General features: G+C 67.8%; 10 protein-coding genes, 1 long non-coding RNA gene and 2 other non-coding genes across 26 annotated transcripts; 6 read left to right on the top strand and 7 right to left on the bottom strand.

The window, feature by feature from the left end:
* The first annotated feature begins 16496 nt into the window (after nucleotides 1-16496).
* Nucleotides 16497-19797, top strand: POLR2H (RNA polymerase II, I and III subunit H). The gene is made up of 5 exons (XM_067301680.1): nucleotides 16497-16626; nucleotides 17517-17600; nucleotides 18741-18834; nucleotides 19040-19123; nucleotides 19245-19797. Exons 1-5 carry the CDS (start codon nucleotides 16554-16556, stop codon nucleotides 19360-19362), a joined length of 453 nt encoding a protein of 150 aa, XP_067157781.1. The 5' UTR covers nucleotides 16497-16553; the 3' UTR covers nucleotides 19363-19797.
* A 554-nt stretch (nucleotides 19798-20351) lies between these two features.
* Nucleotides 20352-23159, bottom strand: THPO (thrombopoietin). 2 transcript variants are annotated; one of them, XM_013954436.2, is made up of 5 exons: nucleotides 22706-23159; nucleotides 21503-21591; nucleotides 21314-21400; nucleotides 20892-21056; nucleotides 20352-20779 (listed from the first exon to the last, which is right to left on the bottom strand). In XM_013954436.2, the coding sequence occupies exons 1-5, from the start codon at nucleotides 22743-22745 to the stop codon at nucleotides 20597-20599; spliced, it is 564 nt and encodes a 187-aa protein (XP_013809890.1). In that variant the 5' UTR covers nucleotides 22746-23159; the 3' UTR covers nucleotides 20352-20596. The 2 variants fall into 2 exon arrangements, with proteins under 2 accessions (XP_013809890.1, XP_013809889.1); XM_013954435.2 differs by having other exon boundaries at nucleotides 21503-21630.
* Nucleotides 23160-28539: 5380 nt separating this feature from the next.
* Nucleotides 28540-30893, top strand: LOC136992603 (uncharacterized). The gene is made up of 3 exons (XR_010884961.1): nucleotides 28540-28658; nucleotides 29536-29817; nucleotides 30779-30893. It is a non-coding gene; the product is annotated as an uncharacterized lncRNA (long non-coding RNA).
* An 8-nt stretch (nucleotides 30894-30901) lies between these two features.
* On the top strand, nucleotides 30902-39402 carry CHRD (chordin). Of its 3 annotated transcripts, none has more exons than XM_067301434.1 (23): nucleotides 30902-31046; nucleotides 31577-31680; nucleotides 32327-32453; nucleotides 32883-33029; nucleotides 33113-33230; nucleotides 34124-34220; nucleotides 34332-34473; nucleotides 34557-34697; nucleotides 35170-35252; nucleotides 35342-35489; nucleotides 35596-35702; nucleotides 35780-35896; nucleotides 35990-36146; nucleotides 36233-36492; nucleotides 36603-36716; nucleotides 36967-37179; nucleotides 37260-37353; nucleotides 37486-37542; nucleotides 37642-37745; nucleotides 37857-37959; nucleotides 38049-38203; nucleotides 38387-38480; nucleotides 38870-39402. In XM_067301434.1, the coding sequence occupies exons 1-23, from the start codon at nucleotides 30929-30931 to the stop codon at nucleotides 38935-38937; spliced, it is 2868 nt and encodes a 955-aa protein (XP_067157535.1). In that variant the 5' UTR covers nucleotides 30902-30928; the 3' UTR covers nucleotides 38938-39402. The 3 variants fall into 3 exon arrangements, with proteins under 3 accessions (XP_067157535.1, XP_067157537.1, XP_067157536.1); XM_067301436.1 differs by having other exon boundaries at nucleotides 37263-37353; XM_067301435.1 differs by having other exon boundaries at nucleotides 32330-32453.
* A 2640-nt stretch (nucleotides 39403-42042) lies between these two features.
* CLCN2 (chloride voltage-gated channel 2) lies at nucleotides 42043-56535 on the top strand. Of its 5 annotated transcripts, none has more exons than XM_067301681.1 (24): nucleotides 42043-42131; nucleotides 47549-47705; nucleotides 48475-48606; nucleotides 48773-48901; nucleotides 49311-49444; nucleotides 49534-49611; nucleotides 49724-49802; nucleotides 50527-50652; nucleotides 50851-50935; nucleotides 51073-51174; nucleotides 51285-51369; nucleotides 51478-51633; nucleotides 51904-51973; nucleotides 52260-52370; nucleotides 52777-52987; nucleotides 53150-53283; nucleotides 53558-53727; nucleotides 53854-53959; nucleotides 54048-54121; nucleotides 54670-54720; nucleotides 55631-55669; nucleotides 55892-55996; nucleotides 56103-56189; nucleotides 56302-56535. In XM_067301681.1, the coding sequence occupies exons 1-24, from the start codon at nucleotides 42081-42083 to the stop codon at nucleotides 56500-56502; spliced, it is 2673 nt and encodes an 890-aa protein (XP_067157782.1). In that variant the 5' UTR covers nucleotides 42043-42080; the 3' UTR covers nucleotides 56503-56535. The 5 variants fall into 5 exon arrangements, with proteins under 5 accessions (XP_067157782.1, XP_067157783.1, XP_067157784.1 ...); XM_067301682.1 differs by having other exon boundaries at nucleotides 51082-51174; XM_067301683.1 differs by lacking the exon at nucleotides 54670-54720.
* A 646-nt stretch (nucleotides 56536-57181) lies between these two features.
* LOC106494207 (heat shock protein beta-7-like) lies at nucleotides 57182-59111 on the bottom strand. Its single transcript, XM_067301437.1, has 3 exons — nucleotides 58886-59111; nucleotides 57941-58092; nucleotides 57182-57501 (listed from the first exon to the last, which is right to left on the bottom strand). The coding sequence occupies exons 1-3, from the start codon at nucleotides 59031-59033 to the stop codon at nucleotides 57313-57315; spliced, it is 489 nt and encodes a 162-aa protein (XP_067157538.1). The 5' UTR covers nucleotides 59034-59111; the 3' UTR covers nucleotides 57182-57312.
* A 2362-nt stretch (nucleotides 59112-61473) lies between these two features.
* On the bottom strand, nucleotides 61474-67004 carry FAM131A (family with sequence similarity 131 member A). The gene is made up of 6 exons (XM_067301439.1): nucleotides 66881-67004; nucleotides 64578-64717; nucleotides 62878-62971; nucleotides 62413-62595; nucleotides 62144-62272; nucleotides 61474-62050 (listed from the first exon to the last, which is right to left on the bottom strand). The coding sequence occupies exons 1-6, from the start codon at nucleotides 66909-66911 to the stop codon at nucleotides 61608-61610; spliced, it is 1020 nt and encodes a 339-aa protein (XP_067157540.1). The 5' UTR covers nucleotides 66912-67004; the 3' UTR covers nucleotides 61474-61607.
* Nucleotides 67005-70530: 3526 nt separating this feature from the next.
* On the bottom strand, nucleotides 70531-93365 carry EIF4G1 (eukaryotic translation initiation factor 4 gamma 1). 6 transcript variants are annotated; one of them, XM_067301688.1, is made up of 33 exons: nucleotides 93291-93365; nucleotides 89238-89346; nucleotides 89024-89110; nucleotides 87517-87537; nucleotides 86601-86774; nucleotides 86124-86223; nucleotides 83891-84003; nucleotides 82538-82630; nucleotides 82392-82458; nucleotides 81105-81974; nucleotides 79803-79891; nucleotides 79409-79595; nucleotides 78874-79007; nucleotides 78457-78597; nucleotides 78064-78237; nucleotides 77778-77975; nucleotides 77375-77521; nucleotides 77044-77280; nucleotides 76854-76958; nucleotides 76212-76365; nucleotides 75977-76077; nucleotides 75739-75841; nucleotides 75517-75607; nucleotides 74144-74400; nucleotides 73933-74048; nucleotides 73597-73769; nucleotides 72885-73010; nucleotides 72712-72793; nucleotides 72325-72423; nucleotides 72068-72202; nucleotides 71894-71975; nucleotides 71678-71818; nucleotides 70531-71538 (listed from the first exon to the last, which is right to left on the bottom strand). In XM_067301688.1, the coding sequence occupies exons 2-33, from the start codon at nucleotides 89310-89312 to the stop codon at nucleotides 71357-71359; spliced, it is 4854 nt and encodes a 1617-aa protein (XP_067157789.1). In that variant the 5' UTR covers nucleotides 89313-89346; nucleotides 93291-93365; the 3' UTR covers nucleotides 70531-71356. The 6 variants fall into 6 exon arrangements, with proteins under 6 accessions (XP_067157789.1, XP_067157787.1, XP_067157788.1 ...); XM_067301686.1 differs by having other exon boundaries at nucleotides 75517-75619; XM_067301687.1 differs by lacking the exon at nucleotides 93291-93365 and adding an exon at nucleotides 91075-91135 and having other exon boundaries at nucleotides 75517-75619.
* LOC136992792 (small nucleolar RNA SNORD66) lies at nucleotides 78332-78406 on the bottom strand. Its single transcript, XR_010885222.1, has one exon. It is a non-coding gene; the product is annotated as a small nucleolar RNA SNORD66 (small nucleolar RNA).
* Nucleotides 79680-79756, bottom strand: LOC136992791 (small nucleolar RNA SNORD66). Its single transcript, XR_010885221.1, has one exon. It is a non-coding gene; the product is annotated as a small nucleolar RNA SNORD66 (small nucleolar RNA).
* A 2591-nt stretch (nucleotides 93366-95956) lies between the features above and the next one.
* Nucleotides 95957-104588, bottom strand: PSMD2 (proteasome 26S subunit ubiquitin receptor, non-ATPase 2). The gene is made up of 21 exons (XM_067301694.1): nucleotides 104443-104588; nucleotides 103179-103235; nucleotides 102328-102492; nucleotides 101947-102068; nucleotides 101332-101556; nucleotides 101042-101200; nucleotides 100589-100733; nucleotides 100327-100387; nucleotides 99873-100019; nucleotides 99575-99681; nucleotides 99005-99132; nucleotides 98838-98925; nucleotides 98289-98451; nucleotides 98086-98187; nucleotides 97850-97995; nucleotides 97541-97624; nucleotides 97197-97365; nucleotides 96784-96878; nucleotides 96490-96616; nucleotides 96273-96391; nucleotides 95957-96191 (listed from the first exon to the last, which is right to left on the bottom strand). The coding sequence occupies exons 1-21, from the start codon at nucleotides 104575-104577 to the stop codon at nucleotides 96009-96011; spliced, it is 2727 nt and encodes a 908-aa protein (XP_067157795.1). The 5' UTR covers nucleotides 104578-104588; the 3' UTR covers nucleotides 95957-96008.
* Nucleotides 104589-108919: 4331 nt separating this feature from the next.
* ECE2 (endothelin converting enzyme 2) lies at nucleotides 108920-117022 on the top strand. Its single transcript, XM_067301706.1, has 19 exons — nucleotides 108920-108975; nucleotides 109070-109156; nucleotides 109674-109818; nucleotides 110258-110473; nucleotides 110632-110756; nucleotides 110918-111064; nucleotides 111151-111216; nucleotides 111435-111623; nucleotides 112141-112283; nucleotides 112422-112536; nucleotides 112818-112928; nucleotides 113094-113192; nucleotides 113312-113389; nucleotides 113641-113744; nucleotides 114121-114231; nucleotides 114724-114791; nucleotides 115587-115777; nucleotides 115868-115963; nucleotides 116166-117022. The coding sequence occupies exons 2-19, from the start codon at nucleotides 109070-109072 to the stop codon at nucleotides 116340-116342; spliced, it is 2268 nt and encodes a 755-aa protein (XP_067157807.1). The 5' UTR covers nucleotides 108920-108975; the 3' UTR covers nucleotides 116343-117022.
* Nucleotides 117023-118552: 1530 nt separating this feature from the next.
* On the top strand, nucleotides 118553-121420 carry LOC106483791 (mitochondrial ubiquitin ligase activator of nfkb 1-A-like). Of its 2 annotated transcripts, XM_067301701.1 has the most exons (5): nucleotides 118553-118619; nucleotides 118930-119069; nucleotides 119355-119442; nucleotides 119526-119646; nucleotides 119838-121420. In XM_067301701.1, exons 2-5 carry the CDS (start codon nucleotides 118953-118955, stop codon nucleotides 120532-120534), a joined length of 1023 nt encoding a protein of 340 aa, XP_067157802.1. In that variant the 5' UTR covers nucleotides 118553-118619; nucleotides 118930-118952; the 3' UTR covers nucleotides 120535-121420. The 2 variants fall into 2 exon arrangements, with proteins under 2 accessions (XP_067157802.1, XP_067157801.1); XM_067301700.1 differs by lacking the exon at nucleotides 118553-118619 and having other exon boundaries at nucleotides 118630-119069.
* Nucleotides 121421-125271: the final 3851 nt, after the last annotated feature.

Below are 125271 nucleotides of genomic sequence, written 5' to 3' on the forward strand. Positions count from 1 at the left end.
CCCGCAGCCAGACACACTCCCAGCCGGGCACAGGGCGCTTTTAAGAGGTGCTGGGAGAGCCGTGCTAAACCTGTCAGCTTTTACTGCTGGGAGAGCCCTTAACGAGCGGGGCCGCCCCCCTCGGCCTCTCACCGGCTCGCGCCCCCCCACATCTCCCCCAAAAAGCCAGGCAGGGCTTCCCGGGGGCGGCAATCCTCCTGGGGTGCTTTTGCATGGGGCAGCCCCCGGCAGCCCCCCGCCGACGGCACCGAAAGGGTGTCTCCTAATCCGGCCGGCAGCTGCGGGGCCCGGCCTTGCTTGTCCAAGGGATATGCCAGCTCGGTCAACAATCCCCCCGGGCCCGTTTCGGGGGGGATTAGCAGCCCCTCGGGGGCCCCCGTGAATATTCAGAGGGTGGGAACGCGGCCCCGGAGCCCAGCGGAGACAAAGCGAGCAGGGCAGCCCGGCGGCGTCCCCGCAGTGCCGGGGGCGGGAAGGGGCCACGGGGGACGGGGACCGGCCGTCCATCCGCCCCCGCTGTGCTCTCACACCCCGCCTCGCCGACAGGAGCCGGCTCTGGTTATCGTCCCGCGCGGCCCCGGTGCGATAACCCTGCCAGCGCCGGGGCAGAGGGCAGCCCCCAGCCGCCGCCTCGGCCCCCCGCTCCCCGGGGCCGCATCCTGCCCGCGGGATGCTCTCGCCCGGGGAGGCGGCTGTGGGAAGCGCCCAAACGCTGGCACCTGGAAGCTGCCGGCGAAGGCGCACCCAGGTGTAATGAGCCCTCGTCCGCGGCTCAGGACCATCCTGCTGCCGTGGGGGGACCCGCTGCGGCCGGCCGGGCTGAAACCGGGGCTGAATGCAGCTGTGCGACGCCAAGGCCAGGCCGGCCCCAGGGGCAGCGAGCGCTGCGCGTGCCGCCGGCTGTGGCCAGCCCTGGCCGAGGGCAGGGAGGCTGCGCGCTCCCTGCCTGCTCCGGTGCGGAGTCACCCCGACCCCCTTAACGCACCCACGGGAGCAAACCGGGAGGCCCTGGCTTCTGCTGGCTCCGCAGAGGTAGGACCTGCTGCGAGGAGGAGGAGGAGGAGGAGGAAGGGGTGGGTGGCCGCTGTAGCCCCTGGTAGGCCCAGGTCCGGCATGCCCGGTGCTCAGCATCCACCCGCCCCCCTCCGCCCGCCACCGCGTCGGTGCCCCCTCGCCGTGCTGGTGCCTGGGCTGCAGGCTGCGGGGGGGGGTCCAGCCCGGCTCGGCCCGGTGTTTGGTTTTAGCAGTGCCCGGGGGCCCGGGGAGGGCTCTGTGGGGTCTCCGCACGCCGCCCGGGGCCCTCCGTGTTTGCCGAGCGGCTTAGAGCCGGGGGCTGGCGCACCGGCCCGGCGGCTTTGTCTGCCCCGGGGCTCATCTCCCCGGCGAGCCGAAACCCTGCCGGGGTCCCCCGGGGGCGGCGTGCGCCGGGTCCGGCCGTGCGGGGTGCGTCCGGCCCTGCCTGGGGGGCAGCCTCCCCCCCCCCCCCCCCCCGGCCGGCCCCCGTCACCTCCTCGCCCGGGAGCTGGGAGAGCTGTCCTCCCCTTCGTGTTTACACGGGTAACGGGGTCCTCCGCCGCTGCACATCGCATTTTCTGCTTGGTCACTTCCATCTGTGTCCCCGCATAATGATTTTTTCTGCTACATTAATTTAACACACTGCGGCGAGCGGAGGCGCCGGGACCCCGGGCTTTTTCGCCGTGTCCAAGGAAAGGCCGTACGCGGGCGCTTTCGGCGGCGGCCGGCCGGGTGGGTGTCCCGCCGGGGCTCGGGGTGGTCGTGGGGGGGCCGGGGCGAGCCCCCCCTGCCCGGGGCACAGCGGGGGTCCCCACGCCGGGGCTAGGGGGTGCGGAGCCAGGGGACCCCCCGAGCACCCCCGTCGTCCCGGTGCCCGTTGCCTGGAGCCGGCCGGGCGCCGCGCGCACCCTCCGGCGGGGGGCCGGGGGGGCCGGGGGTTAAGTGCTCCGTTTGTGCGGGCTGAATGCGGCGCAGAGCCGAACACGGCACGGCGAATGGAGGTGAAGGGCTGCCCGGACGCCAAGTGACAGCCCGATTTCAGGCCTGTCAGGCCCGGCGTGGCGGCCATTGAGCGGGGACATTCCTCCCCCGCGCTCCCGGCTCCCCTGGCTCCGCAGCCGCCGCCGGAGCCGCGCCACCGACAAAGGCGCTTCGGCGGCGCCCGGCCCGGTGCAGTGGGCTCGGACCGAAACGCGATGCCCGGCACGGCGCGGCGCCCCGGGGCCTCGGCTGAGCAGAGAGCGGCCGCCGCCGGCTCGGCCCCCCTCGCCCTCCCTGCCGGCGGCCCCGCGCCGAGTTTGCAAACGCGGAGGCGAGGGGCTGGGAAGGTCTCCCCCCCCCAGGGTCCCCCCCGGCAGGGCTCAGCCTGCCCGGCCCCGCCGGGTGCAGCCCCGGGTGCCACGGCATCTCCCCAGCCCGCAGCCCCGGGGGCGCCCGCCCGGCTGCTTGCCGAAACCGGCAGCGCCCGTCAGATAGCGCCGCTGTTTACGGCCCGGCATAAACCCCACGGATCAATGCGGAGGCCGGTTTTTATTTGCCTTTGCGGTTATAAACGCCAACTGCCCCGGCCGCGGGCTGCTCCGGTTTGCGACAGCCCCCGGCTCTCCCATGTGATCCCGCTGAGTGCACCAGGGGCGGGAGGGAGGGAGGGAGGCGGATGGGTGTCCCACGGGACGCCCCGGGGACCCCCGGCACGGGCGGCGTTGCCCCTGGAGGGCCGAGCCGGGAGCGCTCGTGGGCGAGGGCTCGGCCGCGGCGCGATGCCGGCGGGCAGGGACGTGCCGGGGGCGAGCGCCGCGCTCCCGCCCGGAGCAGCCGGGGGTTGCTCTTTTCTCGCGCTTTTTGTGCCCGGCAAATCTCCTCGGGGGCCCCCGCGAGTGACCTCTTCCTCGCGCAGCCGCTAAGCCCTTTGTAATGGGATTTCATGGCAGAACCGGCAAATTAGGGGAGAAGTGAATGTGTTAAGCTGCTGATTCCTTTCTGGCTGGTTCCCTCCCGCAAGCCGGCGGCCGGGCCTGAAGCCCGGACAAAGGAGACAGTCTCCGCTTTTATCCCCGGCCCTTAGAAGTCGCAGCCGGTTGGGGCCACGTCCCCCCTCCCGGCCCTCCCCCCCGAAACGCCGCAGGCCCGGGCAGAGCCGGGGACGAGGTGGGAAAGAGGGATGAGGAGCAGCCGGGGTGGGGGGTGACACGGCATTGAGGGCCCCCGGCATGGCAGGGGGACAACGTGGGACCCCTCCGAGCCCCTCGGTGTCCGAGCCGGGGCACGGGATGGGGAGGGCGAGCGCTGGGGCTGCCCCGTCCCAGTCGGTCCCTGCTCCGGAGTTCATGCTGTTCCGGCGCGAGCACTTCGTTACCGCCAGCAAACACAAACCATAAATACTCATTAATTCCCCGGCTCCCTGATGGCCTTCGAAGCCGCCTCGTTCCGCGCCCCCCCACCCCGCCATACGCCCCTTTGCAGCTCCCCATTAACTGGGGCGCCTTCGCTGGGGCCGGCGAGGGCAGCAGGGTTTGGGGGGGTCCCTCGGCGCAGCCTCGCCGCCAGTGGCATTGCCACCCAGGCACGGCCGTCCCTGCTGCGAGGTCCCCTTTGGAGGGCGCCCCGCTTTGGGGCGAGAGCCCAGCACCCCGGGCACCAGCCCCACGGAGCCGCCCACCATCCCGGAGCTCCCGGGGCTGCGCTGCGAGGATGCGGGTCGGGCACCCAAAACGCGGGCGGGCAGCGGGGGCATCCGCACCAGGCGGTGCGGGGGCCGGTCCCCGGGCCGGGGGACAGCGTGCTGCCCTCCGGGGCGCCCCTAAGTGCCTGATTTATTGCTGTCTCCTAAATGATGCCATTAAGCGAGCGGGCCGGAGCGGGGAGCGCAGCTGCTGGAGCAGATCAGCGCCTGATTAATGTTGGGCAACTTGTTATATTGTCAGATAATTATCCCCAAACTGTATGACTTTTCTGCTAAGTGGCAGCGCTTAATTACGTTTTTAATTACACCGTGATCACCGCAGCCCCACCGAGCGGCAGGCAGGAGCCGGGGACACCCGGAGCCGGCAGCGGCGGGGTGGCCGAGCCCCGGGGCGCACCGGGTGCTGCGGCCCCTTGCAGCGCCCCCCGGGGCTGCAAGCTCGTCCCGTGCCCGCAGACCCCTGGCCCAGCGGCGCGGGGGGCGCCCGGCCACCTGGGCCCCCGGTCTGGGTGCTCCCTGGGGGAGGTGGGTGCACGGGAAGGCAGAGGGGCCGCGGCGCTCCCCGCCCCACCCACCGCAGGCCTGCAAGGGCTTGCCATCGCCTGCGGCCCCCCCGGGGCCCCCCATCCGGCTGGGGGCAGCCCGGGGTCTCACTTCCCCTCGCAGGCAGGGAGGGGTCAGGGGTCAATGCATTTAAAATTCCTCCTTGCTCTTAAACTCCTGAGAGCAGCCGGGGGGGGTGGGGGCAGTGCCTGCGTGGGGAACGGCCCTGCCGGCACCCGGGGGTGCGGGGGGGAGCTGCACGTGTGCGTGCGTGTGTGTATGTGCAGATGTGCATGCGTGTGTGTGTGTGTGCCTGGGCATGCGTGTGCATGGGGCTGCAGGTGTGCAGGCATGCGTGTCTGAGTGCGTGTGTGTGTGCTCACAGGGGGCTGCAGGTGTGCATGCATGTTTGTGCGTATGTATATGTCTGCATGCATGTGTGTACGTGTGTGCATGCGTACATTTGTGCATGCATACATCTGTGCACGTGTGTGCATATAGAGGTATGTACGTGCATGTGAGTCTGTGTGTCGTGTGGGTGTATCAGCATGTGGAGCAGTGTGTGTGTGAGTGGGGGTGTCAACGCCCGCTTGCGCATGTGTGTGCCTGTGTCTGTGCGTCTGCACATGCGTGTTCACGTGCGTGTGTGCGCGGTGCAGGGACGCCCCACCGCTCACCCACCCGGCCGGCGGGTCCCCGCTCTGCCCCTGCCCGGCCCCGGCTGCGTCCGGACCTCCCAGGGAGCCTCACCCGGCGCTGACCCCCGCGCCGCCGGGCCCCAACCCGCACCCGCGGGGCCGCGGCTCCTTCCCGGCGCGGGTGGCCGGGGCCAGCGGTGCTGCCCGTGCGGAGGTGCGGGAGTCACCTGCGGGTTGGAGCGGGACCCCGGCTCCCTCTCGCCTCTGTCCCTTCCTGAGCGCGGGGATGGGAGAAACCGGCTCCCGCCAGGGCCCAGCTTCCCCCGTCAGAGACCAGCCGGTGTCCCAGTCCCCATCCCGTGTGCCCCCCTCAACCCAGCCCCCCCCGGCCCCCCACCTTTATGGAGCTGCTGCTAATGGTCTCGCACAGCTTTACGGCATGCATTAAATATTTCATTTATTCCAGGCCGTGCATTACTGCCCTTTTTACGGCCGTTCGGCTCAGGCCCTCCAGCCCCAGCTGGGAACGCGGTGATTAAACCAGGGGGAGACGGGCTGGGGGCTGCCCAGCCCCGGGGACCGCCGGGCACTGGGAAAGCACCGGACCTCCCCGGCTGCTCGCCCCCCGCGCCGCCGCGTTCGGCCACACGCCTTCCGCACCGACCACCCCGCCTGCGCTGTCACCCCGTGGGGCGCGTGCCCGCAGCGTGGGGCTCCGCTCCGCACCCCCTCACCAGGGCGCCGCGGCCTGCGACCCCCCTCCGGCATCGCCCTGGCGCCGCCGGTGCTGGAGCCGGCAAAGGCCCCGAGCCTGCCCGGGGAAGGGGGCCTGCTTGAGCGTGGAGCCCCTGCCGTGCATCCCCGTGCACTCATCCTTCCCTGCCCAGGCTCGCGTTTAGCCCTGCTCACAGAGCTTTGGGCAGGCTCAGCACCAGCACCTTGGTACCAAGCTGTGCAGGACAGCTGGAGACCGGGGCAGAAACAGCTAAAAAAGGTCGGAACGGGGGTAGAGGAGCACAGGGGGCCGTGGATGGAGGCGGTAGCCACGGTGCGCCCCACCGCATGAGCAGCACCCCGCGCGGGTGGGAGCCGGAGCAGAGCACCATCAGCCTGTGTGCAGCGGGGCAGAGCTGGGCATGGGGGTCCCCGGGTCCTTGCGCCCCACGGATGTCCCACGGCCTCCTCGGCCCACACTCGTTGCTTGGCCACTGCTGCACGTGGTTCTGCAGGGGCCGTGGTGGCCATGTCACACTGGGGCAGCCCGGGGGTGGCACTGGGTCCCCACTTGCGCGGACGCCCCCGGAGCACCGCAAGGTAAGAGCATCCCTCAGTCCCACTGGAGACGTCCCGCTGGCCGGGCTGGGAGGCCCCCAGCCAGGACCAGCCGCCCCATCCCAGCCAGGGGAAGGGAGGCTGCATGTCCCGCTGTGCTGTCCGCCGGCACATCCGACGCCGACGGAAAGTCCCGCGCGCTTTCCCTTTCTGGATGGCGTCCCAGAAGCAAGCAGCCCCATCCGCGCTGCGCTCTGTCCCAGCAGGGGCCGTGCAGGAGAGCATCCCCATAAATCATGCCTGGACGCTGCCAGAGCCGGCATCCGACCTGGCGTCAGCCCCGGAGCCGCAGTGCCCGGGGCTGCACGGGGTCCCAGGCACACCGGGTGCCCCGGGGAAGGCAGCAAAGCACCCCGGGGACTGCACGGCCCTGCCTTGGACCCGCTGCACCCCACGTGCCGGCATGGGAGCGTCAGCCCGCACCGGGGACCCGCCAGCCCCTTGGCACGGCTGCCCCTCCGCACCGGCACGTGGCCGAGCCACTGCTCCAGGCCGGATGCCGTGCCGGGAGGAAATGCAGGCGTTATCGGGGCGCTGGCTGCAGCCGCTGGCTCCGGCGCGGCCTCTGCCCTGACGTTTCCTGCCGGAGCATCGCGGCAGCGTTATCGTGGGCTTCTCCTCCTGCGAGCAGGGGCGGCCGCCGGGAGCCGCCGCTTCCCGCTGACCCGCGGGGCCGGGGCCGGCGTGGGCAGGGGAGCCCTCGCCACGTCTGCCCCCCGACCGCCCCTCACAGCCCCGCTTATCTGCCGGGCGAGCGGCAGCCGGCCGGGGTCTCGCCGGAGCGAGGCCGAAATCTGACGGGAAAAATGTAAATAAAGGTCCCTGTCCCGCCTGTCCCCGCTATCGCAGGAATCCGGAGCGCGCCGGCACAGCCCCGGCTCCTTCTCCAAGCCGTATTTCATCCGAGCCGTGGCTGCTGGCCCCGGACCAAAGCCGCGGTGGTGGGGACGGAGGGAGGCTCTGCCCGGGCGGCCGGGGGGCCGGGACCGGCAGGAGGGCACGGCACTGGGGCTCGTGCCGCTTCGCCCCCCCCCCCCCACGGTGCCCGGCAGCGGGGTGTCGGGGCGGGCGGGAGCCGTCGGCCAGGGCTGCTTTGGGGGCCCCGTCCTGCTGCCTGCCCGCGCCGAGCATCCCCACGCAGCGGGGTGGGGGGGGCTCGGTGGCCGCCCGTCCCTGCTCCCCGATCAGCCGCTAATGATGTCTCCGAACCTGCTTGCAAAGAGCGTAAATTATTCAGCGCCTCATCAGGGCAATTAAATTAACTCTTCGTTGCGCACCATGAATATTTCACAGGGGCAGGGGCTGGGGGTCGGGCTGCCGGCGGCGGGGACGGGGGACAGGGCCCACTGCCCCACACCTCTGCGACAGCCGCCCCAGCACCGGGGCTGCAAAGCAGGGAGCCGCGTCCCCCGGCGCTGCTGCGCTTGCCTTGGCTCTGGGAGGAGCCGTGCAATGAGTGCGCCCGTTCTCAGCCCGCAGGCAGAGGGAAGCGGTGGCCGGAGAGGGCAGGGGGAAGGCGCCCCGCAGCGGGGGGGTCCCGGGACGGGGGGGGGGTGGGCAGGCAGGCTGCTCGCCGGGTGCCAGGCGGTCTCCAGCCCGCGCCGGGCCCCGCCGTCGCCCTGTCGGCGCAGGTTACTTCCACCGGCTGCTGACGGAGGCCAGGTGCCGGGAAGCCCCCGCGCGTCCCGCCCCGGCCTCGCTTCTCCTGCGCCGCCGCTCACCCGCCGCTTCCCGGGGCTGCTGGGGGCTCCCCCCTCTTTCACCGCCCAGATGGGGGGCCGTAGGGGGGCCGGCACCGCTGCGAGGGGCTGCCTGCGCCCCCGGGACCCCAACCCCCCTGCCCTCCCCGCGCCCCGGGCTCTGCCAGTCCATGCCTGCCTCCCGCCCCGGGGCCTGCGGGATCTCCGTCAGGATTTCTCCTTTCTTTCTTCCTCGCTCTGAACAATTAATAATTTATCTCGTAATAAAAGAGGAAACGGTTAATGAGATGAAAACAAGCCAGAAACATCTGCTGGGGCTGCTTTCATCGCCGTCCCCGGGCTGCCTGCGCAGGAAGCGGCGGTGGGAGGGGGGCACGGGGATGCGGGGGGGGGGACACGGCAGCAGGAGGCTGTCCCCCACACCGGGCCTTCCTCGCCACAGCCTCCTCCTCCTCCTCCACCGCAGGGACCCCCACGCTGCAGACTGGCTCTGGCCCAGGTTTCCAGAGCCCTCTCATTGCTGCACCAACCAGCCCAGCTGAGACCTGCTGGGCTCAGGTCATGAATGGCCCTGGGGGCCTCGGCGTGGGGATGTCGCCTCCTCGCTGAGCTGGTGCCAGGGCATTTCGGAGCCCCCTGGGGCAGCCCAGCCCCGGCAGCGACGCTCCCACCTCTTGCTGCCCCGGCGCTGCCTGGTGTCCCTGGAGATGCGCCGGGTGGCCAGAGGGGCCGGGACTGTCCCCCGTGTCCCCTCCGCCCCAGGCCCCGTGCCCGGCCGCGATGCCTGCGAGGACAGCGGCGGCAGGCCAGGCTGGGACCAGATGTTGTTAGTTACTGGCGATACAATCTCCAGCGCGGGGCTGCCCCGGCCCCGAGCTGCGATGCTATCGGGGCAGGAATGCGACCCCAAACCCTCCGGGGCCCGGGGGGAGCGCGGGCACGGGGCAGTGCCGGGCACTGCAGAGGCACCCTGGGCGCCCGCGCAGCCCGGCTCGATCCCACGGCGTGGGCGGCTGCGGGGCTGCCACGGTGTCACGGTGCCCGGGTGCTCCCCAGGGAGGGATGCACGGCCGGAGGCGGCAAACGGTCCCGGTGCCATCGATGGGCTCTCCGGCTCCTCCGGCGGGAGTCGTGCTGGCACTGCCAGGCTCAGCATGGCGGGGGCCCAGCGCTAAGATCCTGCCCCACTTCTCTGCGGCAGTTTGGGGGGGTCTCACGCTGCCCCGTGCACAAGCCAGGGGGAGAGGAGCTGGGTGGGGGGGGGTGCAGAGCCGGAGCCACTGGGACGGGGCAGAGCTGCCGTCCCCACGTCCCCGCTCCCCCAGAGCGGCTGCGAGCACCCGCACCCCACACACCCCAACAAGCGGGGCCGGCTGGGGGCTCCCCTCCGCATGTGCAGGGGGGCCGGGATGGGGACCCCGCTCGGGGATGCTGAGAGCTGCCGTGGGGCAGGGCGAGACCCCCACCGGAGCCGGGGCCGGGTGCTGCACCAGGGAGGGGGTCGGGGCTGTGCGGGGCAGGGGCTGGCGCGCGGCGGAAGGAGGGGAGGGAGCAGCTGGGGCGCGAGGCTCCGTCCCGCCTCTGCTTCCAATTCCGCTGATCCTCGCCCCAATCTCTCCAGCGCTCTAATCTGTTTGTCTTCCAAAGCCATTAAGCTAATTTCGAGCCGTCCTAAATCCCCCAACTCTAATCCTGCCTCAGCGCTCCGGCTCGGCTGGGTTCAGCTCGGCAGCCTTGGCCGGGGCCGGGGCAGGCAGTGGCTGGGTGCTGCCGGTGCCCAGCACATTTTGGGCGCAGAGGAGGGACAGGGAAGCCGCAGGGTCCCTGGCAAGGAGGATGAGGGGGGTGGCACAAGGAGGTGGGTGCAGAGGGCCAGCAGGGCCAGAAATCTCCGTGCAGCCTCCCCCCCCAGCCTCCGTGAGCCCCCCCGGCCACGGGGGCCGGTGGCAGATAAGGGCCATCACAGGGACAGGCCGGCCCGATGACAGCTGGAGGGAGATGGCCCTGTGCCTCCGCCAGCCCAGCCCTGCACCAGGCCCCGCTCCGGCGAGGTGTCGCGGAAAAACAGACATCAGCATCAGCCCGGAGGAATTCAGCCTCGCCGGGCCATGCCGGCCTGGGGGACAGCGTGGGGACGGGGACGGGGGCCTCTGCAGTGCACCAGAGCAAGCCTACGAGGGCAACACCAGGCTGTGCACTGATGGGAAGGGATTTTGGGGGGGTTCCTGCAAGACCCTCTGGTTCCCCTTCCTTGCATACCCCCCTGGGGCGTGGAGGCTCCTCAGAGCATCCCTTGGGGCGGCAGATATTTCCTCCCAGCCCTGTAGACGTGTGTCTGAGTGCAGAGGACTCGTGACACTGGTGACACCTCCCCCTGCGCCAGCCTGGGACAACAGTCGGGTTTATTTCCCCGGAAGCTCATTCTTCCCCTTGGGAGCCCATCTGCGGCCTCAGCAGGGGAGGGGAAGGGGCTAATCCCTCGCGGGGGGACACCTGGGGCTCCTGAAAGGGCTGTGGCCGCCGCGCCGCTCGCCCCGGATTATGCGCAGCTAATGAAGGGGGATTAGCTGCGTCCGGGTGGGAATCAGCCGGGCGCTCCTGGGTCCCACCTGTGCCCCCACCCCGGGGCCGGGGGGGCCTGGGGAGGCCGGTGGCCACGGGGAGCCCACGGGGCTGTCGTGATGTGGTGACAAAGCCCCGATCCTACCCCACCACCACCACCACCACCCCGTACCGGGGGCCCCGGCATCCTGCCCCCCACCCCACTCCGCACCACCCTCCGTCATCACCTCGTTACGAGCCATGGGTAATTGGTGGCCTGGTGACAGACGGGCTCATTAACAGCTTAATTTCGGCTTCATCTCTCTTCCTGCCCAACCCCCTAGCCCGGGGGGGGGCTCGGCCCCGCTCGGGGTCACCCCGCGGCTGGCGTGTCCCCGTGCCACCCGCACACGTGGGGGCAGCCCGCACGCCCTGCCCGCTGCCTCAGTTTCCCCGGGCGGCGGAGCTGCGCGCCGCAGGGGCCACCCGGGGCCGGTGCCCGCCCGGCGCCCGGCCTCTCCCCGCCCGTTTGTTTGCTCCGCTAACGGCGGCTCCGCGGCTCCTTTGTGCGGCAGATGACAGGGGCCGCCGCGGCCTCTGAAGCGCCGGCCCCGAGCCCCGCCGACGGCGCTCCCCGGCATCGCCCGCCCCAGGGCAACCGCAGGGCCCTTCCGGGCGCCCCCCACGCCCCGGCACCCCGGCGTGCGGGCGCCTTTCCCGGCCCCCGCGTCGTGCCGCCGCGCTTTCCCACGCCGGAGCATCCTTCGGGTCAGAGCTGCCCCGGGACCCCCCGTGCCCGGCGCCCGCCGAGCCCCCAAGCCTTGGCGGTGCCCCCAGCCAGGTGCCCCCCGTCCCTGGCCCCCTTCTTGGCAAAGGCTGCTGGAGACAGCCTGCTAAATTAGTCGCGTTCAACCCCAAAACGCTTCCCCCCCCCCCCCCCCCCCGCCACCGGATGGAGGGCCTGGCTGCATTTCAAAGGCGCGCTTGTGTTGTATAATTTATCGGCTGGAGATAACAGGCAAGCAGCTAACGAGCGAGGGGGCTCCGGCCCCCCCCGGCACTGCGGGGCACCGCGGGGCACGGGGACCACGCCAGCCCGCGACATGCTGCACCTCTTTGGGCCACAGGCAGAAGGAGGGGGGCGACTCACCCCCCCCGCCCCGATGGGTCCCGGTTGGTGCTGGGGCATTTTGGGGTGCCCCAAGGTGGGGCAAGAGTCGGCACCAACCTGTGCCCTGCTTTGGGGGCACCGGCTGGGTGCATTAGCTCCCCGTGCTCCTGCCCCAGCCACCCCGCGGGGCGCACGGAGACCCCGGGTAGGGCGCGAGCAGGGCAGGGCAGCTCGCTGGCACCCTGGGGTGGGGGTCTGCCCCCAACGGGCGGCAGCCCGGCACGGGGCACCGGGGCAGGCAAGGCCCGGCGCCTGCTCCCCCGACAAGGGGGCGATGCCAGGCACCGGGCCGGCAAGCGGGTGCCGCCGCGCCGTGCTCCTGCCCCTCTTGCAAACCCCGTCGGCGCGGCGGCACCGTGCCCCGGGAACACGAGGGCACCGGGCACGGGCGGGCGCGGGCCCAGCGTGGGGCGGGGGGCGCGGGCAGCACGCGTGACCCCCCCCCCCAGGGCACCGTGCAACGCGCCGGCCCCGTGCGGCTGCTCGCGGGGGCGCGACAGGGTGGGGGGCACGGCCGGGGCCCCCCCCGTGCGCCCGTCACCGGGGCCGGGGCTGCACCGGTGCCTTCCCCGCCGAGCCCCGTTGCTCCCCCTGCCCGCGAGGAGCTGCCTTTGGCGCGGCGCTTCCCGGGCTGACACTGACACCTGCCGGCGCCCGGCCCGGCCCCGCCAATGGGGCCGCCCCACTGCAGCGGCGGGGCCCGGGGGGGGCCGTGGCCCTGCGCCGGGCGGCCGACGCGTCCCCCCGCAGCGCCCACCCTGGCCTTGCCCTCTGCCCCGCGGCATCGGCCAGGGCACAGCGGGCCCCGCCGTCTCTCCGAGAGCCACCTGCGGTACAGCACGGTGTGGCACGGCATGGCACGGCACGGCACAGCATGGCACGGCACGGCACGGCATGGCACAGCATGGCACGGTACGGCATGGCACGGTACGGCATGGCACGGCACGGCGTGGCACGGCACGGCACAGCATGGCACAGCACAGCGCACAGGCACCCGCAGCACCTGGCACAGGGTCAGCGCGGCAGCTGGCACACGGGGAGAGCCGGCACCTCCGGGAAAGGCAGGGCACCGGGCAGCGCCCCGTCCTGCGCCAACAGCCCCCCAGCCTGAGCTACGCCAGGGCCAGCCCCCCCACCGGGCCGGTCCTGCCCCACACAGAGCCTCGGAGCAGGGGGTGAGGGCAGGCTTATTTCCAGCCCTGGGCACGGGCCAAGGCAGGGAGGACTTGGCAGGAGACCGCTGCGCCGCACAGCCGGCCCCTGGGGGGGCGAGGGGCTGCGCCAGGCCCCCGCTGCCACCCAGGCACCGCGGCATCTGGGGGGCACCCACAAAGCTGGCTCCCTCCTCCCCGCGCCAGCTGGCCTCCGCGAGCGGCTCCATGCCCGGCTGCCCCTGCCGCCCCAGCTGCCGCGACCTGCGACCAGGCCGTGCCCACCTTCGTCCCACGCCGGGGTCCTGCTAGGGCAGGGCAGCAGCCAGGGCTGGCAGCAGGGCCCAGGCATCCGGGCTGCCGTGCCTCTGCCCCCCCCGGCGCCCTGCCTGCCACCGGCACTGCCGGCTGGCGGAGGCCGTGGGCAGCCGTGTCCCTCGGGCGCCCGCCTCACCAGCTGGCAAGCACAGCCCCGACCGCCTGTCCTGGGCCCTGCTGACCTGCACTGAGCATGCCAGGTCTCAGCGATGAGGGGCAGGGCCAGCTGGGGTGTACCCTGTCCCCTCCTGTCACCTTGCAGTGGCCCCAAGTACCTCCCGGGCAGACTGGGCGAGTGGGGCGTTTTGGGGGGGGGAAGGTCAGCCCACTCGACCCAGGCAGGGGCGCAGGCAGGGGGCAGTGGGGGGCGGAGGCCCGGCCACCCAGACGACAATTGGAAGGAACGGACACCGGCGGTTACGTCCCGGCGCATTAAGCCAAGCGGCTGCTCCCGCGCTCAGCAGCTCCACCATGGGGCGACCCCACCGTGGACCGCCTGGCTGCCCCCCCAGACCGGCCACCGGCCCCCCCAGATTGGCCAGCACACGCCGCTGCTGCGGCAGCCCCCCTGCGTGCCTGCGGCATGGAGGGACATTGCCGTCACTGGGCCAGGCGCCCCGGCACAGGGCAGCGACGGCCTCAGCGCGGGGCCCCGGCCCCCAGCCCGGCTGATGCTCTCGCCCCGGCTGTGCTGGAGATGGCCCGGCTCTGGGCACGGGGCACGCGCCGGAGAGGCCGGAGCCAGACAGCCAGGCCTGGGTGCCGGAGGTGTCTCCGCTCCAGACATCACAGCACCCACGCTGGGACACCTCAGCTCTGGATACCACCAGGGGCCATGCCCTGGAGACATCCTCGCGCCAGGCAACGTGGGCTATGCGCCACCAACAGCTCAGCTCCAAGCACCATGTGCCATGTGCTGGAAACATCTTGGCTCCAGACACCATGTGCCATGTGCTGGAAACGTCTTGGCTCCAGACACCATGGGCCATGCCCTGGAGATGTCTCAGCTCCAAACATCATGGCCAAGCACTGGAGACATCTAGGCTCCAGACAGCATGGGCCATGCCCTGGAGATGTCTCAGCTCCAAACATCATGGCCAAGCACTGGAGACATCTAGGCTCCAGACAGCATGGGCCATGCACTGGAGATATCTCTGCTCCAGACACCATGGGTCATGCCCTGGAGATGTCTTGGCTCCAAACATCATGGCCAAGCACTGGAGACACCTAGGCTCCAGACAGCATGGGCCATGCTCTGGAGACACCTCTCCAGCTGCCATACCCATGTACTGGAGATCCACATCCCATAGACGTTCCCACTCAAGGCATCACGGTCCCCAGGCCGGCTGGTGACGCATCCCACATATGGCACCATGCCACCTTCCTCTTCAAGTGTCCCCACACCAGGGGGATGGGCACCTGCCCCAGTCACCGAGCCCCCGTCTCCCAACCCTGCCGTCCCACGGAGGGGCACCACCGTGCCACACAGCACCACTCAGCGCCACCCACTCCCCAAACCTCAGCAAAGCCCTGGCACCGGGCGCTGGGGCCATGAAGAGGGGCACGGGGTGGCATGGGCTGGCACGAGTCTTGGCTGAGCCAGGGCAGAATAGGTTGAAGCCAGGTGGCGCGGGGCATTTGGGGGCTGGGGGGGGAAGCAGGCCCTGGCGCTTGCAGCTCCCCACGCAGATGCCCGGCACTGGGGCACCCTGAGGCGTGCGTCCCCACGCAGCGCTGTTGGACCCCCCCCCTTCCTCCTCCTCCCCCTCGTCGTCCTCCTCCTCCTCCTCCTCCGGTTCCGGTTCATCTGCAGCCCACCGGGTGACAGCCGCCCGCCCTGGTCCTCATCCCTGGCCCCCACGCAACGCCTAAGAGCGGCCACACCAGGTTCAGCGCCAGCTGGGACCGTGGCCACGGTGGCACCGGACGCCGCGGCAGGGGGGAGGCCCGGGCTCGGCCTCCCTGGCGCCCCGACCCTTCTCCCTGCTCCGTGCCCTGCCCCTCCCCGGGCCAGCTGAGTCTGCCAAACTCATGACGCCAATGCCCGGCGCAGCGCCCCATGGAAACGGCTTCTGCTGCCGCTGAGGCCCCGCGGAGGGGGACCCGGGCCGCGAGCCCGCTGCGCGGCGTCTCTGCCCCCCGGGCCCGGGCGCCCCCAGGCCCAGGCCTGCCTGTGGCCGTGGCGCGACGCCTGGCACGACGCTGTGGCGCCGGCGGCTCCGTCTCGTGTCATTCGTGGCCTCGCAGCTCCCCCTGCCGGCACCTGGCTGGCTGAGCCGGGCCTCCCCCAAAGGGGTCTAGGCCCCCCCCAAAATGGGGCCGGCTCCGGTGCCTGCTCACCAGGCTGCCTGCCCCCAACCCTGCCCAGTTCCTGCGCCAGCCTCGGGGCGGGCAGCAATGCACCAGGGAGCTTGTCCCGGGACCCCCCCAAGGCTGGGATGCAGCCCCCCCCCATCGCAATGCACCCCCCACCCATTGCAATGCACCTCCCCATTGCAATGCACCCCCCCGTTGTAATGCGACCCCAGTGCAGGTACCCCACGTGGCAAAGCACCCCACTGCAATCCGCTCCCTGTTGCAATGCACCCCCATCCACTGCAGTGCACTCCCCTCATCACAGTGCCCCCACCCCACTGCAGTGCACCCTTCTCATTGCACTGCCCCCCTTGCAATGCACCCCCCCAACTGCAATGCCCCACAGGTGCAATGCCCCCCAATGAACCCCCAATTGCAATAACCCCCAATTGCAATGCTCCCTCAGTTGCAATCCCCCCCATTTGCAAGGCACCCCCAGTTGCAGTGCTCCCACAGTTGCAATGTGCCCCCCCAATTGCAATGCACCCCCCAAGTGCAATACCCCTCCCAACTTCAGTGCCCCCAATTGCAGTGTACCCCCAATTGCAACATCCCTCAGTTGAGATGCCCCCTGTTGCAATGCCCTCTCAGTTGCAATGCCTCCCCGATTGCAGTGTCCCCCAACTGCAATGCCTCTCCAGTTGTAGTGCCCCCCCCACTGGAATCCCTCCCCAATTGGAATGCCTCTCCAGTTGCAATGCATCCCCAGTTGCAGTGCCCCTTTCCGCCTGCCCCAGGCGGCGGCCCAGGCGGCGGGGAAGCCCAGCGCACTACCGGGCCCTGAGGGGCTGCGGGACCCGCGGGGTGCTCGGCGCTGCACACGGGCAGCCCGGCGTGCAGCACGGCCGGGGAGCGCGGAGGTCCCCGGGGTGCCCGAGAGGGGCGCTAGGGCCGCGCGGACACCCGCGGCCGGCCGGGCCGGCCAGTGCGCAGGCGCCGGCGCTGCCCGCCCTCCCGAGGCTACTTCCGCCCGGCTGCGGCGCGCGGTGGAAGCGTGGCGGCGGCGGCGGCGGCGGCGGCGGCGGCGGGGCGGAAGCGTGGCGGCGGCGGCAGGCGGCGGCAGGCGGCGGCGGCGGGCGCCCGGGGGTGCCGGAGCCGGGCGAGGCCATGGCCGGGATCCTCTTCGAGGACATCTTCGACGTGAAGGACATCGACCCCGAGGGCAAGAAGTTCGACCGCGGTGAGGGGGGCGCCGCGCCCGCACCGCCGCCGCCGGCCCTCCGGGGAACCTTCTCGAAGGCGCCCGGCGTGGCCGCCGCCGCCCCCCCGGCCGTGCCTGCGCCCCGCACCGCCTGCGGGGCACGGCCTGCCTGCCGCCGCCGCCTGCTGCCCCCTCTGCCGCCGCCCCCCGGGGCTGCCCTCTGCCCCCTCCCCCCCGGTGTGGCCCAAACCCGCCACCCCGGCCCCTCCCCCCCCCCAGCCTCAGACTGTCCCCCCGCTGCATCCCGCCCCCCTCCCCCCAGTCGGTAACTGTCCCCCCCACGGCACGGCCCGCTCCCCCTCAGCCTCACACTGCTCCCCTTTCCCCTGTGGGCCCCATTTTCCCTTCTGCCTTCTTTCCCCCCCCACCCCCACCTGTCCCATTTTGCCTCCTCCAGCCCGGGACTGCCCCCTCAGTGTGCTGCATCTCCCTTGCTTCCCCCCTCCCCAGCCCAAGACTGCTCTCCTCAATGTGCCCCATCTCCCCCCACACACACACATCCAGTGTGAGACTGACACGTCTCCTCTGTCCTTCCCACCCAAGCTTGCATTGTCCCCCCTTCACCCTGGTGTGCCCCATGCTCTCACCCCCAGCCCGGGACTGCCGCCTTCCTCCCCATCACCGTGGGCTGCTTTATCTCCTGGTGTGCCCAGCCTACACGCACACAGCCCCATCTCCTGTCTCTCTCCCTACATGCACCTGTATCTGCACTAGGCTCTTGGGACCAGCCCCCATGCCTGTGCTCCACCAAATACCTCAGGTTCCAACCCATGCTTGGTTGGGGGGAGGATGGCCTGGTCCTGGGACTCTGTACCCACCCAGTTTGGGGGGCCTTCTGTCCTTGCTTCTGACTCTGCTGCTCTCCACAGTGTCCCGCCTGCACTGTGAGAGTGAGTCCTTCAAGATGGACCTCATCCTGGATGTGAACATCCAGATCTACCCTGTGGACCTCGGTAAGCTCTCGGGCTGCTAACCCAGAATGCGCCAGGAATGAGCTGGTGTCAGCCCTGGGTGGGGGAAGGTTAGAGGCACACACTGGTGTACAGAGGAGCAAGACTGATCTCAGACTTTCCTAGGCCCCCATGCTGTCCCCAGGTCAGAGAAGGTGAGTGGTGGTGGGTGCTCTTGCTATGCTGGGGTGAGCTGGATTGTGGCTCATCTCACTGTGAGATTCATTTGGGTTCTGTTCTGCCCTGTTCCCCACATGTGCTCTGCGGTGAAATTGCATCAGTTGGTAGGAACCAAGCCTTAAAGAGAACTTTTGAGATGAGCTCCTGTGGCTAAAAATACTAGGCAGTTGAAGACAGAGTCTTGCCATAAATAGTGAGGAAGGCTGGAGTTAGTGCTGTAGGGTCTCAAGTACCTGCCCAGAGCTCAGCCTCACCCTCTGGGACACTGTGTGGAGATCTGTTGCTGTGTCCCATGAAAATGTCATCTGTGGTGTCCTGGTGGCTCTGGTCTCCTCCATGCTGGTGATGCATGATTGTGGGGAACTGGGTGAGACAAAGGGTCCGGTATAATCTTTCCTCGTTCCCCACAGCCCTCTCGGAGGCCTGAACAGGAGTGGCGTTTGTGCCAAACCCTCCGGAGCAGTTCTTTGCCTCCACCTACTCAGATCTGCTATAGATGTGACCCTTTAGCCTGGCTTTTGGGGCAAGGAACCTGGAACCAGTCTCAGATGGAGAGCGGGAGGGAAATGGGGAGGGATCGTACCATGTTCCTCTCTCTGCCTGGGAGGGTGCTGCTTGGGAATGCTCCACTGAAACAGGCACCTCTTGCTCTGGGCCCCACGGGGGACAGTCCCTTGTGCTGTTGCGTCTTGAGATGTGTGTTCCTGGTGTGTCGAGAGTGGTGCCATGTCTTCCTTGGGTGAAACCTGGAGGATCTCATGAGAAATGCTCTGTGTCCAGCTCCCATACTCCAGCTCTTGCCTGCAGTAGCTGGGGCTGGCTTGCTCACCTGCACTCTGCAAGCACCCCACGATGCGGGCCGTGAGCAGCTTGTCGTGGCTCTGCCAACTTTGCCCCCTGTGGCTGATGCTAATTGGCTGTGCCCACCCGCGGTCTCACGGCTCCTGTGCCCTCTCATCCCAGGTGACAAATTCCGCCTGGTCATTGCCAGCACCTTGTACGAAGACGGCACCCTGGATGATGGGGAGTATAACCCCACAGACGACAGGCCTTCCAGGTACCGGGGATCCGGTTGGTGTGGGTGGGTAGCCCAAGTTGTGCCTGCTGGGATCCACAGAGCAGCCAGGCGGTGGAGAGGGAAGAGGTTAAATGCTGAGAGCCTGTGTGGTACCTTCTCCCAAAGGATGCTTGGGTGGGGGATGCTGGGAAGAGGGAAGTATCCAGTTTTGATTCTTCTCCAAAATCCCGTTGTCCCATTGCAGGGCAGACCAGTTTGAGTACGTGATGTACGGCAAGGTGTACAGGATCGAAGGGGACGAAACGTCCACGGAGGCAGCCACACGCCTGTGAGTGTCTGTCCCCCAGAGGGGGAGCAGTGCCCCAGGGTAGCATGGGGAGGCACAGGGGTCTCGGACAGGATCTCCTGTGCGTTTCCCCACTCTCACCGCTCATCTCCTCCTGCCCCAGCTCTGCCTACGTGTCCTATGGGGGGCTGCTCATGCGGCTGCAGGGAGACGCAAACAATCTGCATGGGTTTGAAGTGGACTCCAGGGTTTACCTGCTGATGAAGAAGCTGGCCTTCTAGAGGAGGATGCGTCTGTCTTGCCTGCATGGGCTGCCCCAGAGACATTTTGCTGGCAAGTAGACAGGATCCCCGTGACCCTGATTCTTGCCCCAGCATCCGTGCTCCCTGGCCTCTCCGGTGCTGGCGGAGAAGGGGGACAATCCTTCCTTGTCTTTTCTGACTCTTGCTGGGATTTGCGACCCCCTTCCACGTGGAGAGCGGTGCCTGACAGCCAAGCAGGGGCCATGCTGGGTGCTCTGTGGTCCTGCTGGCTGGTAGTCTCTTCCCACCTTTGTCTTTCTGTACTTCAGCATCAGGCTCAGCCCCAGCCCTGGTCAAGGGCAGCTGGACTGGGAGAGCCACCTGTCTGCACTGGGGCTGGGATCCTTATCTGAGGAGCCATCCTGAGACAGGCCTGGCTCGTTCTCGATTAAAGTGTTTGGGATGTGTTTTCTAGATCTGGCTCTATTGCCTGGGAGGTGAGGCTGGCCGGGAGCCCTTGCGCCTGGGTAGGGGCCAAGGCGGGCCTGCATCGCCTCCCCGAAGGGCAGGCAGCATGGGCGCTGCGCGGGACATGGAGGATGTTCTGCCAGTGGGCAGCATGGCTGGGCATCAGAGGTAGCTGTGGCACCGGCTTTTGAGCTACAGCTCCTGCAAGGGGGGCGGGGGTTCAGCCTGGGCAGAGAGGTGCTGTGCACCCCCAAACCTGCCCTGGGCTCTTCCCTGTGAGCCCCCCGGGCACGGTGCACACCGGGGCTGTGCAGAGCAGTCACGGGAGGGGCGAGGGGTTGCCCAGAGCTGCTCAGTGGGAGCTCACGTGCCCACATGAGGGAGCAGAGGCCCGTGGGCACTGCAGGGCGTAGCGGGAGCCTCTCTGCCCTGCAGATCTCACAGCTGCCTCAGGAGGGAGCTGGGCGCTGGGGAGAGACCCTGGAGCACGTCCCCCGGGGACTGCGAGGTCCCCTGCCAAGGCCGCAGCGAGGGGGGAAAGGAGAACACAAACAGCCCTGTAGAAAAATAGCTCTTTTATTGTAACGCCTTCACAGTAGAGCTGCCCACCCGGGTGGGAGCAGGGCCTGTGCCCAGCGGTGCACAGGTATTGCTGTCAGCCTCCATGGGCCGTGTGGTAGCCAAAGGCTTGTGGAAAAGGAGTCAACCCTTTCCCTGTGGTCACCTTCCTGGGCCCCCAGGACACGGTCCAGTTTCCTCCAGGTTTGCTCTGCCCTCAAATCAGCAGTGAGCCCTGTGTGTAGCCTCACCAGGTCCTGGGTGGGAGATCTCTGCCACCACCCTGGCCTTGCTCGCATGAGTCCTTGGCCAGGTCGTGGAAGAAGAAGCGCAGCTTGCCCTGCACCAGCTGCCGGTAGGTGAGGAAGATTCCAGTGATGTGTGTCTGCTCCATGGAGCGTGGTGAGCAGCCTGGCTCCTGGGGTCCTGCCTTGGGGGGAGAGCATGACAGAGGGGTCACAAACGCTGTGGTACCCAGCCCACTGTGGTGGGCACCTGTGTGAAGGGTGCGCTGGCTCAGGTGGGGGACAGGGAGGCCTCACCTCCCAGCTGAAGGTCTGCAGGAGCAGGAGGAAGGAGTTGGCATGTCTGTGAAGCTGGCTCAGCTGTCTGCCTGTGCACTCCTCGGTCACCTGGCTCTGGGCCCCTGTCACAGCACCCACCAGCAGTGCCAGGTCGCACAGGATCTCCTGCCGCTTGGTCTCGTTCTGGGGGGAGCAGGCAGTGAGCATGCCAACCCCTGTGGGCACAGGGGCTGCGAGTTCACTTTATTCCCATGCTTGCCTTAGGTAAGGATGGGGGTCCTCCACCCCACGCCCATGTGATGCCCCAGTGCCATCAGATGTGCTGCAGACATCCTGTGGCTGTTTATTGCCTGGGGTCTGTGTCCGTCTGCACAGCCTGCTGCTCTTTCCCCAGCCTCGTGGGCATCCCAGTGCCACACCATCCTCCCAGCCCCTCTCACCGTCTTGGTTCTCCACTGCTTGAGGCTGAAGTCCACCAAGGGCAGCACCATGGGGCAACTGAGTGGAGGCAGTGCCTGGCACTGGCTCTGTGTGGGGAGAGAGGAGATGCTGCAGTGAGATACCTGGAGCTGTGCCTGTCCCTGCCTTGCCAGCCCAGCCTGCGGGGAGGGTGAGCAGCGTGTCCTCACCATTTTCTTCTCCATGTCCTTTGCCTCCCCGATGTACTTCTGGATGAGTCTGGTGTCGCAGACCAGCCGTGTTGGGCTGGCACGGCCCGCTTTCATGTGCAGGAGGAAAGATGTGAGGAGGAGCAGTCCTGGGGGGAGAGGGGTTACCTGTGGGCACTGTGCCACCCTCCCAAGGCAGCTGCAGCTCATGGTGATGCTTGCAAGTGGCAAGTGCTTACCCAAGTCTGGTGGTGACCTTGATTGCCCACCTTGGCAGCCCCAAGAGCTGGGTTTAAAATGAACCAGCCTAAAGATCAAGCAATTGGTGCTGGGCACTTCACCCAGCCCAGGACTGACCCCTGAGCCCAGAAGAAGGTGGGGCGGGGGGAGAGGGAAGGGGGCTGAGGAGGACCTGGTGTAGTTTGATGCTATGTCACAGCAAGGGAGGAGAGGTGTCCTGCCTTCCTCCCTGTTCAACCAGCGAGCCTGATCTCTCCCGAGGTTCTGCCTCTTGGGAGCAGAGCCAGGAGGTACCCTGGGGCCTGGAAAGGCAGGTGGTGCGTGGTGAGGGCCACGCACTGCTGTGTCTGTGCCAGGTTTCCAGCTCCACCCCAGCCCTGGAAGCAGGCAGGAGCAGAGCTGTGTTCCCTGCACGGAGCCTGGGCCATGCCCTCCCACCCTCGATAAGGGGTGTTTGTGCCTGGAGCAGCTCCAGGTGTCACGTGTGTGCGGGGAATCCCTGCCTGCAGCGTCCTGCAGCGCACGTCTGCTCCTCGGGGCTGCTCCGGCCGTGGGCTCGCTTGCCAGGCACAGCCTTTCCCAGCACCAGCGGGATGCTGCTCCCCTGGGCGCCCTTTGGCCGGGTGGCTGCTGTGCCCCGTGACTGCCCACCCTGGCAGCTGGCATCTCCTCTCCAAAGGCCCCTTTTGCATCTACCTGCATCCCTGCTTCCCTAAAGCCCTTGGCACAGCCAGGCGTTGACAGCTTTTTCCCAGGAGCTGGCATGGAGAAACGCTCAGATACTCTTGCAAGCTAGCAGGGGTCAGATCCAGCCCAACCACAGCCACACTTGGGATTTTCCACCAAAGCATAGGGCAAGGAATGTTCTCATCTCTTGGGGTGCCCGTGCCTGGGCAAACTGCAGGCTGCGTGGGCATGGTGCCTGCTGCCAAAGCAATGCCCCTTCCTCCTCGCTCCCGTCCCCCCTTTCAGCCGCACACTCACTGTTCAGCTCCATGCTCAGCTGGGGGCTTCGGCCCTGCATCTTCCACCCTGGGGCCAGCGGCTGCTCCCCGGCTCCCGTCCCCCTTCCATGGAGGGTGGCTGTGGCGCGGGCTCCCCGCGAGCTGCCGAGCCAGGACAGAGGGCCGGGAGTACCCCCCAGGCGACACGGCGCGGCTCTCCGGCTCCGGCTCCGCCGAGGCAGCGCGATTTCCTGTTGTGTCGCTGCTGACCTTCGAGGGAAAGCGCTCCAGGGGCCCCGGGGGACGGCTTCCTGCCTCCGGCCGTTTCCTCCCTTGGCCCAGGGCTTGGGAAGGATGTCCACGGTCACCCTCCTGGGCCACTCACCTGCCCCCTGGCCTCTGCCTGATCCCTTTGCGGCTGGGCTGGGTGCTGGGTCAGGGGCCTGGCAAGCTGTGCCCACCTAGGTGGGTGGCTGCCCGCTCAGCTATGCCCACCTTGGGCAAGAAGGTGCCCCTGGTACCTGCAAAAGAGATGGGTTGGTTGGGTGTGTGAGAGACCCCCTCTGTGGGACCAGCACCTGAGATGGTGCTCTGCTCCCTGGCAAGTGTGCCCAGGAGGCAGGATGACCCTCAGGACCCTCACCCAGTGGTGAGCTCCACCCCCTGTGACCATCACCTGGAGACTGGCCCCATCCGCAGCAACCTTCGCCCAGAGGTGGGCTGCGAACGCTGCCACCCTCACCCAGAGGTAACTAGTGGAGACAAGCACCCCTGGAGGGGCTGCAGAGCATGGAAAGCCCCTCAGAGCTGGGGAGGGGGCTAGGGCATGGGGGCCTGGCTGGGAAGTGGCCCCCAGGGCTGCTTCTCTAGCAGCAACAGGCGGGGAGATGCACCCTGGGTCTGCCCAGCACCCAGCCCTGGCAGAGTCATGCCCAGCCCAGCTGTGTCCTGCCCACTGCACCGCACCCCTGTGCCACCTCCTGGCACGAGCCCACCCCCCCCCCCCGGGCACCCAGGGGACCTTCTGGCCTGGGATATGGGGGGCAGGTGAGCACAAACACACACGTGTACACGTGTTTGCATGTACACGTGCAACACGTGTGCCCACATGTACCCTCAGACGTGTGCACATGCGCACTTCACACATCGGGTAACACACGTACCCCGCCTTACACACACACGTGCACACACACACACACATTCATGCAGCCCCCCCCCAGCATGCTCCCTCTCCCCCCCAAACCACATCCCCTTCCCCCAACTTACAAGTCTCCCCACAGCCCGTGCGCTTCATTCGCACCCCCCTGCTCTCACACGCTCCCACCCCTGTCCCTTGCGGCCGGCGGTTCCCGGCAGCGCCTGGCCGGGTGACAACAGGCAGAGTAAACACCCCAGCCCGCTCTGCCTGCCCCAGGTCCTGCTCAGCCCCCAGCCCCAACAGCCCACCTTGCGGGTCGGGGGGCAGCTGGATGAGGGTCCCGCAGGCCCCGTGGCTCTGGGGCCGATGCTGGCAGCCCAGCACAGCCCAGGCATGGCTGGCAGCAGCCGGAGCAGTGAGCACCGGGGTCAAACACCGCCGGGCCCCGTCTCTGCGGACGTGACATAATGCAAACGCGCCGCGCTGGCGCTGGCACCGGCACCCACAACCACTCGGCCCTTGTGTAAGTGCTGTCCCAGCTCCTTCTTCTGGGCCCGCGCCAGGCCCGCACGTGGCCCCGCCGTGCCCACTCTGTGCCCAGGTCCCTGTCCCTTCCTGCTCCCACGTGGGCACGAAAGCTTTCGCGATGCCAGGCTGGAGAACTGCAGCGCTCAGCAGTCACTTGCCCCCAACTCTCTGGTGCCAAATCTATGCGCGCCTTCATAATTAGGCAAATGAACCTACTGGGGGAAACTAGAGGGCAGCTTGTACCTGGCAAGATGCCCGCTGGACCCCAGCGGGCAATGGAGGGCCCCGAGGTGCCTAAACAGTCCTTTCACCCCAAAATGCTCCTTTCCACCATGCCAGCAGACAGGCAGTCAGCAAGAGGCCCTGCCTATGGGCAGCCTGGTGTTTTCCCCCTGGAAAGGGCAGCGCCAGTATGTCTTGCCCCTGCCAGGAGCACAGAGGGCATGAAGGCAGGGCAGAGGGGCAAACCCAGCACTGCACAGCCCCTGGGGCACGTAGGGCCCAGGCGCGGGGCAGCCACAGCTCCGGGGCTGGCGTGGAGGGGTGCAGGGGGAGTGCGTGGGGCTCTGGGTACCCCAGAAGGGAATGGGATGCTCCGGCTGTTCCCGCTGCCCGGGCAGGGCCCTGGCATGGCAGGGGGGCAGGAAGCGAGGAGGGGGCCGCTGGGCTGCGCAGCCGGCCAGACCCTGGTGCCAACTTTCCCACCTCGCCTTAGAGGGTGCAAAGTGCCAGGAATCCCGCCGCGGGGGGCGGCCGTTCGCACCCACTTCGCCAAGGTGCCGAGGGCAGCCGGAGGTGCCAGGCGGCGGGGGGAGGAGGGGGTGACCGCGGGCAGGTGGCACAGCCGCCGTCCCCCGAGGCCACCCAGGTGTGCCCACCAGGCACCCCCAGGATGTTGGTGCAAGGCAGGGGGCCGCAGGAAGCAAACCTGGGCTTCAAGGGGCGGGGGGGGGGGTCCCAGCCCCCTTTGAAGCCCCCATAAAAGGGCCCGGCATAAAGGGAGGAGAAAGTCAAAGGAACAAAGAGAGCGGCTAATCCCGGCGTGAGCAAACAGCCCCGTTTGCTCAGGGCCCAGCTGGCCCGGGGGCCGGGGGGAGAGGGCCCGGGGGTGCCAGGGAGCCGGGCAGGACCCCCTGCCCGCGCCAGCCCCCCTCTGAGCTCGGGGCAGGCCCTGCTCCCCGCAGGCCCCGGAGAGCTCCGTGCCCCCTGCCCCCTCCACTTTACACGTGCAAATTGCCAATAAACATCCGTGGGCAAACACCTCTCCCCATGCCCTGCCGCACGGCTCCCCCCGGCTCCCCCCGAGCCGCCCCATCCCCGAGCCTGGGAAAGGGCTGTGCCAGGGATGGTGTCCCAGCTCGGCACCGGGCCCCCCCCGGCTGGGCAGCGATGGGCAAAGGGGCAGGGAGGCTTGCACAGGGCACCGGGGCGAGGGTGCCCAGCCGGGCACGCCAGGCTCGTGGGCCAGGCAGAGCCTCGGAGGCGCTGCCTTGTGCCACGCTGGCCTGAGCCGGGATGAGCTCGCCGAGCGATACGCGTGCCCGCGCTGCCAGCCCTTCCTGCCAGCCTGCCCCGCCACGGGCCGCTGCCACCCGAGCCCGCGGGCACGTGCCCAGGCCCCCCCAGAGAGGGGCCGTGCTGGCAGCCGGGGCGATCCCCCGTGCCCCCTTTCGCCACCCCTTTCCCTCGCCCGGCTCGCCACCCTGTCTGCTCATGTTGGGGGGCAGCGGGAAGGGGGCACAGGGGAGGGCACCTAGCCCCTCTGCCTCCAGGCTGGCGTGTGCAGGGCGGCGAAGGGGTTAATGCCAGGCGGCCAAGCCGCAGGTGGGCGCAAGAATGAAATTCCTTCTCGCCGTCCTGCGAAGTCTGGGCACAAATATTTGCCTGCATGTCCGGTGGGGAGGGGGGAGACCACCATCGCTCTGGGAGCTTGCTAATCCCCATGCCAAACAAGCCCCCCCCCCCCCCGCTCCATACACCCCCCTCTTCCTCCCACTGGTGTCCCTCTGTGAGCGTTTGGGGAGGGGTGATTTGGGGTGGGGGGACACCGCTACCGTTGGGTGCTCCTACAAGCAGGGGACCTTCCCCTGACGGCAGGGTGCTGGGAGCGGGCACGGTGCCATGGGGCAATGGCCCGAATCTGCTTGGCAGGGCAAGTAAGGCTACTTGGGGGGCACCCCACAGCCAATGCCTTGATGCCAGCCCCTGGGCCGTGCCCGCTGGCGCGGGCACGGCCCAGGGGCTGGGATCAAGGCAAAAAGGGGCAGAGAGCCCCAGCCGTCCTCGCCATGCTGGGAACGTGGAGCCTGTAATAAGCTCCATGTGTTTGGAGACAAAAAGCAGCCACTTTCCCCCCTTCCATCACCCCAGCCCGGCTGCATCCTCTCCCTGTACCTGCCACCCCCCCAAAACGCCCCCACCGCCTCCAGACCCCCCTCGCCTCCGTCTGGGGCGGCCCAGCCCCGCGAGCCGCCTTCCAGTTGTGCAAATATTGCCGGAACGGCTGTAATCCCCGTGTCCAACGTGAATTATGAGATATTTCCACCCATTACGACAGCAGTTCCCCCCCCTCTTCCCGCCCCGCCGTGTGTGTGCGAGGCCGGGGGTGGGGGGGGGATTAGTCATGGGGCAAGCCGCGTTCGGCACAAAGCTTTGGGGAGGCCGCGGGCTCGCCGCTCCCCTCCGCGCCCCGCGCCGGGGCACGTCGCTCGGGGAGGGGGGCTGCGTTCGGAGTGGGGAGCACCCCGCGCCTTCCCGGCGCGCGCGGCACGGGGGCGAGGACGGCGGTGCCAGCGTGCCCGGCAGCCACGGGAGGCCGTGGGAAGGGGGGGCCCGGGCGTGCGGTTTCGCCTTGACCCCGTCCCCGGGGAGAAGAGGCTCCTTCCTGCCGCCCCGCGCCCGGCTCATGTTCAAAGCCCCGAGCAGACAGCGGCTAATGAGGCCAGACAATAGGGAGCTGCGTGGGGCAGGGGCGGGCAGCGGCGCTGGCAGGGCCCCCCCGTGCCATCCCAGCGCCAGGCGCAGCGCGGCACCATGGCCCGGCGAGCAGGGGGGCCGGCGGCCGTCCGGGAGACCCTCGCCCCCGGGCCCAGGGCACGTGCCCACGAGGCGCTCGGGGTTTTGGGGAGCACGGAGGGGTTTGGAGAGCCGCAGCGGTGCTAGGGCATGCGGCCGATCCGTGCCCATGTGGGCGCTGCCGGACATCCCAATCCTGCTGTGCCGTTGCCTCCTTGCAACGCGGAGCCAGGGCGCTTCGGGCACCTGCTCCAGGTAGTGTAGAACCAGGAGAGGGGCAGGGTGCCAGGTGGCCGCCGAAGCCCTCGGCGGGCTGGCCAGGGCGGCGCGCGGCCGGCCGGCTCTGTCCCCGAGCGGATCCAGCTGCCGGCAGCTGGCAGGCCCCATCGGGGCTGTCACGGCGCCAGGCCCGGCTCCGGAGCGCCTCAGAGCCGCCTTTGTGCACGACGCTCCCAGCACACATGTGCGGGCGCCGGGAACCAGCTGCCGGCACCGGGACCCTTTCCCGGCCGCGCTCCTCGCCGCCCAGGCACCCCCGGCACGGCCGCTGCCCCGGGCTGGGCGCAGAGGCACCCCGGAGCCCTGGCCGACAGCGGCTGCAAAGCGGGTCAGTAGAGCGGGTGTCTCTGCCCCACTCGGCTCCGGGCACCCGCCGGCATTTCTGGGCACCTCCGGGGTTGTGGGGAAGGGATGCCCAGGCACAGCTGGGGCACATTTCCAGATTTCCCCCCGCCTCCGTTTCCTTCCTGCCCATGTGCCTGTATTTAAGCTGCGATTTTCCCTTCCCTGGGCAGAAATGCCCAGCACTTCCTCCCCTGCTGGGCTCCCGAGCCAAAATACCTCCCTGATCCAAGGCTGGCACTGCCCGGGCTCCCTCCCGGTCCCCTGCCTCATCGTGCCATGGCCCTGTGCCTCAGTTTCCCCCTCTGCCAAGGGCTACATCCAGGCAGGTTTCCCGGGTTTCCTTCCTCCCAGGGAAAGGGGAGGGAGCTTCCCCCATCGCTTCCCCGCATCCCTGCGGCCGGGGCTGAGCCAGGAGACTGTGACGAGCTCTCGGTGCACGGAGCCAGCGCCGGATTCCTGCGCTGCGCTCGGCTCTGGCACCGGCGGGGCGGCCGGGAGCCACCGCCCACCTCCTCGCCGCTCGGCCCCGCGGCTCGCGCCTCGTCTTCCCGAAGGGCCGGAGACACGCCGCGGCCTGGCACCGCGCTCGGCGACGCTGGCACCGCCGGGCCGCCCCCGGCCCTCCCGTGCCCTCGGCGCCGCCACATCCCGGGCCAGCGGGGACGCCGGGAGAGAGGAGAGGGGACAGGTCGGTGCCACCTCCGCTCAGCGGGGGCAGCGGGGAGGGCGGGGGTTTGGGGGGGTGCCACCCTGCCTGGGCACGGCCCCTGGCACGTGGAAAGCTCTCGCAAGTGGCAGGGTGTGGGGCCGGGGCTGTGCCCCCGGGGGTGTCCCCGGGCCCCCCGCTGGTATCCCAGCCCTGCAAAACGCCAGCGCCCCGTCCCGCCAGGGAAACCCCGGCTGCTCCTCTCGTGCCAGCTGCGCCCGCCTCGTGCCAAGGGAGCTCCCTGCCGCGGGGACACGTCCTGGGCAGCGGGGCCCCCACGCCGTGCCCATGCCCTCCCCGCACAGAGGTGCCCGGTGGAGCGGTGCCCTGCTCCGATGGAGACGGGCCAAATCGGGGCAGGGAAGGGGGCCGGGAGCCCGTGGCCGTGCCGGGGGCGGGCAGCCCGAGCCCGGGTGGTGCGGCGGGGTGGCGGGCACGGGCGGCGGGCCACGGCGCCCCTTGAGCCGGGCACAGCTTGCCCGCTCGCCGGCGGTGCGGAGGCCCGGGAGGAGCGTTGTGGGGAGGTATGGGCCTGTTGTGCTCCAGCTGTGCTGTGTTTCCCTAGCTACACCGTGCAGCTGGCCGGGTGTTTGTACCGCCGAGAGTTGATTTTGGCAGCCCCGCGCCTCCCCCTCCTTCCCTCCCCGCCCGCCCGCCACACACCCGGCACCCCTCCCTCCCACCTTCGGCCCCGCTCGCACGGGTGGCGGGCCGCGGGCACGGGTGGCACGCGCTGGCCCGCTCCCCACGGCCCCTCCTGCCCCCCCCGGCAGCGCGGCCGAGGGGGCAGAGCGGGGCTCGCTCCCCTTTGGCCAGGCTTCGTGCCTCAGTTTCCCCAGCTGGATGATGCTCTCTCCAGGCCTCTCCATGGTGTCTGCTAGCTGCCCGCCGCCACTGCCCTCGCCAGCCCGGGCACATGTGGGCGAAGAGCAGGATTGGTGCTGGGTGCTGCTCCCTCAGCCTCCTCCGCAGCTCCCCCCTCCCTTCCCTGGGCAAGGGAACCCAGGCGTCCGGGCTCCTGCCCCCCCTCAACCTCTACTGCAGGCGGGCAGGAGCCCGGGGTCCCGCTGTGGCACCTTCCTCTGCCTGGGGTGGGCAGCGGCCGGGGGGGCTTGGGGGTGTCAGCAGGACAAGTTGTGGGGTGCGTGTGAATCTCTGACTTTCTGGGGTGCAGTGTGGATTTGGGGGTGTCCAGGGAGCAGTGCAGGACTGTGGGGGGGGGGCGTCTCTGGGGCTTGGGGTGTTACATGGAGGGGGGACATCCCCCGTGGGTCCGGGGGGCTGGGAGATCCTTTAAGCTGGGGGTGCTGCAGCACTGGGGGTGCTTCTGGGGTTTGGCTGGGGCTTGAGGGCACCAAGCACTGTGCGTGCAGGCAGATGTGAGGGTCTGGGGCTCCCGGGGTGCTGCATGGACTCGGTGGGTGTGGGGGCTGCCCTGGGGGCTCGGGGTGCAGTGTCGACTGCAGGGGTATCTGGGGGCTCTAAGCCTGGGGGTGCCCATGCTCTGGGGGGGGGGGGCTGCGTGGATGGGGAGGTCCCTGGGGGAGGGTATGCCGGGGGGGCTGTGTTGAGGGGGGCATCCACAGGGGCCAAGCCTGGTGCGGCTGGAGGGGGTCCAGAGGGGCACCCCATGCTTGGGGACGGGCATGTGCGCGGGGGTGCCCTCAGGGTGCCCAATGCCCGGGACACCCCATGCCCTGGGGGGGGGGCATGTGACTAGGGGCATCCTTGGAGTATCCCATGCCCTGGGGGGGGGGGGGGGCATGTGACTAGGGGCATCCTTGGAGTATCCCATGCCCGGGGGGGGGGGGGGCATGTGACTAGGGGCATCCTTGGAGTATCCCATGCCCTGGGGGGGGGGGGGGGCATGTGACTAGGGGCATCCTTGGAGTATCCCATGCCCGGGGGGGGGGTATATGGATGCGGGATGCCCGCAGGATGCCCAGTGCCCGGCGTGCCCCGTGCCGGGGGGGGGGAATGCGCGCCCCCAGGACGCCCCCCGCGGGGTGCCCCGGGGCGGCGGGGGGGCCGGAGCGCGGGGGGGCGCGTCGCCCCGGCCGGCCGCTGCCTGCGCCTCATTAGCGGGGCCTTTGTTTGCACAGGGCTCGCAGCTCCCGCTTGCCCATGCCGCCGCCTATAAAGCGGGGCCGGGGCCGGCGGCCGGGCAGAGGCGGCGGCGGCGGCAGGGGCAGGCAGCGGCCGGCCCCCCCTCCCCGCCCCCGGACGCCTGGGTCCCCCGGCCGGCCGGCACCATGCGCGCCGCCCTGCTGCTGCTCGCCCTGCTCGCCCTGCCCGCCCGCGCCGCCCGCCCCAAGCTCGCCCTGCCCATCCGGCCCGACACGGACCCGCTGCCCCCCGGCGGGGCGGCAGGTAGGACCCCTTCGGGCACCCCCCCTGCACCCCCTTCTTGCACCCCTCTCCGTGCATCCCTCCCCGGCACCCCCTCCTTGCACCACCCCTTCTTGTACCCCCTCCCCGGCACCCCCTTTCTTGCACCCCCGTCCTTGCATCCCTCCCCGGCACCCCCGTCCTTGCACCCCTCCCGGCACCTCCTTCTTGCACCCCCGTCCTTGCATCCCTCCCCACACCCCCTTCTTGCACCCCTTCCCCGCACCCCCCTTCTTGCACCCCCCCCTTGCATCCCTCCCCGGCCCCCCCTTTGGCACCCCCTCCCCGCGCCTCCTCCTTGCACGCCCCCTTGCATCGCTTCCCCGCACCCCTTCCTGAACCCCGCTCCGCGCCCCCCGGCTGGCCGGGCCGGGCCCCGCCGCCGTTCGGGCCCCCGGGGGGGCCGGGGCCGGGGCCGGGGGTGGTGCCGCCCGGTGCCCGCCCCGCGGGGCTGGGGCAGGCGCGGGGGGGCCGGCCCGGCGGTGATGGGGGCGGCGGGGGGGTCTCGGCAGGCTGCGCCTTCGGGGGGCACTTCTACGCCCTGGAGGAGACCTGGCACCCGGACCTGGGGGAGCCCTTCGGGGTCATGCGCTGCGTTATCTGCCACTGCGAGCCGGTAAGGGCCCCCACCCCACCCCTCCCGTCCCGACCCCCCAGCTCCCAGGCTGCCCCCAGGGACCCCTCCTCCCCCCCGGGTTAGCAGTGTAGGGCAGGTGCCCCTGGGGAGAGGGGCTGCGAGGGGGGAGATGGCCCCCCTCACTCAAGAACCCCCCCAAGGAGAGGGGGTGCAGGGATTCCTCCAGCCAGCTGGACACCTGGGTCCCCCCCCTCCCCCGGCAGTGGGGAGGAGAAGGGGGGTCTTAAAGGATCAGGCTTCATTCCTCCTCCTGGGGGATCGACCCCGGCCCCCCCTCCTTCCGAGCAGCCCCCCGAGGCTGGGGTTGGAGGCGGCCGTGCACAGCTGGGCAGGGGGATGGGGGCCGTGGGGAGGGGGTCCGGGCTTGGCCGCTGTGCAGGCAGCTGGGGGCTGCATGCAAGGTGTCCGCAGGCAGCTTGCGGGGGGGGGGGGGTCCAGATGGGCTGGGGTGAGGGGGCTCTGTTGCCCTGCGCTGTGCCACCCCGCTTGCCCCGGCGGGGGCAGTGGTGCCCTGCGGAAAGGGGGGATGCTGGGTGCTACCCATCGCCGGAGGCGGCTCGGAGATGCCCGTGTCCATGGCACAGCTTGGCTCCGCTCTCCCGGCTGCTCCCCCCCCCCTCCCCAGCAGAGGAACCGCCGAGGGAAACCCCTGGGCAAAGTGAACTGCAAGAACATGAAGCAGGACTGCCCCGTGCCCGCCTGTCCCAGGGCCACGCTGCTGCCCGGGCACTGCTGCCAGACCTGCCCCAAAGGTGAGGCTGGTGTGCGGCCGGGTGCCGGCGGCTCCCTGCCCCTGCCTGGCAGCGTGCCCGCTCTGCCAGCCGCCTGCCGGGCTCTCCCCTCGCGCCGCTTGGGTCTCTCCCAGCAGCCAGGCTGGCTCGGCACGGAGCGGGGCCAGGGGGTGCGGGAAGGGGGTCCTGTGCCCTTATTGGGGTGCCATGGGGTGCCAGGGTGGGGGAAGCCCCAGTGGGCACAGCCACCCCCAAACCACCCTGCGAGGGGGTGCAAAGAAGGGGCACGGGGCTAACCCCCCCCCCCATCCCTGTGCCCTTCCCAGCGCAGAGCCCTGCAGTGATTTGCAGGGCGCATCTAAGCCTGTCTAGGGAGGGGGGATTTTTTTCCTGCTCTCGAGCCCAAGCAACCTGGTGCAATCTCCTTCCCGCTGTGCCCACCTGCGCCAGCCTTGCCAGGCGCCCCGGAGAAGAGCCCCGAGTCGCCCTTCGACACCTTCGAGTACTTCCAGGACAAAGAGGATGACCTGGACAAGCCCTACAACGACCGCTCCTACCTCAGCTCCGAGGGCCTGGCCCGCGACGATGCCCGCACGGGTGAGCCGCGCCGGCAGCCGGGAGCGGGCGCAGGCCAGTATCGCCCGCTTTCTCCCCGCGGTAATCGTCACCCCCTTCCGCAGAGTTCGTGGCCTTGCTGACGAGCGGCCCCGAGCCCTGGCGCCCCACGTCCAGCGCGGTGGCCAAGGCCCGGTTCACCCTCCTGCGGTCCTACCTGCTCTTCTCCATCAGCTACGAGCGGTGAGTCCCGCCGGGGTGCCGCGTGGGGTGCGCCCTGCCCTGGCACGCGTGAGCATGGTGCAAAGGGCGTTCGCCTAAAAAAGGGGGGCGCAATGGTGCTTGTGCCTCAGTTTCCCCTCCGATTCCCCCCCCGCGGGAGCCAGGTTTGGCAGTCTCGCGATGCCCCCCTGGCGGGGTGAAACGGGGGTTTGGGGAGGGGGCGAGGTGCTGGGGGTCCTGCTCGGGCGGGCAGCTGGGATTTCAGCACACCCACGGCGCCGGCCTGGCCCAGCCTCACCCCTTCGCCTCCAGGTCTGGAGCAGGAACAAGCGGGAAGGGCTCCGGGGCCGGAGGAAGCGGGCGCAGCGGGGCCGGGGCGCTGTGCCATGTGGTGGCCTCTGCCCGCGGGTATCGACGGGGCGCCCCTAACCACCGGCTGCCCTCCCCACTTGCCCACCGGCTGCCTCGCCTCTCCTCTCCTCTCCCTCCCTCCCTCCTTCCCTCTCTGGTTTCTTCTCTTCTTCCTTGCTTCCAGGCCCCTTTGCATAGTAAAGTGGTGACTAATTTCCAGCTCCGACCGGGAAGCCAAATGGAGCCGAAAACGCTCCTAATTTACAGCCGGGCCCGACCGCTCGGCTCCCCGCGGGTCCTGCCCCGAAGCCTTTCCAGGCGGGGACCTCCCCCCCTGCGCGGTGCCAGCTGGGCGAGGGGGCCGGGGCGGTGGAAGGGGAGCTCGTGCCGCCCCCGGCGCTGGGGGGCAGCGGCCCCCTCCTCTGCCTTCTCTTGGCCACCCCAAATCGCCGAGCAAACTGCTCCCCGGCCCCGACGCCGGGGCGACCCTGCGGGCGGGGGGCCGCCCCCGCGGCGAGGAGGGGTCCGCGGCGCTGAGCCCTCCGCCCCCTTGGTGCCCGCAGGCTGGGCCGCCCGAGCCGGGTACGTTTCAGCGACGCCGAGGGCAACGTGCTGTTCGAGCACCCCGTGCAGAAGAGCGCCGCCCCCGAGGACGGCATGGTGAGAGGGGCCGGGGGGGGGGGGTGCACCGCGACGCCCCGCTCCGCGCCCCCTTCCTCGCCCGGCCGGGCCGCGCGGCGCCCCCCGGCCCACCGCTGTCCCTGCCCGCAGCTCTGCGGCATGTGGCGGACGGTGTCCAAGGCCAACGTGCAGCTGCTGCGCAGGGAGCAGCTCCGCGTCGTCCTCGTCACCCGGGCGCAGCCCTCCGGCGAGGTCCACGGGCGCATCCTCAAGCACCGGGCGCTCTTCGCGGGTAAGGGCTCCCCCGCGCGCCCGCCGGCCGGGCGCCCGCCGGGCTGCCGCGACGCCCCTCACGCCCCCTCTGCCCGGCTCCAGAGACGTTCGGCGCCATCCTGACCTCGGCGGACCCCGCGCACCTGGGCGCCGGCGGCATGGCCATGCTGACGCTGAGCGACACCGAGAACAACCTGCACTTCATCCTCATGGCCCGAGGGCTGCTGGAGCCGGGCGCCGGGGGTGAGAGGGGCGCGGGCGCCCTGCGGGGCCCAGGGCAGCCGTGGGGGGGTGTGCACGGGGTGGGGGGGGGTGGGATGGGATGGATGTGGGTCAGGGGGTGTGCATGGGATGCACAGGGGGTCAGGGTGTGCATGGGGGTGTGCGTGGGATGCACAGGGGTCAGGGTGTGCGTGGGATGCATAGGGGTTGCGGTGTGCATGGGGGTCAGTACGTGTCGGGGGACATGCAGAGGTGTGCGCGTGTGTGTTGGGAGGGGACAGGGGTCAGTGTGCAGAAGGGTGTGGAGAGGCGCTGGGGTGCAGGAGGCTCAAGGACGTGGGGGTATAGGGGGGATGTGCGCCTGGGTGCGCACGGGTCACGGTGTGCGGGGGGGTCAGAGGGAAAGTGGGGGATGGGTGCAGGGGCTTGCAGTGGGTGCAGGCTCCCAGGAACACCCACCCGCAGCGGGGCCAACCCTCTCTGCCTTGCCCAGAGTCGCCCTGGGTCCCACTGCGGGTCCGCATCCTGCACCAGGGCCAGGTGCTGCGGGAGGTCCGCGCCAACATCACTGTGGAGGTAAAGCCAGCTCCCCCCCTGTGCGCCCCATAGCCCACGGCACCCGCCGTGCCGGGGCTGAACGTCGGTGCTGTCCCCCCCCCCGGCAGGACCCCGACTTCGCGGAGGTGCTGAGCGACCTGCCGGCCCGCGAGCTGCAGTGGCTGGTGCAGGGGCAGCTGCGCATCGTGGCCGAGACGGAGGGCCGGCATGCCCGGCGCCTGGCGGGCACCATCACCACCCGCCGGAGCTGCGACAGTGAGCGTGGGCCGGGCTCGGGCACCCCAGCAGAGCGGGGGCCGCAGGGGCGGCCGTGCCCCCCGTGCCAGCCTGACCCCCCTGTGCTTTCCTCCCCGGGCTCAAGCCATCCAAAGCGTGCTGTGCGGAGCGGACGCCTTGACGCCCACCAAGACGGGGGCCGTGGGCTCGGCCAAGCTGGCGCTGCACGGGAACGGCACGCTGGAGTACCAGGTAAGGAGGCGGGCGGGTGGCGCGGGCACGGTACTCGCCCGGGCGCCCGCGCTGCCCCCGCTGCACCCTGCCCGCAGGTGCAGGTGGTGGGCACCGCCAGCGAGGTGGTCGGCGTCACGCTGGAGACCAAGCCACGGCGGAAGAACAAGAGGAACGTGCTCTTCGACATGACGCCCAGCTACAGGGACGGGCTGGTGCGTGCCGGGCGGAGGGAGGGGGGGTGATATTGGGGGGCCCAGGTGGCACCTCCCCGTGCCCACCTGCATGCCGTCTCTCCCGGCGGGCAGGCCCGGGGCGCGTGGCTGAGCCCCAGCGCCCGCGACGCCCACATGCTGCTGCAGAACGAGCTCTTCCTCAACGTGGCCACCAAGGACTGGGCGGAGGGCGAGCTGCGGGGGCAGATCGTCTCGCTGCCCTACAGCGGCCTCCTGGCCCGCTACACAGGTACGCGGGGGGCGGCGGCGGTGGGGGGGACGGCAGGGTCCCCTGTCCCACCGCCTCGTCCCGCAGCCCCGCGTGTGTGTGCGCAGAGATGCCGGTGGCGCTGGCGGGGCAGCTGGTGGCGCCGGCGGTGGGCAGCGGGGCCGGGGGGCACGCCTGGCTCTCGCTGGACGAGCACTGCCACCTGCACTACGAGATCACGGTGGCGGGGCTGGGCCGCCCGGCCGACGGCACCGTCAGCGCCCACCTCCACGGCGTGGCCGAGCTGGGCGACCTGGGTGCCCGGCCCCACCACCACCACCACCACCACCACCACAAGCGCCTGCTCAAGGGCTTCTACAGCACCGAGGTGAGGCGGGCGGCGGGCGCGGGGCGGGGGCAGCCTTCCTCCCCGGGGTGCCATCCTCCTCCTCCTCCTCCTCCTCCTCACGTGTCCCTGCCCCTTTCGCCCGCCCCCAGGCTCAGGGGGTGGTGAAGGACCTGGACGCGGAGCTGCTGCAGCACCTGGCCCAGGGCACCGCTTTCCTGCAAGTCAGCACCAAAGCCCACCCCCGCGGGGAGCTGCGGGGCCGGGTAGGTACCGGGGGCTGCCCTCCAGCCCCCGTCCTCATCCCCCTGGGGTCCCTGTCCCCCCGGACACCATGGCAAGGGGACAGGACCAGGGCCACGCTGTGGTGCCAGGAGCCCAGCAGGCCACGTGCCCCCACGTGCTCCCCAGTGCCCCCTCCGCCAGCCACCGGCACACGGGGTTGAGCCGGGCAGCGGCACGGGCACCAGTGTCCCCCCGGTGCCGCCAACCCTGCTGCCTGCTGCTGCCTCCCAGGTGCACATCCCCAACCGGTGCCAGGCCGGGGGCGCCCGCTTGGCCCCGGGGGGGGCCCAGGGGGAGGCTGAGCTCGCGGAGGCCTCCAAAACCAGGGACCTGGAGCAGCTGAAGAAGGACCCCAACTCCTGCTTCTTCGAGGGGCAGCACCGGGCGCACGGCGCCCGCTGGGCACCCGACTACGACAAGAAGTGCTCGGTTTGCAGCTGCCAGGTAAGGGGGCTTGGGGGGGGGGGCAGCAGGGCAGCCGGCAGCGCCCCTGGGCACCACGTAACGAGCCGCGCTGCCCGCAGAAGCGCACGGTGATCTGCGACCCCATCCTGTGCCAGCCGCTCAACTGCAGCCGCCAGGTGCACCCCGAGGAGCGGTGCTGCCCCGTCTGCGAAGGTACGGGGGGGGGGGGCACCCGGGGAGCGGGGTCAAGGCAGCGTTTCCCGCGGGGCCCCCTCGGCCGGCAACCGTGCCCGGCGCTGCCCCAGCCCGTGCGCGTCCCCTCACGCCCTCCCCTCATCCTCGCAGAGAGGAAGGCCGGGCAGGAAGAGCTGAAAGCGGAGCGGGCCCGGGACAGCAGCGAGGGTGAGTCCCGGCGGGTACGGGGCGAGGGGTGGCTCCCTCCGTGGGGACTGTGCCCACTTCCTCCTCCTCCTCCTCCTCCTCCTCCCCCTCCTCCCCCAGGCTGCTACTTCGACGGGGACAAGACGTGGCGAGGCTCTGGCACCCGCTGGCACCCCGTGGTGCCCCCCTTCGGGCTCATCAAATGTGCCATTTGCACCTGCAAGGTGAGCACCGGCCCCGCGCCGGCCGGGCGGCCCCCCCGGCCCCCCCGGGGGCTCGGCACGGAGCCGGCCGCCCCCACCCGCCGCTCAGCCCGGGTGCCGCGCTCCCCGCAGGGCACCACGGGCGAAGTGCACTGCGAGAAGGTCCAGTGCCCGCGCCTCACCTGCGCCAACCCCGTGCGCGCCAGCCCCTCCGACTGCTGCAAGCAGTGCCCAGGTGCGTGCGCCCGGCCGCGGGCCCCCCTCGCGCTCGCCCCGGGCCCCGACCCCCGCCTCGCAGCAGCCTCCCAGTGCCCTCTCCCGCAGCCCCCGAGCAGAGCGTCCCCGAGCTGGCCGACACCATGCAGGCGGACGGGCCGCGGGCCTGCCGCTTCGGGCGCCGCTGGTACCTCAACAACGAGAGCTGGCACCCCTCCGTGCCGCCCTTCGGTGAAATGAAGTGCATCCTGTGCTGGTGTGTGGTGAGTGTGCCAGGCCTCAGGAGGCGCCAGCTGCCCGGGGCAAGGCGAGGTGCCCCCGTGCCCATCCCGCGTGCTTTGGGGACGGGAGGGAAAGGCGCCCGGGCTGGCGCCCTGGGGACCCGCTGCGCCCTGCGGAGCCCCGGCCGGGCTCCCCGCACCTCAGCCCCCGTTCCTCCGCCGCAGTCGGGTGAGACGCACTGTCAGCGCCAGGAGTGCCCGCCGGCCGCCTGCGCCAGCCCCGCCAGGAGAGACAACCCCTGCTGCGCCAAGTGCCGGGGTGAGTGAGCCGGGCGCTTGCACACCCCCTTGCACGTTTGCACGCTCGCCGCTGGGCACATAAGCTCACCGCCGAGCTCTCAGCTTGCACGCACCAGTGTGCTGTTCGCGCCGGCAGGCCCGGGTTTGCACGCCTGCATGTGCGATTGCAGCCTCGGCCTTTGCGTGGTCCCACCTCTGCGACCGTCCCCACCTCGCCTGCAGTGCCTGGGCAGGTGTCACCGCTTGCCCAAACTGCCCACGGTGCCCCTGGCACGTCCCCAGCCCCTCTGGGGGTTGAGCTGGGTCTGGGGCCACCCTGAGGGCTCCCAGCCCAAGCCTGGCACTGCCCTGGCACTCCTGTGCCTGTCTTCAACCCTGCCTTCCTTCCACCCCGGCTTGCCCCCGCAGCCCCGGACGCCCCCCCGGACGCCCGGGAGAAGGTCCACGATGCCACCGCGGAGGCCTGGAGCCGTTAAGCAGTGAGCCGATGCCCAGGGCTGTGCCAGCCCGCAGCGACGCCAGGCAGCCGTGCGGAGAGCCCGCGCGGTCCCAGCCGCTCGCCCCTGCCCTGCCGGCGAGGCACGGGGCGGGGGGCGCCCATGAGCGCCGAGGGGCTGGATGGGGCCCCCCCGGACACCCCGTCTCGGCGTGACGCTGGGCACAGGCGCCCTGCGCAGCACCCTGCAGGCTGTGATGCCAAGGGGGGGCCGGGTCTGCCCTCCCTGCTCACTCTGGGGGCAGGAGCAGGGCTGGGGGCACCCACCTCCGTGCCCCAACCCCCCCCGGCCGGCGGGCGCAGCGGGCATCGTGCCCACTTTGTACATAGTGTAAAATCCTTCCTCCCCCCATCTTGCTGCACCCGCCCGGCTCAGCTGGACTCGTCATGTAATTTATGGTGCCTGGGGACGGGGACCCTGATGTATTTATTAAAAACAGAGATATTGCCCACCCTGCCCCCCTGCGTCTCCCTGGCGTCAGCAGGTCACAGGGCTGCACCCGCTCCAGCCTGCTTTGCTCTCGGGGTGGGGGGGTCGTGCCCTGGCACTGCCTGTTTGGTGGCATGGGTGCTGGGGGGGGGGTGGCCGGGGTGGCACGGGGCCGTGGAGACAGTGCCAGGCCCTGGGGCACCCACGCGGGCTGGACACAGGCGGTGGGGGGGTGCGCCGGGGTCGTCGCCGCAGCCATGTGGTACCCAAGGGGGGTACCACTGCCACAGCAGTGCCTGCCCACAGGCCCCCGTCCCCGGGCCGGGCAGCGCCAGGGCATGTGGCCTCTGGGGAAGCGCTCCCCCAGTTGTCCCAGTACAGCCACACTGGGCCTTGCTGGGTTCGTGGCATCTGCAGGCGTCCCAGTGCTGCCACCCACCCTGGGATCCTCACTGGGGGACCGGGGCACCTCCTGGGACATCACTGTGCTATCCTGGGATTGACTGGGACAGTGCCAGAGATGTACTGGGCTGTACTGGAACAGGGCCAGAGCTGTAAGGAAAGTAACACTGGGCTATACTGGGACAACAACGAAGCTATAGTGGGACGGCATTAGGCTATACTGGGACTGCACCAGAGCTCTAGGGAGGGGACCCTGGGCTAGAGGTAGGGTAATGGGAGGATGCCGCTGGGATATACTGGCCCCGAGCCCTGGTGCTGAGCGGGTCTCCCACCCCACGCGTGCCCACGGCTGTGCGGGCGCCCTGTGGCAGCGCGATGCCAGGCCCGGGGGCCTCGCCGCGTGCCAGCAGCCGGGCACCCCAGGCGCAGCTGGCAGCGGCTGCGTCCTGGCACCGGGCTCCCCTCCGGAGCAGCGCGCCAGCTGCCGGGGCCGTGCCAGGAGCTGCCGAGCAAGGAGGGGACTCCGTGCCCGGGCGAAACAATGCGCGGGGAGTTCATTTTATCGCCTCCTCGCTGCAAACCGGTTCGCGTCCGGCGATGAACCTTCCCAGGCTGGCGGGGGGCATCTCCCAGCCCCCCTCCCCGGCCGTCTTCACCCACCCTTGGGGGTGCCAACGTCAACCCGGAGGGTGGCACCCGGGCAGCGAGAACCAGCCTGTTCTTGGTCCCGCGCAACCAGCCCGGCAGTGCCACGGCACCGTCTTTCCCTGCACCTCGCTCCTTGCTGCGGACGTGCCACGGGGCGCCCCGGAGAGATGGACCTTGGCGCTGCCGAGCGCCCCGGCTGCCCCTGAGCCCACTGCGGTGGTGAGACGGAGATCCCAGAGGAACGGCAGCCGGTCTGCCATGCCGGAGCGCCTTGCCCAAGGATTGCCAGTGCCAAGCCCAGCCCGCGCGCCCCTCCGGAGAGGGCTGAGATGCTACTGCCCGTCAGGTTCGGCAGCGGAGAGCGAGCGAGCTCCACCGTCCCTCAGCCTGGCAGTCGCGGGGCACTGAGCAGTACCAGGGTAAGGATGTGCTCCCTGCCAGCTTTCGGGTACCTCCGACAAGTCCCCAGTGCCAAGATGTCCTGCAGTCTGCGGGTATCCGTGGGTTCCCAATGTGCTCTCAATGGCAACACCAAGGTGCTGGGCACCCTCTCCCCAAACCACCCAAAACCCGAACCCTACACCCAGCCGGGCACGGCCGTAAGCCTGGGGCTGGCTACTGGCATGGAGTCCCCAAATACTGTTTTCTCCACTCGTGCTCTGCCGCCCAAATCCCGCTCGGGAGGAACCATGCCGAGGCTGGGGAGAGCAGGGATCAGCAGGCAGTGCCAGCCCCATGTCTGGTCACTTGTGCCCCTGGGAAGAGGGAATGTGTGTCCCCACAAGGAGCTGCACCCGAGGTTACCCTGCTCTGGGCTTTACCTCCTTCTCCTGCACTCACTCTCTGCCCACTGGGGCCACCCAGAGCTGCGGGCAAAGAGACCTGGCATGGTCCCACCGTGGGCTGAGAAGGCACCAGCTCTGGTGGGACTTCAGTGCCCTCCCACAGGAGCTGAACGTCCCCAGCCAACCCTTTCCAGGGCAGTGCCACTCCACACCAGACCAAGCAGGAGGGTCTCAGAGCCCCCTTCGCAGCCTTCTCCAGGGGTCAGCAGCCCACTGCAGGGCAGAGCCCTCTGCCCCATGCCTGGCACACCGTTCCCCATCCCAGCACCCCTGGCAGGGCAGTGCGCCCCTGTGCCCCACAGCCAGCACCCCTTTCCCCATTCCTGGCACCCTTGGCAGCGCAATCCCCTCTGTACCCCATGCCTGGCACCCCTGGCAGGGCAGGGCACCCCCCTGCCCCGTGCCTGGCAGCCCACTCCCCGTGTCCCATGCCCATGCGGGACAGTGGGTGCCTGGTGGTGGGTGCCTGGCAGTGGATGCCAGTGCCAGCAGTGGGTGCTGCTGGCAGTGGGTGCCAGTGGTGGGTGCCGGTGGTGGGTGCTGGTGCTGCTGGTGGGTGCTGCTGGTGGTGGGCACTGGTGCCGGCGGACGGTGCTGCCAGCGGAGGATGCTGGTGCCGGCGGCGGGTGCTGCCGGCGGCGGGTGCCGGTGCCGGCGGCGGGCGCGGGCGGCGGAGGCGGAGCGCGGCCGGTCCCTCCCCCGGGCAGTGCCCCGGGCCCGCCCCGCTCGCCCGGGCGGAGCCGCCGGCGGGGCACCGGCACCGGCAGGGCCACGGGCAGCGGCGGCGGCGGCGGCACCATGGCCTCGGAGAGCGCGGCGCAGCGGGCGCTGCAGTATGAGCAGACCCTGGTGAGTGCGGCCGGGCCGGGCCGGACCCGACCCACCGCGGCGCCCAGCCGGCGCGGCAGCCCCGGCGCCGGGCACCCCGGGGCGCCCGGGGGGAGAGGGGCGCTGGGGGGCTGGCACGGCGGGCCCCCCTCCGTGCAAGGTGCCCGCTCAGGGGCAGAGCCGGTGGCCCCGGCGCGCCTGCCCCAGCCCGGCCCCGGCGCCCGGCTCTGCCCCTGCCCCCTCCGCGGCGCCCGGGTCCGGCGCGGGGAGGCAGCAGCCCCCCTCGGTCCCTGCTCGCCCCGTCTGCTGCCGGGAGCAGGGGGCGTCTCGGGGGTGCAGCCGGCCGGGCACCGGGGCAGGGATGCTCGGTGCCACCCAGCAGTGCCGCTCCGCAGCCCCCTGCCGCGGGGGAACCCGGCCGAACCCCCACCCCCTTGGCAGGATTTTGTGCGCACTCACACCCTCGTTCCCCCCCAAGGAAACCCCCAGCACTGCGGGGTGGTCCCTGCCCCCACAGACCCTTGTGGGGGTCTCCCAGCGGTGCCCCTCTCCCCTGCGCCACTCAGGCACCCCTTGCCCCACTGCGCTGCGCCCAGCCCCAGCCCTCTGCCCCAGAGATAGCATATCTTCCCCGCCTTCAACCTTAGCCCCGTGTTTACGACTCCGTCCCGCACGAGGCCTCCCTGCTGCCCGGCACTGCCCAACGCTGGCACGGAGGTACCCGCTGACCCCGGCGGCCTTCTGCCCTCCCTCTGCGTGCCCACGGCCATGCTGCCCCATGGCAGCGCAGGGCGTCTCGGGCCCCTCCGCTGCCCACGGCCCTCCGACATCCTGGGCAAAGGTGCTTTTCCCTGGCCTCAGCTTGGGCCAGTGCCCAGCATGTCTCAGCAAATGGGTACTTTGCCCTGGCAAAGGCCTGCAGACAAGCAGGGCCAGAAAAGGTGGGGAGAGAGGGAGGGAAGGATGCGGGGAAGCGGGGCAGCGAATCGCCACCCGGCAGCCCTGCCCACCGCTGCCCGAGTCTGCAGAGAGCCCGAGCCGGTTGCTCCATCAGGACGCGGCACCCCATGCGTCTTGCCAGCCCGGCACATGGGCGCTGGACAGCTTCGGGGTCCCCGCTGCGCGGGGCACGACCCCTCCCCCCCCGCTGCCACGCTGGGCTGGCGTGGGCACCCTTGGCTTGTCTTTCCAAGTGCCCAAGGCCGTTGCCCAGGGTCCTGCTCGGTGGCCGCCCTGTGCCACCCGAGAGCCTCTCCCCGTGGCTCTGGGAGAGCCACTGGCTGTGAAAGCCCGATTGTGCGCGGCGTCTCCCTGATCTTATCGGGCCTCGAGGCGTCTCCTGGCAGGCACAGCTGAGCCGGGGGCCAGTGCCGGGGCATGAGCAGCAGGATGGGGGCATCATTTGGTGGGAGCCGTGGGGAAGGGGATGCCCCTTTCCCGCTACCCCCAGCCCCGCACTGAACTCCCCACAGTGCTGCATCCACTGGGGGTTGGCACAGAGGGTGGCACAGCCGGGCCCCATGGGGCCAGCAGAGTCTGCAGGCAGGGCAGAGGGGAGAGCACACGCTGCCATCGGGGCCAGCTTCGGGGCAGTCCTGCAGGGTGCAGGCAGACTTTGCCCTCCCTTCCTCCAGTCAGTGCAACACCCACTCTGTGAGCACCCCAGGGTGCCCATCCCCACAGTCTCTGGGCTGCTGAAGGGCTCCTGAGGCCTCCTCGGGCTCAGGCAGCAGGAAGGCTCACCCCACAGTGGGCACAGATGCCAACTGGGGTGAGGTCGGGCACGGGCACCCTTCCCAAAGCCTCACGCCTGGCTCCAGGGAGGTGCCCAGGCACATGCCAGGCAGGAGGGCTGCCCAGCCCTTCCCAGGGAGTTTGCGCCGGCACCAGCTCCTTCCAGCACCTGCCAGGAGTGTTTGGATCCAGCTGGAGCCTGGCATGGGCTGGCTTGAGCCTGCCAGCCCCAGGGGACAGCCCCCGTGCCTCCCTCCCTGCCCCGTGCCCGCGGCTCCCCCGCTGGCGTCAGCCTCCTCTGCCCTCCTGCCCGCGAGAAACCCCCTGGCCGCGGCAGGGCTGCCCAGGGCCCGCACCAGCCCTGCTGGTCCCCGTGCCCCCCTCATGCCAGGCGGCCGTGGCGGGGAGCAAAGGGCCTCCCGGGGGGGAGATTAAGCTTCACAAACTGCCCTTGTTCGCGGTGGAGCCGCTCAGGGCGATTAGAGCCCGGCTAAGACAGGCGGCGTGACACAGATCCCCCCAGCCTCTCTGTCTGCCCGGCGGCTCCCGGCGCCACCAGCCCGTGGGGCTGCCAGGCTGGGGCAGCCTGCTGCCCTCGGCCCCTGCCCTAAGGAGCCCCCCCAGGATCGTGGTTTGGGGGACACGGGTTGGCTGGCACCGGCTGTGCGTCCTCCCTGCATGCCCGCAGCTGGCTCCAAGGGCTGGCGTGGGAACGGGGACCTCGCTCCTCCTCCCTGCTCCGATCGGGGCGGGAAGGGGCACGGGGTGAGTCTGTGGCTCCCACGGACATGGGGACCCATGCCAGGCAAGCTCGGTGCCCCCCCGGCTGCACCCAGCCAGGGGACAGGGTGGCACGGGGACACCACAGTGCCGAATGCCGGTCCTATACGCAGGAGCGTGGGATGGCTTTGGGTGCAGCGGGCGCCGCAGGCTGGCACGGCTTGGGGGGCTGCGGCAGGGGTCGTGCCGGGGCCTGAAATCCCGGCGCCCGCCTGTGCCCGTGTCCCCGGGTGCCCCCTGCCAAGCCTCCCCCCATGCCCGCTCCCTGCCCGCCCGGCACTGTGATTGTTCAGCTGCTTCGCGGCGGAGGCTGGAGTCCCGGGGCTGTTTGTGTTTCAAAAGGCCTTTGTGGAAAAATAACCCGAGCGGGGGGAGGAGGAGGAGGAGGAGGAGGAGGAAGGAGAGAACCCACCGCTGGCCCTCGCCGCGGCCGTGCCGGGGCTGCGGGCACGGCGCCGGGGGCTGCCCAGCCGCGGGGTGGGCCGTCAGCGGGGCGCGGAGGGCAGGCTGCCGGGGGATGCTCTGGGCGTCCTGCCCTCGCTGCCGTGTCCCCTCGCCCTGCGGCGGGCGGGGGTCCCGAGCAGCGGGGCGGCGCTGGCGGCAGGCGCATTGCCCGGCCGTGCACCCGGGCAGGGAGGGGGCGCAGGCGGGCTGGGGCTGTGCCCAGCACCAGTTCGGGCACAGGGGGCTCTGTGTCCCCAACGCCCCCTCGTCGCCCAGCCCGTCCTCTCGCTTTGCCCTGGCAAATGTGGGCAGCGGGCGCTGGGCACGGACAGGGGAATGGGCAGGGCAGGGGGTGGGCGAAGCTCCCCCCAAACCAGGCTTGACCCTTCGTGGCTGCACAGGGGGGACCTGCCTGGGACCCCAAAATGCAGTGGGCCCCGTGCCCAGCACCCTCTGAGCCCCTGGCATGGCTTCGCAAGGGGGGCACGATGCCAGGCTGGGGGGGGAATTAGGCCTGGGGGTCCCCTTCATCCGGGCTCGGGCTGGCTATGAACCGGGCAGGCAGCGAGGACGGAGGGAGGCGGGTGTTTGGCACGGCGACAGCTCTCCTCGGGGTGCGGGGCCGGTTGTTCTTCCAGAGGAAACAAGCTTTGCCCGAAGGGAGCCTTTGAACTCCAGGCCGGGGCAGGCCCCGTGCGGGGCCGGGGTCCTCGCTGGCAGGCGATGCTGAATCCGGCCCCCTGAGGAGGCCTCTGCCCGCCTTGCTCCTTCCCCCCGGCACATATCCGTGGGGTCGAGGGCCCGCCGAGCTGATGCTGGGCAGGAGTTTGGGGGGAAAATCCGTACTGGGAGGGTTAGCAAAGGAAATGAATGTGCCCCCCCGCCTCCAGCCTCCCCTCCCGCCCACAGCTGAGCTCAACCCTGGTATTAGACAGCAGAGAATCCACCTGGCGCCGTCTGGCTGCTTTCTGCTGCTTGCCAAAGCGACCTGGGCTGGAGGCATGGTGGGGAGCAATGCCCCACGCCCGATTCAGTGCCACCGTCACGCTGTCCCCGAGGGCACCATGGGGAGCCCGGCACGTGTCGGTGCAGAGGGGCAGTGCCGGTGGTCCTGCCTTTCACCCGCAGGTGGGCAGGAGCGTGAAAGCGACCCAGGCATCCGGGGCAAGTAGCGCCTTTGGCAGGCAGGGCTGCTTTGCCGGCGTGCCAAGCGCGGTGCCCGCCTGTCGCGCTGCCCCTTCGCTGGGCCGTGCGGGGAGGGCCGCGTTTGCCCCCGGCCCGGGGCTCGGTGGCCACGTGCCGTGGCAGCGCGGCGTGGCGGGTGGGCAGGCCATCGGCATGGGGCTCACGTCGGCCCGACGTGGGAGCCCTGGCAGGTCCCCCCGTGGGCCCTGAAACCTCCCTTTGTGCCCGGCGAACCGCTGGCGCTTGGCATTCAGGTCGTGCCCAGGGGGAGAGCGAGGCGGAAACCAAGCAACCGAGTCCTTGGCAGTGCCCGCCAGCGCAGGACAAATGCCCCCGGCTCCGCGCCCGCCCCGCGCGGGCCCGGCGGCGAGGACGGGCACAAAGAGCTCCCAGGCGGTGCAGGGGGCAGTGCCAGGGCCGCCCCGCTGCCGGGGCCAGGCCTTGTGCTGCTGCCAGGCGGGAGGGACTGAGGAGGAGGGCAAAGCTGCCCCTTGCACGGGGGGGTTGCCAGGGGGTGTCCCCAGGCTGCTGTGCCCCCCACTGCCCTCATGCCTCCCCACTGCTAGCTGAGACCAGCCAGCTCAGTTCACATCAGGTGTGCAGAGCATGTCTCCCACAGGGGATCCCAGCTGCTTTTCTAATGATGCTAAGGGGAGGCGAACCCAGACACCTCCCCACTATGGGTGAAGCAGGGGCACAACCACAATATTAGCCCTCAGAGAATCTCCTAGGCCAGGCTTGCATACTCCTGTAACCGGAGGCTATTCCCCACCCACTGCCAGCCCAGCCCATGTCTGGGACACTTGGGCAGGGCCGGGAACTGGTACCAGCCGGGCAAACACAGCACGCGGGGGAACAATTGCCATCGATCCCCCTGCTGTGTTATCTGCCCAGCCTTTCCCGGCTGGGCATTGAGCCGTACCTCCCCGGACACCTCCCCGGGACACGATGGCCAAGTGCCCCCCCACCTAGCACCCCCCCGGCTTCTTCCTCTGCTTCCCTGGCACTGGGGATGCCTGTTCTGGAGGCTGGGACGCCCGGGTCTGGCATGCCTGGTTGCCCTGCCTCAGTTTCCCCACTTGTGCGTGGGTGCAGGCAGGGCCCTACCCAGCCCGGCACCTCCTCCCCGTCTCAGCTTGGCGCTGGGCCGAGCTAGCGGGCGCTTCCTCCGGGCACAGGTCCGGACTGGGTTGGGACAGGGCATGTGGGCGCTGATGGTCGGGATGGGGGGGTTGCAGCCAGCACAGCGTGTCCCTGCCTACCCTGACGCCCGCGCCCCCTCCTTCTCCTGCCAGATGTATGGGCGCTACACACAGGACTTGGGCACCTTCGCCAAGGACGAGGCGGCCCGGCTGCGGCTGCAGCAGGAGCGCTGGGATGGCGGCGGCACACGGCCCCGGCGCCCCTCGGAGCTGCTCGAGTACAGCCAGGGCCGCTGTGCCCCCTGCCGCGGTAAGGACTGCGGGCGGGACGTGGACCGAGTGCGCACGGCCTCAGGCGGGAGCGGGGCACCGCTGCCCTCCCCGCCACCCGCCGCGGGTAGGGTTTCTCCTGCTGTCATGGGACGCTGGCGCCGAGGACAATGCCACCTGCCCGCCGGGCACCGGGCGCACAATGGCCCAAAATAGCTGGGCACGCTGCAGGGACCGGGGGCCCCGGCCCCTCTGCCGGGGGCCGTGCCGGGGGGGCAGTGCTTGTAGGATTGTGTGTGTAGGTAGCCGTGTGGGGCTGTGTGTACCGCGCGTGTGAGCTTGTGGTTGTGTGTAAGCCCGTGCTTCGGTGGCATGCATGAACGCGCACAGATGTGTGCGTGCACAGCTGCACGGTGTGTGCGCGAGCAGCCCGTGTGCCTGGGTTTGTGAGGTTGTGCACAGCATGTGTGCGGTTGTCTGCACTCCATGTGTGAGTGTGCACGCTGGTGTCTGCGGATGGTTGCTTGTAGCTGCACATCTTGGTGGTGGTGGTGGTGGTGGTGGGGTGACGGTGCTGGGGTGTGGGCTGTGCACAATGTTGCTTGTGTGTGTGCATGCCTGTGGAGGAGGTGTGCAGCTGTGCGTGTCCAGCTGTGAGCGCTTGTGCTTTGCGTGCTCACGCGGAGGCGTGTGGCCGTGCTGTCCCTGCCGGCAATGTCCTGGGGTAGTGTGGGGAGAGGAGAGCCTGTGCCTGTCCCCGGGGCGCCTGGCCCCTCGCTCCGGTCCTGAGCCTGCCTTTGTGCCCGCAGTGTGCGCTGTGCAGTGCCAGCAGTTCCTCATCTCCAAGGTGGGTGAGGACTGGATCTTCCTCATCCTCCTGGGGCTGGTCATGGCACTGGTGAGCTGGGCCATGGACTTTGCCATCGCCACGTGCCTCCAAGGTGAGCGGGCACCGGTGGGCACTGGGACTCCCAAGGATGATGGGGTGGCTTCAGGCATGAGGCACGGGGCCCAGGGAGCAGTGCGAGCAGGGTCCCCGTGCCTGGTGCATGGGGCCATTGCTTGCCCCTTGCCACCCATGACTTGCATCACTCACTGTGCCCACAGCCCAGAAGTGGATGTACGGGGGTCTGGACACCAACGTGCTGCTGCAGTACCTGGCCTGGGTCACCTACCCCACCGTGCTCATCACCTTCTCGGCCGGCTTCACCCAGATCCTCGCACCCCAGGCTGTGGGTAGGACCCTGCTGGCACTGCAGACACCCCTGTGGGTGGCTGAGCTGTCCCGGTGGTGTCCCTGCAGTGGGGGATTCCTGGGGTGTCCTCCTGCACTAGGGGGTTGGGAGTCCTGGGGTTCTTCCAAGGGCTATAGGCTGTTCTTCTAAGGGTATCCCTGGTTCCATGGGGTGGGGCCCCCAGGGCTACGGTTTGGGGGTCATCTGCAGGGCTATGGGGTTGGGGGTCCTCTACGGGGCTATGGGGATGACCCCAGGGGTCCCCCTGGGCTGTAGTGTGGAAAGGTGTCTCTGAGGATCTTGCCGTGGCAGTGTGGGGGTCCCAGGGGTATTCCTGTAGCCGTGCACCAGGGGTTCCCCCATGGCCACGGGTGGTGGCTGCTGGGTCAGGGCTCTCCCCGCGGCGCCAGGCTCGGGGATCCCCGAGATGAAGACCATCCTGCGGGGCGTCGTGCTGAAGGAGTACCTCACCCTCAAGACCTTCGTGGCCAAGGTGATCGGGCTGACGTGTGCCCTGGGCAGCGGCATGCCCCTGGGCAAGGAGGTGAGGGCCAGGCTCGGGGCCAGGGCAGGCAGCGGGGCACGGCGGCGCGGGGACGCCCCGACCTCACAGCCCCGGCACTGTCGCCACAGGGCCCCTTCGTCCACATCGCCAGCATGTGCGCGGCACTGCTCAGCCGCTTCCTCTCCCTCTTCGGCGGCATCTACGAGGTGAGCGGGCGCGGGGCCACTGGGGAGACGGGGGCTCCGGCTGTGCCGCTCGGCAGGGCTGGCAGAGCCCTGGGGGGCAGTGCCCGCTCACCCCCTGCCCCTCCGCCCGCAGAACGAGGCGAGGAACATCGAAATGCTGGCAGCCGCCTGTGCCGTTGGCGTCGGCTGCTGCTTCGCCGCCCCCATTGGAGGTAGGGCAGCCCCCAGTGCCCCCCAGCCCCTGCCCCAGCGGCTGCTGCAGCCCCCCGTGCACATCCTGCCCAGGCACCTGGGCCTCTCTGGAGAAGAAACCAGGTCCTCCCACCTGGAGACCCCCACGGGCACGGCCAGGCAGGAGTAGGGCCCTGCCTGTCCCTCCTCCTTCGAGGCCCTGGGCAGCACCGCTGCAGACGGGGGTGCCCGTGGGGAGGAGGAAGGGAGGAGCAGGCGTCGTCCTCCCCAAGGTGTAACGTCTCGTCTCGTCCTCTCCCCCTGCTGCGCTGCACTCCAGGGAGCTCCCTGCTCCGGCCCCACTGAGCCCTGCCCGTAGGTTGGTGATATGTCTAACTCTTTCCTTGCCCTCTGTGTGCTGAGCTGCCCCGGCTGCCCATCCATCTGTCCATGTGCCTGTGTGTGCTCCACCCTCAACACCATCTGCCTCCTGCCCCTCTGCCGCTGCTCACATCCCTGCACTGCCCTCTTGCTCGTGCCGTCTTCTGCTATCCAGTGCCTGTTGCAGATAGCTGCGGAACTGGCCGTGTGCTTTGCCAAGGAGCCCCGGGAAGCCCTTCACTGCCAGCCAGCGTGCCTGTGGGGCCATCCGGCCCCACGCGGGCCTTGCACGAGCATGGGCACTCCAGGCGGGAAGCATGCCAGGTGCCCGGGGGGCCTGGCTCGGTTTCGCCGCCTCCCTCGTGTCTTTCCCCCTGGTGCCAGGTGTCTTGTTCAGCATCGAGGTCACCTCCACTTTCTTTGCCGTCCGCAACTACTGGCGCGGCTTCTTCGCTGCTACCTTCAGCGCCTTCATCTTCCGTGTCCTCGCAGTCTGGAACAAGGATGAAGGTACCTCCTGCCTGCCCAGGGGGCACCACTGCCCACCCTGCCTGCGCTTGGGGCACCCCTGCCTGCCCTGCCCACCCTGCCTATCCAGGGCTGGCTGCTGCCAGGGCAAGCAGGAGGTGGTGGCTGCTTGGGCCCATGGGCCCAGGGGACCACAGAGGGACTTCTGCCACCCCCGCTGACCCCCACCATGCCCCCCAGAGACAATCACGGCGCTGTTCAAAACCCGCTTCCGCCTCGACTTCCCCTTCGACCTGCAGGAGTTGCCTGCCTTCGCTGTCATCGGGTGAGTGCGGCCATGCACGGGCACCCATCCAACTCCCCTGTGGGATGTCCTGGTGGCCGCGGGGTCCCTGCTCCGGCTGGGCTCCCCTCAGCAGTGGTGGGGCACAACATGGGCGCTCATGCCGGGCCCATGCCCAGGATCGCCAGTGGCTTTGGGGGCGCGCTCTTCGTCTACCTCAACCGCAAGATCGTGCAGTTCATGCGCCGCCAGAAGACCATCAACCGCTTCCTCATGAAGAAGTAGGTGCCCAGCAGCCCCTGGGGAGAGTGACTGTCACCCTGGCATGGTAGGAGCTGGGGGGGTGGCAGGCATTGGGATGCACTGGCGTCATCCCATGTCACCTTTCCAGGCGTCTGCTCTTTCCTGCCCTGGTGACGCTGCTCATCTCCACACTGACCTTCCCGCCCGGCTTCGGACAGTTCATGGCTGGCCAGGTACCCATGGTGCCCTGTGCCCACCGTGCCTGCCATGGGGCCAAAGGGCAGCACACTGGCCCCCCACGTGGGTAGTGTCTGCCCCCGTTCACCCCTGCCCCTTGGCAGCTCACCCAGAAGGACACCCTGGTGACGCTGTTCGACAACCAAACGTGGGCCAAGCAGGGGTTGAGTGAGGAGTTTGAGTACATGGGCATCTTGGAGGCTTGGCGCCACCCTCGCTCCAACGTCTTCGTCACCCTCGTCATCTTCATCCTCATGAAGGTGGGTATCTCCTTGGGGGTACCAGCCCAGGCACTGGTAGATGTCCTCAAATGCCATCAAGGATGTGCTGGCTGGGTGTCCCCAGGTGCCACCAGGGAGACGCTGGCTGGATGCCTCCTCAGAGGAGCCAGGCTGCCCCACAGCACAGTGCTGTGCCCAAGTCCTGCTCCACAGCAGGCAGTTCTGATGCCAGCTGGGGGGGCATGGCTGGAGCTGGCAGGAGGTCCAGGCCAGGGTGCCAACTAATGCATGTCTGTGCCCACCATGCAGTTCTGGATGTCAGCCCTGGCCACCACCATCCCTGTGCCCTGTGGAGCCTTCATGCCCGTCTTTGTCATTGGTGAGAGCCTGCCACCCCAGCATGTTGTCCACCGCTCGGGCATATGGGAGGAGGGATTCTGTCGGCCTTGGCTTCATGGGACACTTCATGGGGCACTGAGCCAGGCACAGGAGGAGTCACCTTCCTCCATGGCGTCCCCTTCCCCTGGCAGCACCCACAGCAAGGAGGGGCACAATGTGGGTGCAGAAGAGGCTGGGTTGGGCACACAGAGAGCCTGATGGGCACCCCACATCCCTGCCCGGCCCCACGGACCCCCTGCCCACTCCAAGCCCTTCTCTTTGGGCAGGGGCAGCCTTCGGGCGCCTGGTGGGTGAGAGCATGGCGGCCTGGTTCCCAGACGGCATCCACACCAACAGCAACACCTACCGCATCGTGCCAGGGGGCTACGCCGTGGTGGGTAAGCACTGTGCCTGTGGGCCGACACGGGAACGCCACATGCCCACCATACTGCTGCTTGCTCAGAGATGCTCCAAAAGAGCCCAGGGGAGTGTTTCTGGGGCTTGTCCAGGGCTGGGGCAGTGTCCCCAGGGACTGGGGTGACCCCCAGGGCCAGGGATGTCCCCAGGAGGTCCCAAAGGCTCGGGTGTCACTGGAGCTAGGGGATCTCACAGGCATGGGGGTGTCCCCAAGGCTTGGGGTTTCCCTGGAGATGGGGGATGTCCCAGGGATGGGAATGTCCCCAGGTGTCCTCAGGGATGTTCCCAAGGTCCCCCAGGGACAGGGTGGGAGGACAGCCCCACGGGCAGGCAGGTGGGGACCTGACGGGCTGCCCCTGTGTTTCTCGGGGATATGCGCGGGCACAGGGGCGGCCGCGCTGTCAGGCGCTGTCACCCACACGGTGTCCACGGCTGTCATCGTCTTCGAGTTGACGGGGCAGATCTCCCACATTCTGCCCGTCATGATCGCTGTGATCCTGGCCAACGCTGTGGCCCAGAGCCTCCAGCCCTCCCTCTATGACAGCATCATCCGCATCAAGAAGCTACCCTATCTCCCCGAGCTGGGCTGGGGACACGAGTGAGTGCCACCCCTAGGCCCTCCCCATGGCATCCCCACCAATGTCCCCAGACCCCTGGCCAGCCCTGATGTGGCACCATTCTAAACCCTGCAGCCGCCGTGCCTTGGTGGGTGGCTTGGCTGTGCCTGTCCATGCTGAGGTCACTATGTCACCCTGGGCAGGAAATACAACGTGCGGGTGGAGGATATCATGGTGCGGGACATCCGCTACATCACCCTCAACTGCAAATACCGAGACCTGCAGCACGTCCTGCACAGCACCAAGTTGAAGAGCCTGGCGCTGGTGGAGTCAGCTGGTGAGACATGGGCATGGGGGCAGTGGGTATGGTTCCACCCCCACCCCAGCGTGGGCTCCTCCAGCATGTGCACAGCTGGGCACAGTGGGGCAGGCAGAGGGTGGCATGGCTGCTTGCTCGAGGTGGGCATGGGGCTCCTTTTCTTGCATGGCCACCGGGGAAACCAAGGCACGGGGTAAGGGGTAGGAACCTAGGCATCCGAGCTGCGTTCCTGCAGCTGGTGGCTTGGTGCCTGGGGTGCACAGTGCACACCCAGGCCCCTCGCTGCTGGCAGAGTCCATGATCCTGCTGGGCTCCATTGAGCGGGCGCAGGTGGTGTCCCTGCTCAGCCACCAGCTCAGCCCTGAGCGACGGCTCCAGGCTCTGCGGGAAAAGGTGCTGGCAGAGCAGCCGGGCACCACCGAGGATGGGCACCGGCTCTCCGACGCAGGTGTGCGCTTCCAGGTGAGGATGCTGGCAGGGCTTGGGCAGCCGGCATGATGCTGCCACCTTTCCCCGGGGTGGGGGCTGGCTGCTGGGGGGTGGCCCAGGGCAGCAGCCGCCCACCTGGCACCATGCCCCATCCCGCAGATCAGCACTGAGGCGTCATCCTTCGCCCCCGTGCGCGGCAGCTCCCGCAAGCCCCTGAAGTCAGCGCTCAAGCGGGTGCCCAGCGGCTTGGCGGAGAGCCCCCCGGGTAAGTCCGGGCCCTGTCCACACCCTGGCCCCCCCTGGACCCCAAGGCATGGTGCCCCATGGGCCTGACACACTCTCTGTGTCCGCAGCGGGCACCACTGACCACACCGGCATCGCTCTCAAGAGCCTCTTCTGTGCCAACACTGCTGCAGAGCCCACCGAGGTGAGGTGCCCCCCCTGCCCATCCCTGCTCATCCCTCCCTGGTCCTGCCTGTCCCTGCCCATCCCTCCTTGGTCCTGCCCGTCCCTGCCCATCCCCACCCATTCCTGCCTGTCTCTGCCCATCCCTGCCCCATCCCTCCCTGGTCCTGCCCATCCCTGCCTGTCCCACCCCATCTCCGCCCATCCCTGCTCATCCCTCCCTGGTCCTGCCTGTCCCCGCCCATCCCTCCTTGGTCCTGCCCATCCCTGCCCGTCCCCACCCATTCCTGCCCGTCCCCACCCATTCCTGCCCATCCCTGCCCATCCCTGCCCATCCCTGCCCATCCCTCCCTGATCCTGCCCATACCTGTCTGTCCCTCCCTGATACTTCCCATTCCTGCCTGTCCATGCCCATCCCTGCCCATCCCTGCCCATCCCTGCCCGTTCCTGCCCATTCCTGCCCATCCCTGCCCGTCCCTGCCCATCCCTGCCCGTCCCTGCCCATCGCTGCCTGCGGGCCCCACTGCCTGCCCCATGCCTGACCTCTGTCTCTCCCTGGCGTGGTGCCAGGCCCAGGGCACCGCCCAGCGCAAGGTCAAACACGTCCGCATTTCCATCTCGGTAAGCTACAGCCAGTCACAGGCTGGGCATAGCTCCTCTCAGCCAATCGGAGCCCAGCCTGGATCCTCTCAGCCAATCAGGGGCCTGGCACAATTCTGCTTGGCCAATCATGTTTGCCTGGTGTGTGCAAGCCAATCTCTGACAGACTCTATTCTGCTCCACCAATCATGGCATAGCCTGTGTCCTCTCAGTCACAAATCTGCTTGGTGAATTGTAACGTGACCCATATCCTGTCAGCCAATCAGGGAACTAGCCCCACATTGATCAGCCAATGACACAGCCTGCGTTCTCTCAACCAATCACAAACTTGGCTTGACTCTGCTTGACCAATCATGACATGGCCTATGTCCACTCAACCAGTCACAGGCCCAGCTCCTCTCAGCCAGTCGTGGACCTGGCCTGCTCCCTGCCCGCACCCTGCCCACACCCTGCCCGCACTCTTTTTGCACCCTGCTCGTACCCTGCCTGCACCCTGTCCACACCCCACCCGCACCCTTCACAAGCCCTGCCTGCACCCTGCCTGCACCCTGCCTGCACCCCACCTGCACCCTACCCATGCCCTGCCTGCACTCTGTCCATGCCCTGACTGTGCTCTGCCCGCACCCTGTCTGCACCCTGCCTGCACCCTGTCTGCACCCTGCCTGCACCCTGGCCACACCTTGCCCATGCCCTGCCTGCACCTTGCCTGCATCCTGCCTGTGCACTGCGTGCACCCTGCCTGCACCCTGCCCACACCCCATCTGTGCCCAGCCTTCACACTGCCCATGCCCTGCCTGTGTCCTGCTTGCATCCACCTGAACCTTGCCAGCTCCCTGCCTGCTCCCTGCCCACTCCATGCCAGCACCCTGCCTGTGCCTAGCATGCCGTCCCACTGCCCTGCCAGGCCTGCTCACCACCACCTCTTTTGCAGGAGGATCTGGAGCTGGGTGACAAGATGACCCCGCTGGAGGTGAGACGGGGGGGCTGGCAGTGCCACTGGGCACCCCCTGCCCTACCGGGCCCCCCAAGGTCCCGATGGGGGCTGAGCATGGAGGGGAAGGAGTACAGTGCCTGGTAGAGTTAGGGGCCTGGGGGGGGGGGGGCGTCCTTCTTGGAGCCCCCCGGCAGAGGAAGGGGGCAGGGGCCAGTGCTGCCTCTGCCTCATCCTGCCCCATGGCCTCTGTCCCCACAGGTGATGGAGTGGGAGGAGCAGCAGCTAGACCAGCCTGTGGACTTCAGCAGTGCCAAGATCGACCCCGCGCCCTTCCAGCTGGTGGAGCACACGTCGCTGCACAAGGTGCACCCACACCGGGCGCCCGTCCCACCCCCCAACCCCCCCCCGCCGGGGCGCGGCCAAGCCCCCGTGCCATGCCCCCAGCCGCTGAGCCCCCTTCCTCTTGCAGACCCACACCGTCTTCTCACTGCTGGGCCTCGACCACGCGTACGTCACCAGCATCGGGCGGCTGGTGGGCATGGTGTCGCTCAAGGAGGTGAGCACGGCGGGCGCGTTGCGGGGAGCGGGCAGAGCCGGGGTGCTATGGTGGCGGGCACCCAGGGTCCCGTGCGGAGCCGTGTGCTCACGGTGCCCGGCGGTGCCCACAGCTGCGCAAGGCCATCGAGGGCTCGCTGACGGCCAAGGGGGTGAAGGTGCGCCCGCCGCTCGCCAGCTTCCGCGACAGCACCACCAGCGCCAGCGAGCCCGACACCACCGACATCCGCCAGCTCTGGGACCGCCACCAGCACCACCCCATGCCCCGCGAGGCCGGCCCCGCTGACGAGGCCTCCCCCGACAAGAGCCAGTGAGCCCAGGACGCCGGCGTGCCCGCTGCCACGCAGCGTGGGGGGGGGGGGGGGGCCAGGGGCTGCCCTCCTGCTGCCTGCCCCGTGCCCACCCACCCCAGGGAATGCTTTCAATCCAGTGCTGGTGAAATGCACCCCGTGCCTGGGGGCTGGCTGTGCCAGGGGTGCCCCCTGCCACCACTGTGCCCACCTCCCTGCCACCCCCCCCCCCCGGGCTTCCCACTTCTCTACCTCTGCCCCCCACCAGCCCGGTGCCCCCCGGCACTGCGAACCCCATGCCTGCGAGCCCCATGCCTGCGAGCCCAGCCTCGGCGCCCCCTTCCCGCAGGGTCCCCCTCAGCGGCATGGGGTGAAGGGGTGTCGGGCTGGGGGTGCCCATGGGGAGGGTGTTTTACACCTCCTGAGCACCTCACCCCTGCCAAAGGGTGTGGGGGGGGTCCCACCTGCATTTCTGCTGTGTGCCCAGGTCCGGGCCCCTCGCCATGTAAATACAGAGATTTTTATATTAATTTAATAAAAGGACTTTATAAATAGAGCCATCAAGCTGGAGCTCTGTGGCAGCCCCGTGCCCTGGGCACGGAGGGGACAAGCACAGCCGGGGGCACCGGTGCTGCCGGGGGCTCCCTGCCTGCGCTGGGGCTCGGCCACAGCGCCCAGCACACGAGACACAGTCGACATCACCGAGGGGGCGAGAAGCCTTTATTTAACACGGCGCGAGGAGGGGCACGAGGCCGCGGGGCAGCGGGGGAGACCCCTCCCCGTGCCTGGCACCGCGGCGGCTGGGCGCGGGGGGCCAGCCCAGGCAGGGCCCGCTCACAGCGTGGCCTCGCTGCGGTAGAGCGGCTGCGGGGGCTCCCTGGGGCGGGCGCCGGCGCGGCGCCGCGCGGTGATGAGCAGCGTGCCCGCCTCGGTCAGGGCACAGCTCACCGACAGCGGGTCCATGTCCTCTGGCAGCTGGCACTTGTGGGTGAAGGTGTCGTAGATGGTGCCGTCCTCGGCCACCTGCAGGGAAGCAGCACCGGCGCCGTGGGGCAGGGCACGGCACGGCACGGCACAGTGCAGCACCGCATGCCGCCGCGCACCGGGGCAGTTCCCACTGCCAGCAGGGGCATGGTGACCACCAGGGCACTTCCCAGTTACCCCAGTTCTGGTGGGGGGGCAATTCCCAGCTGCCCCAGCACCAGAGAAGAGCTCCATGGGGCAGCTCCCAGTTACCCAGCGACATCAGGGGACAATTCCCAGTTACATCAGCAGGGAGCAGTTCCCAGTTACCCCGTTGCCAGCAGGGAGAGTTCCCAGTTGCCCTGACCAGGGCAGGTGCAATGGGGCAAGAGATCCCAGTTGCCCCTTTGCCAGGGGACAGTTCCAGTTACCCCGCTGCCAGGGGGTGCAATGGGGCAGGGGATCCCAGCTACCCCATCGGGGCTGCCCACTTACTTACCTTCTCGGCCTGGATGGTGACGTGGCAGTTGGACGTGGTCACCACGATGTCGGGGGGCTCGAACTGGCTCACGTCGGCCACCACCTGGTAGGTGTCGCCCTGGGCCCGCACCCAGGTGCCCAGGCTGCAGGGGCACACGGCGCCCGGGGACCCTGCGGGCACCGCGTGAGGGGGCTGCCGGGCGCGGGGCGGGGGCGACGGGGGGCACAGGGAGGTCTGGAGTATGGGGGAGTAGCCAGGCACTGGGGGACCTGGGGGGTGCGGGCTGGGGGCACACGGGGGGGGGGGGCTGGAGATAGCAGGGGGCACTCAGTGGTCTGGGGGCACTGGAGGGGGCCTGGGGGCAGCAGGAGGAATGGGGGGGGACTGGGGACACAGAGGTGGCCAGGCAGGTGGGGGTACTGGATGTCCTGGGGGGGTACAGGAAAGTCTAGGGGTGCTGGGAGGGATGGGGGGTAGCAGGGGACATGGAGGGGTCTGGGGGCACAGGGGGGTCTGAGGCCATGGAGACATTGGGAGGGGTGGGGGGCACTGGCAGTGGGAAGGGGCATGGGGGGCGCTTGGGGACACAAGGAGGTGCAGAAGGGCTTGAGGGGGGATGAACTGGGGGCACAGTGGGCCTGGGGACAGCAGGGAGCCCTGGGGGCTGGGGCCAATGGGGGGGCATAGAGGGTCTGCAGGGGCAGGGGGATGCGGGGACACGGGAGAGCCATGGGGCACAACAGGGGCAGTCGGGCTTCCCCCCACAGCCACCCAAGTCCATGCCACCAGTTGGGGGCAGCACCCCAGGGTGTCCCCACTCCATGCCTGGGGCAGGGCAGCTGGGTACAGCTGAGGGGGGGGGGGGGATGGGTGCAAAAGAGGGGTGTCCCCCATCACCACCTCCCCCCGGCCCCATGGCAGGCAGGTAGCCAGCCGCCGCAGCCCCCCGCCACCCCTCGGTACCTGGGTACCCGAAGGCATCGTGCGCCCGAGCCCCGAAGGGGCCGTGCCGCCGGTCGCCCTCGAAGCGGGGCTCGCCGGCCCCCGGGCCCTGGCTGTAGGTGCTGATGCGCTCGGCGCGGTACGTGGCGGCTGAGCTGAGCGAGGCCATGCCGCTGGGCCGGGCGGGCAGCGAGCCCCCCGGCGCCCCGGCCGCGGCGAAGGGGAGGGGGCCGGGCCGGGCGCCCGCAGCCTGCAGATGCCCATAATTAGCCCGGTAGCCGCCGCACGGCCACCCCGGCCCAGGAATGCGAGATAAGGGCTGGGGCCTCTCCGTCACCCTGCGAGGCTGCGGGGGGGGGGGGACGTGCAGGGGGACGTGCCACCGCTGCCACCGCAGGCCCACAACCCTTCCCCATGCCAGGCTGCCCCAGCGGGGCAAAGGGTGCCCCCGACCCACAAAAGAGGCACCCGGCACTCTGCTCACACGACTGACTTTATTGGAGGCCTGGTGGGATGGAGGCAGGCTGCGCGGGGGCGCGGGCACCCGCGGGCACCCCACAGCACGGCCCCAGGGCAGGGGACTCGGCAGGGCTCGCCGCACGGCCCCACGGCACGGGGCACCCTGGCTCCTGCACAGCTGTGCACACGCAGACACCCAGGTGCATGCGCACACACACACACACACACACACACACACACACGTATGCAGACACTCGCAGGTGCACACGCATGCACGTGCTCAGGTGCACACCCCCCACCCCTGCACTCACACACGTGGGCACGCAGACACGTGCACACACATGCACAGGCATGTACACACATGCATGCATGCACACCCACATACGTGCCTGCACACGTGCACATACGTACCTGCCTGCATGCATGCACACAGATGTACTCATGCACACACACATAGATGCAAACAACACACAAACATGTTCACACATGTACGCACACACGTAAACACAAAGGTGTACACACACACACACACGCACACACGGCAAAGCCCCCCTGCCCTCCTGCAGGTGCCCCCTGCCCCGCTGGCCCTCCTGTCGCAGCCCTGGGGGCAGGGTGCTGCCCAGTGGGTCAGGTCGGAAAGGGGCCCGGATGCCTGGGTCCCCTTCGTGCTGCAGGCAGGGCACCCCTGCGCCTGCCTCGGTGCCCCCGGCTGTCCCAAAGCGGGAGGGTGTTGGTGAGCGTCCGTGGGTGTGCGTGCCTGGGGGCACGGCTGGGCCAGCTGGCAGGGAGCCCCTCACCGGGGCATCAGGCCTGCCCCCCCCCCCCCCCCCAAGGCCTTCACACACACCCCACCACCGTCCACGGCATGGCCATGCAGGGTGAGGGGCCAGCACACCACAGCGGGCAGGAGGAGCAGGCGCCTGGCCAGGGCTGGCCTGGGGGCAGCGGGGCGGCAGCGGAGGGCGCAGCGAAGGCTGGGCACACCCTGGGGTGGGCAGGGCAGGGTGCGGGGGGCCCGGGGCCGGGCCTGGGCGTAGCGAGCCTGGGGGGGCCGGGGGGAGGGAGGGGACGCAGCGGCCGGGCCCCGGGGAGCAGCATGCAGAGGCTGGCGCGGGCGGCGAGCACCCCCGCGAGAACGAGCGCCATGCGGGATGGGGGCAAGCGATGGCAAAGCCTGGCCCCCTCCCCAGACCGTGCCCGGACACCCTGCGGCCAGTGGGCACCTGCCGCCCCGGGCACCCCCGAGCGACAGGGGCGCTGGGCAGGCCTGAGCCTCCGTGTAGGCACTTGGTTCCCTGCTGGGGGGGGTGAGCGGCTCGGGGACGCACGGGGACCCGCTGCCGCCCCGCGCTCGCCTGGCGCCCACCCCCGGACAGCACCCGCGTGGGAGGGGGCTCGGGAGAAGCGCTGGGCACGGTGCCCTCCTTCCCCGCTCCCCGGGCGCCCCCTCGCCACTGCTGGGTTTCGGGCCCCGCTGCTGCTGCTGCTGCTGCTGCTGCTGCTGCTGGTGGCACAAAGGCCACGGGACACCTGCCATGGGGGGGAGGGGGTCCGTGCCCACCCCGCTGCCACCGCGGCCCCCTGCGTGTGCTGGCACCAATGCCAGCCCCCCCGCCGGCACAAAAGCACAGGAAGCCCCGGCCGGGCACAGCACCCCACGGCTCGGCACCGCCACGGTGTCCCCGCTGGCCCCACAAGGCATCAGTTCACAGTATAAAACTCAGTCCGATAAAAGCCGGCCGGGGAGAGGGGAGAAAACACCCCCCCGCTCCCCAAACATCCCCGCTGGCCTCGGCGCCGGTGGGTCGGGAGCAGGCGGGCAGGCCCGCCCGGGCGCGTGGGTTGCTCCAAGAGATTTAGCCATGCCAACGGGGGGGAGCCGGCGCCCCAGCGGGGAGCCCGCGGGAGCGGGGAGGAGGGGAGCATGCGAACGGCCAGCCCCACCGACTCGGGGCCCGTCAGTCTCGGGGGGCACGCGTGGGCATCGGGTTGGGTTCGGACCAACTCCCCCCCCCCCAAAAGAGCTCTTCCGAGCTGCCCCCACCCCGCGGCCCCTTCCCCGCTCTCATGCAAGAAGAACAGACGAGGGAAAAGAGACGTGGACAAGCAAAACGGCGCGGGGTGGGCGCCGGGGCGGGCGGGGGCTCGCCGGAGGGGGCGGCGGCGGCGGCAGCCCCCCCTTCCTCCTCCGTGCCCGGCTAGTAAGATGGGGCCGTGGCCCGGTCCGCCCCGGTCTTCATGCCAGCGTGGCCAGTCTCGGCGGCGGGGGCAGTCCGGCGGGGCGTCACGGCTCCTCGGCCTCGTCCTCGTCCAGCGACACCACCCCGGAGGAGGCGACGTCGGAGACTTTCCGGCGCAGCGGGAAGTCCTTGCTCAGCACCACCTCGTCATCGGCAGGCGAGAGGCAGGCCTCGGCGTAGGACACGGAGTACAGGGAGTCCTGGCACCGGAGCCGTGCCAGGCCCCGCAAGGCACTTTGGCTGCCCGGGGGCGGCAGCTTGGGCAGCAGCAGGTCCTCGCCCCCCAGGGAGCCCAGCAGTTTGGCAGTGAGTTCGGAGGGCGACACCATCTCCAGGCTGCAGAGGCTGGAGCAGAGGGTCTCGGGGGACAGGGTGTGCGAGGAGTCGCTCTCGGGCTCGCACGAGCCCTGCCGCACGCTCAGCTGGCACAAGTGGCTGTGCAGGAGGTCGCGCAGCAGCGCGCTGGCGGGCACCTGCCCCGGCGGCTCTGCAAGGCACCGGCACGCCGGCCGTCAGCCGAGCGACCGAGGCCCCGGCCCCGCCGGCCTCCCGCCCCCTCCCTCGGGTCCCCGCCGCTTACCGGCCGCCTGGGAGCTTTCCACGGACGGCATGAAGTCCTCGTCGTAGGACTCGTCGGTGGAGTCGTCCCCGTCCACCGAGGACCAGGCCCGCAGCTTGGCCTCCGCGATGGCAAACTGCTCCGCCACGCCTGGCGCGGGGAGGGCAGCGCCGGTCACGCACACGCCGCTGCTGCCCCCCGCATCCCCCCTCCCTCCGCACCGCTGGCGCCGGCCCGGGGAGCCGGGGCTGGGGGGCGCGCGGGCACTGCCCCCCGGGCGCCGTGCCCACCTGCGGCGAAGCGCGCCTCCTGCTCGCCCTCGCTGAGGTGGCAGTAGGAGCTGAAGGCGCTCTCGAGGGCGGCGGGCGGCTCCACGGGCTTGCACCAGCCCTTCCACTCGATGAGGTGGGCGACGCGGCCCTGCGCCATGGCCGTCGGCTTCGTCACGTGCTCCTTCACCACCTGCGAGATGCCTGGAGCGCCGCCGCGTCAGCACCCCCCGGGGACCCCGTACCACAGGGGTCCCCATGCCCCGGGGCCCCAGGCACCCTGCAGTGGCCCTAGGGACCCCTTGTGCCCCCCAAGCCCCGCAGGGAGGTGGTGACCCCAGTGCCCTCCTCAAGTCCCCCCTGGGATGCCCCCCCTCCAGCCCCTTCTCCCATAGGGGGACACCCCACTGCCCGGATGTCACCCCCTCCGGGTCCCTCTGCCCCCAGGTCCCCCGGCGCAGCGCCCCAGCGAGCCCCGGCGGTTACCGTGCAGCGAGGAGCGGGCCAGGGCGGCGATCTCCTGGATGGTCAGCGCGCGCCGCGACTTGGGCAGCATCTCGACAGTGTCTTCAACATTGACCTGGCCGGGGTGGCAGGGACGTCATGGCCCCGGCGCCCACCCTGCGCCCTGCCCACCCACGCAGCCTCGCCAGGTCTCGGTTTCCCCGCCAGGGACGGGGATAGTGGGGCAGCGGGCTGGGGTTACCCCGCGGCCGAGGGGCTGCTCAGGGTCTCGGTCCCGCTCTGTGCTTGCCCTGCTCCTGTGGGGCGGCTTGCACACACGTGTGTCGCAGGCACACACACACACGTGCACAGGGCCAGTCACGGCCACATGCACGGGTTCAGTGTGCAAATGGGTAGCGACGTGTGTGCGTGTGTGCACAATACGTGCGGCCCCCTCCTCCTCCTGCACACGTGCAGGGTCTGTGCACACACTGCCACTGCGCACACCCCCTGTGCTCGCCTAACACACCTGCACACTGCACACCCCGTGTGCACGCTACAGACCAACACACTGAAGCGGGAGCATACACACGCACTCACGCTGTTTGTACATATGTGATACTAATGCACACATGCTGTGCACACTCTTACACATACACACACATGCATGCACACGCACACAGACCTTCTCGGTGCACATGTGGGTACCCATTCTTGGTACCTGCGTGTGTGCCTGCTCACTGGGTAACCACGTGTGTGCACATGTGCACTTCCACTCTACACACACACACACACACACACACACACACACACACTGACTGTAAACCCACACCGGCACGCAAATGCACTAACTGTGTACACCTGCACACACACACACACACACGCACGCACGCACCTGTGCACTCACTGCAGCTATGTGTCTACACACTCACACACACATGCACTCTCTGCAGATGCACGCACATGCACTGACTGTGAACACATGTGCACTGACTGTACCCACTTGCACATGTGCACTCACCGCATGCACCTGGGCACCCCTGTGTGTGCACCCACACTGTGCACATACACACATGAATACACATGTACATTTGCTGAACACACATGCACACACACACACACACACACACACGTGTGCATGGCCTGTACTAACCCGCGCAACCCCGCTACGAGTGTGCCGCCCTTGCTGAGCGCACGCACACACACACACGCACACGTGTGCCACCAGGGCACGGCTCCCCAGGCGGCGCGGCGCGGCGCGGGGCGGCAGCACCGCAGCAGCCTCCTGGGCAGGGGGGAGCAGGCAGCCCTGGCAGCGCCCGCCGGGCCAGGCCGGGCCTGGGGCCACCCGCGTCCCCTCGCCGCGGCCGCCGGGAAAGCGACTCGGCCTCGGAGGCTCGCAACAAATTGTATCGCCATGGCAACGCGGCACCGTGGACTGATTTCTCCCAGGATACAGCCCCGGCTCGGAGCTGACGTCAGAGCAGCTCCGGAGACGGCAGCGAGCTGGCAGGACCGGGCAGGGGCGGCAGCGGGAACCGAGGCCCCTCGGCACGCACCGGGGCATGCCCAGCGCCGGGCGCCCCCGGCCGCACGCAGCGGGCAGGCGAGTGCTGCGCCCTGGGCACCCTGCCCGCCCGGCGCAGACCCCCCCCCCCCCCCCCCGCCCCCCGGGCATCGCGGCGGGGTGCCCGGTGCAAGCGCAGGCATCGCCCGGCCCCGCGGCCCCGAGCCGGCGGTACCTCGAGGAAGTCCTGGCTGTCGAAGGAGGCCTGCCGTGCCAGGCGGTGCAGCAGGGCCGGCCGGGCGGCGCTCAGCGGCGACAGCGCGGGCAGCGCTTTCACCTCCTTCCACTCCACGTGCAGGGTCGTGTCCACGGCCACTGCGGGAAGAGCCGGGGCAGCGTGAGCGTCACGGTGGCCTCCCCACCGCGGCCGCCCTTCGCCACCCCATTTGGGCATCGCCCTCCTCGCTGCTCACGCTGACAAACACCGGTGCCTGGCAGCTCTGCCCGGCCCTGGGATAACCAGTTTTCTCACCCAGTCTGAGCCCACCCACAGCTCATTGCAGGGATGGAATTGCCACGGCCTGCTTCCCTCACGCGTCCCCGTGCCCTGTCCCGCAGCAGGACCCCGCACCCTCTGGCACGCGACAGGCAGTGGGCCAAGCTGAGCGGGGCCAGGAGCCCTCCGGAGCAGCGCAGCGCCGCAGCGAGGGGAGGGCGCGGGTGACTCACACCCGGGCAGCCCTCCCGCCTGTGTCAGCGGGAACGCGCAGCCCCAGCCTGGCACCGGGGACCAGGCGCCTCTCCCGGCTCAGCAGGTGTTTCGGCAGGGACGGGGCGCCGCGGCCCACCCCGCAAGCGGGCGCATCTCCGGGCTGCGAGGGTGCAGGGCGGCGGGCAGGACGGGGCTGGGAGCGCCGGCTTTGGCGGGGATCCTGGCGGGGACCGCGCTGCCCCGGTGGGGGCCGAGCCCAGGGACCTGCCCCCGGGGAAGGGGAGAGGAAGGGCAGCACGGCCCGGCAGCACCCAGCGGCACCGTCTGCCAACACAACAGCAGCCTTGGCACCGAGCCTGTCGCAGGGGGCACATCAGGGGTCTCCCTGGGATGGGGGTGCAGGGCCCTGCAGAGATGGGAAGCAAGGAGGGGGGGCTTTAAACATTAGGGAGGGGGGGCAGCTGGACCAGGCTATTGGGGTGCAGAACTGGGCCAGGCTGTGGGTGTGCGGAGGGAGGCTGAGCTGGGCCACGTCGCGGTGGGCTGCTGCTCCTGCACCACCTCCAGCCCCCCCCGCCAAATTCGCTGTCCCTGGGGTAGGAGAGAAAGGGGCGAAAAGGGGGGGGGGGGGGAAGCACCAGGTACCATCCTCCATGCCAACAGCCCGACTGCCTGGCAGCAACACCCCGAAGCAGGGGTATGCCGGGGACCCACGGCAGGGAGGGAGTCCCTCCCCGCCCTTGCACTGGCTCCCCATGTTGCCCATGTCACCCCGGCCCCCCAGCCCAGGCCACCCTCCCGGGGGGCCGGGGCAAACATCTCCCGAGGAGCCTCATGGCAGCCGCACCGAGCTGGGCCTGGCTGATGCAAACCAGCAGCGGGATGGGACACGGCGGGGTGAAGAGCTCCCCCCGAGCCCGCCTGGCGCCAGCCACTGGCAGCTGTTGCTGGCATCGCCCCCCCGACAGTAGGCAGGGGCACCCCTTGGTGACAGCCCACATCAACACCCCAGCATCCCTGCCTACAGCACCCCCAGGACACCTCCGGCACGTCTGCAACACCCCCACAGTCCCCAGCAGGCTGCTAGAGCCCCCATAGCCACCCACTGTCCCCATAGCCCCCACCCCGCCTGCTGCATCCCTGGGACATCTGCAGCATCCCCATAGCACCCCCATGATACCCCACAGCCCTCCAAAACACCCCCAGCAGCCCCCAATAGCCCCTCCAATGCCCCTGAACACTCTCAGCCCCCCATAGCACCCCTGTACCCTCCCAGGCCTCTGAACCCCCCCCATCCCATACCCCCTTCCGAGCCCCCTGCACCTCCAGAGCCCTTCTCACCCCCTCATACACCCCACAGCAGCACCCCAACCCCTCCATAGCCCCCCCCATACAGCCTTACCTTCCCTGTCACCTCCCCAGCCCCTAGGGCACCCCAGCTCCCCCACAGCAGCCTCCCCGGGCCCCAGCCCCCCTCGGCCCTCCACAGCCCCTCATCCCCTAGGGACCCCAGGTCCTCCAAAGCCCATACATGCCCCGTATCACCCCCCCCCCCAGACCCCAGGCCACCCCAGCTGCCCTATAGCAGCACGCCATGCCCTCCCTCCCAGCCTCCCTACCCCTCCATAGGCCTCCGCCCCCCCAAAGCCCCCAGAGCCCCACAAACGACACTATTCGCCGCCCCCCCCATCCCGTAGGCCACCCCAGCTCCGCCACGGCAGCACCCCCAGCCCCTAGGGCGCCCACATCCCCGCAGGCCCTCCACGGCCCCCCCCGGCGCCTCCGCGGCCCCACACGCCCCCCAGCCGCCGGCCGGCGCCGCTCACCGATGGTGGTTTTGGAGCCGATGCAGCCCATGCTCCCGGGGGGGCCCCGGTGCGGGCACTAGCGCCGGCTCCGCGCCGCCCGCATCGCCCCCCGGCCGCATGGGCGGCCCCGGGCGGCGCCCGGCCCCACGGGACGGTCCTGCCGCGCCGGGCCCGCCGGTGCGGGAGCCCCGAGCGGTGTCTGCGCCGGGTCGGGGACCAGCACGTCCAGCGACGTCACTGCTGGGGGAGGAAGAGGAGGGAGAGGGGGAGGAGGGCGGCGGGAGGAAGAGGAGGAGGATGGGGGAGGGAGGGAGGAGGCAGGGCGGGAGGAAGGTGGGGAAGAGGAGGAGGAGGAGGAGGAAGGGGGAGGAAGAAGAGGAGCGGGGAGGAAGGCTGGGGATGAGGAGGGGGAGATGAGGAGAAAGGTTGGGGAAAAGGAGGAGGAGAAGAGGGAGATGAAGAGAAAGAAGAGAAGAAGGGGGATGAAGTAAGAAGGAGGGGAGGATAAAGGAAGAGGAAGAGGGGGAACGAAAGAAGAGGAAGAGAGGGGATGAAGGAAGAAGAGAAGGGGAATGAAGGAAGACGAGAAGGTGGCTGAAGGGGGGTGGCCGAGGAGGAGGAAGAGGAGCAGGGGAGGAAGGCCAGGCACCACGGAGAGCGCCGTGCCAGCACCGCGGACAGCGCCCGGCCCCGCAGGACCCCCCGGGACTGCGGGAGACCCCGACCCCGGGACCAGCCCCTGCCCAGCCCCACGCAGCAAGGTGCCCCCTGCCCCGGGGCACCCCAGCTCCCCACTCCCCTCTGCCCTGACCCCCGGCCCCACAGAGCCCCCTGGTTCCCGGTGGCAGCTGGCCACACTGGTCGCCTGTCCCCGCTCAGGGTGCCCACGTCAGGCCTGGCACAAGGCCGCACAGTCCCCCCCCTGCAGCCCCAGCGGGGCATTTCTCTGGCCCTGCAGCCCTCGGGGTGTCACGGGGCAGAGGGATTGGGACTAGGCCCCCTACCATGCACACGCAGCCCCCCCCCCACCCCTTTGCACACACGCTGCACACACCAGCACAGCCCTGCACGCATGGACACACGCACAGGGCACACGCAGCCGTCTGCCCCGTTGCTACCTGTGCCACAGGGCTGGAAGCTCTCTGCGCCCCCATGCAGCGCCAGATGGGCACCGAGTCTTGATGGAGAAAATGCGAGTATGGCAAGTGTCTGCCACCATGGAGAAGCCGAGAGACGGGGGACCCAGGGACGGGAACCCTCCAGCAGCAAGGGACCTGCAAAGTCAGGTCGGGTGGAACGTTTTCCTCCCAGGATGGGGAACAGCCCTAGCTGCCCTCCTGCCCTTCATGACTCTCCTACCACAACCCCTCATCTCCCTCATCCAGGAGCAGCCCAGGCACCAGCAGTGCCTGATCTCCCCAGGGATCCTGGAGGTATCCTGGAGAAACCCCACTCCCAAATGGCACTGGCAAGGGATGCACCACAGAGAGGAAGGACCTCGCTTCTGCCGGCTGGCCTGGCATTGCCCAGGGCAAGGTGCCAGCCTCTATCCCAGGACAGGTCCTCCTCCCCAGCCCTGGCGCTGGGCTCAATCCCATTCCTGCAGCCCTCGCAGTGCAAACAGGGCCTTTGGCCCTGTCTGGGGCCCCCACTCAGCACAGACAGGCTGGTGGTGCCAGAGGGAACAAATATCCCTGCGATGGAGTGGGGCCCAGCAGGTCCTGCCTTGGTGGAGCGGGCATCTCACAGCCCCATGCTCCTGCACAGCCCCTGGTGGGGGGACAAGTCATGGCAGGGCCACAGGCACCAGGGCAGGGAGAGGGCACCATGCTTTGGGGGAGGTGGGGGGGCAGAGCTGCTCCATGCACCCACCGCCACCCTCTCTCCTCAGCACTGGCTCATGGGTGCCTGGGGCCTGCCAGGGTCAGGGTTTCTCTAGACCGGCGATGCGTCTTTGCAGCCTTTAGGACATGACTTCGGGGGGGGGGGGAGGGGGACAACACATTTTACCCTGCTCATGTCTCCCTCCATGAGTCCTGGTCTGGAGCAGTGATGCCGGCCACGGGACCTCCTTTGGAAGCAGTTGGTGTCCACCCACGCAGCTGACTGAGCCTACTTGCTCCCCCCAGCACCCGGCCCTGGGCCACGCCAGGGCTGGAGGATCACTGTAACGTGGCAGAGACCCCCATAAACACCAGTCAGGCCCAGATCTGCCACAGGGTTCTCTCAGATGCCCAGCAGGCACTTGTGGGATCTCATCCTCAGGTGCTTAGGATCACCAAAGACTCCTACCGTGCCACCGCCCCCTGCTCTCCCTGCCGCAGCCACCTGCAAAGATGTCAAGACTGGAGGGAGCCTGAAGACAGGGAGGAAGTGGCTGCCCTTCCCCAGGAGATCCTGGCTGGCACCAATGCCTGCTTGAGGGGCTAAGGCAGCCTGCGGCCAACAAAGATATTTGTTCACTCTGAAACCTACTGATAGCAATTAAAGCTGCAGCACTCTTCTTCCAGCACACAGCAGTGAAGAATGGTGCTGCCAGGGCACCACCCTCCCCAGCAGTGAGCAGGGTACTGGCACAGCTCAGGGGCCTCCCTGCTTGCTTGCTGCTGGGCAAGGGGGGGCTCCCTACTGGTGTCTGCCCCTAGGCCCTGCCAGGCCTTTTCCTGCCAAGCACTTCCCAGCATTAGTGCTGCCAGGGCTGCAGCTCAGCCAGCTCAGCCTCCAGTCTGGGGAACAGCCTCCGGTTAATTATTCTGTGCCCTCTGGGCCATGGCCAGTGTGACTCAGCAAACACCAGCCCAATTCAGTGAATATCAGCCCCAACCCCGGGGGGGGGGCAGCCCTTGCCTCAGCCCCCACCCAGCACAGACGGCCCCCGCGGGACCTGCCCCAGGGGCAGCTCACAGGCTGCAGTGAGGGCGGAGGAGCAGGGCCCCGCTGTGTCCCTGGGTGCACTCGGCCTTGCCCCATCGCAGCCACACCTGAAAGACACCTGGGCATTTCCGGCTTACCAGGCACAGAGAAAAAAAACCGGAGAGGGAAGGGGCAGGGGGGCCCTGGCACATCCCTCCAGCCCATCGTGCATCTCTGCCCAGACCTGCCCCGCTCTCCGGGCAAAACCCAGGCAGGCCTGCTGGGCCCCGCCACCACTGCACCCGCTGGCAGAGGGGCGCGTTGGGTGCTCCAGGTGCAAGCGGCTGGGCTCTGCCCCACCGCCCCGAGCCGGGGTGTGAGCCCGTGCTGGGAATGGTGCCCGCTCCACATCCAGGTGCCCCGTGCCAGGCAGAGCTGGCAAGGAGCGCCGCTGCGGCGGTTCGCGGCAGGCCTGGCTCCTGGCGTCACCCCGGAGAGCCACCCCATGGCACTGCAGCAACCAGCCTCTCGGCACGGGCACCTACCGTCTGCCCTTGGTGTGCCCGGGCGGAAACCGGCCCCGGCAGCGCCAGGGCTGCAGGCTGGCAGCCCCCGGGGCAGCCCCGCGCCAGCCCGGGCATGAGGGACATGGGACAGGGCGTAGGGCCAGGCGGCAACAGCGGCACACGGGGGCGTTATTTAGCAATGTTCTTTTATTTCCAGTTTTTAAGGTGAAAAGATGCCTTTAAATCTTCAATTAAATACTCCATAAAGAAAAAAAAAAAAGCAAAAAAAATTATTTACAAATTCACGTGACCAGTAATTGAATCCTTGTTTTAATAATTACACGTGCGGCTCGTCACATCCGGCGCTCTATAAATACAGGGGACACGGATGCGGGGCCGCCCCGTCACTTGCCCAATTGTGGCCTTAAACGTTTGGGGGAGGATTGAGGTCTTTGGGGGAGGACAGGGACTTGGCCTGGCCCAGAGAGAAGGGGTCACCCCCCCTCCTCCCCGGCCCCCTCCCCAGGTGTCAGAGCAGGAGCTGGGGGGGGGAATAGTTTATTTAAAATAAAAAACCATGGCAGGGGGGGTGGGGGGGTCCAGGCAGTGATGGGGAAATAGAGAGAGGACAGGGGAGGGGGAGAAATCACACTCCTGTCCCCAAACCAAATTTAATAAGTTTATATATATATAATCTCTCTATATTTCAGCAAGTGGGGAGGAGGAAGAGGAGGGGGGAGAAGAGGGGAGAAACTATCCCCATCCTGTCCCCTCTCCCCGTGACACGAGTCTAGGGGTTCTCTGCCCCCCTCCGGGTGACCTGGGGTCCCTACGCTGGGAGGGGGGAGAGGAGGGGCCCAGAGCGGACCCACAGCGACAGCCGCCTCCATCAGCATCTGTTTATTATCATCGTGACAAACTAGTACAGGCCTCGCAAACAAAACCGGGACGGGGGAAGAGGGGAGAGAGAAATAAAAAAAAGAGAGAGAGGAGGGCTGCTGGGGGCACAGCAGGTCCCTTGACCCCGGCATGAGCAAGTCCAGGGGGCCGGGGGTACGGGGCACTGGGCGGGAGGGGATGGAGTCGCACCCCGGGGTGCCCTGCTCTCTCCCCCCTTCCTCCTCCTCACGGCTGCTCAGTTGTTGTCCGACTCATCCTCAGCTTCCCGGAGCCAGGTGAAAAATGCTGTCACTGATTTGAGGGCCACCCCTTTGCCCTGCTGCTCGGCTGCGTCCTTGCTCGACTCCCACTTGTAGAAGGCCTCCTCTTTGATGACGTCCTCGTCGTAGAGGGCATCGAAGAACATCCTCAGCAGGTCTGTGGGGAGGGGCAAAGAAGGACCCTGCCATTCCCCAGCCACCGGCAGCCCTGGGCAGGCCAGTGGAGGAGGGGAAACAAGCCCACCACCCCTCTCCCCAGGCCTCCTGGTCCTCCCCATGCCATGTGTGACACTCACTTGGAGGCTGGTCCAACTTCACCACCAAGGCCTGCAGAGCATAGAGTGCCTGGAGCTCCTTCTGCTCGTCCCGCATGTACTTCTGCAGCAGCTTGGCCCGGTTGCGGATGACCTGGGCATCTACGCGGTACGGGTTCTCGACTGCAGGACAAAGGGCATGAGATAGGGGCAGCAAGGACACACGCACACAGCCCCCCGGCTCACCCCGGTACTCACAGACTATGGCCGAATGGCACACGGACGTCATCAGGGCCCTGATAAACGTGTTGGATGAGACCTGCTGCTCACTCAGGTTGGCCTGAAGGAGGGAAGAGAAGAGGGGGCCCATGAGGAGAGGACAGAGCCGGGAAGGCCCTCCTGGGCCTGCAGGAGCTACGCCTGTGTCCTCACCTCGATCCAGTCATATATTCTTTGGTTGTTTGGGTTCTCCTTCAGCAGTTTGTCCATTTGCTTGCACAGCTCCTCCGAGGTCAGCTCCTTGCGGCTCGGCGTGTCCGAGCTGTCTCCCATCGTGTACTCCAATTTCTGGGGGACCGGGGAGAGACGAGCTGCTTAAAGGCAAAGTGGGGGAAAACACGCTCCTGGCAGCAGGGCCCAGGGGTCCCCCCACAGCCCCTCTCTGCCCCTCACTGAGGTCGAGCTCTCACCTGCTCCGTGACAAATTTGTTGACATCCTGGTCCTCAGGCAGGAATTCTTTCCAGCTCAGGCCCCCATCCCGCCACAGCTTGCCTGCTTTCTTCTGACTCTGGAAGACAGCCAGTGTCAGTGTCTGGGTGCCATGGCCCCCACTGGAGGCACTGCTCCCCACCCACAGAGAAGATGCTACAGCTTGACTGCAGCACCTCAGTGATCCAAGCATGGCAAGGGACATCCAGCACACAGGCCCGGCCCACTGCCATCCTCTCTGGCTACAAAGTGCTTTGACCCCCCTGTGCTGACCTGCTCCCCAAAGATGGGGCCGGGGAGCCCATGCCAGGGCTTCCAACCCCCCGAGGTAGAGGATGCCAGCTACGCGAGCCCCACACACACTTACCATGCCCTTGCACAACAAGCCCAGCACCTCAACCAGCAGCGTGGTGGCCTTCCCAATGGGCACCAAGGGCTTTGTTATCTCCCTACAGGGCACAAGCAACAGGATTAAAATCCCTGCCCCCAGATTCTGCTCCAGGACCCCATGCCAGCCCTGCAAAGGGGCACGATGCTCACCTGAACAGCTCCTCCATGGGAATGCCTTCCTCGTGCAGGATGGGTGTGATAAGCTCGGCCAGGTACAGCCAGATGTGCGGGATGTCAATCTCCATGTCTTCTGCAATCTCCAGGATCTCTCGCAGCCTGGAGGGCAGAGGCAGGGGGTGTTGGGGCTGAGCAGGGAGCCCCCAACTGTGGTGCCCAGTCTTGGGCAGCAAAGTGGGCAGTCCCCGGGCCCTCAGCTCAAGACAGGACTGAATTCAAAGGGAGGGCACGTTACCCAGGCAAGCTTTGAGCATTTCCAGGGCTGAAGACCCCACAGCCACCATCTCTGAGCCCCATCCCAGTGTTTGACCCCCTCCTTGCTGCAATCTGTGCCCATTGCCTCATGTCCTTTCACAGGCAGCTCTGAGAAAAGGCAGTCTCTGTCTGTAACTCCCCATCAGGTACTTGAGGGCAGCAGTAGGATGCCCCCTCTCCAGGGGGCAAACCCAGCTCCCTCAGCCTTACTTCACACCTCCATTCCCCACCACCGGGCTCAGTCGGTGTCTCTTGTACCAGGGAGCCCACAACCAGGCTCAACTGCCAGCAGCGGTGTCAGATGCTGAACACAGAGCATCTTCCCTCGTCCCGTTAGCTATGCCCTGGCTAACGCAGCCCAGTACAGAGCAGGCCTGCCTCGCAGGCTGGCCCCGAGGCGGTGTGCGCCCTCACAGCCGCGGTCCCTCACCCTCTGTAGTACTGCTCCTTGGAGAGCGTGCCGGCCTTCACCAACTGGAACAGCAGGACCCCCATGTGCTCGCGGGAAATCGTGCTCCTTTCCAGCGTGGACTCGATGCCGTTCCGCACAAAGACGTAGAGCGAGGAGGGGCTGCCCAGCTCCTGCACGCACTGCAGGGCCTCCTGCAGGGACAGGGGGTCAGTGCTGCCCTGTGGCCAGCCCCAGCTCCCCCCTCCTCATCCAGGCACTGCCGACATCCTGCCCAACACAGTGCTGCTGCCAGGGGAAGGGGATGGTGTGCTACGGAGGCCATACAGTGTGTGCCTGGCTGCCCCCTCCTCTCACCTTCATGTCGTTGATGTGCAGGTATTCCTCTATGATTGCCTTGGATTTCTTCTCTAGCTCTTCTTCTGATAGTGTGGGCTTGGGGGGTTCTGCAGGAGGTGCTGGCTCTTGCTTAACTGCAAGGAGAGAAAAGGGATCAGGCACTGCTTGGGACAGGCAGAGCCTCAGCCTGCAGCCAGACCCTGGCAAGCACCTTTCCTCCCAAACTCACTCGTCTCCCGGCTCCTGTCCCGCTCCTCTGTCATGCTAGCAGCCTTGCGTACGGCCTCGGGGCCACCCTGTTTCTCCCGTTCCCGACTTCGGTCCTCTGTCTCTTTGCTGAAGCTCCTCTTGGTGAGGGCGGACCTGTTCCTCTCTCCCCGCTCTCCCCGGTCAGGACGCTCCAGGCGGTCGCTGCCTTTTTCTGAACGCGACTCCCGGTCGCCTCTGTCCCCAGCCTTCTCTGACCGGTCGCGGCTAGAGCTGCTCCTAGGTGGGAGGAAGGAAGACACAACGTAAAGAAGCCTGTCACCACCCTCCCTGTCCTCAGACTCTGAGGAGCTATGCAAGGCAGGGCTGTCTCATCCCAAGAGGTACATGGGGACGGTCCCAGTGGCAAGCCAGGAGCCACCCTTTAGAGCTGCAGCTGGGAACAGGACCTTTGTGCGAGGACGGGCGCTCTGACTGCCTAACTTCTCCGCTTTGCATGAGTGGAAGGCACTCTGGGGGTGTAAGGCCTAGGCGGCCAAGGGGAGCTGCTCGGCTCCCAGGCAGAAACCCTGGCTGGCTCTGCCCAGCTGTTACAGAGAAACTGCTGGTGGCAGGGACCTGGGGGGCTGCAGTCCAACCTCCTGCTCAGAGAAGGGCCAGCAGGCTCCAGTGGCTCAGGGTGTGGTGAATGTTGAGCATCTCCAAGGATGGCAATTCCCAACTCTCTCTGGTCCCTATTTTAGTATAGAATCACCCTCAGGGGGAAAATATTTTTCCCTGTATTTAATCAGAAATTCCCTGTTCCATCTTACGCCCACTGCCTCTTGCCCTGTCCCCCCCTCTCTCTCCAAGACGACTCTGGCTCTGTCCTCTCTACACCTTCCCAGCTGCACACAGCACAGAGATCCCCCTTTGCCTTCTCTTCTCCCAGCTGAACAAACCCAACTTTGACTCTCCTCAGACATCCTGTGCTCCAGCCCTGACTATCCTCACAGCCTCCACAGGATTTGCTCCAGTCCATGAATATCTGTCTTGTCCTGGGTTCACCGAACTGGACGTAGTTCTCAGATGTAGCCTCTTAAGTGTCAAACAGCAGGGAGAAAGCCCAGCCCCTGCCCTGCTGGCAGCACTCAGGCTCATGCAGCCCAGGACGCAATCAGCCTTCTTTGCCACCAGGACTCACTGCTGACTCCAATCAGGACCCCAGGGCCCCTTCCTGCCACAAGCATTGATTACCCCAGCCCAAATGCTGGGCTCCATGCTTGCCTACTTATCAACCAACTGCTCCCCAACTTCAGGAATTTCTCCTCAGCCTGCAAACACCCCAACCCACCAAGCAGGCACCAGGCAGTCCCAGCCTGAGCCCTCGCCAGGGCCCAGGGCGGTTGCACTCACCTCTGCACCACGCGACGGGACTCCAGGCTCTCGGCAGGGGTGGACTGCTGGAGCGCTGAGAAGCGGTTCAAGGTACTCGTGGCCGGTCGCCCTGAATCAGATGCTGGGTGTGAAAAGAGGGGAGTCTCAGAGCTCTGCACGTCCCCAACAGAGGAACTACCTTGGGAAGGATCCCTGCTCCGTCCCCGTACCACGGCATCGAGCCAGCCTGATGCTGCCTACCTGAATCTGCAGGCTTCGCACCAGAGCCTCCGCTGCTGCCTTTGCCCCAGCTCAGCCGCCCGCCTGGCGCAAAGAGCTGGTTGTTGGAGTCGATTGATCCAGGCTGCAGGAAGACACACAGAGTTGGCTCCAAACCCTATGCTGAGGGAGTGGGGCACGATCTGGGCCAGGCAGCCAGCTCAGCTGCCCACAAGCAGCCTCAGCACCCCCCAGGAACCGGGCTGTGCCCCAGCCTTACCTTGGTGATCTTTGTTAGCCGGCTGGTGTCGATGGGCCGGTTGCCCTTGCTGATGGGCACCGTGTTCCAGCCGTCATCCGCGACCAGGCTCCCGCGTCCACCTGGACACAAGTGGGACAGACTTAAGGCACAGCCCCGCCAAGAGCAGTGCCTCCACCGAGCCCAGGGCTGAGAGCCCCCAGGGGGAGAAACCCGCCTCTGGCTGGCTCAGGTGTCCCCATGCCCAGGCACTCACTGCTGGAGGACGGTCCGGGGGGTCCTCTCCTCTTGTCCTTCGACATCAACTGCTGCACTTTGATGTGTTCCCGATGCTCTTCCATCTCTGCTTCCTTGTGGATCTGATCGATGGTTTTGGGGCCCTGGTCTCCTCGCCGTGGCACCCAGCTATTCTGCAGAAGGCACAGGAAAAGGGAAGAGGGCGCTGAGCCAGCTGGAGGGTTGGACAGTGGAGACCATCTCTCGGGCTGGCCCTGATCTCACATCCCACATCAGGGGCAGAAACTTAACACAGGGCTCCCCGCTTCCCAGCTGTGCCCCCTCAAAGCTGCGGGCTGGTCTCGCCACTCAGGGCCACACAGCCTGTACAGCTTCCTGAGCTCTGTGGCAGCTTTTGGCACAGAAGGACTCAGTTTCTGGAGCCCTCCTGCATTAAATAGCTGCCATTTACTGTGTGCCCCCTACCGCTGCCATGCTAACCAAGGGCTGGGGGCTAGCATGGTGTCTCTGGGGCTGGCCACAAATTACATTCCCCCTCCACCTCCCTTCCTGGGCAGGGGACACAGACTGCTGACACTGGGAGGACACAAGTCAGCAGCTCCATGGGACCAAGCAGGGGACAGAGGACAGTCCCTGGGCAATAGGAGGCCATGCACCTTACCCGTCTGAGGTCAATCACATCCTGCAGCATGAAACGGATGCGGGATGATGTCTTCTTCTCTTTGATGATCTTCTCCATCTGGTTGAAGTACTGGTCCATCCTGGGCTGTAGGGGGATAGAGCCATGGTCACATTCCTCCCAAAGGCAGGACAAGGCAAGGCAAAGCAGGACAGCGCAGTGCAAGGGATACCTTCGCCTTCTCGAAGTCCAAATCCTTGCCAATGGTGGTAAGCAGGCGGCAAAGGCACTCAAGAGACTCCTCATCATGGTTTTTGAGCAGCTTCACCACACAGTCATGCATGATGGCCTCTGTCAACATCTTCAGTTTGAACAGCTCCCCAATGAACTTGATGTTGCCCAGGGATCGCCGGCGGGCCTTGTCCCGCGCCTCCTCCAACTCATCCTTCATGCGCGCCTTCTCCTCGGGCTGCATGGGGAGCAGAACAGGACAAGTCAGTTCCCAGAGCCAACCTGAGGACTCCTGCTCCAGTCTCGAGCTGCAACCTCCCACCCCAACTCACAGCACTGGCATCGTCCATCTCTTTCTGCCGCTTCTCAAAGATCTCATCGTCATCCTTGTCCTTTTCAAACTCCTTCTGGCAGCGGTTGAGCAGCAGTTTGCGGAAGTTCACAGTCACCGTGGGCTTGTCTGTCGTGGGCACTTTGAGCTGCAGGGAGAGAATGAGTCATGCCTTCCCCAAAAATAAGGCAGGCCAAGCCCCAGGCACTGCTCAACCCAGGCAAAAGCCACCCTACACCTAATGACTCCCCACAAGGGCATCTGGCTCAGCCCTCCAGCCACATGCTTCAGATTCCCCATCTTAAAGGCAAGCTCTCCACCCCACAGAGCTCAGCTAAAGCCCCCAAACAAATTCCTGTCAGCTCAACAGCACCAGGACTGGAGTCCCCCCAGCTCTTGCTCACCCCCATAAGGCAACGGCACATGTTAGCATAGGCAACAGAGAAGTTTGGCTCCGAGATGGCCTTCTCGAAGACGAGGTCGATGACACCCTTGAGCCGCTCCTCCGTGTCAATGGACAGCTCCATCACCTGCTTCATCAGCTGCTGAAACATCTGGGGCGTCAGCTTGTTGAGGATGCTGCGGACACGGCGAAGCAGTTCCTGTGAGGACAGCAGGGTTAGTGAGAGCCAGGCATCATCCCCTGACCAGCAGGCACCAGTTGTGCTGCCTGCCTGCCCCAGCTCCCACCTGCGTCTTGATGTTCTCAGGATCCTCCTCCTCCGAGGCACGCTTGCTGCTGGGTTTCCAGGCCTTCTCGGCCTTGTTCAGCTTGACATCCTCATTGAGGGACACAGTGGCAATGATTTTGCGGGGCTCCTTCCTCTGGCTCTGCTGGGAGCGGCGGGGACCCAACCCTGAGGGCTGACACGGGGCGGGGGTGGAAATTCAGCCTTTTGCCTCAGCCCCTCTGGGGGACAAGACCAGCCAGGCTGGCTCCTGGGGTGTCCCCGTCCACCTGCTCAGATCCTCAACTCCATCATGGACATCAGTGGCCCAGACACAGTGGCTCGAAAGCATGATCATCACGGAGAGGCGGAGGGGGACAGCGTGGGGTGAAGGAGAGAGCAGGCAGATACTCACCAGGCCCCGGTTACCCATGACGGGCCGGCCGAGGTTGGCAAAGGAGGGGGTGAAGTCAGGGCTGCAGTTCATGCCGCTGAGGCGGATGGGGTCCAGCGCCCGTAAAGGCGTCTTGTTGGCCTGCGAAGGGAGAAGACAGGGCTGAGGATGCCCGGGGCCAAGGGAATGGGACATCCATTCCCCAGCCTTATCACCGGGACAAGGAAGCAGAAAGCAGCCTTGGACGTGCCCAGGGAAGCAGGGCAGGACCACAGGCTGCCCCCAGGGCTTTGCTCACGCACAAGGCTCATTGCAAATGCTGCAGGGGGACCCCAGTGGGGCAGATGGGGGCCCTGCCTTGACAGGGCAGAGAACAGAGGTACTAGCCCCCCTCCCCAGGCAGCACCCATGCTCCCCTATGCCCAGGGCACCACCAACCTTGTCCAGCACCACATCTGTGATCTGGGGCAGCCCCTCGGGTTTCTGCATGCTGGCAAAGATGAACTGGAAGCCCAGCAGGAATTCACGGTCGTATCGCTTCTTCTCCTCGGGGTTCAGGGGCTTCCATTGCTCTGCAGAGGAAGGGGAGAGACCTTGATATAGCCTGTCCCATCTTCTCTACCCTGAGCCGTGGGGCCAGTCTGGACCCACACGGAGACCAGCTGGGTAAAGATTTAGGTGACCATGGAGCTGCCCTGCTCTGGCACACCATGAATGCCACCCCTGCTCACTTAGATGGGGGTGGGAAGCCTGAAGCCACCAGCCCCTGCCTCTCATCCAGGACCCCCAGGCTGGTCTCTGCCCCCACCCCATGCCACGCTCAGGGACAAGCCAGAAGTGTGTGAGGCCTAGGACAGCTCGACAGTGCTCCCCACCATCCCCACCACTGGGTCCAGAAGCAGCAGTTCCTAGCAGAGGCCTCACGGGAGGCCAAGCATGAGTGGCTGCCCACATGGGCCAAGGCACAGCTCACCTTCCTTGTAGCGGTACTTCTGATCCGCAGCCTTGCCCTTCTCTGGGGCCAGCTTGTCCTCTTTTTCCTCCCACGTCTCCTCTGACTCCTCCTGGGGACGGGTGGGGGCTGTGTCCTCCGCTTCACGGGCAGGGGCGGATGCAGGGGGCTTGTTCTCCGCCTCTGAGGCACTGTCACTGATCTGAGACTGCCATCGGGAGGGATGGGGACAGCGGTCACACCACAAGCCCAGCCCTGTCCCCCTCCGCCCCAAGCCAAGGCGTCCTGCACCCCCCTCAGATCCTCACTACCATCATAGAGCATCAGTGGCCCAGACACGATGGCACAAAGCAAAGTTCATCACAAGAGGGGCTGTGACATGGGGCGATGCTCCAGACTCCCCAGGGACACTCACCTCTTTAAAGGCATCCAGCAAATCGCCTACTGCCTCCTTCTTATTCAGTTCCTTCATCCGTCGCTTTTTCTTTGGCACCGACATGGCGACTGGGAGGAGAGGCAAGGACATAAGGGCCAGGTAGCAACCCAGTCGCCCGCACACCCCGACACCAGCTCCAGTGTCACCAGTGAGGCCCCAGTAACACTGGGTAAACCTGAGGATGGGGCCAGTGGGAGCCTCAGAACATGGTCCCACTGCCCCCAGGGTCCAGGCACAACCCCCTCTGACCCCAAACACGCTGTGCACCCACCTGGACACCCACAGCCCTGCCGACCCTACACACAGCCTGCCGATGCACACTGCCACCTGAGCACACCAGCACATTTCCCTGAGCACCCCAAAGTGCACCCTGCACCCCTGCCTTCTGTGAAGGGCACCCTTTACAGAAACCCCCCATACACACCTCTCCCCTCATATACACTCATTCCCAGAGCTCCCGACACCCTCCCTGGCACCCCCACATACAACCCCGTAGAGGCACGCTCTCCAGAAACACACCGTCTCTCAGCACACCCCTAGGCCACCCTCCTCTAACCCCCCACACCCCTGCACAGCGCGCCATGTACAAATACATGCTCCGTACACCCATCTCCCCCAACCACCCCAGGGCACCCCATCCTCTCCCGGCACCCCTACATACATACATACATCCCAAACATCTTTGCAGGGTGCTTCAAAAAGATACAACACATAGCTCTCCCCCTGCATCCCCAGGGCACCCCGCTCTCTCCATGGGCCCTAGGTACTTTCCCTACCCCTGCACAGCTTGCCCCATACCGATACAACCCCCCCGACATTGTTCTCCCCCATCCATGCATCCGCAGTGCACATCCCATTCCCCTGCCATGGCCCAAAATGTCTCAGGACACCTCCCCACATACAGCTCCAATACCCCCTCCCCATTCCCCCCCAGTACCCACGTGTCCCAGGGCACCCCCCCGCACATACACCCCTATACACCCACACTCACCCCATACCCCTGCACAGGGTGCCCCATACAGACATACTCCCCAGACGTCTCCCCCCATCTAGCCATCCACAGGCACCGTCATCCCCACAGCACCCCGTTCCCCCCACCTCATACCCACACGTCCAGGTCATCTGTCCTGTCCCTCCTCATACACCCTCCCCCCCATATTCCTAGTGTCCAGCACCCCACACAGGTAACCCCTATACACACAGCACCCCAACACCCACCCCTGGGGCACCCCACATTCCCCCTCCCCACGGCCCTGCAGACCCCAGCCCAGTGCCCCCAACCTGGTGCGGTCGCCTCCGAGGTCTGCGAAGGGGCAGGGGCTGGGCTTGAACTCCGCTCCTGGGCCTCGGCAGGGCCTTCGCTCTCTTCCTCCTCCTCCTCTGCCGGGGGGGAGGTGGGGGTGTCCAGCTGGGCCGGCTCCTCGGGCTCCGAGATGGGGCTGACATCCGACTCTGGCTGCTCCTCACTTGGCTCCACTTTGTCGGCACCCTCCACCCCGTTGGGCAGAGGCAGCTCTTCGGGCTGGGCGATGGGGGAGTCCAGGACGGGCGCAGGCACCGGCTCAGGTGCTGGCACAGGTGCCAGCTGGCACACGGGCACCTCGGGGACCGGCTCGGGCACCTCCTCTAAGACTCCGTTGGCCTCGGCTGCGTCCTCGGGGCAGGGCTCTTCCAGGGGTGGTGGGGGGGGGCTGGGGGAGGCGGGTTTGGCGGGCGCTTCGGGGGCCTGCGGTACGAGCGGAGGTGACGCCGGGGCCGGCACCGGGGGCACGGCTGGCGTTAGGGGGACAACAGGCACCGGCTGCACCTCGGGCAGCTCGGGCACCTCCTGGGCAGGCTCTAGGAGGGGAATGGCAGCTTCCTCCTCCAGGACCACAGTGTCCACGTCGGGGGCAGGCACGAGGGGCGGCTCCACGGCCCCTGGCACTGTAGTGAGGGCGCCAACAGTCTTGTGCGGGTCGGGCGGCGCCTCGCCCAGCTCCGCTTTAGTGTCCGCATCCACGGGTGGCTCCATTGGCACCAGCGTCACGGCCGAGAGCAGCACGGGCTCCGCCTCGGGAATGAGGGGAGGGGGAGGCGACGGCGACGCCGACTTGCTGGGCTCCAGGGAGACGGGCTTGCTTACCACCAGCGCAGGCTTCGGGCGGTCGTCTGCAAGACGAATGGCATTGAGGGGGCTTTCCAGTCCCCCACAGGGCCCTGATCCTCCCCAGACCCCCAGTCCTAGGTCCCCCCATCTGCAAGAGCAGTGGGGGCAGATGTGCCAAACCACGTCAAGCAGCCGGTGCTGGCAGATGTGCGACGGGGACCACAGGGTGCCCAGGGAATGGCTGGGGTACATGCTAGGGGAAAAGGCAGCCCCTGCAAACAGTCCTGAGCACCAGAGTGGGACGCTGCTCCTCACATATGTAGGGAATATGCCAGCCTCCCAGTCCCCAATTTACCCGGGGACTGTGGGGTGAGCCATCTCCCCCCCCGCAGTGCCAAGCGCGCAGGGAGCCTGACGCCAGCCGCGCCAGCTGGCCTGGCCGCTCTGTGCAGCGGATCCATCCCGTTACGTGCACATACCTGGCCGGACAATAACCGCTACATGGGGAGTCTCTCCGTTGGCCTGGGGCTCCAAACCGCTTCCAGCCTGGGAGGCAAAGAGGGAGTTCAGCAGGGCCCCAGGCACCCCCCGATGCCCCGGTCGGGGAGGTGCGGTGTCCTCTTACCTGGGGAGGGGTGGGGGTGGATGAGGTCCTTGCTCCAGACATGATTTCTTCAGTGATATCTTTGCCGCCTTGGTTAGGGTCTCGTATCCGGATCTGTCCGTGCGCCAGGAAGCAGGAGAGAGGGGGCAGCCATCAGCAGGGTGGAGCACACAGCATCCAGGTGCACCCCCCTTCCCTGGGGCCCAACGGTCCCAGGACACCCCCTTCTCCGAGCAGAAAGGCAAAAGGTTCATTCAGTGCCATGCTCACCCCAGCCTCACACGGCCCAGGAGCTGGCGGGTGCCATCTCCCCTCCCCGTGGAGCAAAGCACCCCACAGACAAGGTGCCCGGCGGGGGGGGGGGGGAACGACACTGCAGGGCAGGGGGAGCCTTGGCAGCTGCTGCTGGGGCTCCAGAGCCAGCACGGTGTCCCCAGCCCTGGGGATGGGCCAGCCCAGCCTTCTGGAGTGTCACAATGCCCCAGGCACTGCCCGCCTCCAGGGCTGGGGACACGCTGGGGCACCCCCGTGGCACTGCCACACTGGCACAGGGACGCTCCTGCCTCAGGGAGGCCTGGCATGGGGGTGGCAAGCTGGGAAGGGGGACTGGCACGCAAACAGCACAGCGAGTCCCCGTGTGCTGCGTGCCCCTCGCACGGGGCACAGCACTACTGCCTACAACTGGCAGAGGGGAAGAGGGGGGACACCTGCCTGCCCCATGCCTGCTCAAAGATACAGCCGGAGCCACGTGTGCCACCCCGTTGTGCCTGCTGCTGTGGGGCGAGCGGAGGGACGCACGTGGGCCGGGATCACGGTTGGGGGCACAGAGCGGGCAGGGGGCTCGCTCTCCGCCCCCCCGCGTGACCTGCTCCCAGGGCACCGGCAAGAGCAGCGCTCTCCTCGCCAGCCACGTGCCCAAAAGGCGCCACTGCCCCTCCAGCAGCACCCGCGGGAAAACGCCAGCATCCTCCCTCGCAGCCCCCTCCCAGCTCACCCCCCCGCCCCCGGCAGGGGCCGGGCCGGCAGCCGCTCAGCTCCCCGCTATAAATAGGCCCCGCGCGCGGCCTCCGAGCGCCGGCATCTCCGGGAGCAGACAGCAGTTGGCAGCCGCGGCACCCCCACCCCGGGAGCCGTGACTCAGCACAACGCCTCCCCGCCACCGCCGCCGCCAAGGTCGCCGGCGCCCGCCGCGCGCCCCGGCATCCCCCGCTGCCCCCAGCCCGGCACGGGCAGCCCCGCGGCGACCCCGCATCGCAGGCCCCCGGCAAAGGGGACTGGCGCCGGCGGCGTGCCCCGGCGGCGGAGCTGGCCCCGTCCCCCCTCCCCGGCGCAAGCCCCCCACCCTCCCCAGCCCGGGCACCGGCGGCTCCTTACCGTCTTGCGCTCTCGCTTTGGGGGAATCGGCGGCTGCTGGCTCATCATGACCTGGGCCGTGGGGACCCCCGTCGGGAACTGCTGCACCCCCTGGGCTGGGTAATAGGCACCAGCTGGAAGAGAGGGGAGAGGGTGAGTGGGGCCGACCAGCCGGGACCCACTGAACCCACCTGCCTGGCACGCAGAGCCCCAGCCGCGGGGACCCCGGCTCCTCCAAACGCAGGGGGGCTCCCAGGAGCGAGGGCAGCCCGTGCCGCCCTCCAGCAAACCCCGACTGCATCCGTCCCGGATCACCCCAACCTGCCCGACAGGCCCAACCAAATTCCTTCCCCGTGAAGCAGAGCGTCCCCGCACCGCCCCCACGCCCAGCCACTGCCCCACAGCTGGAGTCAGGCCCCAAACCCGCGGCCACCTGCCAGGCCCACCAGCTCCGGAGCGCAGGGCCATGCCTGGATGCAGGATCCCGGCTCCGCCGGCAGCTACCTTCCTGCTGCCTCCCTTATCTCCCCCAAGCCAGCACCAGCCCAAGGGCGGCACCACGCAGCCCCATCCGCACCCTCCATTCCCACCCAGGCCGAGGGGGCTCCGCTCCCACTCGGCCCCACGGGCCAGACCCCCAGCTACCGCCCAGGGTCGCCCCAACGAGCCAAGCCAACGGCACGGAGGGATCCCAGGGCCTGAGGCAGTGCTGCGCCCTGGTCCAGGCCTGGCATCTCCCTCAAAAGATGCTCTGCTCTTTGAGGCATCAGTGATCCCCAAGAGCATCCACCCAAAAGCACAGGGAACAAGGGAAACGGGGGAAACAGGCCAAGGGAAGAGGTCTGGCGGCTGCCGGGGCCCGTCTCGCTCTCCCGGGAAGGGCCAGTGACACAGATGCCAGCATGCGGGGAGAGACAGGCACAGCTGGGCCCTGGCCCCCTCCCAGCTCCAGCACTTTCCCGGCCGTGCCAAGCCTGCTCAACGCGAGCAGAGACGCTCTGGCGACGGCCCCGTCACGGCACCGGGGACCCCTCCTCTGCCCGGGCAGGACACAGAGCCAGCCCGGCTTGCCAGCCGGAAGCTGCCCCTTCCGGGGGGGAGCAGGAGGGAAAAACGACCCGGCGGGAGGGACAGGGCGGCCCCGCTCACAGCAGGGAGCACGTGGGCAGTGCTACACGAGGGGGAAGCGACAGAGCCACGGGGAAGACCCAGGGACACCGGAGCAGGCAACGTGGGCGGCTCCAGATCCTGGCACTCGGCCGGGGGCAGCGGGAGGGCCTCAAACCTCAGGAGCGGCCATGCTGAGGGCAAGGGAGCGGAGGAGAGAGACCCAACAGAGCAGAGACACCCGCGGGATACTCCATGACTGGGCACGAAGGAGCAGACAGGCTGTAGCCCGAGCGCTCGGTGGAGCCAGCCCAGCCGGCTGCTGCCTGGGGCCACTTCCTTCCTCCGAGGGGCCTGTGTCAGCCGTGGGACAAAAGGCAGGGAGCACGGACACGTACCTGGCTCAGGAGAAACCCATCTCCGCCCCGGATTGCTTTGCTGCCGTGCCGGGGACAGGACAGAGGCCTCAGCTCACATTTCTGTGTCTGCAAGGCCTCCCGGGACGGACCTAGCCTAAATATAGTCACAGCCCGGGCGGCCACATGTGAGCGGGGGGGAGAAGGGGGGCCGCTTACACCAGCGCTCCCCCAGCTCCAGGAGAGGGCAGGCACGGAGCAGCCGCAGCCCAGGCCCCTTCCCCGGCCAGTCCCCACCACCCCATGGCTCTGTTGGTTTAGGAGGTGCAGCTGGCTGGCAGGGGAACGGGGGGCAGAAATGGGAGCAAAGTTGGGGAGCAGCAAGCACAGAACAACTGCTCCTTGCCTTCCACCCTGCCACAGCAACTGGAGAGGGAGCAGGGGATAAAGTCTGTCCTGCCTCTCTGCCAGGACAGTTAAACATTAAACGGCACAGATTTGGAAAAGGGGGTGGGAGGCTCAGGGGTGGACGGATGGGTGGGACACGATGCACTACACAGTGCGCTGCAGTGGGAGATGCAGAACACCTCCTGTCTCCCAAAACAGCCTATAACGGTGTCACTAGTCACAGAAATGCCCTCTCTCCCTCCCCAGCCCAGTGAAGAGAGGTGTCTGTGCTCAGCCCCTGAATTTGGAAGGGCCGCAGGGAGCCCAAAGTCAGGGGAGCAAAAGGGGCAAAGTGCTGCGGATGGAAAACCAACGGCGAGCAAAGATATTCCCCCAGTACATACCGTAAGTCCCGAACTCCGTAGGGCTAGCTCCAGGGTAAAAACTGGGGGCACCGGGCTGCACTGGGTACTGCTGGGTCGGGACAACGTACGTGGAGCGACCCTGCAAGGAGGCAGAAGAAGAAAGGTCCGTTACCACCCTCTGCGGGGCACAGGTGTACCCCCAAACCTCATGGCTGCGTAATGCTGCCTGCAGGCCAGCGGGGCAGGGAGCAGGATCCTGGCAAACCGGGCATCACGCATCACCCCACCGGGGCTGGGGAAGTGGAAGATGGGGCAGGAGAGGGGGGGAACCAGCACTGCCTGCTGCCTCTCTACGGTGATGGGTAACACCCTGCTCTGCTCAGTTCGTGCTTGCAGAGCCCGGGGACCCCCTCCACCCCCCCAGCGCAGACCTGGGCTCCAACCCCAGCTAACGTCCCTGGTGCCCAGCCCAGCCCCTCCCACAGAGCCCAGGGACGCCCAGGACACAGCCCTCACCTGTCCGGGAATGTAATACGCTCCTTGGGAAGGTGTGTAGGATATCTGGGAGGGTATCATCATCACCTGGGAAGCGGCTGGATACACATGGGCAGGCGGGCCGGGCCGGGCCGTCGTGTTACTCTGCACGCGGGACGCGCTCGTGGGAGGCTGGGCCCTGTTCTGGTAGAAATGCTTCGGGAGAGACGGGGCACAGCGTGAGGCAGGGAGCGCCGCCGCCAGCCGCCCGCCGGGCCCGACCCGCCGCGGGCGCCCCCCCCCCCCCCCGCCTCCTCCCCGAACGGCGGGAGCAGGCTCGCAGCGATCGCCGCCCCGAAGCCAGCCGGGGCGCGGGAGAGGGGGCGCGGTCCCGGGCAGGGGTCCAGACCCCTCGGGCGGGAGCGCAGCCTCCCCAAAGCCGGCGCCCGGAGCCGCCCCCCTCCCAGGCGCCCTCCCGCCCCCACGCACCTGCGGGGCCGCCTGGGTCCACCCGACCCAGCTCATGCCCGGCGCGGCCGCCTCCCAGCCCGCCGGGGGCCGGCAGCTCCAGCGCCCGAGCCGGCCGCGGCCGCACGCAGCTCCGGCCGCGGCTCCCGGCGTGCACCGCGCGGGGCCGGGCGCGCGCACGGGATGCTGGGACCTGTAGTCCCGCCGGGCCCGCGGCCGCGCCGGCGCTGCGCAGCCCGGGCTGCACAGGCGGGACGCGCGGAGCCGGCCGCGGCCCCTGCCGGCCCCGTCTTCCCTCCCTCCCTCCCTCCCGGCTTCTTTGCTCTGCAGATGCGTCTCCAGGCTCGGACGGACGCTGCAACCGGACAAGACGTCGGGCAGCCCCGACAGCAGCTGTCCAAGCGCGGCAGAGAGCCCGGAGTGGAAGCATCCACACACGCGCCCCGTTTGCCCAGGGCAAGGCCGGGAGGGGGCACGGAGAAAGCATTACCTGAAGAGACCTGAATCCTCCCTGTTAGCAAGCGCACGCATACAGAGGGAGAGGGGAAAGAGAGAGACAGGAGTTACCCGCCACCGTGTTGAGACAGGACCAGGAAGCAGGTGGTGGGTGGAGGACGGGGCAGGGAGGGGGTGGGAGTGCAAGCCCGGGGCCGCAGGGCCACTCAGCAGAGGTGGAAAGCGGTCGGTCGAGCTCCAAGCCAGACGCCGGCACGTGGAGTGACGCAGCAGCCACCAGCCAGGCAAGCAAGAGGGCAGGAGCCCTTCACCTGGTGCCCACGGCCCAAATCCACCAGTGCCATGGGGCACGGGGAGCTGCCCGCTCGGCCAGGGGCACTTCGAAGCCTTGCCTGCCCCTTTGGAGGTCCCTACAGAGCTGGAGGGACCCGGACATGCCAAGGGAGGCAGGATCACACCAAACCTGTCCCCGGCAGCCCCTCTAGCCCAGAGGGGCTGATGAAGGCTCAGAGCCTTCGCTCACGCTCCCAGAGGACATATGAAGCAGGACAGTTAGCAAAAGCAGCGCCACCAGGACCCAGAGGGCCACATCCAGCCCCCTAGAGCACCAGAGCCCAGCCTCCTCCTGGGGCCTCCAACGTCCAGGGCCCAAGGGGCTATCAGGTCCCAGCTCCACCAAGCTTCAGCCTAAGAGACCCACTGGGTGCTTCCAGCCCACCCGCACCGCACAGGTGCGGTGGGAAGCCAGGCCCATGGCAAAAGGCTTCCGTCACCCCCAGGGTGCCATTTTAGCTGGGCTAGGCCAGCAACAGCAGCACTGAGCCACCTCAGGGGGCAGCTGTGGCCTTGGGAGACCCCCCCTCAAGAGTGGGGGCACAGGCAGAAGCGGTAGCCTGGACCGGGGGTTAGCACAGACATAGCCACATGCTCCAGGCTTCATGCAAGAGCGACCCCGAGGAACTCGGAGACACTGCAGCGAAACTCCCCCGGCAGGCCAAGCCGAGCAGGTGTCCTCCCGCCGCCCTCCCCCAGCCCGCACCACCAGGCTGGGGGGTCCCAGCTCCCCACGTGCCCCGGGAACCCCTTGCCCAGGGTGGGTGTTTCTGTGCAGTGTCGGAGCAGGGTGCTGCCCCGGGTGCTCAGCATGCGGGGTGGAGGGGCTGGTTAGTACCTGCTGGTGAATAGCACGAGGCCCTGCTGGAAACTGAGAGAGGAAGAGAGCAAGGTTTGGGGAGGGGGAGGAAGGAGAGAAGAGCAGTCACTTGGTGGGCACCCCAGCTGGGGACACATGCCCCCACCCCAGGGCCAGGAAGGAGGGACGAGACCCCAGGGCACGCAGGCAGTGCCAGCCACAACCCGGAGTTCGAGCAGTCCCCCCTCGCACACGCACGCAGGTCCCGCAGGGCACGACTGGGCTCCTTGCTCCCCCGTGCACTGACGCAGCCACGGGAGAGCAGCGTGGACTATTTGGCCAGGCGGCTCCGGGAGCAGACGGGCTCCTGGAGTCCCCCATCCGCTCTTCCCCGGGGCAAACCCCTTACCTGTCGCGGCTGAGAAGGCGTATTCATTTGTGAGGTCGGTGCCGGGTTAAAAACCACAGGTGCAGTCTGACCGGGTGGAAACGTCGACTGGAGGGAGGCAGGGAGGGAAGGTGTTGGCCGGGCCAAGGCGGGACCACCACCCTCAGCCCCCTCCCCAGGGCCCCATCCCAAAGCGGGGAGCCCCCCCCCTCAAGCCCACCGGAGGGGCTGTTACCTGTGGAAGTCCAGGAGAAGGGGCAGGGTGCGGGGCTGTCGGGGCTCCTCCTGTGGGCTGTGGAGCTTTGTTCATTTCATGTGGTTGTGCATAAGGATCCCCTCGCTATCTGCGGGCACACGGACAGCGGGCGTAAGCCGGAGGCGGACGGCACGGCTGCCTCCGTGACCCCCCAGCTCCCTGCCCAGGAGCCCAGGCCCACAGATCTGGCACCTCTCCAAGGCAGCCCCTAAAATGGGGCGTCCTAGCCCCCCCAACCCTCCCAGAGCAGAGCCGGAGACACCCACTGTCCCCCAACAACTGCCCCCTGCCATGGCACGGACACCCAGGAACCTCCTCCTGTCCCCACTGGGGCGCACGGGCCAGGAGAGGCGAGGGCATGGGCCATGGGACCGACCCGTCTGCCTGCCCGATGCCTGCTTCGAGCTGCCCCCCGAGGGGCTGCCCCAGGGCCGCCGCAGGGGCCCCGCACAAGCTGGCACCAGGAGAATCGCAGCCCACGGGGAACCGCAATCCCCGTCACCAGCGCCCAGCCACGGGGCCCAGACCGCCACCGGCTCCGGGGGCCTGGGTGGGCCCCCCACGGCGCCCCGGCGTCAGCCGGGGACCGGCTCCACCCCGGCTGACCTACTAAGAGCTTCCCCCCGGCCGGCCAAACCTGTTCCTGCCGGTGGCGCTGAGTCCCCGGCGCGCACCGCAAACGCCTACCAGGGAGGGCAGGGAGCAGCTCCCACGTCCCCCCCGTGCCGCCGACGTTCCTGCCCACTGCCCTGCCCACGGGGGCCCGCAGCCCTCCCGGGGCTGGCACCGCCACCCTGGCTGCCGGCACCCACGTGCCGGGGAGCCCGGGCACCCTCCCGGCTCTCCCATCCAACCGCGGCCCTGACAAACCCCAGCCGGATCCCGGGAGGGACTTGGCACCCGGTGCCGCTCTCCCCGCCCCAGTGCAAAGGCCGCCCGGGCAGGAAGCGGCAGAGGTGCCCCCCGCCGCGGGAGGTGCCCCCTTCACCCCCGCAGCGGATCGGAAGGCCAGCCACAGCCGGGGCAAGCTCACTCCCCGGCCGGACCACCCGAAGGAGCAGCCTGTCGCGCCTGCCTGTAACCTGACGCCCGGCCGCGTCAGCGTTCGCAGCCCTGCCGGCCCCCCAGCGCCACGGGCAGGCCCCGGCGGGGGCCCCGGGCGCCCCGGTGCGGGGCAGCGCCAGGCACATCCCACCGACGCTGCTGCCCAGGGGCCTGCCAGCACCCGCAGGCCATGGGGCACCCTGTCCCCTGCAGCCCCAGGACCGCACCCCCAGCATGTTGGGGGGGACACGGACCCCGCACGGCCTTCGGGGGTACCCAGGCACCAAAACCTCCAGCTCAAGCCCAGCCAGGGATCAATCCCGCTCCGATTTCAGGCCTCGGAGGAGGCTGCGCCCCACAGCGCTCGCCCTGTGTCCTTACTCACCTGGGGTGCCGAGCGCCAGGCACGGGCCCCGGAAAGCTGCTCTGGCACCCCCGCACCCAGCGCGCCCGCCCGGCTTGGCCGCGCGCCTGCCGTGCGTGCCCAGGCGCCCCTGCCCTGCCCAGCGCCGGGAAGCAGCGGCGTGGGCCATTTTAACGAGACAGATTGGCGTTGGCACAAGTTACTCGGAAAAGGAAGGGGGGGGGGAGGATTAAAACACGGAGGGGAAGGGACCAGGGAACTCCTGGGGACAACCGCACTTCCAGAACACCGCTATGCCCCCGAAACCGCAGCGGGCTCCCCGCCACGAGTCTCGGCATGGACAGGCAGCAAACCCGGCTCCCCCGGCCCCCCAGCACAGGCACAACCGGCGGAGAACTAGATACTCACCCCCCCGCGGGAAAAACCTGGGCCGACTGAGCGGGCCTGCAGAGACCTTTCATCCGACTGACTTGGAGAGAAAGGAGGAAAGAGAGAGGGGGGAAGAGAGAGGGAGAAAAAGGAAGGAGGGTGGGGGGGAGAGAAAAATCAGCCTGCAAACCTGCCGGCGTGGGGAGGGGACGGCCCCGCGGCGCAGACATGGGGGACGCCGGCGCCCGGCCGGGAGCACGAGGCCGCCGGGGCTGGGCTGGGCTGGCCGGGCGTGCTGCAGTGCAGAGCCGCCGAGCCCCGGAGCACCCGAAACCCCACCCACAGGCACGCTGCGCGGGGCCTCGCGCCCGGAGCCACCCTGGCGCGCACGCCGCTGCGTGGGGCGCACGCTGCCCCGCCGCTGCCGGACCCCCGCCGCCGCGCACGGCCCCCTCCCCGGTAGGGCATGCAAAAATAACACATCCGGGAAGTCCCGGCACGGCGATGCCCCGTGCCGGGGGAGCCGGTGCCCTCCGAGACAGCTGGGGGCAAAGGCAGATGCCGGCTAGGAGGGGAACGGGAACAGCCGTTGATGTCGGGGCGTTTTGCAACAGGAGGGGGCTGCTGGCTCCTGCCGCTGTGCCCGGCTGCCTCCCGAACGCTGCAAGACCCCCCTTCCCGCGGCCTCAGAGTGGCCAGAGCCCCCGGCTGGGCAGGAGCAGCCCCCCGCTATGCCCTCGGCCCTGAGCGACAGCCCTGCCCGTGCCAGGCGGCCCCGGGGACGAGGGCTCGCGGCCGATGGACCCTACCCGCCGGCCTCCAGCTCACGCCAGCCCGAGGCCCGGGCGTTTGGGTGTCACAGGGCGACCAGGCCCCGAGCGAGGCCAGGACAGGCGCCGTCTGGGGTGCTTGGGGATGGGAAGGGGGCAAAGCCCCCATGCCACCCCCTACCTAGCCCGGGGTGCTCCTGCGCCAGCGATCGGGGCAGGCGACCCCCCCAGACACTTCCAGAGCTCCAGGCCAACACGAGGACCCCATCCCACCACGGCCTCGCTGGGGTCCAGCCCCAGAGCCGGGCAAAGGGGCGAGGGGGCCGCCTGGGGCCCAGAGGCCTCCCCGGGCGCTGGGGCATTTCACAGCCCTGGCCGAGCCCCGGCTCGGGGACGGCGCCTGCCTACCCGGAGGCACCGGGGCCCGGACAGCCGGCACCAGGCTCCGCTACCTCCGTGCCCGGCAGCAGCTCCGAGCCGGCCGCTCCGGAGACGTCCGTGCGTCCGCCTGTCCGTGCCGCGCGCCGGCGTCCCCGCTCGGGGCTCGGCTCCTGCGGCCCGGGGCGGGAGGCGGTTCGCCCGCCCTGGATTTCGCGGCGAAGCCCGTCGCTGCGGGCAAGGCCGGCGCCCGGTCCGCCCGGGGCGGGAGGAGCCGCGGCGGCCGGGAGCTGACGCAGCCCCGCGGACCGGCCCGACCAGCCCCTGCGGGAGCCGCGGCCGCGCCGGGGCCGGGGCTGACTCACCCGCCCCCGACGGCCAGCAGCCGCGCCGGGCCCGGCACCATCTTGGCGGGCGGGCGGCGGCGGGGCCGCTGTGACACCGGCCCGCGGCCCCGCGGCGCGGGCAGGGCCCCGCCAGGCGCCGGGCGCCGCGCGGCTCGGGACCTGCCCGACTCCGCGGCGCGGCACGGCGGGGGCGGGGGCCGGGGCCGCCGGGGCGGCGCGGCGGCCGGGCCCGGTGCCGCATCCGGCCGGGCCCGCTCCCCCCCGCGGCGGCGGCGGCCTCTGCCAAGGACACGTGTCACTGCCGGCCGCCGCCATGGCGCGCCGAGAGGCACCGGCACCGGGAGCGCGGCGGCGCGGCCGGCCGGGGCGGCGGCGGGGCGGGAGCAGGAGCGGCGCGGCGGGGCCCGGCGAGCGCGCACCACGTGGGGCGGCGGCAGCGGCGGCGGTGGGGCCTAGGCGGGGCGCGGCGGCGGGAGCACGTGCGCGGGCGGCGGTGGCGGCGGGCGGCGGCGGGCCGGCACGTGGGCGCGGAGCGGCGGCGCCGCGCGGGCGGCCGGCCGGGCCGGGCCGGGCCGGGCCGGGGGCGCGGGGTGGGGGAGGGGTGGGGGCCGGCGGCGGGGCGGCGCCCACGTGGTGGTGGTGGTGGCGGCGGCGGCGGCGGGGCCCGGCGGCGCGCGGCGCGGCGGCGCCCGGCGGAGACGGCCGGTGCCGGTGCCCCCCCCGCCCCCCCGGCGCGGCGCCCCGCCCCCCGCCCGGTTACCTTCAGTCTCCTTCAGCGCGCGCGGCCCGACGCAGCCGCAGCGCAGCGCAGCACGACCATTTCCGGAGCCGCGCCGCGCGCAGGGGCGGGGCCACGCGCCGCCGCGGGGGGAGGGGCGGGGGCGGGCCGCCGCCGCCGCCGCCTGAAGCCGCCCTGGGCGCCGCCCGCCGCACGTGACGCCGGCGCGCCGGGCCGGCTCCCTCTCCCCACCCCCGCCCGCCTCGTCACGTGACGGGGCGTGGCCGCGGGCGCGCCCCACCCTCGCCGCCACCGCCGGCGGGGCGGGGCGGGGCCCGGGTGGGACCGCCTCCTCCCACGGTGGGCCACGCCCCCATCTTGGCCACGCCCGCCGTCCCGCTCCCCCGTGCGGCTGCACGTGGCGCGCCGCGGCACCCGGCACCCACCCGGGACCCGGCACCCACCCGGCATCGACCCAGCACCCGGTGGGACACCGCATCCGGCACCCACTCGGGACCCAGCACCCGGTGGGACAGGGCACCTGGCATCCACCCGGGACCCAGCACCTGGTGGGACAGGGCATCCGGCACCCACCCGGGACCCAGCACCCACCCGGCGTTGACCTGGCCCCGCATGGGACACTGCATCTGGCACCCAGCCAGCACCCAGCACCCACCCAACACTTCTCAGGTCACAGCACCCGGCCCCCCCCAGCACCCTGCGGGACAAGGCACCCAGCACTCACCTAGCACCCAGCACCCCCCCGCACCCCTCACGACACAGTATCCGGCACCTGCCCGGGACCCCTCAGGACAGGGCATCCTATCTGCACCATGTACCCCCTGGACCTCTCAGGACTGGGCACCCTGCACCCACCCTGCACCCCTTGGGACGTGGATCCTGCACCCATCCTGCATCTAGAAACAGCATCCTGCAGTCACCCCGCACCCCCCGGACACAGCACCCAGGCTGCACCCATCCCTGGGACACCGCACCCAGCACCAACCCTGCACCCACAGGGCTAGGGCCCAGCACCCTGCATGTACCCACCAACCAGCTTTCCAGCCAACCTCATCCTGCACCACCACCTCTGGCACTCCTCAGCCTGCAGCACAGCCCTCTGCACCCACCACCCTACACCCACCCCCATGCCTGGGACAGTGCACTCTGCACCCCTGCAGCTGGGACCCATCCTGCACCTATCACCCTACCCCCTGGGGTGGGACGCAGCACCCCCACACCCTGTACCTGGGACAGGGGACACAATACCCTGTACCCACCCCTGGGGCTGGGACACACCACCTGGTGCCAGCACCCAACCCTGCACCCCTTGGGCCTGGCATGAAGCCCCCCACACCATACCCAACCTCTCCGTGCCCTCACACCTGCCCCACAGCACCCTGGGCCCCAGCAGGGTGCTGAGCACCCTCCAGGCCTGGCCCCACACCTACTGCCCTGTGTGGGGCACAGCAGTGGGGCTGCAGGTGACATAGCCCCCACCCCTCCTTGGAGAGGGTGGTGGGTGCCCCTGAGGCTGGGACCTGAGCCAAGGGAGGACAGAAGGACACTGGCGCGCAGCAGCACAAAGCCAGGCCCTGGCTAGAGACGTCCTCCGGATCCAGCCACACCGTCTCCAGAGGCTGACACGGGGTTGGGACGCCGGTGCAGTGCCAGGCACCTACAGGGGACAGTCAGCAGGTCCCTTGAGCACCAGCAGTCCTGGGCACCCAGGCCATGGCCCCCCCCCCCCCCCCACGAAGGGCCCAGCCGGGCTATGAGACCCCCAGGCATCAGGGAAGTGCGCGGCTCACCAAGCGGCAGGGCAGCTCCAGCAGGCGCCCTGCTTGGTATGGCAGGGTGGTGACACCAGTATTTTTGGAAACAGCACGGGGTTTTCCTCTCTTTCTTAAGACATTTCCCCCCACCACCACCACCACCAAATCTCCTTCAGCTTAACCCTGATCCTGGTCCCGCTAGGGCTCCGAAGGAATTGCACTCCTACGAGCTGCACTGAACGCCGGCGGCAGAGCCCGGCGCACCCCAGGGAGCAGCTGAACCCCACAATTAGCCAACGGAGACTCCACGTGACAAAAGGCCCAGCTCAGGAGAGGCAGTGCCAGGCACCCACCCCACCACGGGGCAGGGAGTCTGTGCCAATGCGGGTGCCGGCTCAGCGGGAGGGAAGTTGCACAACGCCAGCGTGGGCGCCAGGCAGGCACACCCTGCCGCACGGGGCACACGCACCCAGGGCACTGCGGGGGCACGGCCCCGCACAGGGCAGGGCAAAACGAAAGCCAGAACAGCCCCACGGCATCACAGCAGCCTGGGAGCCCGCACACCTGTGGCACCCTATGGGTAACTTTAAGGGGGTCTCACCCTGCTCCAGCCCCCAAGGGTCCCTCCAAGGGTGACATGGAAAGGAGGTGACAGTGCCCAGCACGAGGAGGGCAGCGAATTCCTCCTTGTTTAGGCCGGGGGAAGATCTTGGCCCACATCAGCTCAGGGCTCCAGGCTTAATGGGGACACGGCCTCGCTGTAGTGGGCTCAGTCTGGACAGGGCGAAAGGGATGAGAGCCCATCCTGTGCACCCCCCCCCCCCCCAAACGCAGGGACAGCATGGCAGCACCAGAGTCACCATGTAGTTTATTTCCTCAACTCTCAGTAACAAAAACAACCGAACAAACCACCTTCCCCCCTCCCCCCCAACCCCTTGCTGCCCTGTGTGTCCTGTCCCCCACCCCATCCCCAAATCCCTGTGGCTCAGACATCGTAGTTGGGGTTCTTGCGTAGGATGACGAAGCCCTCCAGGATGGGCGTCACTGGCACATGCTCCTCTGTGGCCAGCTCTGCCCTCTCTCCGTGTGCCAGAAGCACTGGCGTTGTGTGAGTCTGGAAGCCAGTAATGGTTTTTGGCTTTCCTGCCTGGCCCACCACATCCACAGCCTGCAAGAGAGGAGGGAGATGAAGGCCAAGACCACACAGGGACCCCAAGCACCCTGGCCCAGGCTCTGGCTGCCCCCTTACCTGTCCTACCCGAACCGACACAGGTAGAGGTCGCAGCTCCTCGTCAAAGGTGACCAGCATGCGGGGCTGCATGGCAGCAACGAGCCCATAGAGAACGTAGTGGGACTTGCCCAAGATAACTGGATTGGAGACGTAAGGGTCCTGGGTCAGGGCAGATCAGGGCCCACCCCACAGGGCAGAGGGGTGGCAGGGAGGGGGGTGTCCCCACAGTACTCACTGTTGCGCACGTCCAGGAAGGACACAAGGACAGTCAGCAGCCCAGCCACAGCCACCTGGCTCATGAGCTGGCGATCACTGTGGTAGGGGCACAGGGTAAGCGTCCCCTTGCCCAGGTGGGTCAGCCCCTGATGTGGCAGAGAAAGCATGTGAGAGCTGTGGGGCAGTGCCTGGGACCCCTCAGACCTGCCAGCCAAGGGGGTGACAGCCCAGGGACAGCACTCCTCTCCCACGCACAAGCCAGGCACCTCAACTTCCCCTTCCCCTCCACAAGCAGCGAGCATGGGATTTTCACCTGGGCCAGCCGCACCATGAAGAGGTTGTTGGGGTCTTTGGCGTGGTACTGGGCAAGCTGCCGCAGCATCGCTGCCAGCCGGGCGTTGTTGGTACCTGGAGAAGAGGAGGTGCAGGCAGAGATCAGGGTAAACAGCCAACACAGCTCTGGTTTTCCACCTTCCCCTCATCAGGGTGCAGGACACGCAGCCAAAAACTCTGGGACGGGCAAACGTCCAGCTTCCAGCAAGCCCAGTTCCCTCCACCCGAAAGGCCTTGTCCACCCCTCTGATCAGCAAAGTACCTGGGCAGCATTCCCAGCTGGTGCTGATAATCTAGCACAAGAGCCAAAGGAATTGCAGCTGTCATTCCCCCCACTGTGAGCACACAGACACCCCAAGTAGGAGTCACAGGCAACTCCCCCGCCAGGCTTACCACTGCCCACCATGCCCATGGCAAAGATGGAGTTGTAGGAGACCTCAGGGTCAGCATCATGGGAGAACTTGCTGAGGGTGTCGAGGATGTTGAGCCGGGGGTTGGAGACCGAGATAAGCGCCAGGGCCAGGGGCACGGCCCGGCGGAGGGTCGGCTCCCCATACCGCAGCTGCACGGAGGGGAGGGTGGGTGTTAGACCCCAGGCAGTGGCAGGGCACCACTTTGGGGTGCCCGTAGCCTGGCTTACCAAGGGCAGCGAGGCCCACATAGATGTGAGGCAAGACCTGGTCTCTCCATCCCCAGGTCCCTTCCCTGGTCCGCACTGTCTCCCCAGCATCACTCACCAGGTGGCCGAATGTGCGCAGGGCCATCTCAGCGCCAATCTCCTCACCCATGGCGATGAGTGCGATCCCCAACACTGCAACGCCCTGCAGGGACACAGGCACTGAGCCGGGAGCAGGCAGGGAGCACTCGGCCCCCAAACTAGGTCCTTACAGCCCTTGTGCCCACCCCAAGCCCAGCGGGATAGAAAAAGCAGGGGATGCTGCTGGGGGCTGTTTTCCTCCAGCCCCAATCCCACAGGAGGCCAAGGAACCCCCCCCAAAGCCAGCTCCTGTCCCCAAAGGCAGGGGTCCCAGCCCAGGTTTCCCCACCTGGTGGGCCCCCATGTCAGCTGAGCTCTCTTTCTTCTCTTTTTCTTTCTTGTCCTTCTTGTCCTTGTCCTCCTCTTTCTCCTTGGAGTCAAAGTGCTCGCTGCAGATGTGCAGGAGCTGCTGCACCTTCAAGACGTTCCCTGAGCCTGGAGGGAGAGCAGCTGGTCAGGAACAGCAGAGGGAGGGCCCAGGACCTGCTCCTGCCTTCCCCCGCCTCCTCAGCCACCCCAACTCACCCGCATAGGCGCAGATGTCCACCAGTGTGTTGGCAAAGCTGCGGAACGGCTCTGACACCACCTCCAGTGCTGCCAAGATGGCCTCAATCGCCTCTCCCTTCCCTGCCAAGGTAGGAAGGTGTGGTGGTCAGAGCACAGTGGATGAGGGATGCTTCCACTCCCAGGACCCAACCCGCAAGACTGCTGGCATTGCCCGGCCTTACCCAAGTGGTTCAGGCCCAGGCCAAGCGGCAGCCACCGGGCATAGGTGTCCTTCAGTTCTGTCTCCGATTTCTCCATGATGGTCTGGAGGATGGTTGAGGTGACATCCCCATTGCAGGAACCCACAGATATCATCCCACAGGCCAGGGCAGTCACACCAGCCACCTAGTGAAGCAGGGAAGGAGAATGCTGCAGGGACAGCCCAGAGCGAGCTGGCCCACAGCTCCATGCACAGGTCCATGCAGTTCAACGGCTGCTTAGCTGGGAAGAGCACAGGGCACCCCTGGTCCCTGCTTTGTGCAGAAATTTGGGATACTGGAAGGGCTGATGGCTTCCAACTCTCCTGCATCAGCACCAACCCTAACCTGGGAGCAGCTCAAGAGGGGGAAAACAGGGTCATACTCTTACAGGACCCCACAGTACCACGCAGGAACATGCCACCCTGCTTTCAAAGCCCAAGCTGACTGCAGGACAGGCCCTCTATCCCCAGGAGCTGCCCGGGACCAGGTAAAGAAGCAGGGACCCTATGCAAACCCTGCTTCACTCCCTACCTCCATGCTGGACTTGGAGTCTCCCATCACAGGTAGCAGCAAAGTCAGGACGTCCTCACGGTTGGAGCCCGCGTAGGCTAGCCCCAGCCTGCAGAGAGCCCAGAGGAGCATTAGGAGGGAGCTGTGATGCCCTGGACAGCCGGCAGAGGCTGGGGCCAAGGTCTTACCCAAAAATGGCTCCAATCCTCATGGTGTTGCTGTTGTGGAGGACATAGTCAGACAGGAGGGCCAGGGCAGGGTCACACTCATTCCTCACACCTGAGTTGACGATGCCGCAGGCCAGGAGGGCTCCCGACTGCAAGGCAGAGGCACCGTCACACACCAGCCACCACCACACGCAGCGCTCTGCCAACCAGTGACTAATGTCACCCCACAGCTTACACCCGCTGCCCAGGGCAGGCAAGTTGGCATCATTTGCCTGCTGCCAGTACTACAAGTCCAAGCGAGCAATGTGGCCTTGGATTCAGCTCAGCAGTCCAAAGCTTGCAGCTCTGCAACAAGGGGACGCCTCCATGGAGTCCCCAAGAGCTACCAGCCTTGCTGTGAGCTTCGCAAACATCTGGGACATGGGGTACCCAAACCCCTCTTCCAGGCAGGGGCTGAGCCATACAGCAGACCAAGACGAGGTCACCGTTCCCCCAAGACGGCCGCACGCCCAGCCAGCAGCGGGGCCATCCCACGCAGCAATACGAGCAGGAACCCTGGGCACAGCCTGGGCCGGGACGGGTGCCACTGACCTTGATATAATCCTCTGAGGAATACAGGTACTTGTCGATCTGTGTGAGCCCCCCATCCACGTCCCACAGCAGTATGGTGCCCAGCGAGGCTGCAGCACTCAGCATCCCTGCAGTTCCAGGGGAAAAGAGCCCACGTCAGACCCTGAACCGATGTGCCCTGCCAAGGGGAGGTGGTGGCCAGGGACACAGGGCTGCCAGAGCTGTGCCCAACGTGCCCCACTTTCAGCAGGGCAGAGGGGGACAGGGTAGCAGGGAAGCCTCGGGGCACCTCCAACCCCTGCCCAGCCAGGTCCCTCACCGTGGTCCTTGTTCTTGTACAACCATTTATTGCCATCGTCCGTCAGCAGCTTGTCCTGCCCGAAGGCAGCATTCACAAAGCCGTTCACAAAGGAGGAGGCCAAATTCATCCGCGCTGAGTCCACTTGGGAACCGCTACCCCCGAACCCTGGGGAACGATGTCAGGGTGAGCCAGGCAGCAAAACAACCCTGCCAGGCCATCTTGCTGCCCAGCCCTCCACCATACCACTGCCCTGTGCCCTGGGGAAGACAAGGATCTGTCCACAACCAGCAGCAAGGAGGAGCCCAAATCCACCGTAGGCAGTTGAGGATGCTCCAAGTGGACAGCCCAGAGACACCAGGCGAGTTGTCTGCCCACCCCAAGACAGAGGCTCACTGCACTGCCAGGAGAAGCCTCAGAGCCCCAGGAACTCCCCACGGTCAGGGACGACAGAGGCTGTGACACAAGCCCTTACGGTTATTTTCCAGGTGGGTTTTGTAGATATCATCTGGCACTTTGGGCTCCATGATGTCCAGCTGCAGAGACAAGGGGAGAAGGGAGTTACCTCCCAGCAGGCACACCACACAGCAGCTGCCCTACAAGGGCAACCTTCTCTTCAGACAGCACCTGGCCAAGCCGATGGGGATGAAGCATCTCTTTCCCAGCTTTTACCATGGGGCCAGGACAGACCATAGTCCGGGACAGCTCAGGGACTTTTTCCCAGCCAGGTCACTCACCTCTCTGGCCAAGGCCAGGAAGTTGCTGTTGAGTTGGACATTGGACATGATCTCGGTCAGGTCCTCATACTCTTCCACGTCCTCATTCAGTTCCAGAAAGACCCCATGGCGGCCCAGCATAAAAGCCATCTGCTTCTGGACAACTCTGCAAAGAGGGAAGAGGTTTCACAAGTGCCCAAACCCTAGCCAATCCCAGCACAGACACATGCTAACCAGCCAACACAGATGTGTATCCCAGCTTACCTCAACCTGTCCTGCTATTCAGGCACACAAGAAACAGCCCAGAGACCACCTATTCCTGCCCCTCTTGACTTTAGGGACAAGAGTCTCTGCCCAAGCCCCCAGACACCTCTGGTGGTGGCAGGATCCAATCCAACTCTGGCTGGAGAGGGGAGCCACGCCCCACCATGACGAGTGAAGGCCCTGTGGACAGGGGAGTGAGTCTCCACTTACACATCCTTGCAGGAAGTGAAGATGTCCTCCACCAGCTCCACATCATTGAGCATCAGGGCCAGGCGCAGGGCTTCAGGATAACGGCTAAACTTGCGGAAGATGCCCAGAGCACAGCGCAGGAGAGCCGAGTTCTCGGGCTCTGGGACATAGCTTACACAGCTTTGAGGAGGAGATGGAGACGAGGGTGAGCAACTGCATCGGACAGTGAGGCAGGGCAGACCCGGCCTGCCAAGGACAAGGCACAGGCCTGTCAGCCCCCTCTAGCCCTGCAGCCTGCTGAGCCCCCTCACCTGGTCAGGTAGAGGCACACTTTGGAGTAGGCGTTGTCATCGATGTACTTCTCCAGCATGTCCATCTGCTCAATCTCCATGAGCAGGTCGCAGGCCTCATGCTCTGCATTGTGGGCCATGTTGTAGGGGACAATCTCCTTGACCAGGGTCAGAAGCGTGTCCCTTTGGGCCTTGTCAGCTTCATCGATCTCCTGCCACTCCTTGGCCACCTCCCCTGCCAGGTGTCTGCAGGGACAGAGGGATGTCAACACCACAGAAACTGGCTTCGCCCAGCCCCAAGGACACAGAGCAGCTGCTGCCAGATAGCTGGGGCCACGTATTGTTTAAGGGGGCTCCACATTCCTGTGAGAGCTTCTGGTAAACCCATGGGAGGAAGAGGGTTAAGAGCAGAGATTACAGAGGCCAGGCACCTCGGTTCTCTTTGGCAGCAAGATCTCTGCAGCTGGCAGATCGCTGTGGACAGAGGATGAGGTAACACTCGCACAGACATGACAGGGACAGCTGAGCCAAAGCCCAGTGAGTGGGGACACCTCCCGGAAGGGGCCAGGGTTGAGGAACTCAGGAGCTCCCCCGAGCAGCTGTCCCTTCCCGAGTCCTGCTCCCAACCAGCCTTACCTGACGTATTCATGCCCCCAAGATGCCAGCTCCTCCTGGGAGCCCACCAGCCGGTATTTCAGACACTCGCGCTCCCCACTCATGGTCATGGCCAGAACAGAAATGATGTCTGCTGCAAAACGCTGCAGGAAGAGTACCAGATGTTCAGGCACCCTGGGCATGGGGAAGCGAGGACAGCCCGCACCAGCCACGAACACCCTCCCTGCACCCACAAGCAATCATGCATGGCGCAGGCATGGCCCTGGCAAGTTATAATTCACCAGTGCAAGTCATGGAGGGTGATGTTACACCTCACAGTCTAGCAGGGCTCTGTGATCACCAGCCCCATCACTGTCCTGTTACCTTCCAGCCACATGGGATGGTAGAGACAAGAGCATTTACCTTGTTCTCTCCAGGAGCCATGTTTTCATAGATCTCCTTCAGCTTGCCATAGTGTGGCCGCAGGAATTTGAGGGGTTTGGGAACAGAGGTCATGGAGGTCGTGGAAGAACGGATTTGCCTCCGCAGCTCCTCCAGAGCAGGGCGATAGAGGGACGTATCCTTCTCCTGCAGAGCAAAACTGCCTGTCAGGAAGCAGGGGCTGGTTCCTGGGTTGCCACCCCACCTGCCCTCCCCAAACGCAGCATCCAAATCCAAGCAAAGCATCCCCCTGCCTGACGGCCATCCAGCTGACCATCCTCCAAGGCAGCCTGGCCTCCAGCAACACCACCAGGGACATCTTCCATGATCAGGAAGAGCTGAGTCACACATTTGGGAAGGAAATCCACATCACACAGCTCTAGGCCATGGTACCACCTCTCTAAGGGTGGCAACACTCCAGTCCCACACAGAAGCCTCCCCCCACTCCCCGGTTCCAAGCAGGTATCTGGGTGAGCACACAAGCACTGTGCACACACGCATCAAGCAGACAAAATCCTGCCCTGCCAAGCCCATGGCATCTCCTTGAGCCAAAGTGGGTTCCCAGGGCTGAGGAGGAGGCACATCAGGGGGAGAAAGTCATCAGCACAAGGAGGAGGCAGCACAGGTCTCTTGGACACAGGTCAGACAAGCAGCAAGGCCAGGGGACAGACAGACATCGCTGTGACAGGCAAGGGGGGGCCCCATTCAAGGAGAAGTCCCCCATCTCCACAGCAGGAGAAACAAGTGCTTGTAACTGAAGGATGGGCAGAAGCCAGTCTCGGCTGGGGTTCCCAGCAAAGCCACTCCTCACTGAGGGGTAAAGCATGACCTACCCCCAAGCGCTCCACCAACATCTCCAGCTCATCCTGCAGCTGCTTGTCTTCCTCAGACTGCAACAAGACACAGGGGAAAGCAGAGTTAAGGGCGCCCAGCGCAGACACCCCCAGCTCTGGAGCGTACCTCCTCCCCAGGGTACCACTACATCAACTCCTATACACGGGGAGGTGTCAGCGTAGCCCTGAGAAACAGCTTGGTCCATGGCTTTCCCCCCACCTCTGATCTTCCCAAGAACTAAAGGTTTGGATTCCCCCTCCCTCCACAGGTTCAGAGTCCCCCACGACTCCCACCCCAGAAGGGGTCACTGGTATCCCTTGGTGGAGGACAGGTAACAGAAGGGACAGCCTCCCTCCCCCTCACAGGGGACAGGTTTTGCTGTCCCCAAGACTTTTGACTTTATTCCCAGAAAGTCTCTCCTCAGCTTCCTTCTCCACAGGGGGGATGTCAGTCTGCCACGAGCCCCCTCTCCCCTTCTGGGGTCTCTGTTTAGACCTCGGGGTGCCCTCACTCTTTAGCTCACAGGTCCCACAAGCCCCCAGGTAGCTGCCTCCCTCCATGTGTCACAGGAATGGGGCGAGTGCCACCTCAGGGGTGCTGGGCCATCTCCGCAATGCACACCCTGCAGCAACCCCCACAGGGCACCATCCTGCCCCAGGGCAGCCTGCAGTCAGTGCCCCCATCACCCATCGGGGCACCCCACGGAGAGAGGCACGGTAGGGAACAGCCCCACAGCCGGCTCCTGCACACCCCACCAGGTCAGAGCCCCAAGCGGGGCACCCCGAGCGACACCAGCCTCCCCCATCCCACCCCCACGGAGACCCCCGACCGCAGGGACATCCCCACCCCATACCAGAGGGGACCCTGCTTCAGGCCCCGCTGTCACATGCACGCTGTGATTACATCACGGGTCCCCAACGTGCAGCACCGCATGTCCCCAGTGACGTCACGCCCGCGGGCCCCCAGCAGTCTCCCCTCACACGCACCGCCCAGGGCAGGGAACCCTCAGCGTCACCACCTGGGCACCCCATGACGTCACGGCCCCTTCCAGAAGGGACGCCCCTCACCCCACTCACGTCACGCGCCCCCTCCGCAGGGCGCCCCCGCACCCCAGGCACGTCACGGGTGCCCCTGCGGGGGGCCCGCTACCCCGATGACGTCACGCCCCGTCCAGTGACGTCGGGCCGCCGCGGGCGGCGGCGGCGGCGGGCGGCCCGGGCCGGGCCGTGACTCAGCTCCGGCCCGCGGCGCGGCGGCGCTCACCAGCTCCTGCTCCTTCTCGGGCCCCGCGGGGGGGTCCCGGCGGTCCCTGCCCCAGGGCGGCGTGGGCTTCTCGTCGCCGCCCGACCCGGGGCCGCCCTGCACCCGGCTCTGCCCGCCGCCGCCGCCCGCGTCCATGGCCGCTCCGCCGCGCACCGGCCGCGCTCTGCGCCTGCGCCGCCGCCCGCGCCAATCGGCGCCCGCCGCCGCGCTGACGCCACCGCCGCGCGCCGAGGAGGCGGGGAAGGGGGCGGGCACGGGGCGGGGAAGGGGGCGGGGACGGGCACGGGGCGGGGCGAGTTGGCCCCCCACGTGGGGCAGCCGAGGTGCAGCGCCGAGCACCGCCGGGGCCGGGGCAGGAGCGGGGGCCGGGACCGCCCCCCGGGGCGCCGGGCCGGGCCAGGCAGGAGCACCGGCACCCCGGGCTGGGGGATCCGGCAGGGCTGGTGCTCCGGGGACAGGAGACCCGGCAGCGGTGGCACCGCGGGGTGGGGGCAGGGTCCGGGACCCAGCAGCAGTGGCACCGCGGGGCAGGGGTCCCAGGAGGGCTGGCACCCTGGAGCCAGGGGACCCAGGGGTGATGGCCCCTGGGCAGCGCCATAGCCCGCAGCAGCACCCCCTTGCCCACCCTCATGCTCCCAAGGCTGCTCTCAAGGCACCGCCAGAGGGGGGCAAGCGCGGACTCACCCCTGAGGCCAGGTGGGCTCCATGTGCCCCCAGCTGCTGGACCCGACACACCACCGACGCGCACACACTCGTGTCCACGCATACCCCTGTGCACACACAGCCCTGCACCCGTGTGCTGCCCTGTGGCACCAGGCCCCGTGGTTCTGGCAGATGGCACCGCCTCGTCCGGCAACGCCGCGCACTGCCAGCCCCGTGCAGCAGGAGCAGCCCACGGGGTCCCCATGGGCACCACCACCCCCTGCACCGCACACACCCGCACCCCAGGCCTCCCCCCACGGCTCAGCTGTGTTTGCGGTGCCGGGAGACGCTGCTGTTTGCGCTGATCTCGCCCCTCGTGCAAGCTGCCGCCGCCGTGCACGCCCTGGCTCTCACGCAGCTGGGTGTGCGCCCGCCGCACGTGCACACCCTAGGGTCACCCTTGCACGCCGCCAGGGCCAGGCGGGTGACTGTGTGCCCACGTGCACAGGTGATTCACACCTGCCCCTGCCCCCCAAGCCTGGCCCCCAGCCCCAGGACCTCGCACAGGCGGTCTGGGGGAGCAGGGCCCGCCGTCGCCCTGTGCCAGGGGCACAGTCAGTCCCACGGTGGCATCCCCAGCCCGTGGGGGGTAAGGGGGGGCTGCCAGTAGTGCGAGCCCTCTGTGCCGGTGTTGAACCATCGCTGCTGTGACACATGCTGGGTACCACAGTCCTGGGCTGGTGTTGTGTGTGTGTGTGTGTGAGACACCTGCAAGCAGGCAGGAGGCTGCATGTGCAGGACACCGTGCCAAGGGCAGTGCCAGTGTGTGCCCCATGAAGCCAGGAGCCACCCCGGCTGCAGGGTCCCCTGGAAGGACTGGCTAAAGCCACAGTGTAGGTGGCCCCCAAGGTCCCTGTGCCTCAACACCCTCAGCACTCACTCCCTGCACCCTGTGCACAAAGCGGGCGCTCTCCAGTGACAGCTCGCCCCAGGCAGGCAGGCGCACAGGGTTTGCCTCTTGGGGTGCTGCCGACTGTGGCTGGGTGTGTGAGCTGGGGTGTGAGGTTGTGCGTGCAGCTGTGCACGTGCAAGGGCGGCTGTGAGCGACGGGAGGATACACTGACTGCATGGGGCTGGTAGTGGTTGTGTGGGCACCTGTGCGTGTGCGACTGCGAGTGTCAGCACGCGCTGGCATGGGCCTCCGTGTGTGTGTGTGTATGCGCGTTTGCCTGTGTGTTGGTGTATTGGGGGCGGTGTGTGTGTGTCTGCGAGTGTGTGTATGTCTGTGTGTGTGCTGGTGTATCAGGGTGTGCGACTCCGTGTCGCCGCCTGTGCGTGTGTCAAGGTACCAGTGCAGGGCTGCGCTGCTGCGGCTGTGTGCGGTTTCTACCCAGGTGCCGGTGCGCACAGCCGGGGGCCGGTGCCCTGCCGGTGCCCGGGCTGTGGCCGGTGCGTGCAGCCGGGTGCTGCAGCCCGGTGCCGGTGCCAGTACCGGTACGCGTGTCAGGGTGCCAGTGCCGCTTCCTGCGCCGTGCTGCTCCCGGTGCCGGTGCCGGTGCAAGCGCCGCTCCCGGGGCAGGTGCGGGCGCAGGTGCCGGTGGGGGTGGCGGGGCGGGGACGGGTGGCGGGTGGCGGGTGGCGGTGCCGCTGCGGGTGCCGGTGGCGGTGGCGGGGCGGGCGGCCCCGCCTGTGCGCACGGCGGGCGCGGCCCCTCGCGGTCACCTTGGCGGCGGCGGCGGCGGCGGGGCCGGGCCGGGCGGAGCGGAGCGGAGCGGCCGGGCTGCGCACGCCGGTGTCCCCGCTCCCGCCGCCGCTGGGGCCCCGGCCCCGGCCCCAGCCGGCGCCGACCCCCGGTGCGGCCGCGCCGGCCCCCCGCTGCCCGGGCATCCCCGGCTCCGCGGGCCCCGTCCCTCCGCGCCGGGGCGGCCGCCGCCGGCCCCACCAGCGCCGGTGCCCCGGGGGCGGCGCGGGCCATGGCAGCGGCGGCGGCGGAGGCAGGCGGCGCTGCGGCGGCGGCGGCGGCGGGGGCCCGGCGCGGCCCGGGCGGGGAGCGGAGCTAGGCGGGAGGGGCGGCCCGGGATGGCCAGGATGAACGTGGCCCTCCAGGAGCTCGGACACGCCGTGAGTCCCGGCGGCGGCGGCGGCGGCGGGGGCCGGGCCCGGGGGGACCGGGGAGCCAGAGGGACAGAGAGGGGGGACGGGGACAGAGGGGTGAGGGAACGGAGGGGACAGGAGATGGGGGCCGGGGGGCAGGGAGAGCAGGCGGAGAGGAGCCCCCGGGGTGCGGGGGGGGGCAGCCCCGAGGGAGCTGGGGGGCTCCAGGGACTGGGAGAGTCCGAGGGGCCCCAGGAGCTTGGGTGGCCCCGGGGGGGGGGCTCAGGGACCAGGGGGACGAGAGACTAGTGGATGCAGGGGGGCTGGATGGGCCTGGGATCTGGAGGAAATTGGGGGGCTAGAGGAGCTGGGGGGGCAAGGCAGACCCCCCGCTGGAGGGACCCATCTCCGCCGGCTGGGAGGAGAAGGGGGAGAAGGGATCCCTGTGCTCTGCGCCTGTGCAGGACAGGGGGGCTGGGACACTTTGGGGAGGGGGGCACAAGGGACCCCACAGCCAGCCTGGGGGCAGAGCGCTGCTGCTGCTGCTTGTAGGGTGCCCCGAGGCAGCACCCCACGAGGGAGCGGGGGGCTTGGCTCCAAGGGACCAGAGCGAGCTGGCAGCAGGAGCCCCGGCGCTGCGACCCCCTGTGCCGGCCCGGCCCCAGGCCTGCCTTGGGGTGCGCGGAGCTGCAGGGGAGGGGGCGCAGCCGGCCGGTGGTGGGGGGACGGGGCCACCCCAGGCGGGGGAGCCCGGGGTGGGGGATCCGTGGTGGGGGAGCCCAGCTCGCCGAGCTCCCACGAGATGCCAAGCTGGCCCTCGCAGACACCAGCGGTTCCCGGGAACCCGCCCCGGCGAGGGGTTTCCTGCCAACTGTCGATCCCGGCCGCCTCGCGCGTGTTCCTGCCTGGGCAGCCCTCGTGGAGCCCCCCACCCCAGCAGGGTAGCGGTGGGCAGGAGCCGGGCGGGGGGCACTTGCCCCGCTTCACCCCCTGCCTGGCATCCTCCCCCCCATTCCCCCCGGCTCCTTCGCAGTCCCTGACACCAGGCCCACAGACAGCCCCACGGCATCTGCCTGAGTCTGCAGCTTTGGGCAAGAAGGGTGAGCCACAACCCACCCGGGCGTTAACTCTGAAGCCTAAGGATGGCTTTGGCCAGCAGCATTGTTGATTCTCTTCCACCGAAGCATCCAGCCTTTTCCTCCAGCTCATCCCCCCCTCAAGTTTCTGGCTCATCTCCACCGTTTCTTTCTTAGCTGATTTCTTGGCAGCCCTCGCGTCTGGCTTGGTACAAACAGCCCTTGCAAGGCCGCCCCGGAAAGCCTGGTGTGCCGGGGGATCCTAGCCCAGCCTGCCGAAAATTCACTTTTGTCCCCGTGTTCAGCCCCCGCGGAGGCCGTGCCTGCCCGCGGGCGAGCGCGTGGGGTCAGCTGGGGGCCGGGGGCTCCCGCCGGGGCCGGAGGCGCTTCCAGATGTTTCGGGGCCCGTGCACATCTGCGTGGAAAGTTCCAGGCGGGGGGGAGGGGCGAGGCAGCGGCACTAGGCAACGGTGCGGCCGGTTGCCTGGCGACGGGGACCACGTCTCCGCGGCGATGTGGCACCTGTCGGCGCGGCTGATGCCGCGGCCACCATGGCGACATGGAGGGATGCTCCGGCCGCCCGCTCCGGACCCCCCTCGCCCCCCCCAACGGGGGAGGATGAGGAGGGGCGCTGAGGGCGAGGAAGGCTAAGGGGCTGGGGCTAGAGCCCGGGGCACCGCGGGGCTTCGGGCCCGCCCCGGCGCCCCGTGCACCCGGCCAGGTGGGTGCCCACCATCGCTGTGGGGGCCGGGGGGGCCGCGCCGCCGGGCACGCGCCCCCCCAGCCCCGTCCCAGCCCGCTCTCTCCCCTGGCAGATGCCCGACTACAAGCGCGCCACGCTGCGGGACGACGAGGGCCCCGAGCCGGCGGGGGACGGCAGCGCCTCTCCCGACAGCGTGGAGGTGAGCTCTGCCCGAAGCGCTGCCCGCCCGCCCGCCCGCCGGCCCCCGCCGAGCCCCCGTCCCCTCCCTCCGCCCCGCCGTCCTCCTGAGTCTGCCCGCGCCGCGGTGGGCACGAGAGCAGGGGCCGGGAGCCGGGGCAGCCCCGGCACTTCCCAGGGCTGCGCTGGGAGGCGGCCAAAATGCGGCACAGAGTCTGTCCAGGGCAGAGTCCTTCCTGGCGGCTGGGGGCCGCCGGCTCGGTGCCGCGGGCCCCCTCGGAGGGACGCCCCATCTCCCAGGTGGCCCCAGCAGGGACGCGCAGGCGCCCAGCTCTCTCCCTCCTCGGACGCAGCGTGGCCCCTTCCAGGCAGTCCTGGCCTGGTCCCCGTCTTGGTCCCCACCCCGTGTCCCCGTGTGCCTCTCCGTGCCCCACGCGTTGCCAAGCTGGGGCACCCGGGAGCCGTGGGGAAGGAACAGGGCGCAGAGGCGGCAGGTTTCCCCGCCGCGGGGTGTGACACGAGCCGTGCCCCCTGCCCAGGTGGGGTTTCGGAAGGGGACGGCGCCGCTGCTGAGCCGCCTGGCGTCCCGCAGCCAGCTGGAGCTGGTGCTCTGCACCGTCTCCGTCTCCCTGGCCCTGCTGCTCAGTGTCGCCGTCGTCGCCCTGGCCATCCAGTACCGCAGAGGTAGGAAGGGCCCCCGGGCCTCGCGCCACGGTGTCACCGGTGTCCCCCCACCCATGAGGATGGCAGGACAGGGAGGGATGGGTCATCCCCAAGGCTAACTCCTGCCCAGGGAACGGCACCTCCGGGTGGCTGGCTGAGCTCCTCGGTTTCAACATCCCCCCAAGGGACCTTCCTCCAGGGCTGTGCCCAGCCCGCAGGCGTCATGCCGCAGGGAGACCCACGGGTGACCCATCCACGTGCCGCCGCGCTGTGCCCCAGTCTGGGTGCTCTTCCAAAGAGCCACCTCAGCCCCTTGACTCCCCACTGGCCATCACTGCCCACCTCAGGGTGCAGAGGGAAGGCTGGAGGCAGGGAGGGCTTTGCCCCGGCTCTGCCCCACCCCATGCCTCAGTTTCCCCCCTGCACACATGCACACCCCCGGGCATGCCTTCCCTGCCAGATCCTTCTCACAGCACGTGTCTCACGGATGCCTGCGTCCGGGTGGCCAGCAAGATCCTGGAGGCCCTGGATTCGGAGACCGACCCATGCCAGGACTTCTACCAGTACTCGTGCGGGGGCTGGATCAAGAGGAACCCACTGCCCAACGGGCGCTCCAAGTGGAGCACCTTCAACAGCATCTGGGACCAGAACCAAGCCATCATGAAGCACCTCCTAGGTGGGCATGGGGGGGTCTGGTGGCAGTCGCCTGGGATCAGCACAGCCCCAGCTACGAGTGCCTCCGTGCCCCCCAAGCATGGCCGAACCCGGGTCCTCCAGTGGGCTGGCACGAGTGCCGGCTGCCAGTGCCCGGGGCTGACCTGTGGCCTCCCACAGAGAACGCCACCTTCAACTCCAGCAGCGAGGCGGAGAGGAAGACACAGCGGTACTACCTGTCCTGCCTCAAGGAGCAGAGGATAGAAGAGCTGGGCTCCCAGCCGCTCATGGAGCTCATCGACAAGGTGGGCACAGCAGGCGGCTGCTCACATGCGAGACGAGTTGTCAGGTCTCAGCCCAGCCAGGCCTGGGCACATCTCCCAGTTGTTGTCTGGGTAACCGGAGAGGGAAATGTCCCCTGGGAACATGGGGCAGCCCTTGAGGCACCGGGACTGTTTGCCAGCAGATTGGCGGCTGGAATATCACTGGGCCCTGGAACCAGACCAACTTCATGGAGGTCCTCAAGATGGTGTCTGGCACGTACCGGGCGACCCCCTTCTTCACGGTGTATGTGGGTGCAGACTCCAAGAGCTCCAACAGCAACATCATCCAGGTCAGCACCGTGGCACCGAGGGGCCACAGGCACCAGCGGGCACTGGCGGGCACCGGCTGTTCATGCTGCCTCTCTCTTCCCCCCAGGTGGACCAGTCGGGGCTTTTCCTCCCATCCCGGGATTACTACCTGAACAAGACTGCCAATGAGAAGGTGAGGCTGGGGGCCTGTCAGCGTGAATGGGGGAAACCCACAGTATTTGGGTGCAAATGGGGCCAGCCTACACCCAACACCCCATTGGGACTGGAACGGGCACGGTGCCCAGGCAGGCAGCAGGTCTGAGCCCCCGAGGAGATGGCATAGGGGCAATCAGGCTGGGGACAGAGGTGAGCCCAGAGATATGACTGAGCCCAGGCTTGGGGTCCTGCCAGGTCCTGGCGGCGTACCTGGACTACATGGTGGAGCTGGGCATGCTGCTGGGGGGTGCCAAGGAGCCCACCCAGCTCCAGATGCAGCAGGTGCTGGACTTTGAAACCCAGCTGGCCAACATCACCGTGCCCCAGGCTGAGCGGCGGGACGACGAGAAGATCTACCACAAAATGAGCATCGCCGAGCTGCAGGTGGGCATGGCTACAGCCTGACATGGCCTGGGGTCCCCACCAGCAGGGAGCAGCCTGGGAAAATCCTGGATACTCAGAGAGGTTGTCCTGCAGGGCACCAAGGGGGTCCATGCCCAGCATTGCCCCCCAAGGACACATGGGGACAGAAACCCCTTCTAGGGCAGCCCTGTCCATCTTGCAGGTGCCAGGGTGGGTGCTGGGTGTTCAGAGCAAGTTGCCCTTCACCTTGTCATTAGGATTTGGGGGAAGATCCCACTCTTCACTGGAGGGGTCCCTGCCCCCCTCACTGGGCATAGGGAGGAATGAGGGGTCCCTTTCCTTGGCCTGGAGCATTGAGAGCTGCAGGGAGCCACAGGAGGGAGGCCCATAGGAAGGAAAGGGTTTGGGTTGGTGAGGGACCTTCTTGAGGGGCCCAGTCCCAAACCCCTCCACTGTGCCCTCCAAAGCTCCCATTCCCCGTGCCTGGCAGGATGGGGCAGAGCGGTGCTGAGCACCCCAGTGCTCCATGTCCCCACAGGCCCTGGCCCCTGCCATTGACTGGCTGGATTACCTGGCCTATGCCCTGGCCCCACTGGAGCTAACTGACATGGAGCCCGTGGTGGTGTACGGGGACGCCTACCTCCAGCAGGTCTCTGACCTCATCAACGACACTGACCGGAGGTAAGGCACCCACAAGGCCCCATGAGGGCTGAACCCATGGCAGGGGCACATTTTGGGCGTGCCATCAGCTTGGAGGCTGGGGGCATCCCTTGTGGACTGTGGCCATGGCAAGCCGTGCTGTCTCTCTGCCCCTCACAGCGTCCTGAACAACTACCTGATCTGGAACCTGGTGCAGAAAACAGCCTCCAGCCTGGACCAGCGCTTTGAGACGGCCCAGGAGAGGCTGCTGGAGACACTCTATGGCACCAGGAAGGTAACAGGGGCCACAGGACCAGCCCCCCCCTGCCCACAGCCCAAACCAACACAGGGGCAGCCAGGGCCACCTCTGACCTTGGGATGCCTTTGGAATGCAGTGACACAGGATGCTGCAGAGACACCCTATGGATCATCTTTTGGGATGCAAGAGTTTAAGCTGCTGAGCATCTCCCCCATCGTCAAGGGAGAGCTGAGGGGGGCAGGGAGGGGAATAGAGGAAGGATTGGGGTGTTGGGATGCTCCTGAGGGTCTCATAGATTCCCATCTCACTCCCCACAGTCCTGCACGCCCCGCTGGCAAACCTGCATCTCCAACACAGATGACACGCTGGGCTTCGCCCTGGGCTCCCTCTTCGTCAAAGCCACCTTCGACCGGGACAGCAAGGCCATCGTGAGGACACTTCTGCCCTCTCCCCTCCCCACCACTTCCCCTGGGGGGGTTCCCCGCAATTGCATCCTGACCAACCCGTCCCTGTGCAAGGGGTACTGGGGGTGGCATGGGCACAGCCTGGCACTGCTGGTAGCGGGTTGGGGGTTCATTCCCTTCCATCCCCAGGCTGAGGAGATGATCAGTGAGATCCGGACAGCTTTTGAGGTGTCCCTGGACCAGCTCGACTGGATGGACGAGAAGACCAGACAGGCTGCGAAGGAGAAGGTGACCCAGAAGGGCAGGCTTGTCCCTGGACCCGGGGAGGGCAGTGGGTGGGAAACCCCTGGGAAATCCCCAGGCCCCACCTCACCACCAGGCACTGACTGGGGCCTCTCTCCATGCAGGCGGATGCCATCTATGACATGATCGGCTTCCCGGACTTCATCCTGGACAACAAGGAGCTGGACGACGTTTATGATGGGGTAGGAGAGCACCCGGCTCATGGAGAGGAGTTCCGGCCCCCCACTCATGCCAAGCCCTGGAGAGCCCCATGGAGGGAGTATGCTGCCAGGGACCCATTTGGGAAGCAGGGCTGGGGGGTGGAGGCCAGCATGGCAGGAAAGGACATTAAGCAGACATCTCAGTACCTAGCACATACCTGCACAGCCAGTCACGGTGGAGGAGAACAGCCCTGGGTTGGGCTCCATCCTCATCCCATCCTCTTCCTCCCCAGTACGAGGTCTCTGAGGACTCCTTCTTCCAGAACATGCTCAACTTCTACAACTTCTCTGCCAAAGTCATGGCCGACCAGCTCCGGAAACCCCCCAATCGGGACCAGTAAGGAGCTGCTCACCCTGGGGGGCACAGCCATGCCGTTGGGCTGCAGGAGGGCCTGGGGGGGGGTGGAGGATGGGGGACAAGAAAGAGGGCCAGCCCCAGCATGGCACTGTCCCTTCGCTCACCCAGCATGGCCCTCGCAGTGCAGGTTCACCAAGGGGAGAAGGTCTCACTGTGGGGCAGTAAGGTAGCCATGGGGGGAGCTCGTGGGACAGCAGGGACAGGAGATAACATGGGGGCAAGTCACTTGGGGGTGGGATGACACAGGAGGGTCCTGGGGGACACAGGGAGAGGGGACACATCCCTGCCTGTGCCCAGTGCCCTGCCTGCCCTGTGCTGTGCCCCCAACGCCTGGCATGGCTGGTCCCTGCCGTAGGTGGAGCATGACCCCGCAGACCGTCAATGCCTACTACCTGCCGACCAAGAACGGGATCGTCTTCCCCGCCGGCATCCTGCAGGCCCCCTTCTACGCCCGCAACCATCCCAAGTGAGCACAGCCATGGGGCCAGGGGACATTTCCAAAGAGCGGGGGACACAGTGGGGAGATGGCAAGCTGCAGCCCTCAGGATCGGAGCTGGCATCCTGCAGACCCCATGGTCACCCCTCTGACAGGGAAGTGCTGCCCACAGTCAAAGTGGAAGTCCTGGTGGGCGAAGGTCCATCCAGGCTTTACATCCGGCATCTGCAATGGCCTGCAAAGTCCCCATGGGGCCACCAGTGTCCCCAGGCAGGACCCACTCCCAGCGGGTGTTAGCTTACCCCCAGGTTGGGTGCCAAGCAGAGCAGTCTCAGCAGGTGCCCAGAGAGAGCATGCTCAGGACGTGGTGGGGGTGCCCAGGATGCAGAGGGGGTACCCAGGACATGGAGAAGGGAACACAGGACATGGTGGCAGTTCCCAGGACATGGAGGTAGCCAACTGAGAAGCTGAGATGGTGTGACCCCCTCCACACTAACCTGGCTCTTTCCCACTGCCTCACAGAGCCCTCAATTTCGGTGGCATCGGCGTGGTGATGGGGCATGAGCTGACCCACGCATTTGATGACCAAGGTGAGAGCCCGTGGGCTCTGTCGGCCCAGGCCCCCATCGCCTCCCATGGCACCTCCTGCCACCCCTGAGGCCCCCTGCCCACCCCCGGGCCCTCGGCGTGGGAAGAGGGGCACTGCGGGCGCGCGGGGGTACCGCTTTGCCATCCATTGCATCATGCGTGTTCGTGCCCCCGGCCGCCCCTGCACCCCCCGGCTGGCTGGCTTCCCCTTCTATCGTCCTGTCTCCCCAGGTGGCACCTGCCGATACCTCCCCCTGGCTTCTCTGTGCAGCTTTCGCTCCATCCGCTTGGTGAGGACACGGTGTCTGCAGCTCGGGCCCCCCACCCTGCAGCCCCCCCGCGCGGCCCATGGCCCCGCCACCACCTCCTCCTCATCCTCCGTTTCGGGGCACGGCACGGGTCCCTCTCACATCTGCTCTGCTTTGCACCTTCACCATGGCCCCGGAGCCAGTGGGGATGAGCCAGGAGTGATGGGGGAATTTGGGATCACAGAGGCTGTGGGTTCGAATCCAGCTTGGAACAGCAGGGGGACACCAAGGGATGCTCGGGGACCCAAGCACATAGCTGAGCCCTGGTCAGAGACTGCCCGGAGGAGGGGCTGGGAGACACCATCTCCCCAAGGTGCAGGGCTTGGCATGAACCTAAGGCTCCAAGTGCCCTGGATGCCCCCGAGTCCATCCCTGCAGCACTATACACACACCCCACCGAGCCCTGTCCTGGGACCCCCTATGGTGGGGGCTGGCTAGGGCGTGGGGCTGGTGCCCCTGGTCACGCTGCCCCATGGCTCCATCCCACAGGCCGGGAGTACGACAAGGAGGGCAACCTGCGGCCCTGGTGGCAGAACTCCTCGCTGGAGGCCTTCAAGAACCGCACGGAGTGCATGACGGAGCAGTACAGCCGCTACACTGTGCACCGCGAGAAGGTGAACGGCCGGCAGACCTTGGGCGAGAACATCGCCGATAACGGCGGACTCAAGGCGGCCTACAACGTGAGTGGCTCTGCCGGCCGCCGCAGCGGGCACGGCGCCCTGGCTCCCCCCGCCACTGCATCCCGGGCCTTCATGGCGCCTCTCTCACAGGCCTACAAGTCCTGGCTGCAGAAGAATGGGGAAGAGAAACGCCTCCCGGCCCTGGGACTCACCAACCACCAGCTCTTCTTCGTGGGCTTTGCACAGGTATCACTGAGCAGGATGGGCATCTCGGAGATGCCCAGGGTTGCCCCCTCCCTTCCTAGCTCCTTGGTGTCCCTCCGCAGCTCCCCATTCTGCTCAGGAAGCAGGAGTCGTGCCCAGGGGAGGCATCCAGCCCAGCCAGAGGTTTCCCTCGCTGGTCCCAGCGGGGCTGTCCCCGTCCCTAAGGCCATTCCCCCTCCGGCAGGTGTGGTGCTCCGTCCGGACGCCCGAGAGCTCCCACGAAGGGCTGGTCACCGACCCGCACAGCCCCGACAAGTACCGCGTCATCGGCACCCTCAGCAACTCCCGGGACTTTGTCGAACATTTTGGCTGCCCCCTGGGCTCACCCATGAACCCCGGCAAGCACTGTGAGGTGTGGTAGGGTCAGGGACAGCCCACCAGGCCAGGGAGGGTGCAGGGGACAGAGGGACGCATGCCCATCTGTACCCCCACCTTTGCCCGGGCACCGGAGCTGACCCATGGGCAGAGAGAGGGGCCACCTCCCGGCTACTCTCCATCGTGGTCCTCCCCATGCACACACGCCGCCTTGCCCCCTCCATTCCAGGTCCTCGCCCCCGCCCCCATCGCCCTCATCCCATCACCCCCAGCCCAGCTCACGCGGCCCCCGTGCCGGGCATGGACCAGAGCTGCTGCGCCCACTCACTGCAGCCCTCATCCAAAGCTGGCAGACAGGCACAGCTGGCAGAGAAGCCATGGCAGCCCAGAAACGCAGCTCTGCCCCCCAACCCCGACGTGCCTAGAGATGGGCATGCCTCAGCCCCCTCAGCATCACATTCCCCCCAGAGTCGGCAGGTTAGACAGGCCCCACGGACAGTGTTAGAGCCAAGCCCCCCTCTGCTTCTGCCACCCCAACCTGCCGCCCACCCCAGGAACACATTCCCAGACGGAGCTGCAAGGTTTGGAGCCACCCGGCTCCTTCTCTTAACTCAATCCCCTCCTGAACCAGCTTGGCTTCCCCATCCACGTCTGCTGGGACCAGTGGGTGGCAGAGGGAACTGGTGCCTTCAGCTGTGGGTGGCTGTTGCTGAATTTATTTAATGATTAAAAGCAGTTTCCACTTACTCTAGCGGCTCCAAGTCCTTCGCAGTGTCGGGGCAGCGATAGGATCCAGGACTTTTGCGGGCACAGAGACAGTGATTCAAAAGCACAAGGTTAAGGGACGTGCTGGAGACAAGACATCCTGAGGGATGAGAGGTCTCCCAGACAGGAGGTGGCCTCTAAGATGTTCCAGGAAGGGAATATGGCAGTCACGGAGCTAAGCAGGCACAACACAGCCTGCCTCTGCCCAGGCATCCTGGCTGGGGTCAAGCCGGTGTGGGGAGGACAAGGAGGCATGTCACCTCCTAAACCACTGGCATGGTGGGGGCGGCTGCTTATGCTACAAGCTGGCACTGGGGTGAGAACAGACCAAAGGCACCCAGAGGGCACTGAGGACAGAGGAGGGTGCTTGCAGGAGAGGCCCCATGGAGCACTAGCCATTTCAGGAGATGGTGCCTAGGAAAACAAGAGCTGTGGCTGGAACTGTCTCATGGCCCTGCAAAACCCACTGCAAAAGCCTTCCCCAAAACTTGCTGTGAAGCTGTCAACTGGGAACACGAGCGGCAGGTAAAAGCAAGGGTGCTGCAGCAGCCTGACGCCTGGGGCTGCCTGGCCTTTCCCACTCCCAGCCGGGGGGCACCAGATCCAGTCCCAGCCCACAACACCAGGAGATGGGCGCTTTCCGGAGGAACCGGAGCTACGATCCCGCGCACAAGTCACTTCCCACTGACATGATGGCTGGGCCAGGCTTATCCACAGAGCCAGTCCCTCCCAGGCAAGCCTCAGAGGCACCGTCCCTCGAGCCTGGCAGGCAGGCGGGGAGCGAGGAGCAGCACCCTGAGCAGCATGGAGCCACCCAGGGCGGTGAACAGCGACCAAGCCCTGAGCGGAGCCAACCTGCAGAAGGGCCCCCACAGCTGCTGTCCCTAGGGAAGGAGAGGGAAGAGGGGAGGATGTTGTGGAGGGAAAGACAAGAGCCTAAACCTTCAGCTCAGCTCCCTCCCTCCTCGCTGGGCTCTCATGGTGGCCCATGCCACCCCGCTGCCCCCCCCCCCGGCAGTGCCTGCTATTTCCCCACGGCTTCACACCCCCGAACCAGTCTGGAGGCCTGGAGCAGGAGCAGGAGCTGGGGCTGGGGCTGAGGCCTCCTGGCCTCCATACCGGGACCCCCACAACCACCCCCCTGCCCCATGCTGGGACCCCCACCCTGCATCCTGGCCTCCATACTGGGACCCCAACACCCACCCCCTCCTGCCCCATGCCCCAGCCTTCATACTGGGACCCCGCCCCATACAGGCCCCCCACACCCCAGCAGCCATGCCACCACCCCACCCCCAGCACGCAGGCGCGAGCAGTCACGTGGGGGCGGGGCGGCGCAAAGGTCGCCGGGAGTTGCAGTCCTGGCGGCGGCAAGAAGAGGCGGCGCCCGGGCGGCTTGGCGCAAGGCCCGACGGGAGCTGTAGTTCGGCGCTGGGGACGCTGGCGCTGCCGCTGTGCGGGGGCTGCACTCCATTTCCCAGTAGGCAGCGCGGCGGGGCCGGGGGTCCGGGCCCGGCGCCTCCGGCTTTGGGGGGCGCCGCGACAGCGGGGCCGGGCCGGGGTGAGCGGCGGCGGCGGCGGCGGCCGGGTCCTGGGTGTTGGGTGCTGGACCGGGTGCTGAGCGCTGGGCCCAGGCTGGTTGCTAGGCCGGGGCTTCGGCCTGGGCCTGGGCCGGGTGCTGGGTGCTGGGCCCGGGACGGCGCTGGGTGCTGGGCCCGGGACGGCGCTGGGTGCTGGAGTTAAGCCGATCTGACCCTGACCGGGGTCATGGGCCGGTTTGGCTCTAGGCCAGCAGCACCCTGGGGACACGGGGATCTCCCTGCGCCGGGCTGACGCAGCCTCATCCCCTCGCCAACACGCTCGCCTTACAGACGTGCTGCCCGCGCCTGGCACCATGGACACGCTGCCCATCACGCCTGGGGAGCTGCTGTGCCTGGGCTCCAGCATCGCCTTCTCCGGCCTCTTTTACTACCTGTACAGGAAGAAAGCCAGAGTCGCGGCACGCATCCAGGTAGCCAGAAAGGGCTGGGTACTGCTCTGTACCTCGCTGCCCGTTCTCCTGCTCCGACTCTCTCTCCTGCCCACCCTCCCATCCCCACTGCCCAACGCTGTCCAGCCCAGAGCCCTTGATGTGGGTGCACCTTACTGATCACTGCATCCTCCATCTGTGTCATGAGGCCCAAGACCAGGCAGGTCACATCCTGCCAAAGACACCCCCAGTGCCACGCGTGACCAGCCCTCTGCCCACCAGCCTGTCTCCCCCGCCCCTGCTCACGCTCAGGCCCTGCTCTTCCAGGAGGCCCCAAAGCTCCAGGTTGATGACAATTTGCCAGCACTGGTGTCTGCAGCTGATGGGAGGTGCCTGTCTTATGTCGCCCTGGAAGGTAAGGCCTCCCCATGGCCCCCACACTGGGCATAGGGGCTGGGGTTCTCCTCCCTTGGCTCTGATGCATCCCTTCACCCTCAGGCATAGTGCTGCCAGCCAAGGCCGCACTGTCCAGCCATTATCATGAGGAGATGCAGGGTGTGATCCAGAAACTGCTTCTAAAAGAACATCGGCTGATCTGGAACAGCTTGGCCCGGAGCTGGTGAGCAATGTGGTGGGGCAGCAGGGGTGGGCTTGCACCAGCGGGTCCAGCCCCCCTTCCTCTGGGGCCATTTGAGAGGCAGGAGGCAGCTTGGTCACAGGCTCTGCTCCCTGCCCTCGCTTCAGCCGCAGAAGCTCAGGGTTGTTCCAAGTTGTCCACATTCTCAGTGCTGTGCTCTTGGCTGCTTGCAGGAGCGAGAGCGAGCGGGTGCTCTCGGAGCAGGTCTACACCGTCCCCTTCTTGCTGGCCTCACCAGATGCCGAGGCGGTGACGCAGGTGAGCGTGGAGAGCCCGCTCCGAGCCGTCCACCTGCCCCTGGAGACAGTGTATGAGCGGTTCCAGCAGCCGGCCCACGGTTTCCGCGACCTGCTGGGCCACTACCTGAGTGGGGAGAAACCCAAGGGCATCCTAGAGACGGAGGAGATGCTGCGAGTGGGGGCCGGGCTGACGGGCATCGGGGAGCTGGCCCTGCACCCCGACGGCTCCCTGCACCTCCAGCCGCCGGGCAAGGGGGGCGAGTATTTCCTGTGCCTGGGGGACTGGCAGACGGTGCTGGCGGAGCTGGAGTCGGCCAGCGGGCTCTGGAAGGGGGCAGCCATGCTGTGCGCCGTGGCAGGCTTGGCCGTCCTCCTGCACGCCCTGTGCCGTGCCTACCGCCACATCCGCCTCAAGCAGAAGCCTGAAGACAAGGAGCCGGACAGTGAGGAGGTCGGGGACGAGGGGCTTGAGGACTCCTGTGTGGTCTGCCTGACGCGGCCCCGCGAGTGCGTCCTTCTGGGCTGCGGCCACATCTGCTGCTGCTTCCGCTGCTTCCAGGCCTTGCCCACCCGCCTCTGCCCCATCTGCCGGGGGCCCATTGACCGTGTGGTGCCCCTGTACCAGGCCTGAGAGCACCTGAGGGGGCCTGGGCAGGGGCAGCATGAACCAAGCCAAGCCTTGAGCCTGTAGAAATGTCCACCGTCCGCTTGCATGCAGGGGTGCAATTCCTCTTGGGGATGGAGGGGTCCTGATTTGCCTCCCATCCGGTTTTGGGTGGTCAAGGGCATTCTCTATAAAGCCAGGGCGGGCTTATAGCTCCCCATGCTCCTATTTGAATTCTGGCTGCCAGAGGGAGCCCCCTTAATGTCACTAGCTGGGAGGAAACGTGCTCTCTGGTGCCCGACATAAGGAGAAAGCTCCCCTGCACCCCCCAGGGCATTTACTTTGGCGGGTGGCTGTTTGAACCTTGTTTTTGCAGCATTGACCCAAGGCAGAGACCCCTCCTCCCAGGAGGCATGTGGGTTTTTTCCTTGTTTTGCTTTTCCAGCGTGTGGCTTTGTCCCCAGAGTGACTGGGGTCGGGGGGATACCAGGGCTGGATGGACACATCTGGGGAAGGTGGGAGGACGCAGACCTGGCCATGGTTCCAGTGTTTTTCTACCCTTAATTGGTGTGGCTATGGCCACTATACAGACTGTGCGGGGGCATTTGGGGGACGGAGGTCCCAGTTTCAGGGAAGAGCTGAATTTTGCCTTTGCCAGCTGCTGCTCTGTCCCCCGGTACCCTGGGAAGCAGGGGGTATGCAAGGCTGTTGTGGGGCTGCGGTGTCTCTCCATCCCTCACTGTAGAGTCTCCAGTCTCTTCCTGGAGCTGGAGATACAGGGCAGCACTGGAGCCTGCCCGGGCCCCCAGCCCTCGCTGAGCCCCTGCGTGTGCCCACCCCAGAGCTCAGCTTTCCTGCCCCGGTGCGAGAGCAGCTTGCCGCTGTTTGTTGATTGATAAAGCCAAGGAGTGGAGCTCAGCCTCGTGCCTTTCTTTATGCCGTTAAAAACGGGGGACTGTGGGCCCGGTTGACACACTTGGAGCAGAGGAATCCTCCTGGGGAGGGCTGGTGGGTGCCACCAACCCCTTGACAAACTGGCTCAGGGAGCTGGTCCGGCTTAAAACACCCAGCCCAGGGGAAAAAGCAGCAGCTGAGGAGAGGGCTCAAAAAGGGGGGGGGCAGCCACCCCTGTGGGGCTGCCAGGCAGTGGGCTGGGAGGTCACTGGGCCAGTCCCCATGGGGCATGGGGAAGCCAAAACCCTGGGAGGGGGGGCAAGGGCTGGGATTTCAGCAGGGGGGTGAGCGCCCGCCTCCCCTGGGTGACGGTACTGGGGGGGTGAGGGGGGCCCTTCCCCTGGCCACCCAGGGTGTCGCCATCCGCGGGGGTACCTCCTCCGGGGCGCAGGGTGCCCCGCTGCAGCCCCGAAGGGCGCAAGGAGGGGGTCCGTTGCCAAGGCGACGGTGCTCTCCCGGTCTCCATGGCAACCGCTCCCCTGGACCGCTCCCCTTCACTGCCTGGCTGCGGTTGCCTGGGCAACGCGCGGGCTCTCCCGGCTCCGCGGCTTTGGGGCGCCCAGGGCTCGGGGTGGGGGCGGCACTGGGCGGCCTGCGAGAGCCAGGCCCGTGCGTTGGCCCCCGCGGCTGCGGTCCCCATCGCTGCGGCTCGGGGCTGGGCGCTCGCTCCGGGCGAGGGTGCCGCGACGGTGGGCTGTGGAGTGAGCAGTGGGGAAGCGGTCCCCTCCAGAGCCCGGGCTTCCCCCCCCGCAGAGGGAGGGATTTCGGGAAGGAGATAAATACCAGATGGGAGAGGGCCGGGCTGCCGGGAACACATTCCCCGCATGCCAAGACCAGTTGGCGCGAGTGGGCGCGTGGGCTGGTGAGGGCAGGAGGCACCCGCGTTCCCGGAGACTGCTCTCCTCGTTCCCTTTCGGCTCGGCGGCCAGCCAGGGACAGCTAGAGAGGTGGCCAGCACCCCTTGGGGACAAGGGCCACCCCCTGGGGACGAGGGCCCCTCTGGCTTGGCGGTGGTGGCTCGTGGCCAAGGCCCTTCTCTCCCCACGGGTGCCGAGGGTGCCCGGCAGTGGGGTACGCGTCCCGTTGCGCCCAGGACCGATGCTGTCCCTGCAGGCACACGGGGCTGGCAGGTGCCAGCACCCACACACCCCTCCTGTCACCCGGTGCCAGGACACAGCTCTACCATACACCCCCCCACCCCGGGACCTGCAGGGAGCCACCATCACCCGGCGTGGCCCCGGCACAGCCCCCCAGACACACGCACCCGGGGGAACGACCCCGCCTGGCACCGCTCCAGGCTTCAGCATGACTCAACCGCTCAGCACAGTCTCTAGCCAAAACCCCACAGCGCCAAACCGCCTGGCACAGGGGCCGCCCGGCCTCGCTGAGGCACCTGCGCCCCCAGACAGACCCGCTGCCCCCCAGGGCGCCTTGGCCCAGCAGCAGCACGTGGCGCCTGGCCTGAGCCCTGCGAAACCTCGGCCCAAGGGCAGGCTCACGTCTGTCCCGGCAATCGGTAATCGCAGCCCGTGCCGGGTCCCCCACCCGCCGTGCCCCCCGGGGTGGCAGCGCCCAGGTCCCCCACCCGCCGTGTCCCCCGGGGTGGCAGCACCCGGCTCCGCTCGCCTCCCGTCTGTTGTCATGGTGACCGGAGATGTGGTGGCAGACGAGCCGTGGAGCTCGTCACCCAAGCAGGGAGGTTCGTCCGTCTGCCGAGCCAGGGTCAGTGTCCCTCCATCCTCTTCCTCCCCCAGCAACCCCCCGGGGCCGGGCTGCGTGGTTTCCTGCTCCCCCCGTTCGAGCCGCCTCTGGGACCCCCCCGCAGCCAAGGACTGCTCCAGATGCAGCCCTGGCACAGCCCAGACTGCAGCTCTGCCCCGGGGTCTCCCGTAAGGGATGGGAACGGTGCCATCGCCCCGCCATCTGCCCCAGTTCATAACATGAGCCCACTCAGGAGCTCCCAGGAGAGCCCTGTTCCCGAGACTAGAGTGTGTGCCGAGACAGACAAACTCATTTCACCAGTGACACTCCCTGCTCCTCACCCTGGCTCTCTGTGAGAAGGAATGCCAGCGGGGAAGGGATCGAGCCCCTGCGGGGAAGGACACTCTCTCTCCAGGGACGTCCTTTCAGCTCTGTCTTCATCCATCGCTGGCTCCCCCAGCCCTCACCCCCTAACATCCCCACCCCAGCAGCAAGGGCCACGTGAGCCAGCCTGTGGCCAACCCTGCCATCCACGTGGATGAGCGCTGACAGTGGGTGCCCCCAAACACACGGCCCCCAAGACAACGTGCCGGTGTCCCTGACTGGGCTCTGCCTCTCAGAAACCATTTGGCTACAGGGAGCCACCTGGCAACAGCCAGGGAGGGAAATACCCAGCCTGGAGGACCCCGACCTTGCAGACGACCTTCACCAGTCCCACACACCTGGCTGGAGACGAGAACTTGGAGACACCAACCGTGCTGACAGCAGGGAGATAGTGCCCGGCGAGGACCCCTGGGCCGCGGCTGTCACCAACGCAGAGCAGAAGTGCCATTTCACGTTTCTTGGCAGGGCTGGAAGCAAAACAGATGGAAGTGCTGGAGACACCGAAACCAGTCCAGCAGCCTCCAAACACGCCTCTGCAGCCCCCGAGCCTGCGAGCACCCGCCTCCGGCACACCCCAGCCCTGCTGGCCCCAGGGCAAAGGCTGGCTGGCGCCAGTAGCAAAGGACTCACCAGACCTGCTCTCCAAGCACCAGGCCCCAAGGGCACCGCTGGAGAGAAAGCCCCGGCCAGGCTGGTTGCACAACATGATGGAGATGGCTGGGACGTCGCAGGAGGGATGCATGCAATGCGGCTTCACCTTAGATATCAGGAACTTTCTGCTAGGCAGCGAGGGGAGCTCAGGAGGGGTCTGGAGTCTCGTCACAGGGCACATCTTCAAGGCCAGGGATACCAGATGGGGTCAAAGGGGCTCCCTGACAGATTTCCTCTGCTTGGTCACCAAGTGTCTGTTTGGACCAGGGTGAAAGAAAACAGTGACCTCAAAAATTATCTGTGCAAGAGAGTTCACCATAAGGCCCAAGCAGCAGACCTGGGGGATGCCTGCCTCCTCTTCTGAACCTGCCTTCATCTAGCTGCTGCCTGCCAAACTGGCAGCCCCTCAGACCCCATCTCATCCCTGGCAGGGCTTGGGGATCTCCAGGTGTTCCTGCCCGGTCAGAGTCCCACTGCCCATGGGTGTCCCTGCACAGCCCAGGCTTGACATGCCTCACCACCAACCTCTTAGATGTGCACAGGGTGTTTCTTCACCTGTGAAACCACTTGAAGCACCAGTGACCTTGGGGGAAAAACCCATCACCTGTGTCAAGGCCTCCAGAGCCACCACCCCAATCTGCATGTGAGGATGCAGGACCTCAAGGGGAAGCGTCCAGCTCCAGGTCACAGCAGCAGCCGCTGGACTCCTTGAACATCTCCCAAGACCACAGGAGCCCAAAGCAGCAAGGCAAGCCACACAGGCAGTGCGGCCTCCATCGCCAGCTCCGTGGCCGGGAGCCCAGCTGTATGTCCCCTCCACTAACTGGGGGGCTGTGGCCAGCCCCCAGCCCTTGCATCTCCTGCAAGGTGGCTACAGAGATGCGTCCCAGCCTCGGCTCAGAGGCTGGAGCCCAGGTTTAAAGAGCCCAGGCAGGAAGAAGCTGCCTGCTTCCCTCACTCCCACACCCCTTCTTCCCGCTTTGTGTCGGACAAAAGGCTGCAAAGGAAGTGAGAAAGGAGATTACGTGGATGCTAAAAGGCGGATAACGAATGTGGGATGAGAGCCAGGGGAAG

Source organism: Apteryx mantelli, chromosome 9 (assembly GCF_036417845.1).
Source record: "Apteryx mantelli isolate bAptMan1 chromosome 9, bAptMan1.hap1, whole genome shotgun sequence".
NCBI classification, from domain to species: domain Eukaryota; kingdom Metazoa; phylum Chordata; class Aves; order Apterygiformes; family Apterygidae; genus Apteryx; species Apteryx mantelli.

Excerpts from the sequence above, each read along its gene's own strand:
- PSMD2 (XM_067301694.1), bottom strand. The coding sequence starts at position 104,577 with ATGGACGCGGGCGGCGGCGGCGGGCAGAGCCGGGTGCAGGGCGGCCCC. Across the intron at positions 99,682-99,872 it reads GTACAAGAACAAGGACCACG|GGATGCTGAGTGCTGCAGCC; the intron begins GTGAGGGACCTG and ends CTGGAACTGCAG. Across the intron at positions 99,133-99,574 it reads CCTCAGAGGATTATATCAAG|TCGGGAGCCCTCCTGGCCTG; the intron begins GTCAGTGGCACC and ends TCTGCCTTGCAG.
- CHRD (XM_067301434.1), top strand. The coding sequence starts at position 30,929 with ATGCGCGCCGCCCTGCTGCTGCTCGCCCTGCTCGCCCTGCCCGCCCGC. Across the intron at positions 33,030-33,112 it reads CCGCGACGATGCCCGCACGG|AGTTCGTGGCCTTGCTGACG; the intron begins GTGAGCCGCGCC and ends CCCCTTCCGCAG. Across the intron at positions 38,204-38,386 it reads GCATCCTGTGCTGGTGTGTG|TCGGGTGAGACGCACTGTCA; the intron begins GTGAGTGTGCCA and ends CCTCCGCCGCAG.
- FAM131A (XM_067301439.1), bottom strand. The coding sequence starts at position 66,911 with ATGGGCTGCATCGGCTCCAAAACCACCATCG. Across the intron at positions 64,718-66,880 it reads CGGCTCCAAAACCACCATCG|TGGCCGTGGACACGACCCTG; the intron begins GTGAGCGGCGCC and ends CTCTTCCCGCAG. Across the intron at positions 62,051-62,143 it reads GGAAAGCTCCCAGGCGGCCG|AGCCGCCGGGGCAGGTGCCC; the intron begins GTAAGCGGCGGG and ends GGTGCCTTGCAG.
- LOC106494207 (XM_067301437.1), bottom strand. The coding sequence starts at position 59,033 with ATGGCCTCGCTCAGCTCAGCCGCCACGTACCGCGCCGAGCGCATCAGC. Across the intron at positions 58,093-58,885 it reads CGATGCCTTCGGGTACCCAG|GGTCCCCGGGCGCCGTGTGC; the intron begins GTACCGAGGGGT and ends CGGTGCCCGCAG. Across the intron at positions 57,502-57,940 it reads TCACCATCCAGGCCGAGAAG|GTGGCCGAGGACGGCACCAT; the intron begins GTAAGTAAGTGG and ends GCTTCCCTGCAG.
- ECE2 (XM_067301706.1), top strand. The coding sequence starts at position 109,070 with ATGCCCGACTACAAGCGCGCCACGCTGCGGGACGACGAGGGCCCCGAG. Across the intron at positions 114,232-114,723 it reads TACGCCCGCAACCATCCCAA|AGCCCTCAATTTCGGTGGCA; the intron begins GTGAGCACAGCC and ends ACTGCCTCACAG. Across the intron at positions 115,778-115,867 it reads GACTCAAGGCGGCCTACAAC|GCCTACAAGTCCTGGCTGCA; the intron begins GTGAGTGGCTCT and ends CCTCTCTCACAG.
- EIF4G1 (XM_067301686.1), bottom strand. The coding sequence starts at position 89,312 with ATGAACAAAGCTCCACAGCCCACAGGAGGAGCCCCGACAGCCCCGCAC. Across the intron at positions 84,004-86,123 it reads TACGGAGTTCGGGACTTACG|CTGGTGCCTATTACCCAGCC; the intron begins GTATGTACTGGG and ends CCTCTCTTCCAG. Across the intron at positions 82,459-82,537 it reads CCACCCCCACCCCTCCCCAG|GCTGGAAGCGGTTTGGAGCC; the intron begins GTAAGAGGACAC and ends TTTGCCTCCCAG.
- LOC106483791 (XM_067301701.1), top strand. The coding sequence starts at position 118,953 with ATGGACACGCTGCCCATCACGCCTGGGGAGCTGCTGTGCCTGGGCTCC. Across the intron at positions 119,070-119,354 it reads GAGTCGCGGCACGCATCCAG|GAGGCCCCAAAGCTCCAGGT; the intron begins GTAGCCAGAAAG and ends CTGCTCTTCCAG. Across the intron at positions 119,443-119,525 it reads GTCTTATGTCGCCCTGGAAG|GCATAGTGCTGCCAGCCAAG; the intron begins GTAAGGCCTCCC and ends CTTCACCCTCAG.
- CLCN2 (XM_067301681.1), top strand. The coding sequence starts at position 42,081 with ATGGCCTCGGAGAGCGCGGCGCAGCGGGCGCTGCAGTATGAGCAGACC. Across the intron at positions 49,612-49,723 it reads TCTTCGGCGGCATCTACGAG|AACGAGGCGAGGAACATCGA; the intron begins GTGAGCGGGCGC and ends CTCCGCCCGCAG. Across the intron at positions 53,728-53,853 it reads ACGCAGGTGTGCGCTTCCAG|ATCAGCACTGAGGCGTCATC; the intron begins GTGAGGATGCTG and ends CCCATCCCGCAG.
- POLR2H (XM_067301680.1), top strand. The coding sequence starts at position 16,554 with ATGGCCGGGATCCTCTTCGAGGACATCTTCGACGTGAAGGACATCGAC. Across the intron at positions 17,601-18,740 it reads GATCTACCCTGTGGACCTCG|GTGACAAATTCCGCCTGGTC; the intron begins GTAAGCTCTCGG and ends CTCTCATCCCAG. Across the intron at positions 18,835-19,039 it reads ACAGACGACAGGCCTTCCAG|GGCAGACCAGTTTGAGTACG; the intron begins GTACCGGGGATC and ends GTCCCATTGCAG.
- THPO (XM_013954435.2), bottom strand. The coding sequence starts at position 22,745 with ATGCAGGGCCGAAGCCCCCAGCTGAGCATGGAGCTGAACA. Across the intron at positions 21,631-22,705 it reads GCTGAGCATGGAGCTGAACA|GACTGCTCCTCCTCACATCT; the intron begins GTGAGTGTGCGG and ends CTCTCCCCCCAG. Across the intron at positions 20,780-20,891 it reads TGCAGACCTTCAGCTGGGAG|GCAGGACCCCAGGAGCCAGG; the intron begins GTGAGGCCTCCC and ends TCTCCCCCCAAG.